The sequence below is a fragment of the Phymastichus coffea genome, unplaced genomic scaffold (assembly GCF_024137745.1).
Source record: "Phymastichus coffea isolate CEN01 unplaced genomic scaffold, Cenicafe_Pcof_1.1 PCOF00033, whole genome shotgun sequence".
Lineage (NCBI taxonomy): Eukaryota > Metazoa > Arthropoda > Insecta > Hymenoptera > Eulophidae > Phymastichus > Phymastichus coffea.
The window spans coordinates 3,055,660-3,184,028 of NW_026706844.1; the positions used below are offsets into that span (position 1 = coordinate 3,055,660).

Sequence of the window (128,369 nt, forward strand, 5' to 3'; positions counted from 1 at the left end):
AGAGAGAGCGTAGTACGCGACTGGCCTTGAGCGTAACAATCTGTTTACGAGAGGGCCAGCGACCTCCGCAACGAGCGCAACTCTTTGCCGGACTTTTTTCTGCCTCCCCGACTTTCTTCGCTCGTCTCTGCTTCCCAAATCTCTTCTCCCTCGTGGTCGTTGGGCAACGTCGCCCGATCGAGCCGCGACTCGTCGCGAGCGACGTGTTTATGATGCCGGCAGCGCGGCGGCTCGTGTCTCGCCTCGTTTATCGCGGCCGAGCGAGCCTTGCACATTTGATGCGCGCCCGCCGAAAGCCGACAGCTCGCTTCTTTCGTTGCAGCCTTGATAGCGCGCGATGCGCTCTCTCAGCCGCTGGCTCTTCGAGAGAGTCGTGGCGATGGCATGCGTAATGCACAAGCGCGACGCTCTTCGTTAAATAGCTGTCCAAATAGAAACGACCGAGCGAGCACAGCTACGGGCAATGGATGACGAATGCAAATGCCAAGCTGCCGCTTTTGTTTGCTTCGATATTTATTAAGACGCGAGGGCAATCGAGAAATCTCTCAAGAGAGTTATTGCCCAGGAAGAACTTAATCGTGGCCATTGGAGCGATGTGAAATATGCATCGTAAAAATGCGAATTTACGAGTGCCTACGTCGCGTGCACGGAGTACGTCCCCCGTGACGACGAGCTGCCGCCGTCTGCCAACAATGACTGGCAGGGACGACTAGCCCAACCCCATTGAGCGACTCGACGAGAGCAGTGCGCTCGGGGAGAGAGAGAGAGAGAGAGAGAGAGAGAGAGAGAGAGAGAATCAGAAGCCATCACGGCAACGCCACGGAAAATCGAACGGCAGCTTGCGGCCTCGGAAAACTACGATGGCAATAAAGCTCTCGATGGCACGCTGCACAGCTCCCTTTGTCGCTCGGCAAATTTATTAGCGGACCGCGCGCGCGCGCATAAATTTTTTTTGCTCGCAACGGGCACTTTTTGTTTCTGCTCGACGGCGCTGTCGCTACTTTACGAGGAGGAGGTAACGAGACGATAAATTGACAATTTATCGCACCCCCCGAGCCGCGCTCGGCTGTTTTGCCGACTGCGATTCCGTCCGAGCCGCGTCACAGCCACCTTTTCAACGACCACTCTCAACGTACTCGGCTTCCTTTGCCTTTCACTCGTCCGCAGGCTACCGAATGCCCCCGAGGCATCATTAAAACCTACTCATCTTCCCAAATATAATGACACGCTCCGATACGCTCTGTCTCCTCGGGTTTTCAGCTCTTTTTGCTCCATCAACATCGATCCCGACTTGTGTACATTTTCGAGGTTCGCGCGCGCATCCTCGCAATTTGCCCGCTTGGCCAATTTCCCACGCACGCCTTTCCTTCGAGCTGCGTTGCACGAGACCGTTGCGGGCCGTAAATTCCGCAAAACGTGGCGCCGCGGAAAAGGCGCTGGGGCGGCAACGACAAAGGATCGACCGTCGGCTGTGGCTTCCTACGGGCGATCTCGCGGAGTCACGATGGCGCGCGAAGCCCACTAACCGATCCTCCAAGGACACCGTAACAGGAAGACTCGACAGCGAGCGGCGGGTCAACGATCTCGGAGGCCTGGCTCGGGCGTTACGTATCCGTGCCAGGCTTCGCCGCGGCGCGCGTCGATCGTTTCTTCGTCCAATGCAAAACGGTTCGAGCGAGCGACGTCCAGCAGCGCCGAAAATTCCCCGGTCGATCCGAGAAGGCGAAAGAGCAACGGGGCGCTATAAAAGCGTATGGAGGCTGAAATCCGACCAAGGTCCGTTGCGTACGGCTTGGCCAGCCAACGAGCGCCGAGTAGCTCTCGCCCACCTCTCGTGCCTCTCTCCTTTCTCCGAGGCGTCGCATATTTAAAATGCAAATCTCAACGCCGATAAATCTCTGTTACACGGCCTGGAGTAGGCCTGCTACGCCGCGCTTTGCTGCTCTTATTCGTCCGCGCCGCGCACGTGCATTCCAGCTATGCAGTCGCTTCGCTCGCTCGTCGATTCGTCGATTTGTCGTCGTTACCGTCGTCGGCTCGATCGGCTTGGCCGCGGCGGTGTGCACAGCTTGCGCGCCTCGCGGAGGCGCCACGGAGCGCCTCGGAACAGTTGGCCGATAAATTAGCCGATCGCGAGTTTGGGGATGCGATTAGAGCCGGGCGCGAGCAAACAGCATCGGGCAGCCTGGGCTCGTAAATAACGTCAAATCCGGCAAACAGCGCGAAACGCGCGCGGCGCTCGGGGAAGCCACAATGCCAGACGGCGAGTGGCGAACCGAGCGCTGACCGCGCCGACCTCGGAGCAGCTGCGAACGCCTTCGCGCTAAATCGCCGCCAACCTAATCCGATCCACTTCCGTGCAGCTTGCGTCGCCGACGCGCCGACGCGCCGACGCGCCGACGAGCCCGAGCGCGCGTCCTTTCGGACGGGCACGCGCGACGACTGCGCGACTCCCTCGGAGAAAGCAACTGCGGCTTATTAATGATCTCGTCGATGGGGGGGAGGGGGGTCGATCCGCTGAATTATCGTCCCTCACTGGCCCCAAGCGATTCGTCGCGCTTTTCCTACTCTTCCGAAAGCAAAAAAGGAGAGAAAAAATTCTGAAAAACGAACTGTCAGCGGCGCACGTCTTGATCGACCGAACGTTCCCCCGTGTGTCGCGGCACTCGCGAGCCCATTTCGCGTCGTTCGGCCGATGCCAATTGCGCGGCGGCGGGACGGCGGCGGGACGGCGGCGGGACGGCGGCGGGACGGCGGCCCAGCAGCAGGTTCGCTCGGCTACCGTGCGCGCGTTCGCGCCGAGGCAGGGGGGCCCGCTCGATTTTAATCTCCGTCGGTCCTTGGGCTCGCCTTATTTTCTCTCCTTCTCCCCCGGCCGTGGCTCTCGCGCTACTTGTTTTGGCCGCGCGCTTTCTTCGGGGATCGAACGCCAGATACCTCGCTGCGCTTTCGCTTTGCCTCGCGAAAAGTGGGCTACTCGGACGCGGCGTCGGCTCTTTTCCATCCGACTCGTCGTTTCTCTCGGGCTTTATCGCCTCGCGCCTCGCGCTTAGCGGAGACAACGCGACTTAGTCAAATAACTCGGATGATATCGAACCTCCGGTTTTATCGGACTTGACCTTGCTTTCGGATTTGGCAGTGTGTACGTTCTCGCACAACCGCTTCTCTCCTCGAATCCGCGAAACCGCGAAACCGCGAAACCGCGAAACCGAACGGGGAACGCGAGGGTCGACGGTTCGGCAGGAGGCAGCTGGACTCCCGATGGCCGAGCGATAACGAGTGTAGCCTGGAAGTTTGACGGAGAGGCGAACAAGACGATGGCGGGGGGAGCATCGTATATCTGGCCGAGGGGGAGGGCAGCCAAGAGGCCGGGACCTCACACTCGCTACCTTCGGCAGGCGGTTATTGGGCACAAGGCGAGCTAGGCCCTTGTCTCTCTCTCTCTCTCTGCTCCTCATTTTTTCTGCTTAGCCGGTGGTGACGCGTTGCTCTTGTTGGGCCGAGCCTCGGCGCGCGAGCCTTGCTGCTCCTTTTGCTCGGGCCCGCGCGCCCTCCCCCCTCGCGTCCCCCCTCGCGTCCCCCCTCGCGTCCCCCCTCGCGTCCTCCTTCTCGCCTCCCGCCCGCCGCTGCAGCTTATCTGCCGCTCTCTCCGGCTCTGTCCGCGTCCCTTCTGCCCCTTCCTCGCTTTCTTCTCCGCTCGCTTTCTTCTCCGCTCGCTGCCTCTCGCCGTGAGTGATATCCTGCGCGCGCACGCGAGAGCTCCTCTTGCCTTCTCTCTCGCGGATAACGCAAGGACCACTGGCCCTCTGCCCGACCGAATCTCTTGTCCTTTCTTTCCTCTCCGCGCGATCCGGCGCGATACGGCGCGATCCGACGCGATCCGACGCGATCCGACGCGATCCGAGGCAGTCGGCGAGCGAACGACGCCGTCGTTTTTGCGACCCGGACCGCTTTTCGTCGTTAGCCGGGGCTTCGCGGGACGAGCCCGTCCGAGCGCGAACGGAAATCGTCGGCGGTGCACAAATAACAAAGTGCGCGGCGCAGGCCTTTCATCTCGGGCTGGGATGGCGCTCCGGTAATCATCAGCCGCGAGCGCGGAGGCATCCAGCCGCGATCGACGACGCTCGAGCCACGCGCAGCTGTTCGCCACGTTGCAAGATAAAGGCCGGGATGTATTCATTAAAGAGATAAGCGGCGTAATCGGTGAGCCTGCGCTGCGAGCAGCCGGATCGCGGATGCATAATAATGCGCGCGCGTAAATATTTATCGGCGACGTACGTGGGTGTTTGCGCGCAAGCTCCGCGAGGGCCGGGGGGCGAGATAAGCGGCTGGGAGCAGACAGAGGAAGCCTTGTGCGCCGGCGACCAAGGGGCGGCCAGGCATTTTTATCTCGCGCGCTCTCTCTCTCTCTCTCCGCGCGTGCTCGGCCGACGTTACGGAGCGCAGCCGACCGGCATTAGTGGCACAACGAGAGCGCGCTAATTGCGCCGCGTTCCCACCGGCGCACTTTGTCTCGGGCTCTCGACCAATTTGCGACCGGCGGCTTCTTCAAATCCACCTTCGTTTCGCCTTCCCTCCCCGCCCCCGCACCGCCGCAGTCGCCGCTTATCGAGCACCGAACGAGCTTCGATTTGCCTCGGCTCCACCCACGACAATCCGACGTCTCCTTCCAATTGAGCGAGGAAACAGCTCGTCTTCAAATATTCCACTGCCAAAACGCAAAGCAAGCTTATTTTCGTGAAAACACGTCGACGGTAGGCCGTGACTGGTTGACTTTCGTCAAGTTCGTTTGACTTGGTTCTATTTTGGCTCTATTATGCGGCCCTGCCCCCCTATTTGTTCGCTGCTGCACGAGAAAGCACGTATCCGTATTGGACCGAGGCTGCAGGATCACAGACGCCGTGAAAGGAAAGCCGATGGAAGCGGGGATAGCGGACTGGCTGGAAAAGTGGATTTCGTTGGGTCGGGTTGGGAGTTGCGGATGACGGGCCGCGTAAGCGCGGGAGCCCCGCCAATGCGCCTCCTCGAAGACGCCAGTGCCTCCTGGAAGACGAGCGGACAAAGATCTTTGTCGAGCCCGGCTGTTTTCCCTTGTTTCGCGCGCTCCTCGGCGCCCGGGAAATCGACACTGGCGGGCCTCGTTCATCGGCCTTTTCAGCTTCGGCGGATAGCTGCCACAATGGCGCTCCATCGCGCACTCGACAACGGCCGCCTGCTCCGCTCGCTCGCTCGCTCATTGTCCCCGCTCTCTTTCTCTACCCTCCTTCCGCATATATAAATGTCGAGCGGCCAGTCCACTTATGCATTATTCTCTATTAGCTGGCTTCATTAATAACAATTTTCCCGCCCGACACCGGCTGACGTTTACAAATTCATCAATATTTTCGAGCGACTCTCCGACCCTCTCTCCTGCCCAGCCGTGATTTTATTGGCGCGACCGTCATCCGAAAATCTTCGGAGCGTTTCAGGCGTTTCAGACGTTTCGAACGTTGAAGGCATCGTTAGCTCCGAGCGCTTCCGCTGCTTTTATCGGGAAAGCGGCGGCGCCTCTTATCTGCGCCCCGATGCCTCCGGAGAGAACTAGCTACTGTTTGACCTCGTCGGCCGCTCTCCGACACATTTTCATTGTTTGCAACTGCATCGACGTCTCAACGCTGGAGATACGGTGCCATGGCAGTCTTTTCATTCGAAAATATCGCCGGCCGACAGTCGGAATGTTTTCCGATTTTCCCAGGAAACAACTTGAAGATTATCAGTTCAATTGAGAGCGCTGCTGGTGAAGGTGGTGCCGGTGGCCAATGGAAATCCAAGAAAAAGAAGCGGCCGGCCCGTAAAACGTCAGTGATTTACGACAGCTCCCGCGAAGTGACGGGATGAGTATCGAAGTTACGGGATGAAACAGGTTTTCCACGCTCGCCTCGGGATTTGAAGTTGCGCGAAGGCGGTTTGGGAAACGCAACGGCTGCGGCGGAGCAGGCCGGGAAAAATATTCTCATGCGCGCCAACGGACGACGATGAGATGAGGCATCAACCCTCGGTCTGCTCGACGGGCATCCCATTAGAGCTGCATTCCACACTGAATGCGTCGGGGTCAGGGGGTGGGGGGGGGGGGGGGAAGCGCTGCACTTCGCCCAGATCTCGTCGCGTCATCCTTTGCGTGCTGCCTTTCGAAGAGTCGCGCACGGAACTTCATTGTCCGCCCGCACCTACCGGGCGCCGAAAGCCACGCTAGCACGCGCCGTTCCTTCGGCCGCTGATTTATTTGCGCGCCCGGATGTCGTCTGCTCCGGCAAATTTGATCTCCTCGCACTTCGTCCGTTCGCGTTCTGGCCTCTGCGCAAGACCGATCCAATGCACCTGCGCGTTCCTCCTTTTCGCGCGATTCTCGAGAGGACGCGTACTTTTTCCAGTGAACATGTCAAGGCTAAGGTGAGTGGGTAGAGGTCTGCTCTATTCAGAGGTAACAATAAGACTCGCGGCTTACTTTACTTGGTCCGCGTGTCGCAATACGCATACAATGAAGTTGCCTTTCGATGCCGACCAAATGGATTTGGTCGAAGCAATCGTTTGCCAACTTTCGTGCGCGAGATTTTCAGTTACTTTTTTAAGGACAAAAGCTTATTGTCGTCAAGGAGATAACAAAGAAATAAAGCGATCGCAGTGGACTCCATCCTCGAAGCTAGTTTTACTTACGTTATTTTTCCAGAGATTTCAAAGTGACGCGCTTGCTTGAGATATATCAACGGGTTTGGTCCAAGTGCACGTAGTCTTCGATTTTTCTTCCATTGCATAAAACATAAAACAACGGACATAACGACAAGCTCATCGGATTTACGCAAGAGAATTAGCCAGGTACTAGCGTGAATAGTAAAATTATCGTCCGCACCGAAGAGAACAAAGAGCCGAGAAGAGAGCGGGCTTGACGGCAGCGACGGCAGCGGCGGCAGCAGCAGTAGCAGCAGTAGCGGCAGTGGCAGTGGCAGCAGGCAAATTGGCGAAGCGAAAGTGTCATTTAAATGAACGTAGGTAAGCAAAGTGTGCCGGCAGCGGCGCGCGCCGTGACGCGGAACAAAGCGCAACCGAGATTTTATTTTCACAAGAAGCGAGCGCGCGAGTCGCCGGTCGGAAGGGGTTCGTTTAAAGGCCACGCCAGATGTAATCGAAGATGGTCGGCCCTTCGACAAGTCCGAGAAAGGATTTCAGTTGGTCAAGTCGAGAGGCATGTGGGCGGAAGGGACGGCGGTTACGAGCGGTCGACGACATCGCGACCATCGACGGCGATAACGAAGGGAGAAGACGACGCGGAAAACTACGCGCGACCGTTTTTTCGAGTCCAAGCGTGCCTTGGGTCTTCGATCGCCACGGGTGAGCTGCGCCCAGCTCTACGTTGTCCCTAAAATACGCTCCGCTTTGAAGTCACGCCAAGATTCTTTGTGTGCCTATTCCTCGCGAGGCCTGAAAATGCTTTTTTCTCGGCTGAATCAGTTTCTCGAGCTGCGCGCTGTCCTTATTACCAGCTATGAAGAGACGACCCTTGTGCCGCGATCTTACGTCGCATAGCTCCTTTTTCTTCAAACACAGTCGATTGTGAACAAGTGGAAATGACGTGCTTTGTCAGTCGATTTTTAATGGCTCTCTTTGTACACTGCATTTTATGACTTTTCCAGCAACTTCTGACCGGATGACAAATCTAAGTTTTCCAACGAACAGTCGACGATATGTATATAATAGAATTGGTTCGGACGTTCAACTCAACGCATAGACGAGCGGTTCGTCGACTTTTCAAGTGGTAGATCGCTGGGATCAATTTCGTTGTTTTCAAGTAGTTTTACTACAAACGAACCGATAGATCAGAGATTAAGCCAAGTTGAAAAACAAAGCACGACGAAGGCGAGTACCAGAAAAGCCGTAAACCGTCTGTCAAGGAGCGACGAAGGAAAGATAGAGCACAGAGGAGAAGCGTCAAAGGGAAGGAAAAAGTAAGCTCGGCTGAAGATAAGGCGTGAAGTCGAAGAAGCGAGCTCTTGAAAAGTATTTCAACTGAAGTAGGAGCGGGAAAAAGGGAAAAAGGTACGTGTGTCAGTTTCGGCTAGGCGCGGACCGCTGGGAGAGCAGGTCAGGTGGGGCATTGGTCCCGCAGGTGCAGGTATAAGCGGGCATCTTTGTTGTCTCGCTGTCTCGCTCGCACTCGAGATAAAAAAGGACGGGGGGTTAAGGGGGGGGGGGGGGGAGCAAGCATTCCGACGGCAGAGCCTGGACGCGTCAACGGAAAAGGTTGCGCAGGAGCTTCAAGCCAGATCGTACGCGCGAGGCGGACCTGCTTTACGAAGGGGGCATCGCAAACACGGGCTTTTCCAGGAATAAGCCAGCCGCGCGTGAAAGGCGACGAGTCGATGCGAGCAGAGACGGCACCGCGGACGCCGGATTTTCCACGCGCGCGTGTCCAAGCGAGGGGGCGCGAATTAATACCTCTGGGAACCTCGTGCGGCTACCCCGCCCGCGTCCTTTGTGCTCCAAGCCGCATGCTGCGGCAAGTCGATAAACTTCAGTGCGCCATGGGCCTGCCTTCAAATCAAACTTCGCCCCCGCTTTCTTCAGCGCTCATCCTAACTCTCGCTTCGTCTTGCTTCACGGCCAAGGTTTTCGACCCTTGTCTTCGACCTTGACTACCGCCTCGCCAACCTATCCAGCAAACGTCGACGCATCAACAGCAATTTTTACAAATAATGCGGCTCGCCACCGATTCAAACAAAACGTAGCACAGTCCTCGCGATGTTCTATACAGCGACGGCAGAATTTTCACCAACACTACATTACAATCAAGTGTGATAATTAATCCGAGTCAATTCCTTGTTTTCCATGCTGCTCAAGAAAGGTTTTTTCCCCTTGTACAATATACAAAAACATAACAATCAAAGTTTTGATCAAACGTTGGGAATCGCTTGATACAACAAAAAAATCGCTATGAAAAATCAAACAGGCCTTTATTTCATCCCCGTTTATAAAGGGAAGCAGTAGAAACGTTGTGAAGGGGAAATATACGCAACTGAAAATCCCTCGGCACAATGAATGGAAAACGCACGAAGAGAAAGAGAGGCGACTATAGCAACAGCACGTACAAAAAATCGATGCTCACTCGTAAACTGCGTTCTCATGCGCTCACCCCGTATTCAACTCGTAGAAGCGCACCGCTTAAATGTGAGATATTTTCTGTACAAAATATTACACGTTTTTCTGCGGTGTAACGGACAATTTTCTATTCAACTTCACAGCAATATAAGCTTTTTTTACTGTTGAATAATTGGCTATTACGTATTCATCCGAAAAAGTTTCTTTCTATTTCACTCGATAGAAACATCTAGCACTGTTGCAATAGAAGAAAATATGCCCCCAATAATAAAATCATTCATCAATCTACAACTAATCGTTTTACCATACTCTATTTTAATTATTTCGGAAAGTCAGTTTCTTCTTTCGATAAATTAAACCTAATTAATTTTATTAAATTCAAAACTCTTTATTGACTCAATTTCGCAACTGAACATTATTTCATATCGGATAAGAAAAATTATCTAAACATTAACGTGATTGCATTATTTGTTATATAACTTTATAAATTTTATAACTGCTATTTTATAATGCTAACCATTTCTTTAATTTTAAGGTTAACAGTTTGTACATACAAATAACGCAAATAAATAAATGTATTAATCTTTGCTTTACACAACGAAACTTTTTATAACTATAAATAAAGAATAAACTTGTTACTTTTCATCACTATTGTACTTATTTTATGATTATAAAAATTACATAGATATTACAACTGAAAAAATAATTTTTATGGATTGCAATTGTTTTGCAATAGTTTCAGCAACTTTCCAAAAGCAAATTGGCTTACAATAACTCAAAATAAAACTAAAATTAAGTAATACACATAGAAGTGCTTCTATCATAACATAATAAAATTTCTTTTATAACGTGACTATAATCTAACTTAACATCAGAAGCCTACGATTCATTATCCGGGGATGCTGGCGAACCGTAGTAGGACGGCTTTATCTCTTCTAAAACAAGAAAAATATAACCATATCATTGACAGAGTATGTTACAATATATATAATCTAATTATATGAAAAAATTAATCAACGATTAAGAGAGAATTGACATACAAATCAGTGCATAAACAATATAATCACTTTTTTAATTGTGTGAATAATAAACATTGCTAATTGTAAACCTTTGTTATGTACAAGTAGTTTTTGATTAACATTTACCCGAGATCATAGATCTATCAGATTCAGTTGGCGACGAAGGTGTATATTCGAGTGGAGGGCTCTCTATTCCATTGTCAGACGGTGGTGGAGTAATGATAGCACAGTGAGGGGCTGGGCTAGAAGGTGGACTCAAAGCCGGACTAGAGCTCGGACTGGATGGATGAGCTGGAAATTTTTTCTCGGTGTCGTACGATGGATTTGACGATTGTGAGTCTTGATATACGGGTGAATAAGTTGCCATTTCATCTTCCTCGCCCGGCTCATCGTACTCGCTACATCTTGCTGGTGTATTAGATACAGTGGGATCCCAAGCTCCACTAATACCAGGAGTTCGCGAACCGTCTTGCGACGGTGTCATTGAACCGTAATACCCTGGTGTTCGAGAACCAACTGAAAAAACAATTTGTTTCCATTGATTTTCAAAATACAAACAAATCTAGATTTTAACCGCAATATGGCAGGTCAACACTCACCATCGTACAGGGGCGTTTGAGAACCTTGCATGGGAGTTTGGGAACCATGTACAGGAGTTTGGGAGCCATGCATGGGTGTCTTAGATCCTTCTTTCGATCCATACATTGGTGTTCGGCCGCTTACGCTGTATGTTGGAGTATAAAGTGTCGAAACAGTAGATTCTGCATTTGCTTGTGGAACACTCAATATATGGGAGCGGTCGACCGAAATTGTTTGACAGGGGGAGTGAAGCTCGACTCTAACAGTACTTTCAGTGGCATCTTTTACAAAACCAATGCTTCCTTTATAAGGACCACCTGTGATCCTGATTGTTAATCCAATAAGTTTCTTGTCGCGAATTGGACCAAAAACGCCTCGGTTTTTGTGACTAGAACTCCTACGAATGCAAAAATACGTTGCTACAGGTTTGGATACATAAAAGATTTACTGCATTCTAGCGTAAATTGATGGGAACTTGTAATATTCTATTAACAATTTTTTCTAGTTTACCATATGAATAAACTATTAATATCAGTAAAAATTGCGATATAATTTTATGGTAAATCAACTGTGATAAATTGACAATATAAACATATAGTCTCATGTCAATTTAAATAATCACTGTGTGATTTCTTACACACACCGTATAATATTTTTATTCTATTCTATATAAATATATATATATATGTCCATAAACCAGAACGTCAGAATAAGCAGTAACGAATAAATGTTGGAGAATTTATCAAAATCTAAATAGAATATGATTTCTCCACAACGATAAACTAAATTTTTAGGAAAACTAGTTTCTTGTAAATTATAGTACATGGACAATATAAATCTTACTTGTCTGATCGAACAGGAGATGCATACACTGGGCTAACAACGTCCATCAAGGTGCCTAATTTTTCTCCACCTACTAATTGTAAATGTCTTGTTTTGCAAACAAAGATACCGCCCGTATCGATGTAAATTTTTGAATGTAAAAAGGCAAAATTTCTGTACAAATGCCGTATTTCTCCTTCTCTACCAGAATGTGGCCCATCAACCACTTTGACAATATCTCTTCTTTTAATCTGATTCTGATGCATATCCAGGGCAGTTGTATTTTTATTTTCACGATACTTAAGTAAACTTCCAGGCTTAGCATCGACTATTTTTCCATGCATGGAAAGAACTTGGAAATTTTCACGTTCAAGTCGAACGATAACGCCTACAATTTGCACTTCAAGTTGCACCATATCACCCCATTGAAATTTACCAAGGCTATCAACACCTGTGGCAACGTCTGGGCACAATTGTATATTACTAGCTAATACTTCTAGTTCGTGCATTGATAAATCCGAGAAAAGCACGACGCGTGTTTCTTCAATACGAACAATTAAACCTGTGTCTCCTTCGTATTTACCCTCAAGTACCTATTGTGTAGAAAAGAAACACATTATGTAATTGTTTCTTATTATTTCATGAATTTCGTAATTTTCATTATACTGTATTTATTTACCTTGACATGATCACCTATGGTGAAGTATTTTTTTAATTCATGAGGTAAAAATTCAATAGGATCAGTCAGATCCTTATGACTTGGCTGGACCATAATATTATTGCCATCAATAGATATTATTTTTCCTTGAAGGTGCATTAGTTCTCCTTCACGAACCTCTACTTTATCTCCAGGACTGAATTTATGAAAAACTGTAGAATCTTTAATACTGATGCCTTCGTTAACTGAAATATCGTTTAATTCGATATCTATGCTCTCTGGATTTTCTTCAAAGCTTTCAATCTCTGATAGTGTTGGTTTTACACCATCAGATATAATACCACTAATATTAAAGTTTTTGTACAAAAAGCTGAAAGAAAAAGTCATTTTTTAGTTTATTGTAGCAAAGACATTTTACAGGAACAAACCCTTTATGACTGTAGTGATTTCCTTCAAAAACCAAGTAATCTCCATTACTTGTTACTTCTCCTCCTATGGCACGAACAGCTTCTGCATCAAAATGTTTTGCTGGTGGTTTTGAATTCTTCTTTTTCCGCTTGGGAGCTTCATCATCTATTACTGGCTTTAATGCACCTCTTAGTCTTGCATAATCAATTCTTGGAAGCAATTTCAAATGTACTTTATTTTGGCCAACATCAACATAATCAACTTGTGCAATGTCATCCTTGTACATGCCTCGCTTGATTCTCACCCATTGACCTGACTTCAAATTTATTCGATTTCTTACTCTGAGAACATCAACCATTTCGCTAATAGGAACCATTTGCTGCCTCCAAATGCCTTGTTTCAGGCTATTGATATTTTCTATAGCAGCTTTTACATGCACCTGTTTATATGCTTCTATATAAACAAAACCTTTCACACCATTAGGAACAATGGCACATTTAATAACTAGTGGGTTATCTGTAGTTATAAAATATATGTAATTCCATTTTTGCTATATTATTGCATACAATAAATTATAAACATTGTACCAGTAAATTGATATGTAAGAAATTTTCGGATCAACAACAGGAGTGTGGCATTTTCCTCACCGATACGACATTTAACCAACCAAAGATTTGGATCCTTAACATCTGGCAATAAAGTTTTTTGTGTTATTTCATCACTCATCTCTTCTCCTCCTTCACCAAAATGATGGGATGCAGTTGCTGCATTCGCATATTTGTTACGGAGATAAGCTTCAATTTCCTCTTCCTTTTGTGAACTATAATAAATATTAGAAAATAAAGTATATATTATTAAACATTAATAGATTTGAAATTGAAGTTCCTATACTTACTTCCATATATCAGAAACTCTTCTGTGTCCTTCAATTTCCCTTGCAGTTGGACCAATTTCATCAATTTCATTTTCAACAATTCCAATTTCCTGAGCTCCCTCTTCCCAATCTTCATCTTCTTCAACATCTTCATCAACTTCAGCTTCTTGGATAATAAAGTCATTCACAAGCTTTTTAGGTTTCTTTTTTATTCTATATTGTTCTTCATCGTCTTCCTCATCAGAGTAATTTTCCTCTATAATCAAAGAATAACCATCAATACTCATTTTAAAAGCACTATGACGTTTAACTAGGAAACAAATTAAAATTGTTTAAAAGCAAACAAAAAGAAGCTAAAAATGCCTTCTAAACATTGAAAATTTATTGCGATAACTTATTATTTAATTGCTTATCACAATACATACAGGGTTTCTCGATCGACAGAAAAATTCGTGCAGCTATGTTAAAACGCCTGTCTATGCAAGTTATAACTGAACTATCCCAAATTATAACGTATTTTCGTTAAACAAAAATAACGCATACATACCAGATTCTTCGCTTATTGCTTTCTGTGAATCGACATCATCTTCAGATTTTTTGTCAGGTTCAGAATTTACATCATGATCTTCTTCGTTACTTTTTTCAGAGCTATCGAATATTATAGGAAAATATAATAACAACAGTATGAGATTAATTTTATCATATATATATATTACCCAGAGCTTGAAACACTTGATCGTGATCGATAAGACATTTTTTTCCTAAAGCACTGTCACACAAAGAAAAAGTTTATTTTCTGCAATCCGCTAAAGAGACTGGTGTATGGTGCCTCGTATCAAACGAATAGCTAGATCGTGGCACGCATATTTCGTAGAAGTCAAGCCCAGTAAACAAAGTCACTAAACACTAACAGGAATTAGCCGGCCGGTACGTCTACGGGTGGGGGTCAAATATTATTTTACACATGAACCTATTATAAAGGAGAATATCATGGGAGGGGAATTCTTTACTTCTGCCTGTCTGTCCGAATTGCCTAACATTTATTCTTATAATAACCCTTATCGTGATTTAAATCATTTTTTGCAACAATTCTAAATAGAGTTAAAATGACTATTATACATACTCTACTTCTTAATCGGTAGTATTTAACTTTCACGATTTCATCTAAGTTATTACTCGTCTATTCGTAGCCACGGTAGTAACCTGAAGCAAGTATGCCGAAGACCCATAAAGATTATTTGAGAAAATTTTTTTTTTGTTATTACGTGTTGTGACCATATTTTTTCCAACAGATTTCTTTTGTTTTCAAATTAAAGCGCTGTGAGTCAACTAAGAAAGATTTCTAAGTTATCTTACTTAAGCGATAATGACTGCGAAAGGAAAGGATAAGAAAATTATCCTTATACAATGTTTATATGAGATAAGATTAATAATTAATAGCTTAATAAATCAAGGACCAATTTCAGTTGTGATTTGAATTTACGATAGAAAAATAAAAACAAGGTATTAAATTTCGGTAATAGTTACAGAGGCTACCGGTGGTGGCGTTTTGAACAACATCTCTACTTTTCCCGCCATTTTCGCAGAATAGAGGCGCATACGCACACATTAGACGTACTTTTCTTTTCTCAGACTTTGATGGGATTATTTTTTACTGCTAACAGTGTACAATTACATTGGATTGTTACAATCAAGTGATTACCATTTGATCGAACAGACTTGACGCATTTGGATACCTTTATAACTGGTTCATGGATTTACAAAATGCAACAATCAAGTAAACGATCTAGGGTTGTCAAGGAGTCAATCATCCCATATATAACTGAATCAGTATGTAAGTAGTACTTTTATAATAATCTGAAGATTATAAAAACTACTGTACAAAATTGTTTACATTATAATAGCACAAATGCACTTTTAAACAGTGTCTATAATTTGTAGTTAAAATATCTGAAACACTAAGCAGTATCGGAGAAACTCATAAACTTTTATTAAAAGCCAATGAGATATTTGTAAAGTATTTAGTTGAAGAAGAAAAGAAAAAGAAATCTAAACTTATTATTCAGCCAGAGCAAAATCAAATTCAAGGAGAGCAGACAAATAATAGTAAGAATATATTTTAAAAACTGATCACAAGAATTACAAGTTGTTCTCTTGTACACAACTTTTGCTTCATTTTGTTTAATAGTAACAAACTAATATGCAAATAATATAAAACATTGTTTTTTCAGGCACAGTAGAAAAATAAGCAATATTAAAGATGAATCTAGATAATTCAGAAGTTGTATCTTTTATAAACAACTATTTTGCTTTAGCTGATGGGCTTGTTCCTGAATTTGAATATCTTTTAGCTGAAAATGTTGTATTAGACTGGTTTGGTAAAACAATTAAAGGTAAACACAATGTGACAGCTTTTATGAATATGCATAAAATTAACTCAAGACATGTGTTTAATGAAATTTATTCAAGTGATAATATTGGGTACAAGTAAGTAAATTAGATTGTTCAGAATTTTTTTAATAGTTTTACATACATTACATTTAAAATAAACTTTATCATTTGTAACATTGAATTTTTGTTTTTAGTGGAAAATCTAATTTTAGAAGAAGAAGAAGAGGCAAGTCTAAAAGTGCAAATAACTCTGTGCAAAATGGAAATATTTCCTGTGAAAACAACTTGATTTATCACAGTAGCCCTCTCAATGAAAGTGTTTCATCTAATGAACAATCATTTTCATGTACAAAAAGCTACTCTTCTACTGAAGAAGAACATGGCTTAACATTCGAGTTACATGATGATAGCCTTACTAATATTTTTAAGTTAGAAAATATACAGTCTACGGACACTGAAGAAATAGAACAACAAATTTGTCAAATTGGTCTAGAAGAAAAATCCAACAATCTTTCATCTATAACACTCTTCAAAGAGGCAAAGGAAGCTAAGAATATTAGTATTGTCGAGTCTTCAATGAAATTTGTAGAGGCAGATGGAGAAATATTATTTGCTAAAAAATCAAGACGACAGAGTTAGTAATAATTTAATATAAGTATATTGATTCAGGAATTATTTTTTTTAACTTAAATTTGACTATTTTTGAAGGTATTTGGAACGAATATAAATTACTTTCGTCAATTTCAACACAAACATGGAGGAAACCCTGCAAGCTGCAAATTGCTTATTCTTTACAGAAGGTTTGCCAGACACCTAAATTAACTTCTAATAATAATAACATTAAGTCTCATTGTAAACCAGTTCTAGTTAAAAATCAAACAGAGTTGATGAATTTTGAACAAATAATCGATCTTAGTAATCAGCTTGTGCCAAATGTTAATGATTATGCTGGTTATCTTAGAAATGTTAATATTGAAAGAGAACAAGATGTATTTTTTGATCAATTTAATGAATACTTGTTGAAAAATCAGAGGAGTAATTTGAATACTACACCTCAGTACATAAATAATCAATTAGCTTTGCAAAAAAACATATGTGATGATCAAAATAAATCTCAAAATAATTGTTTCTCTAATTATTCGATTCAAATTATTATTTATGAAGGTAGAAGTCATTGCAGAGCAAATTTATCTGAGAAATTTATATAATTAGTAAACTATATATTTATATATACATAGATGTATGTATGTACGTAGGATAAACGTGATTAATGTCGTTTATCAATGCTTTTAAATGCTATAAGTAAATATTATTACAAGATAATATGTAAAATTATAGTAAAATTTCGATGATTCAGAAAATTGAATAAAGTTACATATATTTATTTTCCTAATAACATCTGATTAAAAATATTTTTAGATGAATCTAACTAACATATGAGGTTGCTAAAAATTAACTTCGAAATTCTTCCATGCAAAGATTTCTGTTTTGAATTATATTTGAGTTATATTGGAATTACACAGTTTATTACAAAGAAAATTTGAGATATATATTTTTATATTTTACAATTTTATACAGTTACTACTTATTTAAGTTTTTGGTATCTGAATTGTAATAGTTTTGTAATTTGGAAATATTAATTCATATTACCGTTTTAATAAAAAAAATATTGATTTCGAATCTCAGATTCAACATTAATGTTAATATAATTAAAATATAAATACCTAGTACATAGTAAAGATTTGAAACATACAACGATTTTACTTTTAAAAACTTTTAAAGTAATTTTTAATATGCCATGTTTTTTACAAATCAGTTCATTACTTGCAGTAATCTTGTTGGAGGAAAATTATAACAAAAATACTGTTTTTTTAAATAAAAAATTCATTTCTGAGTAGTTCAAGGTAAATTGCAGTTTCTAAAGATCAAAAAGATGAACAATTATTCGTCTTTAAAAACATAGAAATGATATTTATCGCAAATATACGTATATAATAATAAAATTAATTAAAAATATTACTTAGCAAATAATTAGGAAATAGTGCTTTAAGTAAAATAAGTACTACTCTTGTAAGTTATTGCATATATACTATTTGAAATATTTGTTTAGGATTTGTCTAAATACACAAATTTTATACTGTTGAAAGGAAATCGCCGATAAAAATGATAAAATGACACTACATTATACAGTGTTATCTCTGCAAGGCCATTATTGGAAAAATAAGACATGAAGAAACTAAAAGCAATAAAAATTATTACTACAAACTTATTCGATAGTTTTATATCATTTATGTTATCCAACCAAAGTAATAAGTTATATAACAGTTGTATACGAATTCATCTGTAATGTTAGTTACTAGAAGACAAGTATCTTTATATATACACATCTAACTGTACAATACTTAAGTAAAAATATGAATTGAACTTGAGTCATATCACATCCAAAGAATCGGTAAATTAAAATGTATAAAATATAACTTGAAACGTAGAATAAAATGTAGTTCTCGAAAAGATTCGATCATTATAGACATCATTATAGATAATAAATAGCTTATAGTACACGTGAATAGAGGTGTAGGTAGTTGAAGAAGTGTTGATTGCCGCCAAAGTAGCCTTGGTATCATGAATTGATGCTGAAAAAACAGCAAATAACAATCGTAAAGCAATAGTTATTTTCTTAAAAACTTGGGCAGAACAGCCGAAGTGAAACGAAAGAAACATTATTTACAAGAAACATTATATACATCGCAAACCAGATGCTAACTACATACAACTAACAATGATAACTAACTAGATATGCATAAAACAGCGATAAAGATCTCGCGATGCATGTACTTGAATTTGCGATAATATTATGATAATAATGATAATAATAATAATAAGAATAATAATAACGATGATGTGCAAAGTGAAATCCTTTTATGAGGCTTGCAGGTACCTCGGCTGCATGTTTGCACATTAGCAGCTAATCGCACAAAATGATTACATAATACATTGTTGAAAGGTGTGATTCATTCAATACTATTTAGTTGATTAGTTGATTCACTTGCTAAAAATCAGTTCAAATTATGGAAAAAGACAGACAAACCGGTACTGAAAATTGATCACTGTTTGAAAAAAAAGTGAAAATAGAGACAGAAATAAAGAATATTGTCAGAGCTCATTTATATTCGGGATCTTCTTTATGCTTTCTCCTAGGATCGTTGGCGTCCAACGTAACAATAACGGGCGGCGATTCTTTAGGTTTTCCAAGTTGTCTGAAGTTGTAACTGGTTCTCCTCTCGTTGTTGAACCACTGTCTCGACAGTTGCAAACTTTTGCAGCTGAAATTCAATTTTTAATACTTCTTAGGAACTTTCATCTTTATTTCTTTGTTTACACGAAAAGCATTCGTACGAGCATACACCTTATACCTTCGTTAATTAATCATATCACGTTGAACAGCTTGATATAATTGTTGATATAATTGTTGATAAAATTTCAGCGTAGTCAACATAATACATGTCTTATAGCAAAGCCGACAATGAATTAGTGAGAACAGCTTGCAAGTGACATTTAATTTAAAATTTGTTACTTATGCCAAAGTTACTCAACAAGTACATTCAATATTTCTCTTGCAAGTTATTCAAAGTCGCCAGTTTCACGCTACTTAAACTCTATACCATTACACCATACAATATTACAATGTGTATTATAATAAGACTAGTAGAGTGATTGCATGTGAGTTTGGAAGAACTAAGCATAAATTGATGTTTTTTTGAGTAACTTTATTTTAAATATTTGTAGGTTAACCATTAACAATGAATTTACGAGCAATAAATAGGTAAAGCAAAGTCGAGCTTTATAATTGTATTCAACTTTACTTTTGTAATCCTCCACCAGAAAATAAATAAAGCTATTAAGATAATAATTATAGTGATGATAGGCGCGTTCGAAATACCAACACCTTACTCAAAGTATGACTTATGTAATTAGTTGTCAATGATGACTGACCATCTGCGAATGCAGAAAGTACTGGAAGTAGCGTTACAAAATCAGATCATTCTGTTTCGTCACAATGAGTCACTGACGTATCGAATTGAAGCTGAGTGCAAATAAGTATATAAAAATGATATCGATATTGCGGACAGAGTGCGATGTGCATTAGCAAAAACAACATTTCATACGCATAATTTTCATCCACACCTGCATGAGTTTGGATCGAAGTAAGCATTCGTGAAGCACTCTTCGACCTTGCGGCAATGGCAAGAGCAACTGTTCGGGTCCCAGTACTTTTTCTCGTTTTGCTGTTGACACTTGTATTCCTCGTCGGAATTCTTGCAACTGCATCTACATTCTTCTTTCAGGTAAAACTGCTTATCAGTGCAATCCTATTCAGAAGCAGGTTTTCTTTAGTTCGGCGAAATGTCTATGTCAAATACATTTTCAATTTACATATAAACAGAGATCCGCTAAGAAAAGAACGAACAAGTCGAAAACCGACCATTTCGCAGAAAATACAAGGCTCAACTTGATTCATCTGACAGAACTGTTGGCTCGTCGATCGAATTGCCAATTTTATATTGAAACAATGGTCTATAGCGATATCACGCTAAGTTCATACAATTTTCGTTACAAATAGTCGATCGATAAGAAACGCGCGAAGGCATTTGCGTCGAAAACAAATCTTCATTGAAATAGCAACTACGGTAAGCAACTTGTAATTGCGAAAATGTGACACCGTTTTGAAAGCGTTATTCAATGCTAATTGTAAGAAGAGTCTTTCTCGCCGACTTTGTGTGTCAGCCAGATTTATCATGCCTATCGGAATAATAAATTGCGTTTGGCAAAATATCAAGATACTACTGTCCCAGTCAAGTTTAGAGCGAGACTCTAAGTATCACAGTACTAATATCACAGTGACGGCAAATTTACAACAGTTTTTGGATTTATCGTTGAAGCATTTGCGTGATGGGTCTTGGTATCCGTGACTTTTCAATGATTTTTACAACGAAAATAAACGAGGAAACGTAAATTTGCCAATGACGAGCAAACGAGGAGCTGGTTTGACGAAAGAATGTAATGTTTAATCGTTATCATCAGGTATCCCGTACCTTCTCTTTCTTTGTACAATCGCATAGGCACGCCGTGTGTTCGTCGAGCGGGACAATTTTTTTGAAAACAATATTTTCTCCCGAGTACTTGTCCACCTTCGTGACGAGGATCTGGAAGAACGATCGATGGTTAGAAGGGAGCAGGCCGGCCACTCGAGCCGACGCCAGTGAGAATTCCACGGTTTACCTCGTAATTGCGCGTTTCCAGAGCCGTCACTTGGCAAGATAGAAGCTCGTGGTTGCAGCACCCTCCGCAGCGCTTCATGCGCACGCAGCTTGGAAAGTAGAACTCGGAAGGGTCGGCATTCTCGACGACCGGCACTACCTGCACCTCTGGCATACATATCGCCGGCTTGGCCTTGATCACTTTGGAGGAGCGCTCGTCCCCGGCGATCCGCTCGACTGAAAGGTGTGTGTGTGTGTGTGTGTGTCTGTGTGTTGCCCACGGTCACGCATTTTGCTCTCGACCGAAACGAAGATGCGCGTACTCACGTAAGACTGGAGAGTAGGACTGCGGAGTCGGGTAGACCTGGAAGAGCTCGTAAAAGTCTTGGTCGCTCTCTATCGAGTTGATCCGTTTTGCCAGATCTAGGGAGCTCTGGGGACCAAACGAAATAGAGCAACGTTATTTGTTATAGCGTACGTGGCGTAGGCTCGGACTGGGACTGTGCTCGCGCCAACGAATCTCGATTCTTATAGGGAAAAGAGGAAGAAGCTTTGGAACGACTCGGACTTTGCGCGTCAATGTCAATGTCTCGATGTCTGCTCGCAAAGACAATAGCAATTTGTGCAGCAGCCGTTCGTTGTTGCAACGCGCGCGAAAGCCTTGGTAGCTGCTCGCCAGGCCGCCGACAAAGACGTTCAACGTTGCGATTTCGCGCTGGTTTTCCATATCCGGCTTCGGTGGGCAACAGCGCGAGCCAAGCAAGCGCGACAGAGGCACCGAGGCTGTCGAAAAACAACGTTTACGTAATGCAATTGCCAGATCCGACGGGAACGCGGTTCCCCTTTCGGACGCCGTCGCTGATCAAGGATCAATTTAGCCGGATGCCGGGCGAATGAGTTGGAAAGTTTTTCGAGGAGAAGAGCGCGACGTTGATCGCCGCTGACATTCCTCGACAAAACGACGTCCGGTGAGTAGCACTTCCATACAGAGATTTACGCGTCGACCAAGGTCGTCGCAGCCAGCGAACGCATATCGCGTATGTAAGACAATCGTGTCGAGGATAATGCGGACAATGCGACTTACTTAGGCAGCATACTTTCCGCCGATCGAGACGAGAATAACAATTATCCACCGCGATTAATCTCGTCTTTTTCGAGCCACTCCAATAAGAAGCTTCTCTCCTGATCCGATTGCCATCAACTTCGCGGACAGCTTGCCGGTCGACGGCATTGGGCAAGCAGCTTCAATTTTTCTATCGGGAAAACACCTCGCGAAGCCGCTGACACTCGTCTCCGTCACGATCGTTTCGCAACAGCCGCTCGCAGCAGTGTTCTCGAGTCGATGCATCATTTGTTACGCGAGCGGCGTCATTTCCGCTTGACGTACAGCCAATCACGCGAAATTACGCCAAACGAATTACGTTTTCCTGTCGCCCTGCCGCATTCGCCACATCTCGAACCACACCAGCTCGAACCCACGTGAAACCATTCGTTGTTTCCCTTCCACGCCGTTTTCGACATTTCGAAATGCAGACGCAGCCACTCGAACAAAATAATCTCGCGCGCACTCGCCGCTTATCAAATTTTTATCACACTGAAACTTAGGTGAAACGAAGTTTGCAGCCTCGTGACTCACAAGTCAAATGAATAGATATCTACGATCAAGATTGTCAATCAATAGCTTCTTTTATATTATATCTTATCAATTATGAATCACAATTTGCTTAACATTCTCGAGGAGCCCCACGTACTCTAAATTCCAAACGATTCATCATCTATATATATATATATATATATATATATCGCAATTGGAAATAACAGGTCATCGACTGATATTTAGATGTTTATCCAGAAATTTACCACTTGAAGGATACACTTGTTTGTTATCAGGTCAAAGATTTATGCAATGTGAAATCTAACTTTTGCTCGGAAAATTCATTTTATGAAACTTTCACGTTTCTGTTAATCCCAAGCCTTGAAGCAAAATCTTGAAGGCCGGTCAACGTATTAAAAGTCGAGTCAAGTTTTGAAACCAGCATGTCTCACTCGCCAACTCTTCAATGCTTCCGAACATTACAAAAGTAAAATACATTTAAATAAATTTATTCCGTTTTAGATATCAGGCCATTTCTCTCCAGTAATTTTAATTTTAAATAATCTGCAAACAGTTCACTATTTTGATGAGCAAACATTCAAACGGGACAAGGGTTTGTAAGAAGTTGATTGCTTATCTATGAAAAATAACCATGTGCAAATAAAACCTGCGTAAATGAGAAATATTCTTGGAAATATTGGGTTTTGCCAGCAGAATTAATGGGAGAGATAGTTTAAGTTGTTTCGAGTGAAAAAACAAAGAGTAACTCGACGCTACGTTATTATTAGTGTCAAGCGAATGGACATAAGTGTCCTTAAAGAGCAAGAGACACATTGGACGGCGGTTTAATTATTAGATTCACTAAGCGATAGAATTCCAATAAAGTTTACTGCCTGAGAGTAGCCTGGCTAATAAAAATATATATCGTATTTTTTGTTTTATACTTCGATCATCATGACAAATACCTCAGTGCTACGAACATAATGCTATTGTTAATTTTTCAACGTGTCACATTTGCAATGTCATATTTTTAATGAAATAAAATACTGAACGAGGTCAACGAAATAGTTAGCCAAAAGAATGTCATATAGGTAAACACGCATCAAAGTTTTTATCACTTCAGATTGCTTCAAATGATAAATTGCACAATTATTCATGCTTCCAATTATATGATTTCCAATTCAGGACATTAGACGACTATACAACGGTCGTACCGCTTCGCTCGCTAGATCTGCGCATGATCCAATAAAAACTCTTGTATATAAATTTGCATATAGGTATAGTGATGACGGATAACCGCAATAAAAAATACCTAGCCAAAATATCGAGGTAATCGCCCTCTTTCCCATTTCTGTCCTACTTCTGCTTGAATGCAAATTACACTGTTTTTCTCGGGAACTCCAAGATAATAAACTAGGCTAATAATATTTGCGCAGGTTATAACTACATTGTTAAAGTTACATTGAGCAAAATTATGGACGACGATTTTTCGATACATTCATTCGGTAGTCTGAAAAGATAAGAAATTTCTTTTTGAAAACAACTATATCTTCAGTGTACATCGATGCAAAATCAAATCGAATCAATTTCAAAAACAAAAATGAAATACTTTGAAGCCACCATGCTTTTCACTCTATCAAGCAGGTAATTGATGTGATTTCTTTACAGAAATAGGAATTCGATTTTGAATGTTACTTAGAAGATAAAATAGTTTGTGTTGATCAGTGGCTGTGACGGATCGTAATGGTCGTCAGATTTCAAATATATATACACCGAATTCCAAATCGTTTTTCGTAGATAGATAAGTCGTTGAAATAGGTAGCTTGTTAACTTATAGTTAAAAAATAGTCGGAATAAGTTGGTTGAATATGCGCCTAGAGTTTGGTAAGCCATACAATAAACGAGCTAGTTTAAAAGTGAAAATCAACTATTATCAGTTTTCAAAGTGAAATCAAGCTATTATCAACACTAACTAACATCGCTCGACGTATTTTCCGAGTATGCAATTAAACATAAGAACTTTGTGATTTTATTTACAATAATTTACTAACGAAAAATGATGACTAAAAGTAGTGGCATTTCCAACAAACGTATGACTCATCAGCGAAGCCTGAGTGTTTTTGGATGAAATAAAAGACAACTAATTGAAAACGCTGAAAGTATTCGATAAGTCGAAGCGTGAAACGACGAGCAGAGTTCGAGGAAAAGCCGCAGGGAAACGATAATGGCGACGATATCGGTGCGTGCGCGCGCGTGCGAGAGAAACGTGTATGCTGTTCTTGATGTTTCTTTAAACGTGAAATAAACGAACGACGAGTCTGTCGAAACGACAACCTGTCAGCGGTAGATTTCCAATTAGCCGCTAATACAACTACCACAGCTTTACCATTGATTACGCCCTAAAAAGGCAGTATCGGCGTACGCGCGCGCGCGCGCCTGCATTCCTGTACGTAGCCCGATAAGCTTCATTTGCGCGTGTTTTTCGTTTCGTTTCGCGAAAAATCCGGGCGTCCGCGCGTCACTTTCGTCGCCACAACGCTTGTGCGCGAGATAATCAAAGGAGACACATGCGCTGCAATGACTATGTGAATTCCTATGGAATACGTGCGTTGCGTAAGGTGAGCTGGGCAGCGCAACGCATAAATATTAATGGTACGGCTCGAGAAAGGCAGGCGTTCCATAATCATCTGCGCTGCTGTATGCAGCGGCAGGTTTTTATCGCGAAATCGTATCGAGTAGGCGGCGACTACTCGTCGCCAGATAAGAAAAGAACGGAGCGCGAAGGCAGTGATTTGCAGCTGGAAGCTGTGACGCCGACGCGAGTGCGTGCACGTACCAGAAGCCGCTGGTCCGGGCTCGGCAGCCGACGCGGCTGATCGGGGAAGAAGATGCGATCGGAAGTGGCGTGGACGGACAAGTTGGCAGGTCTGTCGTAGGCGTGCAGCGAGGCGGCGAAGGCAAGCACGAGCAGCAGCAGCAGCAACATGGCGCGCCGCTGCAGCGGCAGCTCGCGGGCGCGGCTCGGCCACTGCACTGGGAAAGCAAGCCGCGATCCGGCGCGCTCGGGCGGCTTGCGAAATCGGCGCGCGCTCGGCAGGTCCGTGCGAGTCCGCGGCGGGACCGATACCACACTGCCGGCGCAGGAGCGAGCGGCTGCCGCGGTAGCGCGAAAGCGCGCGCCGAGCCGCCGCGGCCTTCGCGCGCTCGCTCGCTCGCTCGTTCACTGCCCGCCCGCGCACACCTGTGCGCGCGGCCACGCGTAGCTGATAAGCGAGCCCGCCTGCATCCGCCGAGACGACTGTTTTCTTCTCGATTCGCACCCTGTTCCTGCAGTATTTCTGGAAACTGATATTTGTCTACCGAGTCCTGGACTCACCTGAAGTTGGCATTCCTTTTTGACAAGTTGCGTCCATTCGTCCTCGTGCTCGATATTTTCGCATGGATCGCTATGAACTTTGCAAGTGCGTGTGGTTCTCCTGTCATCAAAACTAGATCACTTATGTCATATGCTCTTTTTTCAAATTTACCTGTGTGATTTTCAACGATTGTACACTCCCAACCAGTGCGGCAAAGTAGATACTTCTCTCGCATGAGCTTTTACACGAGCAAAAAGCTCAAAAAACACGAGAGGAGAATCTACATACTTCCAAGCGTCACACATTAACTAATACACTATTTCCGAAAATGTCTATATCAAATTTTATGAACAAGTATAATTTTTCAACGGCTCTACTTTTTATTTACTGATATTGTTTTTAAAACTCGACATTGCTTGTTTTACAAGATTTTCCATTACAAATGATTTATATCAAATTCAATGAAAATATTCAATCACAATTATGGAAATAGAATTAAGCTGAAATGGATGTTTCAAAATTACACACAAATCAGCAACCTAATGTCGAAATGCTTACTTTGTATAATAAAGATACAATATTTAGATAAACCTTACAACTGATTTGTTAAATTAACTACCTGTCAAATAATTCGTTTTAATTAATATCAAATGATTTTTTTAATAATTTTCCATTTACTTTATTTGTCGTATACGTGATCATTGTCAACAACACGGTATTTCATCGTGAGTAATTTTATTACACGATTTTTATTGTCTCCGCGTGACCTTCTTTTATTTGTATTATGTTAATGATGTTATGTTATTTTTGTAATGAGTAATTGAAAGTAAACGTCGTTGCAATAACAATTCAAATAGTTGATCACTTCTGATCTATCGTTGATTGATCTGCCCCGTGGGCTGTTCAAATATTATACCAATTACTTTCTCTGGATGTTTTAAGAATATACTTGCAAAAATTATAAAGCAAATGTTTGTATATAAGCAAGAAATTAAATATGTACGTCGTATTTTATATCGCCAACAATGTAGCAGACACTCGAAATGTTAGCCTTCACATTTTTTGGATCTCTGCATAAACATAAATCTGCTATTGGATTGTCTCTTTAAGAATAACTTCGACTGTTAAAAATGATGAAAATCGACTTTTTGACAGTTTAAAACTAAAAAAAATGCTAATAGTGGACTTGTTTCAAGGAAAAATCCGTATCCTATTCAATTGTAGGTCATTAACAATTTTTACCTGTGAAATAAAATTTCTGTTTAAAAAATCCACTGCACCGTTCTTTTTTTTCACTTTGGAATATTTATCATGACATTATATCAAAGAGATGTAATTTTTTTATGACAATTTGTGACTTTGTCCTTCAATTATCGAATCAAATGTCTAACTACCCAATCACATCCATCCGACGCGTGTAAAAGCAATCTTTCCATCGTCGACCATTACGGTACTTTTTCAACACTCCGCAAAGTGCACCTTTCCCGTATGCTCGGCAGAAAACGTGTGTCAAGATGTGTTATGCACATGTTCGAGAAAGTTTCTCGTCTCGCTTCGCTCGAGCGTAAACGCCATGCGAGATAAGAATCTACTTCCCCGTACTTGTCTCGTGCTACTACGACAATGGATAGTTCGATAGTTGCAATATCTAAAACTTTCCTCTAAAGACAGTGTCCAATTTATTTGTAAAAATGCTGGAATTATGATTTCAGAACCTTCATGGAAAGATCGGTACTTTGAAATGGCTTGCAGACAATTGTACACGGTTTTGTTATACACACAAATTTTTGCGCACAGTAACATAAGCGTAAGAATTGATTCACGCCATATTACGATACGTAATAGTTTATGTGTATAATAAGACTGTACAAAATTGTCCACGTGCCTTTGAAATTATCTGTTTCTTATGTAAGATCACGCATTGGACTGTTATAATAATTCAACGGTGTTTTTTGAAAAATTGTATTAGTCACCAGAAAATGTTTTTCAGATATCACTGAATCTGCAGTATCCACATTTTTATTCATATCATTTGAGAATTTGACACAACTTTAATCAAAGTAGTAAGAATTGCTATGGCCTGTCAAGTAGAAGCCAATACAAAGTGAAAAGCTACTTAATCAATTACCAACTTTATTTCATATGTTTATATCTAATCGAAAGACATACGAACTAAAAATTAGATTTCCTTATTTTATTATTGTGAAAATTGAATTTCGACAAATATTTCAAAAATCGGTCGTTTTCTTAAACACCATAGAATTATTAGAAACGAATAAAACTACTAAGTTATTGTTTATGCGTCTAACTTTAATATTTTTCGTAACTACTTGATGCTAAGTTGAAACTGAATTTATACCTTAATAATGATAATATTGTTATTTTACTTTAAAAAAGTAACTTTTACGTGTTCAACGATAATTTATTCTTTGCTGACAAATATAGCGTGCTAAATTTTTAAGCATTACACATTAGTTTAGACTATCTTAAAATAAATAATTACATTCATGATTTCAAATAAATTTTTATCAAGGCAAATACATAAAATATCATACACTTTTTAAATACAAATACACTACTATGGCTTCGCCTAATAATTAGTAACAAAAACAACAAAAATATTCAATCCACTGTAAAGAACATAAATGGCACGTTTATCTTTGGTTAAGGACTAAGTAAGTTACCGCTAGATGTATATTGTAACGGAAATTCCAATGATATTTTTTATAATTAATCATTTTAAAAATGGAATTATTATCTAATAAATTTATTTATCACATCAGATTTGAAGCTTTTTTTTTCAATCACTAATCAGTCAAAAGACTTATTTTCGTCTAATATTAAGAAATTTAACTTCATTTTTACTTTAATTATTATCGAGAATTTACTTAACTTAATATTGTGCATTTGATATGTTGTAACTATTTTCAAGGATATTAATGAAATATTTCAAATATCCTTTAAAGCTACCTGAATTTAAAAGTAATTTGTATAAAATGCCACTAGAAAAAAGGTAAAATTTAAAGCTTAGTATGTCTGAATACTACAACGCTTATATTGAAAGCTAATCATTTTCAGTCTCCTCGGTATAGATGTAGTCTTTGAGTACGTCCCGTTGTCGAAGTGTATCCTCGCTTGCTTGCTCCCAATTTGCTTTCATTTCAGGTTGAGGATACTTTTTTAAAAATTCAGCAGATTGTTTTGACCATTCCTCAAGAAAAGCATCGTCTTCTGTTTCACAAATATTGTTAAGAATACAACAAGCCGCAATCAGTTGAGGTGCTACTTTATAGCTAAGATCCATCATACGACTCAAGATTAAAAATCGCGATCGCAATCTTGTTATCACAGTTTCAACATAATTTCTTATTTCATCTAAACGTTTATTAAACAAAGCTTCTTTGGGAGATGATATTATAGTATAGTTATTTAATAACCAAGAATATAAAGGTCCCTCTGTAGGACCAATAATTTTATAAGACACGTTAATGCCATCAATATATTTTTCTTCCTGGAAGAAAATAAATACTGTTGAAATATTTTATATTGAAACAATGGACAGCTTTGTACTTATAATTTAACTTACTGTCGGCATCACTTTTTGTGAATATTTGTATAAATTTGATTCAGCTAAAATTAAACGAAGCTCGGCAGCTCCGGCATGGCGAACGCTCACATCTCTGAAACTGAAAGGCAGTGTTTGTTAACGTATTTGCAAAATTTAATAAAATAACATTTTAAATAATGCATTAATTATTGAACTGTAAGATCGAATGACGCGTTATCTCTCTATGTTGTAATATAAAAAAGAGAAACTGATATTGTACTTGAATTTCAACAATAAATTACGTACCTAGGCCGGGATAGTATTGACGAGTCTATAGCACGTGAGAAGTTACAACCGAGGCGAAACTAAGGTTGTCAAACGCGTGCTATGGGCTTGCCAATTTCCCGGCCGCGGTGCGTATACTATTTTTTTGCCCAGCGAGGCTGAAATTAGCATGCTACCGATTGAGCTACGGTCGGGAAATGCTGTCTTCAGGCTATTGGGCAGAAAAGGTAATTTATGTAGATATTTTACATAAACTCACCGAAAATTGGAATCTACCACAACTTGCATGACAAAAGATGGGTACAATTTAGAGTTTAAAAATTGATAATTTAAATTGATTGGTGAAGATATAGGAACATGTACTATCGCCATTGCTCCAATAATTTGAGGAATTTTATACACCTGTTCAAAATCACTGGCGATAATTTGAGCTTCTGCATCTTTTGGCATATTTATGATTTTGTGCAGGAGATATCTGTTTACTGCAACAATGCATTTATATACAATTTTATGTATTGTTGTTTTATGAATTTTGAATTTCTTAGAAATTGTAGTATAATCGGATGATGTTGTAAGCTTGAACAAAAAAATAGCTACTTGTTTTTCAACAGTGATACCTGAAATCAATATGTATATAGTTAATGAAAATTGTATTAATTAAAGCAGTATATGTTGTTAATTATATGACAAAGTACCTTTGCGTAACTGTATCAAAGAATCTTGCTCTGGTAAAGCACCAAATTTTGGTGATATATGAGGTTTCAAGGTTTTTACAAGAAACATATATGTTCTTCGAGAACACTTAAATAATTGTAAACATTTTTCAGTTGAGTAATCTTCGTTTACAAACTCAAACCACCAATTAGAATCATTGTCAGATGCTACATTAGACTGTTTGCTAAGGGTTTTGTCGGATGACATCTTAATGAATAATCTTGACTAAAATATCTAAATAATTGTAACGGATCTAATATATTTACACAATTTCCATATCTATATGAGTATCTCTGTTATTGACTAGTTTCTTTCACAAAATATGAAAACATATTGGCAATTCAATAAGTATATTCAATGATATGCTAATTGGGCAATAAATAAAAAGATAACATGTTGTGTCCATGTAATATATAATCTATTCTTGAAAATGATTATTTTACAGTACAGCTGAAAATCATCAACCTTTATATACTATGATTTATTGCATCAACTTCAGTGTAAAAATTAAAAAATCTCATATTTTTAAGTAACAAGATGTTATATTAATACTCACATTGTATAAGTTAGCCATTTAAAAAAAGAGGAAGTATATATGTTCAGTCATCTATAAATTAAAAGTTACAGTTGTGTTGATTTTTATAAATCTATTTATCTCGTGTAAACAATGAAAATACCTCAGTCTATTGTTGCCACTTGCACGGTTGTGGTGGTGGTACTCCTCCACTGGCAGTGGAGAGCGAATATATATATAGACTATAGGCGTATGAGTGCGTATAGATAAAATTGCAGTGGACAAGACCAGTCGATAAAAGTGAACTGCACAGGCACAAATACATAGTCATATATTCATATGTACACTGATTTGTATTGTACCGTTGCGATTGTTCGTAATTATTTTAAAACTTTACTAAATTCCACTGATAAGAAAATCAAATAAAAATAAGAGCATGCATTTATTGATTATAAATTTGAATCTGAAATTCTTTTATTTTGGCAATTTTATCGTACTGTACCTTACAAGTTACAGTTAAAAAAAAATGTTTCTTCAAAAGTATATCTTGCAAATTGATTTTGAATTCTTCGCTAAATAAAATAATGAAACATCTCCAGTAAAGTTAAAATAATATTGTTCAAATCGAGACAAGTTTAGTGTTCAACTTATTTTTTTCTTATGCATAAAATTGGAAAAATGATGAAATTAAGTCTGAATTCTCTATAAAAAATCGCTCTATGTAGATTGTATAAACAAAATTTTGGCCCTCAACATCTAGACAATCCTGAAAGGTGAATAATAAATTGTTTAAGAAAAAAAGTAATATTTATTATTAGCATTTGAATATTTGTTAGACGCATCTTTTAATACATACTATATCACTATGTATACAATAACAACCATAAATTAAAAGTAACAATTTACAATAAAATGTACAAATTCCCAAAATAATTTATACAACTTTCAACTATACATGCCACCTCCTGTGACTATTTATGCCTTACATTTGCAATTCGTCTCTAGCACACATACCAATTTAATTTTACATTTACATATATATTGCACCAAATATCGTTGTTACTTTTTGAACTCTTTTATAAATATATTAATTTACACTTTTGATAGGAATAGACGAGCAACAAAAAAATTTTTTTTACATTTCTTTTTACAGACACTTTCCAATAAGCAAAGGCAATTGACAGAGACGATCGCTCTTAAGACTCAATCTTCAAGAAACATTTCGTGAAGATTCGTCAAGTTAAACACATTTTCAAGACATTCTGTAGAACCTGAATTGAAAAATGTATAATTACTGTACGGTAACCATTGTCAATAATTAACTTTGGTACACAACAGCAATTGACGTGATTACAATATATTGCAATTTCAATTCAATGATTTTACATTTTTTGAGATCAAACATATAACGCATTGTTATAGTCAGCAATTTTTACCAGTATTGGAAATAATATTGAAAATGATAAACTACATTTTTCAAAATAAACCACATAAACAAGCATATAAACCAGTTATCATACTACTTTTTTAAATTGTGCTATTTCATTATATTGACTACAATGATTTCAACTGGTATGTTTCTAGTTTCTGTAACAAACTTTTTTCGCGTTGCACACGCATACAAAAATAAAAATATTCAAGTGCTTTTGTGTTATTCGATCGTGAGATTTAGTAAATCACTATTTTTTTATAAACAATTTTATTAATAAGATTCAGTCGAAAATCAAGTTCTAACAACTTCAAATTTGTTCATCCAAATTTTTTTCATTTTTTTTTTTCAGATTTCATTTTTTATTTACTTTTGAAGAAACTAAGTTTTGATGATACAAATCCTTTTTCGGATGGATTTGTATGTAGACGTAATGACTTTCTTATTTTTTTACTTCAGTCCGTAGTATGCACATCAGTCGCATAAAAAAATAACGCATATGACAATTTCGATCTCGACTTGGCTGTAATTAATATTGAAATTCAAAGATGTCTATATCAACGGTTGTCTTATTAGAATTACAAAACTCGTACGAGAAAGAATCCCGATCTACTTTACCGATACTGTCATTGCATAGTATTTCCGTGCCACTTAATTTCACCAGAGAATTAATACGACCATTTTTGAACATTCTAATAAGTATTTATAACTTCCAAGGATAATAAACAATATTTACTCTGAACAATCAAAGTTATGCATTACGGCATTCTAAATTTTTAAATAATTACAATTTGAACAATTATAAAGACATGAAGCACGCTTGAATCATTTCTAAATTTGCCAGGTTAATGAATAATCGAAGAGATTGACAAGAATAGCGCAACAAATGTAGTTACAATCAAGTGAACGCAATATTAACATTTTAATCTGTAAGACTTGAAACAAAATTTTCCTGAATTCCATACATCTAATATGTATGAAATCAACGTAATAATTATTTAATTTTGAAAATATCACCTTTCAATGCGCAAAACGACACAATCTCCTCGACAACAGTATCTACATATGAATTTACAAGATTCTTTTAAATGTTTATACAAATTCCAAGTGAAATATACATTAATATATAAAATATCATACAAATGTTATTAGCCATGTCGGAGTTGGACATAATTTTCGAATGTCATGGATTTAACAAAGAGCACGTATAAATATATATTAACATGTATATTTTACAATGAAAGATACACTTTTTGTCATGTGGTGCCAATAAGGCTTACTCAATGAACTGTATCACACTGTACAGTTGTTCAACAAAGCTCGCAGACGATTTCGACACATTTGCTTACAAAATGGAAAATTAACGATCATTAATTTACTATACAATTGCTTAAATAAATAGAAGCCTATTACACCTATATACAATTTGCTTGTTGTACCATTTGATTTTAGCTGGCAATAACAATATTTACGGGCCATTCACACGTTTGTCAAAGCAGCTCTCGGGTCATATCGTTTGATTATCAACAATAGAAAAATGAGATTTTGATTGTTGTACCCGCAGCTATGTTTATAGATAAATAAGGCAAGCATTCAGATTATAATTGTAAACTCGTTGACGAACATTACAGCCGAATGCTATGGTTTCTCAATAGATCTACAGGCGGGGCGCGCGCGCCACTCGTGAAATTTGCGATGAAAGTCTGCATGAACGCGCGACCGCTTGCTCACGTTGGTCGAAAGTAGCACAGAGACTCGTCGTAGCAGGAAATTTGATCGAACGTAGATCGCAGAGGGGGGTCGAGCGTCAGAGGAGTTGGACGCGATGAAAAAATGTGTGCTTTGGCTGCCGGTTTTCCAGTTTTCTTACAAAACGTCGAAATTTGTAAAGAGATTGGCACAATAGAGGGAATAAAGGCGGCAACGGAGCGAACGCCGAGTGCGAGAGGAGCGCGACGGGACTCTGGTCCGTGGAAGAGGAGGACGCGGAACGGAGCGACGGAAGAAAGGCCGTCGCGGGCTGTCGAGGGCGGCACCCGGACCGCGAGCGCCTGGACGAGTCGACAGCCGAGCCGGAGCAATCCCGCGCGGCTCAGCCCTTGGAGTGGACGTTGGTCTTCTGGGCCTTCTTCTTGCGCGCCGCCAGCATGTCGTAGAACGGATTGTGAGAGATGCTCTGCCTGCGAGAAAAAGAGGGATGAGCGCGCTTGCTGGGACGTCTGCCCGAGACGGGCGGCAGGGCCGTCGGCACTTACCGCACGCACTTGATCCACTCGTCCTTCTCCTCGTTGGTCGCCGCGGACATCCGGTAGACCGTGTGTTTGCCTGTGAACAGGGGGCGGAAGCATTAGCGACCATCGGGCCGAGGCGGGGCGACGAACCGCGGCCTACCTTCGACCACTTTGCCCTCGCTATCGGTCTTGCAGGCCTTGATGAACTCGGTGCCAGCGGCGTACAGCTCGAAGCAGTGCGGCTTGTTTCTGTCCTGGACCTCCCTCACCTGAATGTTCTCCAGCGGGATGATGCCACGGGGCTCCTTGTCCGTCGTGTACTCGAAGTAGTAGAGGCAGTTGTCGTTGAGGATGAACCAGCGTCGCTTCCAGCTCTTGTAGCGTCCACCTAGAATCGGCAGCGACCGAGCGGCCAAATGAGATCGAGGTGGCCAGCGCGCTAACAAGCCAGTCAGCGCCTCGCTAGTCGAGTCGCGGCTACTACGTCTCTACACACTTATCGTCAATTTACCTGCTGTCTCCGTCAGATCAGCAGTTGGTACGAAGCGGCATAGAATAAGAATAGAAACATGGTTTTAGAACTGATTGCCAGTAGCAGTGGCAGGCGCTCCGGTCTCGCGCGAGCACGGGCGTGAGAAGCTCGGCAGGACAGAGGCAGAGAGGCGGAGACTACTTTTGGACTGGCGCGCGCGCGCTTTTATTCGGACGGGTGCCGCCGCCGCCGCCGAGCAAATAATTAACTCGTCGCGACCTCGATCCGCTCTAGCGTCCGCGAACATTGCCGGACTATTTATTCCGACTTGCGCGCGGCTACTTGCACCGGCGTTTCCTTGGCAGTCGCGCGTCGTGGTGGCTCGGTCGAGGAGCTGCGGATCAAACGAGCCACGCGCGTCGCTCTGAAACCGGATCGCGCAACGAATCGAGGGCGGCGGACGGCGGGCGACGGGCGGCGGGCGGCGGAGTCGGAGGGAAGAATCGCGAGAAAAAGCGAAGGCCAAGGAGGTCGCGGAGCGGGTTACCTTGCTTCCAGAGCCAGCCCTCCTTGTCAGGATTGAAGAAAGTGTGCATGAGGTCGTTGCCGTCGTCCTCGGGAATCTTGAAGGGCTCCGTCTTGATGCTCTCGTAGAGACTCTGCAAGGGCAAGAAGGGTCAGCAGAGGGGGGGGGGGCGGCTGCGAGCGGCAGTCGGGCGCGAATACTGACCACGAGCAGCTCCCGGGGCAGGTCGCCGCCGTTGTTGATGCCGCGGTTCATGTTGATGAACTGCTCGACGCTGGGCTTGTCTTTGACGCTGGGATTGTGCAGGCTGGTGTTGAGCATGATGATGGCGAAGCTGAGCACGTAGCAGGTGTCGGTGTTGGTGAAGATGTTGGTGTTGAGCTGGCAGTAGCGCTGGGCGAAGCACTCCATCATGCGGTCGATCTTCTGCGCCTCGCCGGGCAGCCGGAACGACCAGAGGAACTGGCGCAGCGCCTGCACGAGGATCAGGTCGGTGAAGTCGTGCAGCTCGACGAAGGCGCGCAGCACGCGCTCGTTGAAGTCGTTGCGCTCGCCCAGGTAGTCGCCGATGGCCGTCTTGTTGAGGCCCTCGCCCTTGTACAGGAACTGGGCGACGTCCTCGGCGCTGGCCGCCAGCAGGCCGTGCTCGATCAGGTACTCGATGCCCTTCTTCGGGTCCATGTTGAACTTCTTGCGGCCGATCGACGTCTGCTTGGCCCTGTTGGAGCCCTTGCACTCGGCCTCCGAGCCGGCCTGGCCGCCCGGCTGCTGCTGCTGCTGCTGCTGCGGCCCGCCCTGCTGCTGGCCGCTCTCCATCGCCTCCATCTCCGCCACCACCTCGCCCAGCTCATCCTTCAGTTGCTGCAAAAGCACGCACAGCAGCGCTGTCTCAGAGACTCGTCGTCGGGTAGCCGCTGCCCACGAGCGGGGCCCGCTCTCCGCCCCCCTCGTCGCGCGCGGCGGCCCGTCGGCTCTCGGCCGGCGACTCGCGTCAACTTCGACAGCGCCGCGGCTCGGGCAGGCGTTCCGCGTTGTCCTCGAGGCGGGCACGTCGACGCGCACCTCATTGATTCATCGACGCGCCAATTGCGACTGCGCCGAACGGATCTTTCGCTTCCCTCCTCGTCGGTTTGCCAAGACGCCCGAAGAACAAAGAAGCGGCGGGCTGCGAGCTTCCGGGGCTTTTATCAGCGAGCGGCAGCGCTGGAGGTCGCAGACAGTCCCGAGAGAGTGCGGCGCAGCGAGCGATATACCAAGGGAGGGAGAGAGAGAGACTAATCAGCCGCGAGCCGAAGCTTTCGGATAATTATTCCGGCGAGCGTCGACGAGAGCAGCTACCACCAGTTTTTGCTCCTGCTTTTGTTCGTCTCCTTATTTCGCCTCGTGGCACAGCTTTGTTTGCGCGCCGCTCTTTCCCTAATTGCTTTCGAATTCATTTGGTGCTTGTCTCGCGCTTCTTTCTCGCTGCTGCTGCTGCTGCTGCTGCTGCCTTGCAGGCGATATGGTAATCGTGCTCGACCGAAATAGCCAGTCAATTGGGATTCATCGAGCGTGTTCGGGCGACGGACGAATACGGGAAGGAACGGGGCGCCGCGGGTTGGCGAATTTGGCGCTACGACAGCCGCGAGTCGATCACTGCCAATTACGCCAGTTACGCGCTCCGGAAACGCTCTGCCTCTTTCTTGTCCGTTAGCCGGCGGCCGCTTCTTCTGCTTCTTTGGCTCCTTACGCTGCTCTCGTCAAACTGGCAGTGCCAGTCGCGTACTCGCTCGACGAGGAACGCTCGGGCGCAGACTCGTCGACCGGCTGAAGCCGAGCGATCCTCGCGACGGCGGCGGCGGACAGTGCAGCCTGACAAAGGCGCATCTCCATCGGAATTTCCGCGCAAAACAGCTCGGACTCGTGAGAATGGACGGCAAAGCGGACGAGAGAGGCGACGCGCAAGGCGAGTGCAGCTGTGCGCTCCATTTCACGGCAGCGCCGGCGAGCCAAGAATAAAGGGGGAAAAAAGCTTGCGCTTCGCTCCACGGACGGCGAGAAAGAGCGAGAGAGCGAGAGTGCATGGACTCAATTTGCTCGCGGCGACGGCGGCTCCGTTTCCTCGATCGAGCGACACACAGCGGCAGCGACGCGACGACCCGCCGCTGCAGATTATACCCGCGCCTAATGGGATCAAAGTTATAACGAGCGAGCAGATACGGCCAAGTGCGTTCTTCGTGCTCGCGAACGCGCAGGCCGTTCCGTTGCGCCAGGAGCAGTGCGCGCAAAAGCACAGCGGAGGCATAGGCGTGCCAATCGCGCGACGCGCGAGAGCGAACCGAAATAGCCGAAACGGGCGCTACTCCACGCGTTCGTCCGCGCCGCTGGTCGACCGTCGGCCAGCCGATCGATCGCCGACGCCATTCGAAAGTGCGGCTTCGTCTTGCGCCACTGGAAGGGCGGTCGCTCCAAGCTCCGGAGCAAGCTCTGCGCTCGCTCGCGTCCAACGCCGGCAGTCGCCGGAAAGCGGACACCGCGGAACTGCACGCCGGGCCGAAATATTCGCGGAGCGCGTACGCCGGGCGAGAGGGGCAACTCGATTGCGCGCCAGACGCGATGACGCGGCCAAACTGGAAATTCGACCTCCGAAGGCCGCGCGGTCTCGCTCTTCTCCCCCCTCTCTTCGATCTTCGCGAAAGCTCGCCGGCCGCGGGAACGAGCGTCTTTGCCGATCGCGCGCGGAAAATTTTCCTCGATCGCCTCGTTGCCCGGGGAACATCGGACGCTTCCCAGGAAACGCTTTGCCGGCGTTCCGACGAAACCCCATCGTCGTTCGCGAGCGCGACAGTCGAAGGTGATCCGCGGCAAGCAACGCGGCGACAGCGCGCTCTCGACGAAAGCGAAAGCCCAGGCGCGGAGCTCCTTCGCTCCGCGCTCGCCGCGTTATCCCGGACAAGATTCGCCGATTGCCCGATACGCCGCGGCGAAACGCTCCGCGCGGTATCGCTTGGCAAATATTATTACGAACGTCGGAGTGTTACGACACGCGCGCCACGATCGTACGATGCATCGCGGCGCGCTCGACGAGATTGCCTTAATTGACGATCGTCGCTGTATTTTGAAACTTTGGCGCCGATCGTATCAACGTCTTTTCGTCGTTTTTCGCGACTTATCGCCAACTTTGCCAATCGTCGCTCGCGACTCATCGGCAAAATACTCGCATTAGGTATTTGCGCGAAATGTCGTTCGAGCGGTGACCGAGGAAAAACAGCTGTAGCGCAATTTTCTCGGAAAAAATTCATGAAAAGCACAAAGAGACGGATCGCGGCGGCTCGCGTACTTTTCCTTTTTGAAACGCTGACGCGTGCGCCGACGAGATTACTATTGCGCGCATAATTGACTACCGATCAGACGTGAATCACAGCGTAGCCACTAAAAAAGTGGCGGCAACGACAGTCGACTGTACGTGCACGAGCGCGTCGAAAATCCAGTGGTCGCTCCAACGAGGCTACCCGCGAGAGGGGCTGCGGAATACGCGCGAGGCATCGGACGTCGCTCACCCCCCTCATTGGACTAGCTGTCGCGTGCGGCTGAGTGCGTAACTCGCAGCGATAGGGAGGCCAGCCAGCCACGCAGTCACCGAAACGAACTACCTATCCATCTAAATATAAAGACGAAGCCGACCCATCCCATTCGGCGGTTACTCCACTCCATCGTTTTCGCTGCGCGCGTGCATCGTAAATATTTAGTGCGTCAATACCGAATCGAAGGCTTATTTATGAGTGGCGAGGAGAGAAAACGAGCAGCCGACGTCGGAGCAGGAGGAGCGTAGCGTCGCGCGCATCCACCTTTGCCAGAGCGGCACTCGAGCGACAATCACCAGCGTCTCTTACCTGGAACAAAAAGAGAACGGATTCGTCAGCGGGGAAGCGAGACGAGCAGCGCTGCGCCAACCGTCGCGACACCGACGAAGGAAGAGGCCGGCAGCCTTGCTCGCGTCAGCTTGGGCAGCTTCGACGAAGGCCAGCTGGCCGAAAGCCGCGCGAATTAAAAAAAGCCGGTCGTCGCGCGCGCGGCCTTCGGCCGCCGATCGCGCCGCGGACGCGCTCGCCGTTCGCACGGCGGCGCACGAGAGCAGAGTGTCGACTAGTCGCGAGCGGCGCACGCGACGAGCGCCTTTGCGACACCGCGCGCCGAGAATAGCCGATGCGCGGCCACTTTCGCCTCGATCGTTATGGGCCACGCGATTAGTTGCCGCGTTCGTCGGCGCGTCGTTGCGGCCCGCCCGAGTCGCGCGGCAGCCCTCGGAGCGCGAGGGCGAGGCGGTCGGCGAGGCGGTCGACGACCCGACCGGCCGCCGAGCCACGGACGGAGCTCGACTGCGCTTGGCCGGCGGCGCGCGCGAATTCGAAGCGCGCACGGACGCCAGTGACAACGTTGCCGGCGACCCCGCGCGATCGCGAGAAGGGCGCGTCCCCGCGGAGCCCGAGCGCCTACCGCGCTTACGTAAGCGGGCCGCCGCGCGGGTCGACGGCCCGAGCAGCGGTAGATCGAGGAAGCAGTCGAGCGGCTGACTTTCGGAGGAGGAGGGAGCGGAGGGACCGGCCGCCAGTCCCAGCGCCCGTCGACGAGCCGTGGCGGGAGCGCGAGTACTTGCCGTTCGGCCGAGGGCGCCGAGGCTGCTGAGGTCCCAGGCGCTCTTGGCCTGCTTGGGCGCCTGGAGGGGCCGCCTGCCGGGCCGCCTGCCGGGCCGGCGCAGGCTGGAGAACCAGCTGGCGGCCACCGACACGGCCGAGTCGCGGCGCTGCGCCGGCGGCGGCGGCTGCGCGGACGCCTCGTCGAGCGCGTCGACCGACCTGCCCGCGAAGATCATCGCGCGCAGATCGTCGTCCGCCTGGTCCTCCTGCTCGTCATCCGGCCGGGCCCCGCCGGCGCCGCCCGCTCGCGCGCACCTCAGACAGCCGGCGCAGCCGCTGCCGACGCCGCACCACAGTCCGCCGCTCGACGTCTTGGCCGCCGAGCTCCGCACGCCACTCGACGCCCAGCTGGCTGGCTGGCTCTGCCACTCGCGCACCTCCGCGAGCCAGCGCCTTCGGCTGCCGGCATGCGACTGGCCCTCTCTCGCGCTCGGCCGCGCGGCTGCGCGGCTGCCCGGGCAACGGCGGCGCTGCCTGCGCGCGCACTCGCGCCTTCGAAGTTGGCGCCCACCCAGCGTCGATCGACGCTCCCGCGACTGCCTCGTCTGGCCGCTCGCCCGTGCACTTGCCAATTAGACGCGATCCGCCGAGCGAGCTCGTCCGTTCGGTCGGCGAAAGGCGGCGGCACGAGGTCCGAACGGCAAGTACTGGCGACAGTTGGCCCAACGAAAACTCTGCTCTCCAGCCGCTCCGACGTCTCGCTGGATGGTAGCAGCAGTGGAAGCACCGTTCGGCCGCTGCGCTTGGCATCGGCCAAGAACGAGTTTCGTGCGAGTCGGACGCATACCTCCGGTCTATCTGGTCAAGCTCGCTTTCAACGACCGGCCAGTAGCCGTGATAGGATCATGTAGGCCGCGCGTGTAAGATGAAGCCCTGACCTCGGCTCCGTTGAATATGCATTTGACATGCTTCTCAGAGTCAAGAGCTCGCTCTATATTCCGATAGCCTCTTCACTTGTACGCAGCAGCCTTTTGGTCTTTCCGTCTTTCGGGCCTTTCAGCCTTTTGGCCTTTTATCCTCTCGGCCTTTCAGCCTTTCGTCGGCCCTGTGCGCTCTCCTTTCTTCCTGGCTTCCTTGGCGATCGCGGCTTCGACCGCGGGCCACCGGTCTTCGTCTCGTTTCGCAAGCGAGAGCACAATGACAATCGACACCAAAGCGACCAGGACCACGTGCAGCTACGCGTGCGCTTGCACAGCCTCGCGCCTCTCCAGCTTCCGCTTGCGCGCTTTATTACGTGACTGTCATCGGGCCGTTTGCCGGCTCTTATCGATACATTCGTAGACGCACGCTCCCTGACCTGATTATCATGCGTCAATGCGACACTCGATTTCCCATTAAACGTATCAAACGGAAAGCTGCCTTCGCGTGAATTACTAGACGGACGTGTCCGCGCCTCGCTGCGTTGACTGCTGGCTGTAATTATAGCGCCGGGTCAAGTACTTTTGCTTATTTTCCTCTTGTACTTGGTGCCACGAGCTTTCAGCGAGAGAGAGAGAGAGAGAGAGAGAGCTTGCATTTTGAAAAAAAACACACTAAAGTGTACTCGACGCCACTCGAATTAGGCTCGTTCCAGCAAAAATATTGAACAAGGCGCGACATTCGCCAACTAAATTACAACCGATCGGACTAATCGCATAATCGCACCGACGGTATGTCGTGCAGTTCTTAATACTGCATGTTCCTGATTCTTTCGTTATCTATCTCTACGCGGTCTATTTCGCAAGGCGAGATGCTCCGTCATCCTTCGCAATTGCTTTTAATTGACGAATATTTTCCACGGATTGTCGCGATTCTTTGGAATCCTAAAGAAAACGATAAACGATGCTGCTATTCTGATTTTGAATTTGCGCTTCGTCAGAGTGTGTCGCTGATCTTGAGGGAAATTCGTGTTACGAAAAGTCTGCAGATTCACTTGTGTTTGTTGACTACCTTTGTCGTTTGCCATGAAGTTTGAATAGAGAACGAGAATCCAACCGAGAAAGCGGCGACAGGCTAAATTATCTTTGGCTGAGCCATACATCATGGAACGTAAAATCGGAGGCTTGCATCGTTAAAATTTTAGCGAGTGCGCTTTCGAAGATGGGGAGGAAAAGGTGCGGATTAAAAAACACTTTGGTCCGATGTGTAATCTTGGCAAAAACGAAGGAGGCATACCGCGGTACAGGTGTGGCGCTTCGAAAGCGGCTGCGCTCGTATTTACAGACAAGTGTCGATGAGAGTCGAAGGCGATCGAGGCAGACTTTTCGGCTGTATTAATTTGTTGGAAGAATGGAACAGCCGGTAAGCGAGGAAGAGACCGAAGACGGGACGCAAGAGTTGTCCTCGAAGCTGCCTCGTGCGCGGAGAGAGCGTCGATCGGCCCGGCCGAGCTGATAACACGTACCTGCGGATAAATTTGCTCGACGTCGTAGGACCTGCCGAAGAAGAAGAAGCACGGCAACAGCGCCGACAGCGTGGCTCTGCAGCCATCGTAGACGCGCGACAGCAGCTCGAGCAGGTGAAAGACGAGCGCGCAGAGGAACATGTGGCCGACTCGCGAATCGAAGGCGTTGCGCCCCGATCGGTCCAACCGATAAAGCACTTGCGCAACGAGGACGAGCCAGCTCGGCAGAGCGACACTCGGCTGCGCTCCTCGCGACTCCGTCAACAAACGCGACTGGCTCGCCGAATATTTGTACACAGATAAGCCGGGACCATTCGGCAGGCGCGACCGCGTATCTGGCCAGCCCGTTGCGGCAAGCGACGCTCTATTCGGCAAACTAATAACGCCAATCGCCGGTCGTTCGACGACCGATGCCGGAAAGGAGTTGGCTCGCCGGACAAATGGGAGCGCGAAGGGAGCGCGAAGGGAGCGCCGAGCGCTTATTTTTAGCGGGTCGCTGCGGCGGCGGCGGCGGCGGCGGCGGCAGAGCACGAATACGAAAGAGAATAGCTCGGCAAAGTAAGCGCGCGCGGCCGGATGTCACCGGCTGACTAATCCGGTATCAGCTCGCCGAGGAAGTTGGCTTATCGCATTCCTCGCGTCTGCGCTCCCATGGGGCTGCGAGAGCTCGCTTTCTCCTTGCGCTTGCGTTCGGCGCAACTGCAGTCACGACTGTCCGATGTCCTACGCACCTACGACAATTTCGCATTGTTCCCGCAAGCTGTTTCGAAAAGATTGATCGGCCGATAACTCCTGCCGTCTGCCCCTCGGCAAGCGCTCTCTATAAATCGGTCTTTTGTTTGATCGAACAATTCGACCGGGCGCTTGCGTACGGATGATTCATTTGTACTTGGCGGTAGTTGACGTGCGTCACGCCGCCTCAAAGATAAGACTCCAGGAAAAGCATCCCGCTACGTTTGATTTACAAATATTCCACTGTTGATAGCTTCTCATCGTTATTCATCGCTGTCACGTCACAATATTACGCGTTATTTTCATTTCGTTTTCGGCCCTACGCACATTCAGCTCGTACCCACAGTTCCTACGTTCACGCCTCATTGTCAAGTTCAGAGAACCATCGATATGCTCTCGTGCCGTTCAACCGTATTTTCCCGTAAAGATTTACCAAAAATATTTCTCTCCAAAGGACAACTCGTTTGCCTTTCTTTTTCTCATTATCTTTCCCGACAAAAGCCAACTTATTCGTGATATCAAATATTACTGCCGATTTTCGTAGATGATTAAACCTTGGAAAAGTGTATCAGTGTGGTTGGCCTACATTTAATACAGATTGATTGATTGATTTAATCAGTTGCCTCAAAATTAAACCGACTGATACCTCGATAGACAAATTAATCTATACGAAAGTTTTGCTTTAAATAAACAAATAAGGCAATGAAAGATATCAATCGACAGCTCATTTCGATAAAATATTGTACAGTGTTTTCAGCTTCTTCAATAATTGCGTAAAATAGAATAATTTTTTTATAATACATTTAATTACAACAACGAACGTTCACCGAAGTATCATATTTACATCGTGAATAATAGGATCATAAAAAACTGTAATGTTGATAGAACTTGTATTACATTTTTTATCGCATTTTTCAAACTTTTGAATGATAAATTTTCAACTCAGAACTTCGACCGATAAGAACTTAAAACTTCACTGATAACATTTTTAAATCATGAGTATATAATTGCATATTTGTTTACCAACCATGGGAATATTTAATGCATATTGAATTATCGAATTTTTTATTTTCCCAATAAAAGTTTTCATCTACATTCGTGCGTAAAAATCAATGCGAAAAAAAGATGAAAAAGAAGAACGCGTGAAGCGCCCTAGATATCGCTAGTCCCCTTATCCCCTCTTTCCCCTTATAAAAAAGAGAACCAAGCTATAACCAAGATAAAATCAATTTATTCTGATTTCGATTGTTCTAAAAAAAAAAAAAAAACGCGAAAATTCAAATTGTTTGGACTTAGATTTTTATTTTAACATTATAATAAAATGAATAATAATTTAATTCACTTCCAGTTTAGTTTTTTTATAATATATGACGAGTCATTTATATACGGTAGATTGACTTTTATATTTTATTTAAAATAAAACAAAATATAGTTCGAATATGGCTCTACGTATCTAAAAAAATATTTTTAGTTTTTAAAACATAGAAAGTGCATTCCAAATGCATGCTAAGAATAATTCCTATAACATCTGCTAGCATTTTATTATATAGCAATCAGCTATTTTATTATACAAAAAATATACCCAATGTGTATAAAATATTACAGAGATAATTTGATAGACAATTTCAATAATACGGTACAAAATTGTCACTATAAGAAATAAAACTACAAGTGTTACAATATGTTAGAAGTGTAGATCCAAACATGGACTCATGGACCTATTGTTATATAACCTATTGTTATATACATATAAATGTAGAACGTATCAAAATTAATGATGATGATCTAGTTAACGTTTAACATGATTGACCTATACTTAGTATAAAATGGCTATAAGACCTAAAAGAATTCAGTTCTAAATTGCTATATCGTCGATTATTTCAGCAATGAAATGTAAATTCTTATGTTTATGTTGAAAAGAACAGGATTCGATGCGTGCAAAGATCATGAAAAAGAAATAAAAGCAGGTACATATACAGGATTACATAATTATTTGAAAAATTTTGCTAACGATGTTGATCGTTTAGTATGAAGAACCATAATTTTACCATCAACTTTCTTGGGCTCTCCTCGTCATATGCAAGAAATTTATCAAGCTGCAATGGCTTTAGTAAGTAAAACGAGTAAACTAGATATTTTTTTAATGACCACAACCCTAGATAGACCAACAGGCATGAGATAGGCCAGATATTGTGGCTCGGTTATTTAAATTTTTTTTAAACTGCTCACTTGACATTGTACCACAAAAAAATTTTTTTAGGGAATTGGTATCTTTTATTTATGTTGTCGAACTTCAAAGGAGGGTCTACCGCATATGCTTCCTTATATAATTTTAAAATATCCTTGCAAAATAACTACACCGGACATTATCAATAAATTCCTATCGCTTGAACTTCCTGACAAAGACCTTGATCCAGTTTCATTTTGGATTGTTGTGAAAAATCTGACTCATGGAACTTTCAAGTATTCAAAATAAAATCTAAAAGAATTTAAAAATGACACAACTATGAACGAAAACGGATATTCTCATTATGAACGGAGAGATAATGATATTACTCATAATGGCCATAGTATTGGTGATCGGTGTATTGTACCATATTGCCGTGAATTATTAGGAATGTTTGACTGTCGCATAACTGTGGAAATTGTTTCCAGTGTTAGAGCTTTCAAATGGTTATATTAGTTATTCATGTGCCTTGAGCGAGCTAAACACTAGTACAGCACGAGTAAAATGTTTGTTTCGCAGGATAGTATAGGACTGAGGAAGCGAGAGCTTCGTTCAATAAATATACTTAATTTACTTAATTATGATAAATAAACTACGACACGAAAGGGCGTAGCGCGACTGAATCGGTAGAAATTCGCAACAGCGGTGGCATTACCGATCGGCGTTGTACTATCCACTTCACCGACATACGGCCCCACATGTTTAGCCAAATTACGACCATACTAACTCGAACATGGCTACCTGGAGTGAAAACCACTCATTTACTCATTGAGTGCTCTCTGCGCGTATAAACTCGAATACGCCCGCTATAATAACTATAGTTATAAGAAACGTGATACCGTTACTATTGGAATTGAAAATGTATGAAGAAATGTTATCAATCATGATGAAGTACAAAAACCCGATATGTTGGACCAATTCAAGTATGTTATCGAACATTGAGGAAAAAATTATAAGATAAAAGTCAAACTATAGAACGATTACCAGTCCATTTACCAAATCGACAATCTATTATAATTAATAATGCAAACTACGTAGGAAATCTTAACGAAGCAAGTAATAAATCACTTAATTATTTCAAGTTGAATTAAAAATGTAAATGCACGTGAATACTGTGACATTCCATCCTTTCTACTTATAAAAACGAAAAAATGTGCCGCAGTAAACAAGTGGGTATTAACACGTAAAAAACATTTCAACTTCTTTGAACGAATGTTTTCTGTCAATCTTACACAAGTAGAGTTATTCCACTTACGATTTCTGCTTTTGCATGTAAAATGAGCTACAAGCTTTGATTCATTGAAAACAGTTAATGGCATGCTACGACCGTCGTCTACAGCAGGAAGACGACAAAGAGTGGGCTAAAGAGCTACAAAAACCAACAATATGAATGATGCCACGTTTCACTTCACATTTTAATACACTGCCAACCTATACATTCTAAAGAATTATAAGATACATTCAAAGATGCTTTTTCTGTAGATTATTCACGGACGAACCCTATTTATAAGTCATTTTATTAATAATATAAATAAATCACTCAGTAATTACTCATTTACTAGCTAAATCTAACAATGATCAATTGTTGCGGATAAGTTTTGGAGAAATAGGTGAAAAAAGACATTGTTGATGTATTGGATTTAGAAACCGTTATTAATATCACGTGAATAATTATACGTATATATATTGACGGTCCAGGAAGATTTGGGAGAACTTTTATTTATAAAACTATTTATAATTTATTGCGTTTAAAAGATATATAGAAGTATCTTTGATGGCTTTCACTGGAATTGCGACAATATTACTTCTATAAGGAAAAACAGCTTATTAAACATTTGATCTTCCCGTTTCTATGTATAGTGATCCATCCTCGAATATTACAGCGCAATCTAAAGAAGGACTTTTATTAAAAGAAGTAAAAGTTTATAATAATTTGGCACGAAGCGCCCATGGCTCCGCAATATACATTAGAAATAATAAACAGAATGCTTACGCAAATATTACGAACAACAAATAACCTTTCAGTGGTAAAATTACGGTTTTAGATGATATTTTAGATAACTTATTCCGACCAGAATTAACGGAATACAAACTGAAACTTCGAACCTTTCTATGAAGTACAGTTAGTTATGAAAATATTTTATCATATATACAAACTTACGATAAATATGAAAGTCCGATCTTTCAATTTCCGGATTTCCGGATCTGAAAGTCCGAAATTCTTATTATTAATTGGAGATGAGATTTTAAATGATTAAAAAGATAATTCAACGTTAGTCGAATATTGTATTCTTCGTATAAGTGATAACATCAATCAGAATGCATTTGGTAAATTAATCTTAGAAAAGAAATTTCACGTAATGAGTATATATACTAATTTATCTGCATAGATCGCTGATGTTCATGATTTAAATAAATAAATTAATAATTAGATATAAATACAGAACATTTATACTGCATTTGACAGTACGGATCATTGTGATATAATGCTGATTTTGATGAAGTAATTTTACTTGAATATTTGAATTCTTTCAATCCTTCCAGTTTACCTCCATATGAATTACAATTAAAAATAATGTTTATCGCCCATATATGTATTCATGAAGGTTTATGTAATAGTACGCACATGCGAGCATTAGATTGTTCTAGTCATTTATCGAAATGCCAAGTTTTAACGGAAGATAAAGAGAATAACATTGTTTCTTTTTTAATCGCATTTCATTATTTTGTACAAATGAGTATTCATTTACTGTCAAAAGACGTTAATTTCCAGTGAAATTAGCATTTGCGATTGCTATAAAAACCCAAGGTCAAACGTTTGACAACATTGCTGTTGAACTCTGCAGAGGTGTTTTTAATCATGGTCAATTAAATGTAGCAATGTCTGGAGTACGATCGTGGGACTCCCTCAAAATTTAGCTTGTTTATAGTTAAAAATCATGTTTACAAAGAGTGGCACTTATAGAAAATTTCAATTTTATTGATATTACAAATATAAAAACGTATTTTTTTAATTAAAAGTTGTAAACAAAATTATTAACACGTTCATTTTAGAAAAATAAATGTTAAATTATATTAGATAATAAAGAATAATGTAATAAAGGTGCCTAGTTTCATAAAAATCTTTAAAAGTTTATAGCACAAGCAATTTATTTGAACGAGAAAACATCTACGAACTTTATTAATTAAATTTAATTAATGGTTGAAAAAAATTCTAAAATCTTTAAATATTTAGAACTTGGCTATGCAATGTGTTTTCAAATAAAGTTGTGAAAAAATGTACGACATACATTTTGAAAGCATTGTTCGTGGAATAGCATCACTCTTAACAGTATTAGTATGATTTTATTGCAACTAGTTTCCGTTCGCCAACTCTTTAAAACCACGTTAATGCATTTTCTACCTTCTCCAAATAATGCTTTGATACTTGATATAATTGTTCAAGTGAACTTTCCTTATTTTAGAATAATAATCAATCTTTAGTCGATTAGTTGTAGTCAGTGAATGTTATTGATTTAAAACTGCAACGCATCAACTATGTCCATTTACATAGTCGAGTAAGTAGCACACCTGGATTCTCCTTTTCACAGCTGTTATTTGTCAAGGTGATGAGGAATTTGGTGGTTTTGCTAGATAATGAAGGACCCGTTCGCTTGTTGGACAACGAGTTTATCGATAGTTCCAGCGACAGATATGAAGCGGGCACGAAGTCGCGCGGTTTCTGGCGTGTAATTGGTCATAAAACGTGCGCTCGGATGTGACCAGGCGGTTTTATAATGTTTGGCCGCGAAGGTCGGCAAGGTAGGGCTCGAAGAGAGCGCACGAGCGCACGAGCGCGCTGGTTCCGACTGGGAAATTGGCAGGAAGCAGAGAGCAGAGCTTGCCGATCGAGCAGCGAGCCGACGAGCGGTGACAAGGAGGCGCGAGGCCGGAGCCCGGAGCAGGATGCGCCGGTGCGCCACCCGAAACCCTCGCGACCAATGTCGCGCTCCCGCTTCATAATGCACACGGCGCCGCGCAGTTATGCGACGCCTCCAAAAATAGTCCCGCGGGAGGCTCGCGCAGCAGCCACGCCTGCCGACTGTTCGCGGGTCCGCACCTGCACGCCGACCGGTCGGCGGGACGTCGTCCAGCGCTCCCCCAGTCAGCGTCAAGTCAGCGAGAACCCTCGGGCAAGTAGGTCGCGAGTGTCCGGCGAGCGGCCGCCTTGGCAGCGAAGGGGCGCTGGCTGCTGCCCGGAAGTTGCTGGCTACAGTCGCGGCAGCGACCGAGGGCCCGGCGAAGCGGAGGTGGCTGGGGCCACCTGCCCGGGCGCGACGGGCAAGTCTAACTTTTCGCGCTTGGCAAGCAAGCGAGCGTTCGTTCGTTCGTTCGCTCGCGACGCGCCGGCTCGAGGCGGCTTCGGCCGAGTCGAGGGGGGAGGAGCTCGCAACGCGGGCGCGCGTCAAAATACGTGGACCCACGACGAACACACGGAGGACGCTCCTCCCTCTCGTGCGCGCACACCAGACTCGACTTTGGACTTTTCCACGATGAATTGAGTTTGGAGAAAGTAGGTGGACGCGGCGCAACCTAACTCATCTCGTTAAGCTTACATCTGGCGATCGATCCGCTCGGGCGGGCCAACGGCACTTCGGGCACTTGACGCGGCGTTGATCGCCCGGCCGGGATGTCGACTCGATCGAGGCGAGCTGCTCTTCGCGCAACGAGCTTCGGTAATTCCGAACTGAGCTGGCTCTTTTCGTTTCTGCTTTACCTGTATTTCCAGCAGTAGCTCGGACTTCTTCCTGCGAATGTCAATGAGCAGCTTCTGCTGCTCGGGACTCAGCTCTGCAACAGTGAAAAACAGACGGCAATTAAAGTTGTGCCGGCGCGTGGTCGATCGCGTCGCTCGCAACATCCATTGCGGCTCGGTTTTGGAGGGGAGATCGGGTCAATTGGCGTGTACTGGCAGGGCGGCACTGGTGCGCAGCTGCTGCCTACAGCAGCGCGACAATCGGATCGAGCGGAGCCTGCGAAGCGCCGTTACGCCGACGAAGTACGGCCGAAGGGGAAAGCGAGGCGTGTGATTTGAATATAAGCGCAGCTGACACGGCGTCGCACGGCCAATCGATAGATACGTACTCTTGCTCTTGATCGCCGACACCCAATCGACGCGCCATCCGATTGGCGTAACGGAAGCAAAACGGTCTCCGTGGCGCAATTGGCCGACCGGCGGGCGACTCGTCGGCGGTTCCCCTTGCTTCGAGCCGAAAGACTGGTGGCCGGAGGCTCGGCGGCCGAACGGAAGGGAAAGAGGAGCAGTACGCCCGAACCGCGGCGCAGCTAGCAGTCGATACGGGACCGACCAGCCGATCTCTCGTTCGTTCGTCCGCATTCACAAGGTTATTTTACTTTCAAAAAGCGTTCGCAGCCCATCAAAATTCAGCTCTTCGCGACGCGCCCATTCGAAATGTCCGTCGCAAGCGCATTCGCCAAGCGCATTTGCATTTCGAAGCGGACGCCGGTGGCCTACGCGAATAGCGAAATGCATCGACTATTAGGGGCAGTAAGTAATTGCTGCTGGCGCGGTCGACCGAGGAGCCGAAGTGCCGATCGTTTGGGCAAGGGAATGGGCGCCAAATCGGATGTCGAGCTGATTCCGCTTGCGCATCGCTTCGAGCCAGCCACCTTGTCGGCTCTGAGTAATCGCCAACGATTGACTTTCCGCCGGGAAGGTGCCGCGCGTGCAATTGCTCATTGTCCGATGAGGCTGATCGTCGAGATGACTCATGGCGAGTGCGCTGAATTCGCCGGATAACAAGCGAGACGTGGCTGTGACGCAACGTACGTCGAGCGATACGCATCTCGGTTGATAAGAACCGAGTGGGGGCGATCGTTCATCGGTCTCCTTCGACGAGCGAGCGGCTTTCACGGGCGGCGCGTCCTGCAGCGTCTTCTCGTCGTTCGCGCGCCTATCGACGAAAACTACCGTACGCAGCTGAGAGCGCCTCGCCGGCTCGTCATCGATTCGCTTCGGCGCCAATAACAGCCGTCGTCACCTGTCCTCCTCGCCCTCGCCTTTCGCCCCCGCGCTTCCGATGGAAAAACTTTCTTCGTCGCTCCGCTCCGAACCGAACACTACGCATTCCAAATGGCAACACGCGTACCTGGCCAATCCCTTACTGGACATTCATCTCGCGAGAATTCCAAAAATGCACTCTCCTGCTCAGCTGCTTGCTCGCGCGCGATTGAAACTCATCGGAAACAATGGTCGCGCGCCACGCTCGATGCATTGGCAATAACGTTGTTGCCCTCGAGGGACACGCGCACGCAGCACCTATCCGGGCAACATTCAAAAGGTCCGAGAGCGAGAGGCTGCAACGGGTTTTGTTTACGAGATGGATAGGTAGCAGGCAGGCCAAGAACGGGCGATAACGCGCATGCGCCTGTGTGCCCTTCGCTCGCGCTCACGCTCTCTCCCTCTGAATCGCTCTCTCTCTCTCTCTCTCTCTACGAACTCGTTGCTGCACTGCTTAGCTGACTATGAGGCTGCTTCATAATTACATAGACGAGCTGTTATGTCGTCGACACTTACCTGTACCGGGGAATTGGTCGACCTGGTGAGTGGAGGAGGTGACAGCGGCGGTGCCCCCGAGGCCGCCGTCCAACTCCTGCCACATGCTCTTTACCTGCGTCGATTGTCAATCTGCAGTCGAATAAATAAGCACTGAACACACGGGCACTGCACGAACCGAGGCACGGGCACACAAACAGGAGGGAAAGGCACTAAGAGTTGTCGTAACGGACTGTACACATCTCGCTGAGAACGAGGCCTGCAGCAGTTGCCGCTGCAGTCCTCGCGGATAACGTCGTGCACCGCCTTTAGCACGGCAGCTCCTCGCGCGCACAGGCTGCTACTGCTGCAGTCCTGTAGTCGGCACTCTGCCAAATCTCAAGTCAAACAACCACCGAATCGTAACCAACGCTGCTGCAAGCCGTGATTAGTGACTATGTATGTAAATCGGCAGGCAGCGCCGCTCCGCCAAACACACGCGCACCGCACGCCGCCACTGCCAGCCAGTCTTCTTCCTTGACACTCGCCAGTAGATCAAGTAGACACACTCTACACTCGTGATTTTTCTGAACTACTCCGAACTCCGACTGCTCGTTCAATTTTGCACTGCTCCCATACGTTACTGCTTGCTACGTAGGTGTTCCTTCTCGCCGACAGGGAGCAGCAGCCTGCTGTCGATTTACAATCCATAATCTGATTTTTTTAAATCTTTGCAATGCGATTAAAAGTTTACATTTTTTTAAATATTAGATATCCCCTCGAAAGTGTAGTTTGTAAAGCCAATTTACAAATGAGCTTTAATGTCATATAACGTACATTTATGTTTCTAATTAGGTGATACATTTATTTGTTGACGATATATATACTATATTACAGTAATTTATGTCAATTGCAATAACTCATGCCTTTATTTTTAATAAGTAATCAATAAAATTTTTTCTTTTTATCATAAGAATTTGCGCAGTTGGTCAAAACTTAGTTCTCTTAACCGCCACAGATATTGCTGCAATCTTATTCTGAACTATACATATACACAGAGCGAATGATTTCGTTATTCGTTACCACAACAAACCACTGGCATCATTTTTATGATTTTTATTTTTATCGACAAATATATGTACATTTTTATATTGAAAATACCTAGCTTTAAGTGTCTGCTATTAATGTATGTATGTATATATACTGTTTTAACAGTTACTTAAAATCAACCGTTTTCAATCTGAAATACATAAGGATCTGATATCTAGACTGCTACGAACTCTTGTGGCGCGAGATAGAACAAAGTAAGCACGCACTTCAACATAGATAACATAGGGTAAAGTAATGTTTTTATTTGATATATAAATAATAATTAAAAAGATTGGTAAACATGAATATATACCAACTTTGATACGGAATGGTATGTCTTAAATATGTATATTTTTTCCATTTGTTTTTCAGATTTTTCGCTTATTTTTAACAAATCGTCTATGGTTTGCTTTGCTTATTATTAGCACATTACATAAAAACAGCACTTTACCTGTGTTGAAGTGCCTGTTTGTTAATTTCAATTTCGTACAACAAAAGCAATCAGCTAGCAATCATCGGACCGATGTCGGTAAAAGCGATGTACCGACATTCCGGTACGGTCGCAGACCGTAATAGTTTAGTTAGAGTGCGCACTGATGAGTGAGACTTGAGTATTTTTTTAGTGTTCGCAGTTTTATCGTTTAAACAAAAATTGATCTTTCGAGCAAATCAAGCACTGAGAGATTTGAAATGGTTCGTTTTGATGAGATTTCATTTAAGATGGTAATGCCTCTTATTTTACAATTACTACCTTGAATAAAATCACAGATAGAAAAATAATTCAATGGGGAAAAGTTTTATGAGGCAACCCAACCGAAAATAAACCATTCGAACGACACTGCACGTAATCATGTAAAACAAATACATGTTTAGTCATTATGACGCTTGTTAATCATTCGGAGTGGCAAAACTAGTTTTTAATCGTTTAAACTGATTTGGCTAATATGTTTTCTATTAAGAGAATAAGGCCTTTTGCAATGTTTTTTTAATGTAAGTCTGAAAAAGTTACACATTTTTAAAATCGAAAATTTAACGTATAAAAGCATTCGTACAAATGGTCATTTTACCAACTGTTTTATTGATTGAATATTAGTCAACCGAATAACCTAATTTATTGTGCTGCATTAACGTTTTTGTATTTATTGAATAAAAACTACGTATGATTTTCATTAATCAAGTATATTATTTCTTACATTCCAATGTACAAGTACCTTCCATACCAATGTACTTGAAAATAAAATAAGTCTATGTTCTAAAAGTTATTACCTTGGAGAGTTGGGGCACTGTTTCCCCATATAACGAATGCTAAATTGTTAGCTATCCGCCAAGCAAGACTTTATATTTTTAAATATATCGGATGAGAAGCTCTTAAGGAATAAATAGGACATATGATGAAGAAAAGTTGAATGATTTAATAATTAGTAACGCCCAAGCATCGGAACAATCGCCAATTGGTCTTTAAAAATTCGTTACCTTTGAAATGAGCACTTTAGCAAAAAATGATGAGAGACATTTTCTTTTTAAAACAGGACACTTGAGGACCCAAGAGTCATCAGTGTCTGAACTAATTGTTAGGAAGAAGATTATGATTTGTAGGTAGCCCGTTCTCCCTTAATTTGCCATGAAATTCAGCTGCAGTTCAGAAAACGACAGAAGCTTCGTGCTTATCTCACCTAGCATTATGACCGGAAAAAATCCCGTTATTCATATGCAGAACTAAAGTAATTCTCATCAGGAGACGAAAACGAATATTTGCGGCACTTTTGTCCTTATATAAGTTATCTGCTTCGTCGATTTAGATTAGTATTTGACCATTTTTCGACTAGATAACTAAACGGAGAGAATCATACCCATAATCGATCAATTCACTTACTTACGTTTCGATAGGTTTGCGATTGTAACATGTTAATGTTACCTTATTGTTACGTTACGTTATTACTTTCTATAATAAAAATTAGTATTGAGCGTAAGTTGAATCGCACCTATCAGTCACATAATTACGATATCGATAATAGCCATAAAATATTATAGCTAATTATTCATTAGAGTTTTCCTGTCTAAAATTCTCCTCCAATCTCCACCAAGGCTCATATAATGCACGACTTGTGCAGTTTACGTCTTTAGATATATTTGCTCATTTTCATTAATGAATATAATGAAATATATTGTAAATGATGCCGCTTTCACTATACAAACGGATTCATAACAAGTTCAATACTTTGTCGGGATTTCATAATCGCTATCGTGCTTAGCACGCCATATCTAATTATGACACCTTTATTCGAGTCTTTAATTTATTCTAAAAATGTGTCAGGGCAATATCTTCGTCATTATATAACAAAGAAATCACGAAAGAGACTATTAATACCAGTGCAATAAATGCTTTGTAGTAAAGTCATGCCAATTCAATTTTCGTACTGAGTATAATATATCAACATAATAGCATCTTAATGCATAATATATTATGCAACGCAACATATATAAATGACACATTTTTCATCATTTTATTATTATTTCCAGCTGTTCTGAATTCTACTCAGTAGTCGGCAACTCCAAACTGTTGTCTAAATTATAAATATTGCGAAAAAAACCAATAGATACTTTGGCCTTTATATGTTCATGGTGTAGGTATAAGTCGATTTTTATCGAAAAATTTTAAGTGCAGCTATCGATTGGTCAAGTTTTGCTCAAAAATATCTAAAATAAATACGAGACTGGGTCGTTTAAATACTGCGTCATAAGTTTCCTTGCTCTTTATTTCGTAAAGCCATCAAAGATTCGAACAAAAGCTGGTAGAAGCTAGTTTGGATAACTTCATGTGACAAACAACGTTTATTATTAACTTCTCTTGGTAGCGCATTTGGTTCCTGACAGTGATAATGTGCCGCGTAGCGTAATTAAAAAAATGTCTGCTATCGGTGCACTCTGAACTTGTGAAGATTAAATTCGGCCGGCCACACAGTAGATCCGAGCAAGAAGAAAAGAAAAACTCATAAGATGAGTTTTGGCTCTCGAGTACGCTGCTAATTTCGATCCTTTTTAACGAGATTTTGCTGTAACTTGAATAATTATCATTTAGCGCTACTTCAAATGTAATTCTAGTTCACAATCAACTGATCATTTGCTTAAAGGTGTATTATATGCGTTATTTGTTATTATCGAGCTGTTGAATAGCACAGTGGTAGTCTTCGACTTTGCACACTGTCTCGGCATTATCTCCGAACCTCGTAGACCTGTATTTATTTATTTTTACTCAACGTAAATGCAATAAACACATAAAAAACAAGCTCAGAGATATCGTAAGGTGTTTCCTATCGGTTTTTGGTGTAAGAAATGGAGAAGAACGAAGTACAACTGACGATCGTGAAAGGCGTTAAGCGCGAATGACGAAAGCTTGCATGGGCTAGCTCCCGACGCGCAAACGCCTTTGGGCCCGACTGGTTCGCGAATCGCATGCTTTTCATTATTCACAGCTGTGGAAAAGTGTACTCTACTCGGTAGTAAACCAATGGCATTGCTCTGCATAGTGCGGTGGAAGCGATTAGACGGACAGGATATGCGTAATTTGGACCGATGAGTGGCTGATTGGACGAATATGGCAGAAGAAAGGCAGTAATAACGCGAATGAACTGAAACGATGAGAGAGCAAAGTAGTAAAGAGAGCGAGATAAAGATGACGTGGTCTAGCGAGAATGCAATGTCGGACGGCGAAGGGAAACGGGTGCGCTAGATAATCGGGATTTGCCGGTGCAGTCGTCGAAGCATAGACGAGCGTGCCAGTAATACTCGCGAGTCTAACGTGATCTATCGGGCGAAGTACGGCTGGGATGCGCGACGCAGGCGCATTGAGAGCGCCGAGTCAATTTACGAGTATACCGAACGCATGCGCCCATCGGCCGAGCGTCGAGCGCGGGGGCGACTAGAAGCGCACCCCACTGTCGTCGTCGTGCACTATCGATCGCCGCCGCCGCCGCCGCCGCCGCCGCCGCATGGCTCCCGCTTCGACACCCTCCGTGGCCAGTTGCGCGGCGAGCGGCGAGCGGCGAGCGACGGCCTGCTTCTGCGCGCGACACCGAGGACGGCGGAGCTGGCGCTCGGCGAGGGGACGACGGTGCCGAGGCCCGAGGCATGTAGGCGCGCGGAGCATGAGTCCCGCGGCGGAGGGCGGTCCGGGCGGGCGCGCGCGGACCACGGCGGCGCCGGGCCGGCGCGCTCGCGACTGCTAGCGCCGGCATGAAGACGAAGAAGCGCCTCGCGCTCCTCGCGGTCTGCCTGCTCGTCGTGGCCCTGCTGCTGCTGCTGCTCGGCAACGAGCAGCTCGCCCGCACCGCGCACCTCGCCCTCCTCGGCCGATCGGCCGACATGGACGTGTCCTGCTACGAGAGGCCTGCCGGCGAGCACTCCTTTCCCAGATTCGACCCTGCCGAAGGTAATTGCGCGAGCTTGCCGCCTCGCTTGTGTAACCGCCTCTGCAACGTAAACACGTCGTAGAGAGCGTTTAAAGGTTCGTTCTCTCTTCGGCGAGGTCGTCCGCGCGCACGCCAAACTGACGCATACAGCCTTCGCGTCGCGCTCTCACGACACAATACGATTATCGACACGCTCGTTACGTTCGCGCTCGTTGCATCGCGCGTTCGCGCGTCGTCGAACGACCGTCTCCGGCCAGCTCGACCACTGGCCGCTCGTCGCGACGATTGATTTTCAAGCGATCAGCTGTGCACCACCTTGCACGCGCGATCGGCTTGATCTCTCGTCAAATTGGAGCACGATCATCTTTCGAGACTGAGTCCTCGCTCGCAACAGTTCTGTGATCGACCAACTGACATACGTATCCCTGTTCGTTGCCGCTCGAGGCTTACCGTTCTTGTAACAAACGAATATACGACGAATACATCGCCATCGTTCGAGCTAGAAGCTGGAAAACGGCGAGCTCGTGCGCTTACTAACGCGTCCGGATTTTCGACTTAACGTCGGCGATCTACCAACAGAATAATAATGAAAAATAATTTATTTTTAACTAAATTTCTATCGTTCTACTTGCTATATCAATGTTGCAACATTTTTATGTCAATTTCACTAGATACAAATACATTATATTTTCAACAGTGTGGTGCAAATATATGCATGTAACTTAATTTAATGTGAAATAATTTATAATAGTCGTGGTTCGCAGCTGATTTTATGTTGTTTTTACAGCATCTTAATAAATCCTTCACCTTATAGTGTTCGCAAGACCTTGCACTGCATCATATGCTTCGCAAAGATTGTACTTTGCTACATTCGCTCGTTCCTTTTCTTTTCTGGTTGCTAATGTTGTATAATCTTCGGAAGACGTTTTAAAATGATCCAGTTGAATTTTCAAGATCCTTGTAATTTTTCATTTCCATGTACCAACTACACGACTTGTTCTTTTCCCATTCCTAATTGTAATTTTATTTCAGTTCTGATTTCCAAGCTAGAGCTTCAAAGTTATAAATGACGTCGTACGTTACGTTGATTACTTCACATTTGAGGTCATTGAATTTGGCTGCACGTCAGTCACTAACTATGTATACCTTGCATCCTGCAGCGCACCTCTCTATCCGAGCATGAACAAAATCACCCTTATTCTACGCGTGTCCTACTTCCAGAAATCTGTGTTTTGTCTCTATTTTCTACTTAACAGAAGCGTTCAACGTAAGTTTTTCTTCCTATTTTGCCCACTGTAATTGTCCGAGTCGTGCAATAGCAAAGTAACTATATATCGTCAGAAGTCACTTTTTCGCAATAACGCGAAAGACAACTTGAGACTTGGAGACTTTTTTCGTGTTATCATCGAAAACCGTGAAATTCTAAGCTGAAAGTTTTTTTATAGAACAGGACGTTTGCTTCAGTCTTTGCCATAGTTAATACCTTTTGGAAATTAAGATTATCAAGCTTGACGAACTTTCGAAGCTTTGTAAACTTGACAAAATTTCAACGGAATTTTCCTCGGAACTTGCAAAATACCTGATATCCGAAAATATATCTGAGCATGAAGCACTTGATGGATAAACCGCTTCTTCAATCGTATAGATGATAATATATTATTTGAGTTATGTAATTCATCGACATTCATCGACAGCAGTTTGTTCAGGCCCTTTGGAATCAATCTTTATATTAGAAATTAACTCATTTTCATCATCAGTTTCCACAATGAAATTCTGAAAAATATAGATTTATTCAAACGAGGATTCAGTCTATTCTTGAACTGATGCTATTTTATTGCTCATCGCGTATGGATAAAGACCAGAAATTAGCAAAGGATGAAGTTAACGACAAAGCCGAAGGAAATAAGCTGTGGACAGGAATGCTGAAAAATCTGTAGAACACTAGAAAGAAGCACTGAATTTACGTTTATCTCAGTAGAATATAGTGCTCAAAATGATATTTATTTATAGTCTATCCTGATTTTCAGATCTGGCGATAGCCTGTAGAAAATACTAAAATAAAAGCAATTGATGTGATAGATCTATTTTGGTTCGCATATCTGAATGATCGGATCGTACTACGTCACTCAAAAGATGCCTCGGAGTTGTTTGTTGAATTGAAGCAGATTACAAAATTATAGTACACGATGATTCTCTTTTTTCAAGAAATATTCCATTCATAAATGACTATATAATTAATTGTGTACGAAGAGGATCAATCAGAACATCAAAACAGATTATTAACGCACCTTATCGGAGCTTTCAACATGAATATAGCAGCGTGCTAGAAATTGAGATGAAATGCTCGAATGCTAACATTGCGAAAAGAACGAAAAAGTAGATACAAAAAGTATTTTCGTAAGTTAAATGTAGAACAAACGATAAGATTGTAAAATGCAAAAAAGGAAAAAACAAAGTTGCATTAGTCCTAGGAAATTCGATGCTGCAAGTAGAATAATGCGAGTTCGGTCAGGCATCGATTTAAAAAAAAATTATGCTCGTATAAGACAAATCGAAAATCCGGAGGCGTTAAAAAGCGCCACGAACTTGCCCTTCTCGAGCTTGCAGCTTGAACTGTGACGATTGGCCGATTTGTTTGTTATAACTGCTCGTTATAAACTATCAGCGGTGTTGCGGATGTAATGAAGCTTATTCGCACTAACCGTCGAGGTGGCTCTTTCTTCAATTGACTCCTTAGTATCAACGGTAGAATTTTTTCTTGTTCCGACTGTCCAGACTCCGAGATCGCGTTTTTCGCTTTTTTCCTACAGGTTCGGTTTTGCCGTTCAACTGCGGTCGTTTTAAGCTTGGCCTTTGCGTTCCCGTGTATCCAATCCATTGACGTTTATGAAAATAGCCGTCGCCAAGTGACGCATACGCAGACATGTTTTCACGAGTCCTATAGAAAGACGTAGCCTCGAAAGACATCTGCGATGATGCATCGACTGCATCACCGCAGAAGCACGCTGCATAGGTTGGCGCGAGGCAGAGTGCAGTACAGGAGGCGGTCGTTTTGTTCGGCAGAGCGAGTGCGGCTGGCCGGCGGACGCAACATCTTCTTCCACGAGACCTCGTGCTTCGCGGGCGAGGGCGACGACGGGGCCGGGGCCGGGGCCGAGGCCGAGGCCGAGGCCGAGCTGAACTGCCGGCAGGCGTGCGCGGTGGAGTCGGCGGCGCGCCTGAACCCGGGCATGTCGGTGAACCTGCTGTTCCTGTCGGCCGCGGGCCCGAGCAACCGCACGGCCGGGCTGGTCGACCAGCTGCTGCGCTACGGGAACGTGCGCGTGATGCGGCTGCTGGTGGCCGAGTATCTGCGCGACACGCCGCTCGAGCGCTGGTTCGCCGAGGGCCGCGTGCTGCGGACCAGCTACTGGCCCAGGAGCCACATGTCCGACGTGCTGCGCTACCTCACCCTCTGGAAGTTCGGCGGCATCTACCTGGACCTCGACGTCGTCGTCACCAGGTGAGTGCGGCCTACCCGCCGGCTCGTCGTTGGTCGGACGATCGGCTCTGACTCTCCACTGCTTCTCGCTGGCGCAGGTCCTTGGAGGACTTGAGTAACTTTGCCGGCGCGGAAGACTGGATGGACGTGGCCGCGGGCGTGATCGGACTCGCTGCCAATGGCCTCGGGCGCAGAGTCGCCGACGCCTGTCTGCGCGACTTGATGAGGAATTTCCGCGGCAACCTCTGGGGAAACAATGGACCCGGCGTCATCACTCGGACGCTGCAAAAGTTCTGCGCCGTCGAGCACGTAAGATCTTTTTTTCTCTCTCTTGTTCTCCTTCTTAATCATTTCGTTCCGCTTGTAGCAACCTACTTTTCCAGCCTTGTCTATACCCCGCGAGCTTGTCTTATTGATCATCGCTTGTCAGCTTTTTTATTTATACCGGCTGCCAGAAACGAGGTTGCTTTTTCTCTTTCTCGATTCGGAACAGTTCGATCCGTTAATCCGTTTGTTACAAGATAGTCCCCGCTTAATAACCATAGATTAAGCTCATGCTCATCGGTCACATTACATTTCTTAACAACTTTCAATGACAGAAGCGTTGTAAGCTCGTTGCCAATTAAACTGGCTCGCATCATGAAAATATGAGCGCAATGCATTGGGCAAAAATAGAAACGGTTTGTTTTCAGTCTCAGAGCTCCCGACGTTTAATAAGTAAAAATCACATATGTTTAAAGAATTTTTCTACGATAAAACTTAATGACACGATTAAATATAATAATTTTGAAATATACATTTTTCTATACAGTGTAGACCGTCTGTTTGAATATTGTTTTCATTTGGTGCTATCTTATTTTGAAAGTTATCTAAGAAAAAAAGATTGGCCTGAAAACCAGCAAATCAACAAATAAGCCGTCGAAGTAACAAATTATTGTTGAATTTTTATATTCTCAATTATCTCGAGATAAAAAATCGACATTCGAACAATATAAACCTGCCGTCACATGTAGAATAAGCACATTAGAAGTCCAAATATTTGAGTAGCTTTCAATTTTCGTCAGATATCGAAAATCATACAGATTTGAGAAAAACGAGCATCTAAGCCAGCGCTGATTCAAGCAGCTCGCTGTTATTTTTTCATATCTATTATAAAATCGTTAAAGTTTAGATATTCTTCTGTCGTACCTGTGATATAGAAACGAAGCTCTAAAGATTTTCTATGAAAAGGCCGACATATCGGAACTGCGAATTAACTCTAAAACTATCATATCTTGGTTATTTTGTAATCATCTGGAAAGAAAACATTATTATATTTATAATGTTATATAGGGACTGAATGAAAGTTAGGAAAATAAAAAAAATTATTACAAAACTATTATTTTCTACGTTTTGAACTCGATTTTCTTTTCACAATGATTAATTTTGTTTATTTTTTTTTTTTATAGTTATTTAATTGTTGGGTAAATGTTAAGATATATGTTATTGATAATTTTAATCCTGATACATGTCGCACGCGATCGTCACGCGCAATCAGTATTGCAATAAATATCTGACATTGTTTACTCTTTCAAGTTATTATTTATCGGTGTGTCACATTTTGTGCCACTGATGGGCCTAGATAGTACTGGTTTGTTAACGGTAATTGATAGTTGTAACGTTCTGGTTGAGATCAGGTGAGCAGAAATGAATTTAGTTGGAGGCTGATCGTTAAAACAATAACAACTTGTTTATTGAAGTCGAATAAACGCTTGGTATTCGAAGAGCCGTTGCTTGCTCGAGGACCCAAGCCGGACTGCCCTTTCGCTTTTCTACGAGTCGAAGCTACCTCGCGTACGGGATCTGCGAGCCGTGTCACGACGCGTGAAGTGGCGAAGAAACACAGGCCTCGGCTTCTTCCTCGACTCGGCACTTCTCATAAGCGTCCCTATTCTTGCCACACAAACCCTCCGGATATATGGTTTCGCTCAACAATCGTTCAAGCAGCAATCTTTTTTTCCTTTTCGTCTCCCAAAAACGTCACACACGTGCGTCCCAGACCCCAGCTACGCGAATTCCATCAAACGTGCATGCACATGTGCGAAACTATACCGTAATGGATGAAACTGCATGCAATAATTGTCAACGTATGTTTGGAGTGAGCTATATGTGAGTCAGCTTGAGCATTTAGAAAATTTTGAATTAATAAACACTGACTCAGACGTACTCTTAATGGAATAAAATCACCTAGCAATCATACTCTTTTGAATGAAATAGGCCTAAAGATATAAATTTGCATATACTTGTCAATTAAAGTAATTTTCATAAAATAAAAGTTTACTGAAACCGAAATATTTCTATCTATAAAGGCAAAAGACATGACGACGGAGCGTTGCAGCGGTTTCCAAGTTTTTCCGCCATCTGCCTTCTACCCAATTTTCTACAAAGAGTGGAGGCGATACTTTACGATGATCGACTCGAATGAGACAATGCAAATGATTGAAGAAGCTCGAGCTATCCATGTGTGGAACAAGCTGAGCGCCTCCGAGGTGGTACGGGTCGGCAGCGAAGTGCCGTATGCGCTGCTCGCTCAGAAGCACTGTCCTCGGATTTATAATAGCTGCGGTCCTTACTTTTAAACTTTAGCACTCGGCTATTTTGAAGCAGTAGCACGTGCGCTACGTCACGTTCGCTCAACGAATTCCTTTATTTATGTAGTCAGACATTGACCGATTTCACCTAACAAATCTACACATCTGTCCATATTTTTTACAAAATAATAAAAATGTTAAGAAAGTTATTCTATTGATGTCATATTACGCCTTTTCTTTCAGCAACACCAACATATTCTTGTTTTTTTTCAACTCCGAGTGAGCTTCGTTTACCCGTTTTTTTAACATTTTATTATTTTCCGCTGTAGTTTTTTTATCATTATATAATGCTTGAATCTTGATTTTTAAAATAGATTTAAACCGTCTGGGTCTCCGTTACCCCCCCCCCCCCCCGTTACTCCTACATAGTATACAAATCTATATCTGTAAATAGAACCTATCTGTCTATACACGGATAGGTATACGTTTGTATACTATGTACAGTGGTGCTCAAAATTATAAGGCACCCCTGATTTCGCTTTATTTCATTTAGGATTTTTAAGCTTTACAGAGCCTTGGAGGTTTGAATTTTCTAATAGTCATTCACAATATTTTTTTTAATCAAAATTGGCGTCAATCAAATGTAGGTTTGATTCACTACAAAATTTTCATGCACATTTGAATTTAAAAAGTAATATTTTTTGAAACGATGAAATACGAGTATCGTCGATTTCGTTGCATTTAAAACACTACAAATGTTGTATCAGTATATGACGGCATGATTCTTTTTTCCTCATATTTCTTCAACTTTCAGCTTCAACTGATGAAAATTTCAAATGGCTATGTATACAATTGTTTAAACCGCATAAAAAAAACGTCTAATTTTGATATTTGAAAATCGCTAATTTTATTGCATTTAAGGCCAATTTTTGTCAAATACCCCAGTCATTTTTAAATTTACTGCACACAAATTACAGGAAAATACATTTTCTATTCGTTTTAAACCAATTGATTTTGAAACAAAAATATTATAGATATTCCAAAATTTTCTTTACGATTTACAGAGCTTAGTAGAGGTTTGGAAAACGCCACACGAGACTTCAAATTCTTTTCAAGCAAACGCCTGTTGACTGTTTGTCTGGATATTTTAACCTTTAATTCTACATCTAATTGATTTTTAACACTATTTGCTGTTATAGAACGATTTTGTTTGGCTTTTTGAATGATAATTCTATTAATTCGAGAACTTGTTGCGCGCAGTCTTCCTGTATTTTTCTTATTTCTCACCGTCTTACTTTTGTGGTAAGCAGTAATAGTATTTTGTACATAACATCTACTTACGTTCAATAATTTAGATATTTTAGTCTGGTTTTTATTTGCTTTCAACAAACCAATAATTTGCCATTTTTTTGTTTCGGGCACTGCTTTCCTCCCCATAATTATTTTTTGAATAAAACCTATAAATTCATTAATTGCGTTGACAAAAAAAAACAATAGACGAACATAGAATAAAATATGTCACACTTACCTAAATTTTTTATCGAACGAAACAAACAAGCTATGTAACAATATCAGATATATTGTTACAACAATGACCTCACTTTTACCGAAAGATGAAGCACGACGTGATCTACAAGGATCTGAAGGTAGCATTCTATGACGTTGCCTCTTTATAATACCCAAAGATTGCAAAAATCTTATAAAAATGTAAAGAAAATTTTAGAATATTTATAATATTTTTGTTTCAAAACCAATTGGTTTAAAACGAATAGAAAATGTATTTTCCTGCAACTTGTGTGCAGTAAATTTAAAAATGACTGGGGTATTTGACAAAAATTGGCCTTAAATGCAATAAAATTAGCGATTTTCAAATATCAAAATTAAACGTTATTTTTATGTGGTTTGACAAATTTTATACATAGCCATTTGAAATTTTCATCAGTTGAAGCTGAAAGTTGAAGAAATATGAGGAAAAAAGAATCATGCCGTCATATACTGATACAACATTTGTAGTGTTTTAAATGCAACGAAATCGACGATACTCGTATTTCATCGTTTCAAAAAATATTACTTTTTAAATTCAAATGTGCATGAAAATTTTGTAGTGGATCAAACTTACATAGGATTGACGTTTTTTTGTTTAGAAAAACACCAATTTTTATTAAAAAAAATATTGGGAATGACTACTAGAAAATTCAAACCTCCAAGGCTCTGTAAAGCTTAAAAATCCTAAATAAAATAAATTAAAATCAGGGGTGCCTTATAATTTTTATTAGAAACGATGGAGTAACGTCGACTTATATTTTTCTCTATAAATGTAAATTTATAAGTGCGCGTCGTGAAAAAAATATGTTTTATACTTCTATTTATTAAAATAATTTTAGGCTATAAAATCACAAGGGCTTATATTGAAAGAACAATCGGTGGGCGGAGAGTTTTCAAGAAAAACAAATCGTTTTAATGTAAAGGAAATTTTTAAGAACGATGCCGCATAAATTCACATTTTAATATAAATATATACGTTGACATTTTTTTCACTTAAATTATCATGGTTTTTCAGTTTTACTTGATTTTCATTAAATCTCTTTTCTATTATACACAGAACGCACATTTAATTCATAATAATGTACCATACATATTTCATTTAGTTTCGTAGAAATAAAAATTATTAATATTATAATATTCTGATATTCTCACAACAATAAACACAATTATGATTTATAGATGAAGCAGGAAGAGGAGTTTATTAACGTAACTCAAACACTTTCACAACGTGTTATCAATATCAAATTATCAATACGACTAACTAGAAAAAAATCAAATCCTTGTAAAATGAAGTTATTAATAAACTGCCTAGCAATACAGTTGCTCTTTTTCAGAAGAGATCGAGTAGTATATTATAATAGAACTTCTACTATCATTTAAAAATTATTAATTTGACAGTAACTTAATGTTAATTATAACCAGAATCTGTAATAATACAGATTTTCATGTAGATTTGAAAATCTATCCATCGAAATTCTCACATATATTTCAATACGATTCCCGTCGCGAAACTACATGTTCTTTAATTTTTTTTTTTTTTTATTTAACGTCGCTCTATTTATGCTCCATCAGTGCTAATCAGCGACGGAGGCTTGCAATGTGTTTGAGAACAATGCACACGAAACTTTTTTCAGTGGTGCTTGTATCAACATGCTCTTTAATTAATTTTTAGCCAAAAAGGTTCGGTTTAATTCGTCTGATTCGCACACCGAAATGAAATCCTCTATTCATTTTTCTTCATAAAGATAATAGCACTCATAAATATATGTTTTAAATTAAATAATTTTTATTGATCTATGATGATTGTTATATTCAATCCATTCAATGGCTAGTACTTGAACTACACTAGCTACTACACGTACTTGTACTACATTAAGTTTGCATTTTTACATCAATACTTATTGTTGTGTGTAAGGAATATTAAATCGTAAGAATATGTCATGTTACTTAAAAATCTTACTTTAATTAGTAGATTAAATATTATTATTTAATAATACTAAAGAGTAACATAATGAACTAAATTTGAAGGTTTACTTCATGCATCCAAAATAGTACATTAATAATCAACCTTTTGAATGTATAAACATATACTAACATATTATGATAATAATGATTTTCTTTAAAAAATTGTTTAATCGTATTCAATTATTTACAAACTACAAAAATATTTTTGATAATATAAAATAGAAAACTAAATACATATCTTCTTCGAGTCTTACATGAATTTCAACTAAATATCCCTATTTTCGCCGATTACGTAAACTTCTTGGTTGAACAGGTGAAGGCTGTACGAAAAAATATATAATTTCAAAAAGTTCGTCATCATTATCAAAAAAAATAATTGTTATTACAAGCAACGTTACCTCACTGGGTTCTAAATCAATGTACTCTTCATCATGTTCAATATGTAATTTCCTTCTCGATTTCTTTGTAGACTTTGAGGGACCTTTAGTAGCACTTTGTGCTGACTTATGACTCCTATTGGTAAATAAGTATTAGTAACAATAGAAAATAATATTTTAGAGTATGATAGTCATAAAACATTTTACTTTGATTCAGAAGCAGTATCTGATAACTCCATCACATTGTCCTTAGTAGGTGTGAGAAACTCTTTTTTCAGTTTTAAGTTTTCTTTGTGTTGATCTTCGTCTGAAGTGTTTTCAATAACATCTGAATCTGCAGCTTTAGACTAAAATAATCATACTACGTATAAAGCGTGAACTCATGAATAAAAGGTTTTAGATATTTCTCTTTAGTTTTACCTTTTTCGCTTCCCTCACATTTGTTCGCAACTTTTTATTTTTCAGTGGTGTCGGAAATATAGTATTTTCTTTACTTTCTTGGAATAATTTGTGTAATTTCGCAATCTAAACGACAGAGTAAAATAAAATTATCAACAAGTACAATTTAATATTGATCATTATTGCATCATCGTACAAAATCCCATACCTCTTTTTTTTGGTTTTCCATATCCTCACATTGTACTTTGAGTAAATCTTCATATCTTGAAACTGTTTCATCTCTATTTCTGGTAAATACTATTAATTCATGTTCAGCTTCATCCAAACTTCTCTTTAAATCTTTAATACTTTGCTTCAATTTTTCATTTTCAGTTTCTTTTTCGAGATATTTCTTTTCAAGTGTACCAACTTTAACTTCAAGAATATGAATTACATTCCTGTAATCCTTTTCCATTTTTCTACTTTTTTCATCTGATTTAGTTAATTGTTCTTTCAACATGGTACATTCTTTCAGAACAGTTTTAGTTTCGGATTCCAAAGTTCTTATTTGTTCTTCTTTTTTTTCACATGACTGAATTAAATTTTTCACTTCTGAAAAATACAAATTAATTAACACAATCTGTTTCAATAAATTTTTCAATGCCATTAGCATCATTTACCTTTCTGGAAACTAGATATTTCTCCTTCTCTGTCTTGTTCTCGAACATGTGCTTCTGTAATTTGATCCATTAAGTTTTTAGCTCTATTTTCTTGAGCTTCCACCAAAATCTTCAGATCTCTAACTTCTTCGTTAGATTTTTTTAACGTATTTTCCAGTTCTATATAATCGTACAAGATACGTTTATTTAAAATATCATGTATCACAATGCAATACAGTATTAATTCTACGTTTGTATACCTGCTTGCAAAACAGCAATCTTATTAGTTTTCTCTTGATCTTGAATAATTAGTTGCTCGACTTGTACTTGTAAATTTTGTATTGTCTCGTCAAATTGTTTTTCATCATTTATTTTTATTTCTAGACTTAACTTCATTTCTTCACAATGTTTTTGTAACTCATTAAATTCTTCCATGTTAGGCGTCTAAAATAAATAGTGAAAAAAATTTTGTAATATTTGGTTAGTATCGTATTCTACAGTAATTTGAAAGCATTTACCTCCATTTTAACAGCGTTACTAATTTCATTCTGCTCCAGAAGTATCGATGTCTGTAATCCTTTTTCATCAGTTTCAATAGAGGGATTTACAATTTCTAAGGTTTGACAACTAATATCAACAATATCTTGAGATGCCTGACAACTGATATTTGCAGTTTCTGTAACTTTGACATATAAGGGTTCAAAAATTTCAGTTTGAGCTTTTTTTTCTTGAGCCTCCATTTCATTGACTTTTTCATCTGCCAAACCTTCAATGGATAATACATTAACCTTTTTTGTTACTTTATCTAACTCATTTTTCGTTAAATCAAAGTTATTTTTTAGTGATTCAATTTCATCCACTTTTCCATTTAATTGTTCTTTGAGCTGTGTATTTTCATTTTCAGAAAATTCGAGTCTGAGCTTCAGTTCTTCAAGAAGTGCCTTTACATTGGTCAATTCTTGATCAGTCGATTCATTTTCAGGAGCCTTCAAAAATCATAACATAAGTATTTTATCACAAGTTTTTAAATTCAAAATGATACTGCTAATTACCTTTACTACCTCATCAGATTTCAAAGTGTTTTTAGTAGATAATTTATCTGTGAGTACTTTTATCTTCTCTTCAGCTTCTATCCATTTCTTTGTTTGTTGTTCTAACTCCTCTTCTAAATTTTCAATCAGTTTACTTTGTTCAGAGGAATACGCATTAGCTTGATTTAATTGTTCTTCTAAATCACTTATATGCTCAGTATGCTCCACAAGAGCTTCATCTCGAGCTTTCAATTGATTTTCCATTTTCTGAGCTTGATTAGTAATGAAAATGTATTCTTCTTTGGCTTCATTCAAAAATACTTTCATTGTCTGAAAAAAAAATTCTTTGTAATTCATTTAATATTAAAAAACTTAATAAAAATATTGCTTACTTTTATTCTATCATCCTTCTTTTTGATAATATCATTTAACTCATTCATATAATTAGCAGATACATCTCCACCAGAATTAATTGTATTTTGCGCCGTCAATAACATATCATTGGTGCGTTTTGCTTCATCCTTGACCACATTTAATTCGAAAGAAAGCTTCGTTTTTTCAGTTTCAATTTCTTCTTTACTGTGTTTCAAATCACGAACAGATTTTTTCAAAGTTTCAATTTTAGCCACCAGTCGAGTATTTTCCATTTCTAAATCTTCAATTATTTTCCTATCATCATCACTTTCATTCTCATTGTCATCTGACTGTCGAGATCTTTTTCGAGCACTAAGACAATTAAGCTTTTCTTTGTAGAATAATTCAATTTGTTCGACTGCTAATTCTCGTAAATCTTCTTGCTGTTCTTCCATATCTATCATTCTATTTCTAAAAAACATAAAAAATTTGAATAAAATAAAAATACTGTCATTTTCAAACATTGAATAATTTTTATAAAAATAAAACTCACTTCCATTCAGCTTCAAGCTTTTTCATCATTTCCGAATACATATCCGACATTTCTTGACGGGTTTGCATGTCTCTCGTAAAAGCAGCAGTTTTTAACTCTTTTATTTCTCTTTTCAACAATTCATTTTCTGTTAACAATTCTTCATAACATTCTTGATCATTCTCATCTATGTCAGACTCTTGGGTTTGATCATCAGCTAGTTTAAAGATAAAAATCTTTGTAAATTCAATTGTAAGTTTTAAATAAGAGGTGGACATGAATAGACACACGGAAATTCGATCATTAATGTAATGTTTCTTACAATATGAAACGTCAAATGAGCGTTCAAAGTTTTACGAATAAAATATTTTTATTTTTTTATTTCCAAATTAGTATACATTGAAATGTTTACTTTACCCCCCTTCATATAATACATCCTTTAAATATATCTATACATCTGCCTTTACGAAAAAAATATAAAAATGCTTAAAAAATATGTAATAATTATAGGGAATCGTAATTTTGAGCATTTGAAAGTATCATTGTACTTTTGAAGCAATTATTAACTTTTGAAATTAATATAACAAACGTAACTTGTACACTAATCTTAAAGAACAATGTTAGAAAATTAATGAAAATATTATATTAATCATTAAATCTTCAAAGGATTTACTTTAATCCTTATTTGGATTCAATCATTGAACAATAGATATCTCACATAATGTAAACAAATATAAGTTAATCATGAAATCAAAGTTAATCATTTGTTAAATAAAATATAACTTACATGTATCAGTTTGATCGTCTAGTTCTGTATTTTCCCAATCCATTTCAGTTTTGATACTCTGTGTGACTAAACGTGAAAATCTTGAGTGGGAATGTTTTCGTTTAATTACTTCTTGATTTCTTTCTATCACAATTTTCTTAGCTATTGCTGAGAAATTAAGTACGTTTTGCGTTTCGACATACAAGTTGGGTACAGGATTTACATTTACAATCAATGAAATTTGTTCTTTTCCCGATAATGCTCGTTGAAACAGTCGTGTTAGTTTCGATTCTCTAAATGGCCCTATAGAATCATTCTTCTGTTTAATTGAAGCTTGAGATTCATAGATTTGTTTCAAACATCTTCCTAATACAAGTAAACTTGTATTGATATTTTGAGCTTCTTTTAAGCGCTCGCCGACATTCAATGTCTTTTTTAGGCGTTCAGATCCAGCCAAATCACAAAACGCAAATCTATAATCAGTAAAAATTTTTAGTTCAACATTATAAATTAAGATTATTAGCTTTTACATAGAAAACTAAGTATTACTTACGTGCTAACATCGACAGAAAGGGGGTCGTTTTCATTTGTATATTTTAACAATTTTATGGTGAATATACAGTGAGATCTAGAACTTCTTGAATTAAGTGCGGTAGCAGCTACTTTCAAGTTGTATTGTCCTGCCATCAGAAGTTGATAAGCCTCAGCACCAGAACTGACACAAATTCTTTTCAAACCTTTAATAAAAGCTCGACCTTTATTATCTGTTACTAACTTTAGTGCTGGTCTTTTTTTCTGGCAGTCATTCCAAAGTAGGTCATAAATGGTCTCATTATATATTTCTGCAAATGATATCCATACTGAATATTGGGCATCCTGCCTGTGATTGGGTCTCATTGGTAATTCTTCATGTAACAGATGCTGCATTTGTTTGTAAGTTCTTTCATGAGAATTTTTATCTACTGAATTAAAGGCTAATAATTTGATTTTTTCATTGGACTCTTGAAGGCGTTCATTGTTATTCAAGTAAACTACATCACAATGGTTAATTGGCTTAAAGCATGGCAAAGTCCTTGGACTGAGGTGGCCAAAAACAAATTCTATACCACGAGGAATGATGCCTGGAGATTCAGCTGTTCCTTGTAATGTATACGTCTTTCCTGAGTTAGTTGTACCTAAAAATACAATTATTTATAAAATAACTTAGAAAATATTATCTAGTTAAAAATTATACTTATACCAACCATAGCTCATTACAACTGAGTTTTTTCCAGCCAAAAAGTCAAGCAATTGAGGTTTTACAGCTTCATCAAAGAGTTTAAGTTGTGAAGTTTCCGGACCAAATGTCTGTGTGAACATGAATTTTCTACACACCACATCACTTGTCTTTATTTTTTTCAAACAACTAGTGTTATTGTCAAGTGATGGCATTTTAGTTAACAATGTAGTTGAATTGACAATTGAATATGCATCTGTCTGTTCTGCAGTGAGCTTCATTTTGCGTGGAAAAGGTTTCATTCGCAAAAACACTTTAATTGTTTGAATTAGAGAATCATTGCACGTTGAATCTTTGTCTCTACTTTCAATTGATTCATTATCTTCTTTTTCCTCCTGTAGCAGTAACATTAAATTCTTTTTTGATTCTTGGGATGGAAAAGGCCGTTGTCCGTAGGCTAAGATACTAGGATCTCTTCCATACAGGTAAGACATATCTCCCCTGAGGGACTCATTCTCCGATGACAAAGTCCCATTCATCTAAAATTTTATCAAGATTCAAATGTGCTTTATTTTTCTACGAATTGTAATTACAATTTTCATATTTCGTTAAATTCATTTTATTTTATTTAGTATTTAAAAATGCTGTCAGATGCTGCAGCTTACAAAATCTTCTTAATAATTTACAGGGGGATGCAAGAGGGAAAATCACATCTGCTGAAGTGTCTCTTAAACAAGTCACAACTTGTTCCTCGATCGCATTTCATTAAAATCGACGCGAATCCGTTTTTTTAAAAATATCGTGATTTTTAAAACCATACACATTTGAAGTAAGAACGTTTTTATTGAAATCATTTGCAAATAAAATAAAGACGCATTTGTATACAGTCAGTTCTTTGTCAACAAATGTAATTAACGTCGTTATAAATATAACAAATAATTTAAAGAAATAAAAAACTATTAACGCAACGATAAAGTACAGTTTATAGAAAAAATTTAGATTCTTAGGAAACATCTCTAAATTGCATTGTGCAGACTTGAAAAGAAACTACTCATGCCAGGTTACTTTTTGAATCGTCAATATTAATGTAAGTTTTGATGATGAATAAAATGTATATACCTTGCGGTTATTACTGTAAAATCTGTACGATGTATCACTCATAAAGTTTATAGCAACGAATAAACATTAACTCATATCATAAAAATCTTGTTTACAGTTAGTTGAAAAACTTACGGCTTAATTTAATTCGTCACACAATACGTCTGCTGAAGTACAAACGGTTTTTCAGATTTAAATTCCAACGACGCCGTGAACTGTATGTATAAAAGAGAAGATAAATCGCTCGAAGTACTGCATAGTGGCGCCTCTCTTGTTAAAGTTTGCAGAGTACTTCTTTATCTAATGAAATAATCACTATCGGTAACTTCAATAATCACGAATTACGAGCAGGAAAAAATTGACAGGAATTAAAATATTTAGCAGATTATTGCTATAATTTTTGTCTATACGATCTATTACGAATTAAGTTAAAAAATTTTTTAATTTAACACAGCATAAAATTCATGTATTTACAAATAAATATTTATCTAACTAAGCATTACAATGCAATTGCTGGTATATAATATTTTATGTGCAAATATTCTTCTAAATTAATACTTATAACTATCACTCTCTCACTCAAAATACTGCATCTCATAATTGTTGGATGAATGGTATCCCATCCTAGCAATGCATGAAATTTTTTAATATCAATACTGGCTGAAATGGTCTCGGTTTCAGCACTACAATCGTGAACAGCTAAATTTGAAAAATTCACAGATATTGTGGCTGCATCTGCATCAGCTGTAAACATAAGTGTACCATTTGTATCGGCTGAAAAGACTAGAGTAGGGCTGAGATTTTTTATTCGTTCCATCACTCCTCGCAGGTGCTTGAATTCAGGCATATCTAAAGAGATCTAGAGAAAAAGTAGAATAAATATATATCAGAATACAGCAATCAATAAGATTGGAAAAGTTACAAGTCTTACATCAAACCGTTCTATTTGTGGTTCGTTATATTCTTTCCATTTTTTTTGTGGAACCATGACTACTGGCAAGTCATGGACGCACAATCTTGTGTCACTACTGATAGAAGAAAGTTCTATATCAAATGTGAGACAGGGTTGATGTTTATTAGTTAATTTGATCTTGACGGTTTTAGCTGTTGTTTTGAATGTAACAACAGTTTTCACAAGTATGGCTGTACTAATTTCCATATAAATTTCATTGAACTCTTCTGACTTTCCTGACACCAGATAGTCTACAAAAAAATGTTCTTTGTCTAATTTTGCCCACACCATAGGTGTACTGTCATCAGCAAGATTAAAATTAAATGAGTTTGAAGTCAGTCGTATGACACACATCTTTGCCATTCTTGCTATAACTGTAACGACATCTGAAAAAAAACAATTTATTAATATTCCGAGCATTTGTTAAATAGAAATAATTGTAAGCTTACTTGAAAAGTCTCGTAAAGCGCCAGTGTCAGTCATTTTACACTTAAACTTCATTGTGAAGTCTTTTTTGAGAGGTTAACACTGTAATTATAGAGTAGAACGAGTCTCTATTGTTGACATGCGTTGGTTCGATTAAAATAGGGAATACGATAAAGACGAATCGTGGTGAAAATGCTGATTTGCTAACAGATATATCAAAATATGCTGGAAGGCAATTGGAGTGGAGCGTAATAAAATTGTTTTATTCGCAGTTGCATCGGTTCGATCGGTTGCATGTTTTTGGCGCCAATGGTCGATTGAAAACCGCGTCCGCTGTTGGCTACACGCGTGTGTATATTATACTTTGAATTTGATTGGCCGTATTCCTTGGCGCCGAAGTTGAAGCACGAAAAGAATAATAAAAATAAAACGATAATAATGTAGTTTGGTTGGTGAACGAAAAGCTTATAACGACGAATATTCTTCCGACGGGCTCGCAGTGTTCGCAATCTCAGGCACAGCAAAAGGAAAAAATAAATAAGCTCGGATAGGGCTGATGGAATAGCCATGCAGATTTCCCGGTGAATATCGTAGATACCTTGTGCAGAGAACGGCGATCGGAACGAAGCACAGCAAAATACAGATGTAGCTGTGTACGGCGAGTACTTAGTGGCCTGTAGGCATGTTCGAGTTTGTTTATGCGAAAGGGAGAGCCTGCAGAGAGGCGCGCGAGGCGAGGCAGAGGCAGACAAAGGAAGAGGGCGAGAAAGCGATTGCTGCGAGATCGATGGCTAATCGAGGCTGTCGTATTTACGTTTCAGTTGGACAGCGATCGGCGCTCGACGCGGGCGAACACCTACTATGCTAGGTGAGGCGACGACGCTGTCCAGCGTGAATCGGCCGTGCAATAACGACTCGCAGGCAGCAAGCGACGACCAGGCGGAGCCGGCGAGATTGCAGTACTGTGCATACCGGCGAGATAGTGCAGTGTCCACCGCGTTCGTCGGGGTCTACTGTGCCAGCTGCACCGGCGAGCCTTGCGACGGCCTTGCGAGGAGGTTTTGTCGTCTGCGCAATTTTCTGTGCAACGCGCCACCAGCGCCGCCAGATCCGCTGCCGCCGGAGCAGCCGGAGCAGCCGGAGCAGCCGGAGCAGCAGCCGCAGGAGCCGCAGCAGCAGCAGCAGCAGCAGCAGCAGCAGCAGCAGAAGCAGTTCCGCAGACGGTCCACTCGGCGCACTGCACGACCGTGAGTACGCAAGCAGCTTTCCTCCTTCGAGGCGCGCTCGTTAGACCCGTGCGAGGAGGCGAGCGGCAGGGGCTGCTCGTTGCGCATGGTAACGCGGCCTTTTCCAAGGGGCGCCGGCTGTCGCGAACCTCCCTCTCGGCCCTCGGCCACATTATGCAGGCAAGACAGGTGGCGAGACACGTGGCGCGCGTCCCTCCGGCTGCGGGCCTCGCGTCCTCGAGCCTTCTCCGACTGGACGCAGCGGTACGGCCACCGCGGCATGTCAATAGAGCCGCGATGTATACGCGCATGGGCGAGCGCGGGCGCGGTCACGCGAGCAAAACAAACGTCGGCGATATCTGGAAAATCGAGTGTAAGGTGAACGACCCGAGTGTGCAGGGCGCGCGAGATGCGAGATCGATCGTCACAACACAGCGACGCGGAGCCCGGGACAAAACAAAGCGAGCCGCGGCTGGCGCGTTCGCGAAAGCTGCGTCCCCGCAGGTCGGCGGCGGCGAGCTTCCGAGAGCGAGGCGCCGCACGGCTGCGCAACTGCGCGTCTCGATTTCGTTCCCCGTAATCTCGAGTCCGTTTTTCTCTCTCCAGATAAGTTGCTCGCGCGTTCGCGTTTCGTCGGTCTTTCGACAACTCGTTGAGGCAAATACGAAAGAGGCGGGCGAGAGCGGACGAGAGCGAGCGAGAGCGAGCGAGGCCACGGTGGCTCTCGGATGAATCAGCGCGAGCATCCATTCATTGATTCAAGGCAAAACGCTCGAGTAAACAAGCCGCCGGCTCGCTGCCGAAGCCGGTACGTCGCTCCATTTTTTCTCTCGCCCGGCACATCAGTGCCCGCGCGTGCAGCTGGCCTGCCGGACTTCGCAGCCAGAGCATCGGCTCGGATCGGCTCGCGCGGTATTTTCGGTCCCGTCGCATACGCCAGCACGTGCGTCCGAGAATGTGGGACCGAAGGAAGGAAGGACGCGAGAGAGCGCGCGCAAGCGATCTCGCTCGGTCTGCTGTTGCTATGCGGACCCCCGGACTTACGTCACTGCCCCCCCCCCTCCCCCGCCCTCTTCCCCACTCTCTTTTTCTCCCAAAGGGGCAATTTAATTTTGATAAGTCCGAGCGGCGTTAGACGACCAGATCGTCGAACAGCGTGTACTTCAGCTGCGCCAGATACAACGCACCACGCCACTTCAGCTCTACAAAAGATACCCGCCGATTACGCCTACTCGCACGATCACAGCAGCTTCGCTCTACGCCAACGCTGCAATTTTCGCCCTCGACTTCAAGCCCCTATTTTCTTTCTGGCGAACTCGTCAATGGAATAAAATCGCAGTGTCTCGCGCTGTCACTCGCCAAGTCCGTTCGGGTCTACGACACTGGTGCCTAACTTGCCAATGTATCGTAATAGAATGGTTGTCTCTCTGCTGCGCTTAATTGAAGTTCGTAACTCATGTAAGAGGCAAAGTAGCGATAAAAGACCAAGAAAAAAAATTGGGAATTCGAAGTGAAGCTTGTTCTATTTTTCGGGCGGTCGTTTGATAGTTCCCCAAAGATATAAAAAGGCGTACTTCGCTTGAACCGACGTGACGACGTAACTTCATGGAGCGCGCCCACGTTTGAAGTCATATGCGAGCCACTAAATAGAAAAACGTGTGAATGATACTCGTTGTGCGGCGAGGCACAGCTGCGGGTAGCGAGCTCTTGATTCGATGGCGTGATCGTAGTTTTATTTGACTTCAATTACGATCGTCGCCTCTGAAGAGTCCGGGCTGCGCTCGTAAGCTCCACCCACCGTAATAATACTGCGTTCGTATAGCGATCGGTGGATCAAGCGACTCGATGCGACAAGGAGAAAACGGCGAAAAGCGCCACTGGCAGTGAACCGATGGCAAATCGGCCACAAGGCAAAGTCCTCGCGCGCGCGCTCGGACGGCGTAACAAGCTCATTTTTTGCTCTCATGTAGCCACGCATTTTTGGGCTTCCGAGAAGCCAAGCCCGATCGCTGTGCGCTCCTCGGGTGCCTTTTCCCTTTTTCCTTCTTCCACGTGTTCTCTCTCTCTCTCTCTCTCTCTCTCTCGCTCTCTTGGCTCACTCTTCCGTGCATACCTGCGCGGTCTCGGCTCTTCTCCATTTTCCCTCCTACTCTCCACGCTGCACTTCTTTCGGGAGACGACCAAGATTTTACTTTGTTCAGACTGGAGCTTTGAAGTCTCACGGACGGGATACGGACCTGTTTGTCCCTCCTTTTTTCAACTTCGTTCTACTGCCTCGGTTTGAAGATCGGAAAATCTCGGGGCAAGCTTCATGTTTTCTCTTCAGACAGTAGCGTGCCTGCTCTGAAGTTCGGTAATCTGTCCACCCCCCCCCCCCCCCTCTTGCATAGCTACATACCGTTCTGAGATAACGTTTCTTTCGAATCTCCGCTCTTACAATAGCTTCCTCGCACGATCGATTTCGCTGCAGCAGTTGATTCGGCTGCTGTTGAAGTTGCGAGTCAGTGTACTGCGATACTTGAAACGCAGAGCAGAGAGAAAGCGAAGGGAGGGGCAGCACGAGCTTGTAAGACGGATAACGTGGTCGGGGAGCAGTTGCGGGCGCAATGCGGCGATGCGACAGCGAAAGGCGGGAACGTCTACGAGGGCGCGTATAAAGAAACGATCGCAAATGAGTGCGGAAGCGTTGGGGGGGAGGGGGGGGGGACAAGTCGGAGGGAATCGAGAGCGAGGCGCTGGCAAGGTGATGCGCGACATATTGGTCGAGTGCGTGTACACACGTGTGCGCACACAGGGGGGGGAGACCGGAGCGCTGCTCGTCTCTGCGGTCGACGTGCGACCCTCTGCGATCTGTGGCGCGCGCATGCGGGGACGGCCAAGGGATGGATGGATGGGTGCGCATTCGGGTGGCCAGGGCTGCTTTGTCGAGTGGACCGTCCGCTGTCCAACTGCAGCATCGCAGCATCGGCCGGTCGCCCTATTGATATCGATCCCGGCTCTCCTTGCCTTCTCGCTCTCTAATGAAAACTAGCAGCTGCCCACTCGATCTGGCGAGAGCGCCCTCTGATTAGACCTATCGCTGCCGACTGCGTGCAGCTATGCTGTCTGCGGCTCTCGCGACGGGGGCAGCATCATTGGTGCACAGTGCGTGCTTCTTATATCCGAGTCGCGCGGCACCGACTGTAGGACGCGGCGAAGAAGCGAGAAGGTCGCGATAATCGCGAGCGAGTCGAGGGCTGGGGCCTGGAATGTGTAAGGTGACTGCAGCCCCCCCCCCCCCCCTTTGGAGCTCCGCGCAACGCTCCTCTCTCTCGCAGCATCATCCTTCCATTTCGGCTCGCTGTATTTTGCGACTCTCGCGTTATTGCACGCCCTCCGAAAACCTGCCCCCCCCCCCCTCACTCGAGCAGTTTGACTGTACCCGCGTACCTCTGGTAGGTATCATGTTCTTTTCTGGTCCGTGCACTCGGCGTCGCGCGCGCGGTGTAACGACTTTTTTCAAACTTTCAAACCGATCGGCTTTGAGGGAGCGCTACGCTCCGAAACTCGTTATTGGCAGCGATCCTTTGACGCGATTAAAGCTGCCAGGGCAAGCTCGTCGGACTCGCGATCGGAAAGAGCCGAACGGATCCGAAAGGAACGGCAGCTGAATTATTGGCTTGTCGGCGGCTAGCGCGCTCGAGGCCTGCTCGGCACTGCTATATTTACAAACAAGCCATACGACATCGAGCGAGAGAGAGAGAGAGAGAGAGAGAGAGAGAGAGAGAGAGAGAGAGAAAGAGAGGACGGACCGTTGCCGAAATTACACTTCTCGCCGGCCCCCACGACACCGCTTGCCCGGCTCTCGACCTGCTTCTCTGCTTTCCGGCTGCACTTACGCAAGCGGACTACATTTTTATCGCTCTATGCATTCGCCGTCGACGCCACTGTTGCTACTCTCCGTTAGCCAAGAGGCAACGTGTCTTTCCGTCCGCAGTTCGAAGATAAGCCGCCTGGCGTCTTTTTCGTAACTTCACTCTCGTTTTGCTGACGCGTCGATAAAGAATTATCTAGCGCTGCTGTTCCGCTGCTGGGTTATTGTCTGGGATGCAGTCCATCAACCGTGCTGACTGTTTAAATGTTCGAGCGCAGCTCGGACGTTGCCGCCGAGTCCACGCGGACGCTCTCGTCGCACGTCTTACGAAAGGCTTCTCGCTCGAGAAATCCGAGCATTAATATTGATGAGACGTGGGAATGTCGTACGTCTCGCACGCGAGATATAATACGGCGATGATCTCGCGCGTGGAAATTTATTCTCGGCGGTCAGCATGTGTTGACACGTTGTAAAAATAGTTGTTGAAATTGACGATCATCAAACGGGTGGCCGCCTCTCTTCCGCAAACGATTACGACCGCAGGCACTGCGCCGCGGCGCTGGATCAGCAGCGAGCCAGAAGCATCTCGCGAGAGCGCGGCATCGGAGATAAGGCGCAAGCAGCGTCGTCAGCGCGAGCGAGCCACAAGTTCCAGCGATTCCGAGTAGGAATGAGCTCGCGTGTCTTGCGGCTCGGTGTGCCGTGCGAATATACAGCCAACCGGTTCCCAAGAAGCCCGAACAATGCCACGCAGCATCCCTCCTCCCGCTGCCGCCGCCACTCGCACGCGCATTCCTTCTCTCGCAACTGTTTCAGCCTCGATTCGCAGTATCACTGCGGGCGAACTCGCGAACGCTCATTTTCACGGCCTCGACAGCCGAGTGCAGCAGTTGCCCTCGCTCGCGCGAAACCACTGCCGTCCCAGCCCAGTCAGCCCTCGTTCTTTTCTCTCGCGGACAAGTGCCTTCTCGAAAGTGTCGTCGCTGGCTTTGCGCCGTTCTGCGTCCGTGCTCGGTAACGGGCGTTCGCGTGTATTCTCCTTCGCAGCTGCTGCCCCCTTTCTCGTCGCTCGGCCGTGCAGCGTGCACTTTCGCGGCCGGAAATTGCGGCTTCTGTTCGCGCGTGCAAGGGCGTGCACGCAAATTGCCGTCGGCGCCACGAGCATCTCCGACTCCCGGCAGCTCCTACTAAGCATCTGCCGCCTGCGCGCGCAGCTTCGCCGAGAGCTTGCGCGGCGCGAAAAGCTGCAGGCGGCGAGTCGAATCGGTTGGCGCGCCGGGGCTGAATCATCGCGAACGCGTCATCGATCACGGCTGCCGGGGGTAACGGGTGCGCGAGGGTGCGCGAGGGTGCGCGAGGGTGCGCGAGGGTTCGCGAGGGTGCGCTCGCCTGCTATCGCGGTCTCTTTGTCCGCGGGCGCGCGTGGGGCGAACACGTCGAAGGGGGCACATCCAGCCTTGGCTCCGGTTTGCCAGTCTGGTCGGAGAGGCGAAGCTCGCTTCGGCCGGGCAAGTGCAGCTCGCCGCTCCCAGTCGCATCTGACGCCGCGAGCGCGCAACGGCATATGTACTCCATTATGGATTGGCCGGGCTTCCGCGCGCCTGCTCGCACCCGCTCTCGTCCGCCCCTTGTTCGCGTTCCCACGCGTGTGCTCGAGCCTCGCTTTACGATCGGAGCGTGCACCTCCGTCGCCGCGAACCTAATGAGTTGGACAATCGCTGGACCGCGCTGTTTGCGCGAATTCGTCCCAAGACTGGCCGTGTTTGAACACAAGCGGTAACGAGTGGACGCGAATTCTGCGTGAAAAAGTGCAAAAAGGCCAGTCATCGAGGGCTTTAAAAAGTGCCCGCACGATTCCGAGAAGCCATCGGACGTCGATGAGCTAGCGCGATTTTCGTCAAGGATGCGCGCAGCGTGCCGCGACTAGTCTTCTCTCGTCTTCTCTCCATTATTTCGGGCGTCTTCGGCTCTTTCCGCCCAAGAGGTGCACGCTGCCCAAAGGCGCTCTCTCGTCTTCGCTTTCTTCCGGCTCGACGGCACCTCTACACTGCAAGGGGGGCTACTTATTTCGCTTGGCCAAAGAAAACTTTGCCTCTGCGCGACGCTCACGCTTCGGTATTTTTTCAAGCTGCTCGATGTTTTCCAGGCTTTTCTTCTCCTTTCAGGCTCGCTCGGTCCCTACATCCAGGACGTCACGCGAAATTCCTCGTCAGTTTTCTTTGAGTCGCCGTCGTTTCGGCAAATGATCCAAAAGTCTGCTTTTCCGAGGCGCACTGGCTTCTTCCTCTTTTTTTTATAGTCCCCTCTTTTCTGAAAATGAACTCCCTTGCGATATTTTCATAAACAAACTTCTTTCCAATATTACACGTTTTTCGCTTACCTATCGGTACTGTGCTAGCAGTCCGTTGAGCGTACGCTCAACGAGAAAAATTTATTTTCAATCATTTGTTTATACAATTGCGGTTTAAGCAAAACGGACGAATAATTCGGCGTGCCTACCTCGAAATTTCAATTTAGCGACTCTGTAAACACGAGGAAAGCCCGTAAAGTTACGAGCTCTTTAAAAAAATACTCAATTGTCATGAGCACTCCGAGTAGTTACGATATACTACTGTTGGCTTTGGCATCTCTCGCATCGGTCGAGGCAGTCCTCTTGACCGCGAGCCTCTCTCAGTTCCACGCAGAGAGGAAATAATTAATTGGCGACATGTGTGTGTCGTTTCAATAACTCTTGAGCGTGCTACTCGAGCGAATGCGCCCACTGGCTGATTTACTTCTCGCCAAAGTATATATAACGCACAAAAGTGCATTTTCAAATATATTTTTACGATCGCTATTATTATTAAATGAATTAATATAAGACATGTGCATTTAAAAGGCCTTGCAAAAGCTGCCATTCGAGTAGCGTATATAATGACAACACACGCGCGCGCGCGAGCCAAAGCGAGAGAGCAACGCGGAGGGGCTTGGTTCCAAACGTAGAAGAAAAATAATACGAGCCGTGGGGCTGGAAGCGAATAGAAAGCAGAAAGCACGAATAAAAAAGCGAAAATGCGAAAGAGGGAGAGAGAATGAGAGAGAGAGAGAGAGAGAGAGAGAGAGAGAGAGAGAGAGAGAGAGAGAGAGAGAGAGAGAGAGAGAGCAAAGCAAACGAGAAAAAAGAAAGAGAAACAGATCCTAAGTGGGAGGGCAAAAGTTCCCTGCAGGCACACTCTCGCTCTTTCTCCTGCGACTGCACTTGAGACGTTCCGTCCTTCCTCTCTTGTGATGCTTTTATTTCCTCGCTAAGGCTTAGTCAAATATTTCGCCTCTTCTCGCAACTCCCGCACGCAACTTTGCCGCAAGTCGAATAATAATTTGCAAATTGCCTTGTCTATCTAAAGTAAGCGAGGCAGAGGTCGTCAGAGAGGAAATGCAAAAGCGCGCGCGAGAGGGAGAAAAAGAGCAAGAGCGAGAGTGAGAACGTTGCAACCCCCTCCCCGACGCAGGCAGTCAGTGTGTAGTACACACGAGCATGCAGGGTGGATACATGTGTGTGTACGTGTCGTGGGATCCGGTAGATCGGTCGGCCGACCGGCGACTGTCGAGCCTAGGGGGGGAGCGTGCTTCTCTCCGTCTTTCTCGCTCTCCCGCCCTTGGTACCACGGCGTCGACTGCGGCGGCGGCTCGGCATACCCCTGAACCTTTCGGCGGAGTAGCTCTGCTTTCGCGCCTCGCGCACCAGTCCACTAGCGATCCTCGAAGTGAGCGGGGCGCGCGCCCGCCACACTCACACGTGCAACCGAACTTTCCCTTCTCTTTTTCCTAATTCGTGCACGCTCGACTCTCGTTCACATAATCGCGCTGCCCATATAATCACGTCCACTGCTTCGCCCGCGCAACCTATCATACAGTACGTACATAGTGCATCTTCGTAGAAGTACAACAGTGCCGTAGCAAGGATTCCAGGAATAACAATTGCAACGTCGCCAGGATACCTAGGCTTTCATACACAGTGTGCGCGAAGACAACAGTGCGAAAGAAGACTGGCGCATGCGCGGCAAAGGTCGCGGCGCCGCTCGCGCTCTTTCTCTCCTCGCAGTCTCCGCGAGCCCAGAGAATCAATAGCAGCGGCAGCAGTATTGCCGGCGCTGCATCGGGGCCGCGAGAAGATGGCAGCCGCTTCGTCGTGCCGAGACTAACCCCGAAGATTCGGATACCGCGAGCTAGCCCGTGAGGGTTCGCCGCCGACATGGATATCGTGTAGTCGCGAAATCCCTTTCACCCCCGTACGCGCCATTGCGACACGAGCAGAGTTTCGCCGAGCAGCAGCATCAGCAGCAGCAGCAGCAGCAGCAGCAGTCGATCAGCCGGCCAGGATAATGGAGTCGATGGCAAACCAGCTGCTCGTCTCTGGCAAGAGCCTTGACCTTACCGGATACCACTCCACCTTCTACTCGCCACCACCGACCGAAGCGTAAGTTTGCTTTGATTGCCTATTTATCGCGTGGTCTGTCGATTCGCGAGCAGCGACGCGTTCTTGTTTCGTTTTGATCGGGCGTGGGGAGTCGGAGGAAGCGACCGAGTTGTACTGGACGGTTGACTATTTTTAAAGAGCCGCCGTCGTCGCGCTTGTTTGTTTTGCTAGCGGCGCGCGGGCAGCTATGCGTTTCCAATAAAAGTGAAACTGCTGCTTACCCGTTACGTAGATGCGATCACGTGCCGTTGGGCCGGCGATGCACGGCAGTCTCTCGCTTTGCGGTCCGCGTGCGATCGTCGATTGCCATTGTTCTGCGCGCACGTGTTCCTTGCCGCTGACTGGAAGCAAGGAAGCAGCAAGGCCGCTGGAAAGGTTGCGCACATGGGTTTGGACGTTGCACCGTGGCACCGTTGCACGGGCACGCTTCGTTGGGCACTGCAAGCGGCAAAGTTGTTTACGTATAGGAAGCCCAGCGAGGAGCTACGAGTTGCGCCGATCCAGCCACTCGTGTTGATTGGAAGCGTGCTCGCGCGTGTAGGTGTACGCCGTTGTGTAACTGCGGGCTCAAGCGTGACAGTTGCACAATCGCGCCGCGAGTGAGCCCCAATTTGCATGAGATTGCGATCGTCTACGGGACATTAAAAATAGTACATCTCGGAATTGCCTTTGGCTATTTTTCGCCGCGTGCCTATTTACCGTTGGCTTTACAAATTGAAATGTATTTTTAGCGTACGGACAATAGCGTCCAATCGGTCGCCGAATCGCGCTTCATTAGATTCGGATGTAGCGAGAGGGAGATACGCAATGCGGAAGGTAAGAGCGAGCGAGAGAGCAACGGAAGTGAGACTCGATATCAATATCAAAGGATATACGCTCTTATCTGGATTCTCTTTGGCTCTGCGGCATTTTCTGTCTGCAAACTCGTGCGCGCCGATCTCGTGCCGCGCTGCCTGTTGCTAAGCGCGCGCTTTTTGTCGTTGTTACTCTTACTCCGTTCCTCCCATGTAAGCCGAGATGTGGGTCAACTGGCCGGCGCCCGAGAGCCTCCGCTCTCTCTCTCCTCTCTCTCTCTCTCTCTCTCTCTCTCTCTCGCTCGCTCGTTCGCTCGCTCGCTCCCTCCCTCTCTTCCTCGATGCACAAGTTGACTGTGATCAGTGGATTTTCGGTGCTCTCTCTCTCTCTGTCTCTCTCGCTCTCTCTCTCTCTCTCGACCGATGGTCATTTGGTCGCGGATGTGGCGATATAGCTCGAGCGCGCGCAACAATGCTGCTGGCACGCCAGGCCAGCGGTGCTCAACGTCGCAATCTCCGAGAACGCGACGCCGTTGGACGTCTCTCTCCGCGCGAGAGCTTTGCGGATTTGCCGTGGGCCCGGCCTCTCGAGCGACCGCAGCGCAATCTCCGTTCCGCGCGCGCTGGAATTTACGCCTCTTGCGGGGGCACAATGGCCTGTCGGCACACCGCGGGGCTCACGCTTTTCCGCGTGGCTTGGCGGCGCCTCGCGCGCTTCCCCGTTTCCTCTCGAAAATCTCGGCGCGCTTTGTGGGCCCCGAGGCGGCTCGGCTCGCACGACTTTTTGGCGCGACCCGCGCACTTTTGTCGGCGAATTACGATGAGGCTCGCGGTCGGCGCGGAGCACCAGCGCGTGGCAACCGTCCTCGAGGCCGAATCGCGAGACGCGAGCGGCGCGCCGCTTCGTGTCGGCGAGAGCGGCCGTAAACGAGTCCGTAATTAGGGGCCGCCGAGCGCGGGCCACGACATATCGATGATTCGGAGGACGAGCGGATCTGCGGCCAGTCGTGCTGCTGTTTGCATAAGGGGTCTGCGTTTCGCGCACTCCCCCGCGACGAGCCATCGGCAAGGGCGCTGGGACGATCGATATTCGTCTCTCTGGCGAGGTGAACTTCGTCAAGGAGAAAAGTCAAAGAGAAGAAGGAGCACGCAGGACGCACAATGGTGTCGCATCGGCTCGAACGCCGAAGGCCGACAAATCGGCGGCGCGTCGGGACTCGTTCGCAGTTGCCGAAAAAAAGTATAAGCAGGGAGCTGCTCGAGCTGATAGCGCAGCTGCTAGAAAGAGAGAGAGGGAGAGAGAGAGAGAGCGCGCGCGACAATGGGGGTTCCGTGGGGAAAGATATAGCCGAATCGTAAATTGGGCACAGACTGGCGTCCGTAGGAAACAAGGGTTGCCGAGATCGCAGTCCACGCCGCTCTCTGCTCGTTCCTCTCCTTCGCTCGGTCGCCGTGTGGCTGCCTCGTGCCCTCCGCTCGTTTTGCCAGCGCGTACATGCCCAATAATCGCGAGGGCCACGGCCACGGCCGTGGGGTTGCCGACCCGCGACGAGGACATCTGCCTCCTCGTTCAGCCGGCAGAAGTGCTCGGCGAGCTATTGTCCGGCGAGTTCGGCGGGCCACCGGCCGAAGGAAGGTCTCGCGGCGCGCATAAATCAGCGACGCGCTCGCGGACGCGCGCCGCACGGCCAATGGGAAAATCGGGCGCTCGGGCCGCTCGGAAAACTGGCGTCGCGAAACGAAGAAAAAAGAGAAAAGGGAACAAGTCGAAAGAGCGCGATTCCCACGAAGAGAGAGAGAGAGAGAGACAGTGCACTTGTCATGGGAACGTGGCCCTGTAGGGTCGCGCCACCACTCGCCTTTTGCGCGGCAAAACTGGAATGCCGGGGATGAACAGGAGGGGCTCCGCGCTCGCTCGCCGCCCTTTATCCCATACGCGCAACACCGTGGGTACTCGGTCGCGCTGCCTGCCACCTCTTTGCGCGCCTCCGTGCGCTGCTGCCCACTGGCAACAGCTCCGCTACGCGGCGCAACTTCGGCCAATGCTAACGCTCTCGTTGGTCGCAGAACCTGCGACGAACGTTTAAAGCTCGCGAACTGCCTGCCATTGCGTCGTCGGGCGTCACTTGTAATGCAATTACACCGGCGTTCTAGTGGTCAAGTACAATCGAGGTGCGCTCATAGACGCGGAGAGAAGGCGAGCAAACAAAGGAGGAGTATAATGCGAGAGAGCGGAAAAAAAAAGGAGAGAGAAAGGAGAGAGTGCGTATAGGTATGCGAAGCTTGGGAGCTTTAAGTTGGGGGAAGCGGCGGCGGCGGCGGCGACGGCAAGCTGAGAGGGGCGGCGATACGTCGAGGCAGGTGGTGACCAGATGTCTCTGCTTTTTCCACCCTGCCGCTGCCTCATTTTCTCTCTCTCTCTCTCTCTCTCTCTCTCTCTCTCTCTCTAATAGTAGTCGAGGAGAGCTTTTTGCCGGCAGCGAGGCGCTGCTCTCTCCCCGTCTCTATCTTGATGTGTCGCCAACGGGCAAGCAGCGCGCGATCGAGCTCTCGAGCCGATGCGCGCGGCCGCAGCGTCAGTGGCACTTGGCGCGCACGTGCGCGTCCATTGTAAAACGCGCGGCTGTCGCGATCGACTTGGCGACTCGGGACGTGGTCGCCACGGGCGCGCGTCGACAGAGAGTACAGATTTGCCGAGCAGAAAGGAGAGGAGGATTAGCGCACGGGCTGCGGGCATGAGAAGAGAGAGCCGCGCGCATTATTAGGATTTGGCTGGGCGACGTAGCGAGGAGCGGGAAAAAAATTGATTTGCGCGCAGCCCCCTCCGTGTCGCTGGCCGACAATAGCTCGCTGCTGCTGCTGCTGCTGCTGCTGCTGCTGCTGCTGCTGCTGCTGCTGCTGCTGCCGCCGCGCCGAGTAAAGGGTGGGCCTGCCCTTCGGCCAACTTATACCTACCTGCACGAGAAAGCCGAGAACATCCTGAGCGTATTGTGTTTCCCGCTCGGGAGGCTCTTCGCTACGCGCTGTCGGCTATCCGAGCGTCGCAACGGGGAGAGAGAGAGAGAGAGAGAGAGCGAGAGCGGAGCACCTGTTTCACAAGGCGTAAAACAAAGTCATTACACACTCGTCCGACGCCATTGGCATTCCCAAGCGGGCTGCCCGTTGCGCGGGCCGGTCAAGCCTAGCGCAACGAAAAATTAACATTCAGCGCACACCTCGAGGAATGCCGAGTCCAGCGCAATTATCGCGCACCAACGCTTCCGGCTCGGTCCGCGCATTGGCATCGGCACCTGCCCCGGCCGGGCTGCCCCTTCGCGCTCCCTCAGCGCCGTGTCGCCCGCTTTATTGTTTCCACACGCGAGATCGCCAGCGCCGATAGCGGGCTGCCTGCCCCCACCGCCTCGTCTCAACGGTCGATCGTTCTGCTCCTGGCGGTTCGGGCGCGACGGGCGCGACGGGCGCGACCACCGGAAGAAACAACGCGAGCGCGAGGATCTGCAGTCCCGAGAGATTTCAACGAGCCGCTTGTAGGCTGCTGCGACCACCTCGAGCGAGGAAAGCCCAGGCTTCTATTTTTAGAAGCGACGGAAAGAATGCCGTGCTCCTGCGGTAATGACTCGGAAGCTTATACCAAGGCCAATGCTGGCATCAGCTGCGCCAGTATCGGAAGACGTAAACTTCAAAACAACTATTTGAATAGGATTTCCCATGGACGCGTTCAGTGCCGTTCAAAGGCATAAAATTAGAATTAGGTATACGTAATAACCCACATGCGTCTTCGCTCAGGCGTGCGCGCACGTGAAAAAAAAAAAAAAAAAAAAGAAAAAGAAGAAAAAAACAAGAAATGGAAAAGGAAAAAAAACGTACGTCGATCGGAGCGAAAGCACGTGAAACGTGACTGCTTGTGGGAATACGGTTTTGGCATCGGTGCCCCTATAAATCGAACCGAACGAAAAAAAGAAGCACGAAATCGGCCGGAATCCGTTAGGCGAGGACTGCGGATGCGCAGTAGGTCGTTGACTGAATGTCCACACACGGGTGCGATCGCGCGCGCAGGTCGCCGTGACCCGCGGCGGACTCGCGCTGTCAAATATTGGCATTGGCGTGCCGAAAGGTCACGCGCGAGAAGGGAATCTTGCCGAGCCGAACGGAAGCGAGAGGAAGTGGCGGGAAAGCGGCGGCGGCGGCGGCGGCTGCGCGGCCGTTTAAAGGGCAGAGCAAGAAGAAGAAGAAGAAGAAGAAGAAGGAGAAGAAGCAAGATGCCGAAGATGGGCACGCGCCGCGCAGCCATTCCTAGATGCGCACAGCTGCGCTCGCGGCGCGCTGGAGCAGAGTTGTTACGAGTTATTACGAGACACCTACGACGGGACACGCGCGTAAAGAGGGGCAGCTCGTGTGCGCGTCCAATGTAATAACACGGCGCACTCTCGCGTCGGCTTTATTGCCGAGGAGCCGGCGAGGAGGCACAGCTGTCCCGGAGCGGCACCTGCCGCCCCTCTTCGCACATCTGGTTTTCCGGTTTTCCCTGCCGCCGGGGCTTTCCACTTCCGTTCCGCCGCCAACTGCGCGCCGCCGAGCGCCCGGGTCGCCTTCCTCCGCCTTCTGCCGCCTTGGCGCGTCCTTGGCCGCTCGTCGTTCGCTTGCCGTCCGCGTCGTCGCGTCTGCAATTTACATGGGCAATTTACATGGGCGATTTACATGGGTAGGACGGACGGCCAGTCGGCTTTGACGGCCGATTCGCGGGAACGCGTTTCGCCCGCGCGTGACGAGAATCACGAGAATCACGAGAATCACGAGAACGTCGGACCGTTTCCGTCGACACCGATCTGTTCGGGGCTCTGCGATGCTCGCGCCGCCTACGCGCCGTCCAGGCGTTGTCTCGGCTCGGTGGACGTCGAGGACGAGTAGGTTGCGACGAGGGCTCGCGCGCGCGAGAATCTCTAACGGTCGCTGCGAATCCTGTCGGCACGCGGCTGGCAAACAACGGGCGCCGCGCCGCGCCGCGCCGAGCCGAGCCGAGCCGAGCCGAGCCGAGCCGAGCCGAGAGAGTGAGTTTGACGAGAAGCGCAGGTCTCCGATGCTAATGCTACGCAGTTTTCGCTGGATTTGTTGGCCGTTCGTTGGTAATGCGCGCGCAACGAGCGGCGCGGGTCGACGCGTTATCCACCTTTCGTCGAGTGGCGTCCAACCTGTTGCGCGCCTCTCGCGCTCGCAGCTTCGTCGCCGATTGCCGCGGATCACGCCGACGAGAGCGAACGCGTCGAGACGCGATCGAGCGCTCGGAAACGGCGCGGCACGGCCATCTGCATCCATCGCCTGCTCGACTATTATACGTCGCGCTCCCCCCGCAGACCGCGCGTCACGTCCGACCCTCGCGGCGCGCAGCAGCGCTGCGTGCTCCCGGCTCTAATTGCCTGCGCGCTGCGTTCTCTCCTGGCCCCCACTGTTGACGTTGGCTTGTTTCAGGAGGCAGCGCGCAGCCGCTCGATCGATCGCTCCTCGCCTCTTCCAGAGCGACGATCCTCTCTGCTCTGCTCGCTTCACGCCCAGCGCTTATCTCGAGGAATGCGCTCGCGACGCACTCTCGACGATCGCCTGCTTCTCTTCTCACACTCGGCGGATTTCTGCTCGCGCGCGCGCGTCTCCTGCCTTATCCGAATGTTTTGTCTCGGCTGTACTTTGTGCATCGAGTGTATATAGCCGAGACAGCGAGAGCCGGTCTTTCTCTCTGCCTCTCTGACCTATTGTGTCGCAACTCTTTGGCCGGGCGCGCACTTGCACTTGAGTACGCTCGCGCAGCCGAGGGAGAGAGAGAGAGAGAGAGAGAGAGAGAGAGAGAGAGAGAGAGAGAGAGAGAGAGAGAGAGCGCGCGACTTTTCGAGCGACTCCGAAGGGACGCAGCGCCGATCGACAATGCCTCGGCAGGACTGTAATGGGAGCCGGCAGCGTGGCTACGCGCGGATACCGGAATGTCGAGTTTACTCGAGTCGTCGTCTTGAAATCGGTGCCGCTCAGCTCCGATACGCGCGATCAGCGGCAGCGCGAACGCACAGCGTCGAAGCACGCGTAGCTGATTTGCATGTATTTGCATGGTCGAGAGCTGCTCGCTGCGCCTCCTTTAAATCGGCGCGCCGATACGACTCTCATAGGACAAACCGAAAGCCGTCGAGGGCCGACCGTGGCCGCGCTGGCTCTGCAGAAGCTGCCGATGCACAACGGCGTGCGCAATTGCGCGCGCGTATGGGGCAAGAGAGAGAGAGAGAGAGAGAGAGAGCGGGAGCAGCTGCACACCGACGCGACGCTGGCGCTGGCACGCACGCAGGGGAATTTCAAGCCGAGAGCGAGTCATGCTTTTGGGGGCGGCTCGCCGAACAATGTCCAACAGCAGCGCCGGTGGCATATGCACGCTCCCAGATGGCGAACGCCCTTATCATTTGAGCCCTCTGCCGCCTGCTCGACTCCCACTACGCGCGGCTCGGCGACTCGGGCGCCCTTTGTGCTCGCTCGCTTGTCTTTTTTTTCGTTTTTAACGCGGCCCGCGGCCGATCGGCATAGTCGAGTCTTTGTGCCGGCCGGGCGCCGCATCTGCCTGGCGTCGCTGTTTGCGCGCTGGCCGCCGCCAGATAACGCCCTGCCCAGCGACCGAGCGACGATTTAAAGGGCAGGAAGCTATCGCGCTCGGCTGCGCTCGCGGAGAGTCAACGGTTTTCTCTCCCTTATCGCGCAGCGCCGCGCGTCTTGCTTCGCGGCGCAGGAGAGACCGAGCCTCTCGGCGAAGGCCAAAGCGGGAGCCGGCGGAAATTCATTAGAGCCCCCAGAAGCGACGGAGGGCGGCTGCGCGGTTGCGTCGGTTGTGGTTTCTGGCAGGAGCGAGCGAAGCTCGCCTCGGCCGGCCTCCTTCGAATCGGCAGGAAGGGGATAATGCCCGCCGATTTTTCATTTTTCGGGCCTCCCCCCGTCCGGCCGCCGGCGCCCGCTCGGATTCACGCTCCGGCGGGCTCGCGTCCAACTGCTGCTCGGCGCTGAATGACGCGGCGCTCATTTGATTGCAGATCGAGGTCGGGCTACGACTCGAGCAGCGGGGACGACAGCGAGGTCGAGTACAGCTCGTCCGGGCTCTGCAATCAAGCGGCCTCGTCCTCGCAGTCGACCAACCCCAGCAGCGGCGCTGCCAACAACTCAGGCCAAGGGAAACATATCAATAAAGGTCGATGGACCAAGGAAGAGGTGAGTAATGGATCGCCGAGCGGATCGAGTGCAGGTAAGCGGCCGGGAGAGCGAGAGAGAACGAGGGCGCGAATAACGTGGGTCGAGGAAGGAAGGAAGGGTGGAAGGAAGGGAGGAAGGAAGGATGTGCGCCAACGAGTGGCTTGCAGGTAGGCGAAAGGCTAGCTGTACGGTTTCCCATGGGAAATGCGCGCCAAGGACGATCACACACGTGTCTCTCTCGCTCCCTCGGACTCTGCTCTCCATTGGCGCGGCGACCTTTGCCTCCGGCGCGCCCATAAGTGCCACGAAGCGCCCTGAAAATTGGCCTTTGTGCGTCTGGAATCGCGCATCGCGCACTTGCTGGCACCTCCCGGTCATCCCTCGGCAGCGTCTGTTCTTCCCTTCCCTTGCACGCGACCAGTCCAGCCCGGAAGTGGTCGCCCTCTGGGAACTGCCCGATGGACTGCCCGGGCGCCCGTCGCAGTCCACCGAGGCACGCGACCAGTCGCCGGGCTTGGATACGCGTGTTTGACCAGTTGTTCGCTGACGAGGCGTTCTTCGGGAATGTTAACAGGACGCTCTGCTGAAGCAGCTGGTGAGCAGCGCGGAGACGTCGGGGAACGGTCTGCGATGGGACGGCATCGCGTCCCACTTCCGCGACCGCAGCGACGTCCAGTGTCAACAGAGATGGGCTAAGGTCGTCAACCCCGAGCTCGTCAAGGGCCCATGGACCAAAGAGGTAACGCTCGTTTGCTCTCTGCTTCGGCACGGTAGCCCGACTATCTGCGATCCAAAGTCCACGTTGCTTGGAGATTCGCCGAGCGTTCGCGCGCAAATGTCAAGCGGGTAAATAAAGCTGCTGGCCGTAAACAAAGCAGCGACGGATCGAGGCGACAGCGCGCGAGCGTCGGGAAATCGATCCGCGGCGAACGAAGCGGCGAGTTGAACAACCTCTCTGCCCCAAGATCGTCGGGGGCTCGGGGCTGCTGCGTCTACGCCCGAGCCGGTACGGTCGCTTTCCCGCGCCGGCTTCCCGAGACTGCTGCGCGAAGGGCCAGCCACGCGCTAGACCAGAGCGCGTCGAGAGCGCTTTTCCCGCCAAAATTCCTTCGCGTCGCATCTGGCCCATGCGCACAACCGTCGGCCGGCCGCCAGTCTTACGTCCAACTCGCCGTTCTTCGATGCACGCGGTGCACGTCGCGCACGATGGTTCTCGCATTTGTTTGCCATTGAATAATTCACTGCAGCCCCGCAGCTCGTGCTGAGTAGCAGCAGCAGCAGCAGCAGCGCGTTTCTTTGTTACTTTCAAAAGAAAACGAGAAGGCAAAAGCGACGTGAGCGATACTGCGCTTGAATCTTAATGGGCGCGACAAGCCGAGGACGTTCCATGGGTTTTATAATGTATTCTTAGCAGGCGAGATTCGTCGATTGGCCACGTCATAAAATTAATTATCAGCGAGCAGAGTAAGAGCTGATTTAGCGTAAAGATTCACGCCACGTGCTGGCCTTTACAATGAGGCGTTTATTACATGGTCTCACTGATTGACCGCCAATTTCCATGATTACGCAACGCCAAATATCATGGCCTCGGAGCCTTCGAGATGTAGGCATCGAGGTCCGAACATTTCACAAGAGAAGCATAAAAGATCGGAAGACGTTGGTAAAGTCGGAGGTCTCGGCAGTCGGTCGGTCGGTCGGCCACTTCCCAGAAAGGTTTACCAACTGTAGCCCGTACTTCTTGGTTTTCGCGAGCTATTGAGACTCGTTTTACATCAACTTTCTCCACGAAAGGCGTTGAAATATGCGGGCTCGCGTGCTCACCGCAGGTATACGGCCCGCCGATAGCCTCTTCTCTTTTGAGAGAAGCCTTGATACTTTTTTTCCTGCTTTGACGCCGTGACCAGTAATTGGCGCTCGCCGATCATCGACCAAAAGAAAGATGAACCAAGAATGCGCGCTCGTTTGCAGGAGGACGAAAAGGTGGTGGAGCTGGTGCAGCGGTACGGCCCGAAGAAGTGGACGCTCATAGCGCGACACCTCAAGGGCAGGATAGGCAAGCAATGCCGGGAGCGCTGGCACAATCACCTCAACCCCGGCATCAAGAAGACTGCCTGGACGGAGGCCGAGGACCAGATCATCGTGGAGGCACACCGACGGGTCGGTAACCAATGGGCCAAGATCGCCAAGCTTTTGCCCGGCAGGACGGACAACGCCATCAAGAACCACTGGAACAGCACCATGAGGCGCAAGTACGAGGCCGAGGAGGGCAGGACGACCAGCACAAGAGGTACCCTCTTTCTCATTCCTTCGGCCGGTCGCCTACGAATGTGATAGTCTTACTCGATCAGTGTTCCTCGTCGCAGGTCGAGGCAGGAGAAAAGCAGTGGAGACCAGTTCGTCGAAGGCTAGCGAACGCAAGCAGCAACGCAACCAGCACCAGCAGATCACCTCGACGACGTCGCTCAACAGCCAAGACAGTCCTGCTGTTTCGGCCTTAACCTTCGCCAGCGATCTCGATCAACTCGACTGGGCGCGTGCGTGGGAACAGCAGCAGCAACAGCAGCACTGTGCCGAACAGCAGCAGCAGCAACAACAACAACAACAACAACAACAACAACAACAGCATCGCAATCTACACGTGGAAGAGCGACAAGTCGTCAGTGATCCACTCGATTCGCCCCCAAGACGAAACCGCGTCGAGTCCGTCTCGCCGTTCTCCAAGTACGTACTTGTTTGTCACTGGCTTGTCACGCCAACTAAGAGTATTCGCTTTAAACATCCACGCTTTTCTTTAAGCAGGTTCTTTGGTTTGGAAATGAGCGAACCGCATGGTTCAAGGTCGTCCGAAGTACAACTACTACCCATGCCCGACCTCGAAGAGGAATCGGACTTGCATGAAAGAGAAAAAACTAGTCCCCCGCCGATCCTACGCAGGCGGCGAAACCTGCAGCTGGAGCAACAGCAGCAACAGCAGCAGCAACAACAACAGCAGCAGCAGCAGCAGCAGCACCATCACCACCACCACCATCACCATCACCATCAAAGAACCGACACTCCCGACAGTGGCAATCAATCAGACTATCTACTACACTCGTATCAACAGTCCTCATCCTCGCAGATCGGCACCGCGCCTTCTACTCCCATCAAACAGCTACCCTTCAGCCCATCCCAATTCCTCAACAGTCTTAGCTCCGATTCTGCTTGGCCTAGGGCGAGCACGCCTAGAGGGAGTCCTGGCCCGCTCACGACGCCGCAACCGTCTACATTACGTCGGGGTATGATTTTTACCATCATAATCATCTTTGGAAATTCACCGGAGCTTCAGGCTTGAGAACTATTGATCCAAGTAGATATCGACTTTGCAGAAGGTACGACGCCGAGAACGCCCACTCCTTTCAAGAATGCGCTGGCTGAATTGGAGCGACGGAGTGGCGCAACCACACAATTGCCGGCAACTCCTAGTCGATTGGATGCCCTCACAGAAATCATCAAGCAGGAGACCGATCGTGAGAGCCTTGCCGGTACAAGTAGTGGCAGCATGCTTGGCGACTCGGGCTACGGCACCGGCAGACGTCGTGGCAAAGAGAACAGTGCACCCGGCGGCAAGAGAGCGCGAAAAGCTTTGTGTCAAGCCTGGTCTGGGACTTCTCACGACACCGGCTCTGAAATGAGCTTCGCCGTTGAAACGCCGGTGAGTCTACGCCTAACTCGGTATCAGCTCTGTTCGGAACTGTTTTTTCGATGAAGCTACTTCACTTATCCGAGCTTCTTTTATGTTTCAGAGCAAAAGTCTGGATACCTCAGTATTGTTTTCGCCAGCCTCCATGGCCTTAGACGACAGTTTTTTGGCAAATGGGCCAAGCCCCGTTAAGGTAGAAACGCGTGTTCAAAGTCAATGTGATTCTCAGAATCAACAACCACATCAACCAGCCCTATCCTGGTACTATTCCCGCACCAACCGCCTTTAGACACGCTAGCCGGCCTTACTCTTTTTTTCCTCTTACGCTATCTTTACCATCGTCTCTTTCCATCTGCTGTCTCTAATTTTCTCTTTTTTCTTTCTAGTTCTATTGCTCTACTAATACGTTTTTAATACGTTTTTATCGATGTTTTTCTCTTGTGATTCGTGCATATTTTTTTCGTTTTTTATTGATGTTGTCTATATTCGTATTGACGTTCGCCCAGTGATGCCTAGCTCGGGCTTCCATGCCTTACTTAATTATGCTGTAAAAATAATTATAACCTTGTACGTACTCCTAAAACAATAAGCTATCCTGTCCTGCAGAAATCTAACATTCCAATTAACACACCTCAAAGAACAATGGTTACCGTGTAATGAAAGATACGATAACATAGTCTCATTAGGTGTAGTGACGATTTGAAAGGTTTCATTTGCACTTATAGTTTTTGCTATTTCTTATTTAAGAACAAAAGATGAAAATAAATGATGTTTAATGCATTGAATATTGCTGTCTGTATTTAGTAACTATATATTAGTTGAAAAGAAAGATGAGTTTTGGTAATCATTTAGAGGACTATGACGCTTAATTAGTAGCCGGGTCCAAGACGCCGTCTTATAAGTACTTAATTTATTCTTAAATATAAGTTGTAATTTTGTGTTACAGTTTATTGGCTTTAATTTCGCTTTTTATGTTCTCAAAAGTTGTAAAAAAATCTTGTAGTTCAAGCTTCTTTTATCGTAAATGGACTAGGAGCTTTGGACTAACCGGTTTTGTTGTTATTTTGTTTATTTATGAATCATGTGTATTGTTTTAGAGAAAAACTATTTTAATATCGTGAAAAGCTTTGCTAAGTAATGGTTCTTTTGTAAAGTAAAAAAAAAGGAAAAAAGAAAAAAGAAATAAACGAGTAAAAGTAAAGCAAAAAGGAATTTCTATCTAAAAAGTACTCGGAGAGCCTAAGTACGCGAAATAGATTGCATTTGCAAAGTTATTATTTTCCATGGCTAAGTTATTGTATAGTATATATTATTTGATTTTATTTGATATTATCCATTTAATATTTGGATTCGTATTTTGTATAAGTTGACAGAAGGCATGAAGTGCACTAATTCCATAAATTGCGATTCTGTCCCTAGTGAACAAGAGGCCTGGCCTAGCGTACCAAAGTACCTATATCCCGTGAAATCCTCTCTCGAATCCCTGTAAATGTTCAGATCCTTCTAAGACTCGTCCCTCGCCAAAAGTTGTAACCTTTGTTAAGCGCAAGCAGCAACGAGCGAAAAGAAAAATCCAAAGATTCGTCGATCGAGCGACGGCTCGGTTGAGGCGCGCGTATAATATACGTACCAAATATATACGGAGACCTAGTCACTATCCGGTTTCTCACGAGATCCCAAGTGTTCGAGAGTCGAGTTTATGCGAATGGGAGAAAGAGAAGGAGAAAAAACAGATTAATCGCGCGCGCATCGTCGCGTCTTTTCTATCGCCCACACCCCTCCTCCCGTAACCGTACTACCTATATTTATTGATGTTCGCGTAGTGTGTCGCCTAATTAATCGGTCAATGAATTGACGGAACGAAAGGAGACAAGACGAAACGTGACGAGCCGATATAGGATAACACGTGGAGATCGCTCTCCCCTTTCCGGGCTGTTTTCCACTGATATTTCTACTATAACTGCCGGCTGTAGCTAGTGTGTCTATTCCTTTCCAGACTCCCCACGACTTTGCGCCCGTACAGCGGAAGCCCAACGCCAAGAGAGCTATATCATTTGATACGTTCGACAGCCCAAACGACTACAGTCTGGCGCCGTCCAAACGTACAAAGGTGAGTGTTCAGCCTAACATCTTGCGCACTTGATTGACATCTTGCTCTCTTGCTCATCCGCTCGGCAGCGCTTGCTCACGCACTCTTACGATTCCTCACATCTCTTTATCGTTAATGTCCTGGTATGTTTGTGTATCAAATCATTGGTGATGCGACGCGCGATAGGTGTTTTTCACGTTTCACGTTTTCCATACAGCAAACATTTATTAGGCAGCGTTCGTCTTTATTCTACATCATTCGCTCACTTTTCAGACTAAGTTGGAAATGCAGTGGACGGCGGTGGCTTGTGGTCGAACTCGAGACCAAGTTGAAATGACGCAAGCGGCTCGGCAGTTTCTCACGATCAATGGATTCACGCCGCTTCGACCGCGCTCCCTCAACTTCTGACCCGACTCCTTAGTCAAAGTCGAACAGCAGTGAGACATCGTCCAAGAGGCGACGACCCGACTGATATTTATGGACTAATTGAGCACGAGTTTATTCTTGTGATTGTCAGTGCAAAAGAATTTTCGTTTTTGTTTTTTTTTTATTTTGAAAGATATTTTTACACGCGCGAAACACGAGAAAGCCCAATAAAATATTAGCGAAAAGTGGCTCCGCTATGCGTTTATTTCAGTAATACAATGGTCGATGAATCTCATCAATCATTAGTTTTTAGAGTTGCGTCGCGTAACTTGCGCCTGCGATACTGTGCTCTCTCAGTTTTATATCAATTTTCTTCTGTAAAGTTTCACCGACTCATGCTTGTCTTATTCCCGTTTGCCCGCTGCGGACAATTTTCTTTTTTAAAGTGTCTATCGTAGGGAAAAAAACTTTATATTATACATGTATGATGCACTACTTGTGTCGGTTTTCTAATTTTCGTCTAGCGAAGAAAATGAGTAAATGAAAAAAAATTATAGCCGGTTTATTTGATAGAATATTATATTATAATATAATATGAAACATTATTGCGGCCGTTATGTACAAAGAGCCTTTGTATGGATAATTTAATTTACAACCAAACAATAAAGTAGCGTTGATCACGCAAAACGTACATTTTGAATTTGTTCAATTTTGGTGTATATTAATAATGTATAAATGTTTAACCGTCAAAAGTCAATACAAATGGAAAGAAAAGAAAACAATATTTTTACTAAACTATATGTGGAATGTGCCTGAACAAAAATTCACGCATAAAAAAAACACTCTTCAAATACATGTACATACATTGCTCATTATTCAATACAATTTTTTAACGTTTTCATGATTCAATATTATAGAATTCGTACACCGCAAGTATTATGCCTATTGTCAATAATATCATGAGTATAAGACTTCCTAATCTCACTAGCAAGTTATATCATCTCAAAAACAGTTTATGTGCTTAAATACTAAAATCAAGCTCATTGATACTATTTTATTTATATATGTATATATATATTAATCATTACAGAAAAACTTTGTTATCAGTACGTTTCATGATGTTGACTTGTCCTTTGGTTTGATAAATATTGGATGCTTTGTACTTAAATGCATTGTTTTAAAAAGCAACCATCGAACCAATTTGAGTTTTCTACATAGAGTACTTGTAAAAATGATTCATTAAAAACTATAAAGACAACAATAAAATGCCATTTGTCGTATCTTACAAATATCAATTGAAAATAAAAAGTACGATCAATTCATTCATTTTGATTTAAAAAGCATTTTTCTAATCGATGTATACATTAGGAATTCATCAATAGAAATAAAATCTTTTATAACTTTTTTTAAAGTTACTATTTATGGAAATAACTGGGAACTTATAGTTTATTAAAAATTCTTAATAAATTTATATCAATGATAATATTGTTTTTTTCGACACGCTGTACGAAAAGTACGACTTTGCCGCACGTTCGGCGAAAAGCGTGCGATCAATTTCGCGCTTTTCACACGTTGTTTGAAAAATACTATACTTAACATGTTCAGGAAAGAGATTCTCGTCTTGCGTTTACACGCGAGTGAAGTGAGGAATCTATTTTTCCGTACTAATCAGGTAATTTACTAAAATTCAACTTATGCTTCTATTATGCAATATACTTTATCCTAACTATTGCGTTATTATATAATATTTATACTAATTAAATATTGTTATATACGTCATAAAAAATATACTCGGCTAGTATGAAATGCATTAGTCACTAAACAGCTGATTAGATTTGTTTTATTTTTGTCAAAGTTATAAGAGATTATTATACTTCAATTATTAATCACATTATCATATCAGGTTCAAAAGCAGAAAGCTACATTTTATTTAAAATTTTTTTTTTCGCAGCTTGATTATATAATGGTAATGTGAATTACTGCAAACATCTATAAATAGAAAACTACTAAATCTTTTTCATTTTCGAAATCCGCAAAAAACAAAAAAAAATCAGTATAAACTTTATCAAATCTGCCCAACCAAATGTTCAATTCCAAAAATTGAATAATATCTAATTATAGATGAATAACATAAATATGGACTTAACAATAGTTTTGCAAGAAAAGTATTGTAAATTTTATTTGTAAAATTTAGATATTTCGTAAACAATATTAATTCAATAGTTTAAGGTAAACAAAGCATATAGATGATTTTTATTTAAGTGACATTCATAAATATCATTTTTCTTTCTACTAGGACTATTAATTAAAATAATAAAACGCTTTCTAAGAATATTTTAGGTTCTTGGAAAATTGTACTAATTTATTAATTTGATCTAGTTTGAAACTAGGGATAGCGATTGCGTGTCACAACTGTATAGGGTATGCTTACGTCATATATCTTTGAAAAAATAAAACAAAATTTAAAAAAAATCGGTCAGAGCGGAAATGGCACAAATCATTAGTGCATTACTAAAGTATCTTAGTAGAGATTTCGAATTGTCAAGATGATTTTTTCGTGACTATAAGAAACGAATTCAAGTCGAAACAGTGCCAATTACTATTATTGATGCATCTTTATGATTATATTGCGATGAGAAACATGATCCTATACGAAGTTGATAAATGAGACAAACAAAAATTTGTAGAAACGAAATCCATAGTGAATGAATTTTAGGTGAACACATATTGGTATCTACGCACATTTTAAAATAACGCAATACCCTACTGCAATGTCGAGTTGATATACCAATTTATTTGTGCAGAAAGAAACGCCTGAGAATAATGCATAAGGAATGAACCGTTACAGTTGACCAACGCCTTCCAACTTTTTGCTACTGCGACTGGGATCCTTGAGACTCCTCTCCATTGCCTGATCGACTACCACCAGGTGCCACGTCCAGAGACTCTGGATCTGCAAATAAAAAGACTTTCAATGGAAATACGCGGTTCACTGTTTAAGACATTGTTTACCATATTTTTTAAAGGTATTTTTATACAAGACGTATGTCATCTGCGTTTCATTTAAGGGCTCTCCATATGTATCTATAAATATGGAATAATGGATAATTTTTGGTAGGTTTGACCTTGAATATTGTCATGCCATGATAGCGATATGTCGCATTAATCTATTAATTTGTATTGTTTTTGTTATGATCATTATTCAAAATCAAACCTTGGAAAAACGATTATCTATATACCTATAGATATGTATGGAAGGGTCTTCAATGTCGTAATTTTTAAAAGCGGCGATTATTTTGAAACGTAAGATGGGCACGTACGTCGAAAAATCAACTTCAATTTAGTATATTTCTTATTGAATTAAGAAAACTGTAAAATAATACAGTTTAATTAATGTTTTTTTATTGTCAACGAAAAATAGAAATTTTTTAAATCTATAATATCTCTTAATAACCTTGACTGAACAAAATTATGTGTGATTTTCAGGTTTTACTTGTTTATTAATTTTTCTATACTACATATATCTGATGATCCGAATTTATCGAAGTAATCTTCAAATTATTCTGGTGCAAATTCAATTTTCAAAATTAAATACAGAGCATGCCTTGGTCTATATCACGCTGCTAATTTCTTCTAAGCTTTAAATAAATAACAGTGTAATGCTTTTCAGCTACAGGCACTTCCAATTACTTAATTTTCGTTACCTAGGCAAGGTGATCCCTTGATCCGACAAGTATTGTAGCTACCGCATCTTGTGCATTTCAGTCCGACAACGTGGAATTTCACGGTTGTTTCCTAAAATATCATGCAAGGCTTAATTAATAATTTTATATTACATGAAATAGTTATATTTTTTTAATATAGTAATGTTTTTTCACAATCTACAGAAATATACCCGAGACCTTAATATAATTTGCTTTACAGTATTAAGAGTTTTACTCAACGATCGCAATCCAACATCACGAAGTAAAAGAATAATAAGAACAGAACATAATATCTTCTTTACGAAAGATTAATTCCAAATAATAAGTAATGTAACTCATTCAATATTATCAAGAACAGCTGATATGTTCAACAATGACGGAAATTCACCTCGTGACAATCTTTGCATAATATTTCAGCCTTATAGTCTTTATATTCAGGCGGCATAGGTGTCAAAGAAACCTCACTGTCTAAGAAACTCCAGAGATCAGTCATATCAAGTAGAGATACTTGACAAGTCGGGCACGCATAGTGGCCAGAATGTAGTAAGTCCTCAAAACAGGTGCGATGTAGAAGATGTCCACAGTCGGGAATGTGACAGGGAATGCGGCTGGTATGAATATCTTCCAAACACACGGGACAATTGGCATGTGAAACATTTTCTACACACTGAAACATGTAATGTATCTAGTATTTATCTAGTTTGTAAAAAAACTTTTAATTTGACTTTTAATTTTAATTTGAAAATTATCTTTCTTTAGCGAATTTTATGTTTACTTTAATAAATAATAAAATTCCATAGATAATAAGTTAACATTACAAGTAATCTTTTTCAATGGCAGCTGTCATGAGCTTTAAAATATGTAAGAACTACAGAAACATAACAAAACTAAAAAAAAGATAGTATAAAAAGAACAAGTGAGATTAAAAGCATCAAAAATTTTAGTTTAAATATATACAAATAAAAATACCTTGTGACCCTTTTGTAATTGGATAGGCAAACACATATTACATTTTGCGCAATGGAAAAAGTTGTCTCTGCCTCCAAGCCTACAAATTCCACATCCATCGCAGTGATATTGGTTCTTGTCTTCATCATCAAAAAGATTACATTCAAGGCAAGTATATTTGCCAAAGCGTACATGGCATTTTTGGCAGGTTGCCTGTACAGGTTGACGAGTCTCACATATAACGCAAATCAACTCTGTAACTTCTTTTCTCTTAACTGTATGAGCTTCTTGCTCATCATGACAAAAACGACATGTATAAACTTTGTTACAGCAAGGGGTCTGAAATTAGAAAAAAAGACTCAATAGTATTTTTTTTTAATTATATAGTACAAAATACTTTTATATTAAATGTTGATTTGAAAGCAGTAAAAAATAATGTATAGAACTGAAGCAAATTAAAAATATACTAAATGGCAATTTTTTTTGTTAAAATTTAATTTTTAGCTCTGAGAATCTTTGTAAGAATAGAATGAAAGAATAATCAAAATAGCTTATATATTAATCATTCATTTTTATACCTTTCTTCTTAACAATACAATAATAATAATTGTAAAAATAATACAGTTCAACATATACATATGGTTTTATATTCTTTTATGTCAATAATAATGGCTGAAAACATTAGTTTTTAAAAAATCATGTTTGACCCATCGTCATTGAGAACAAATTTTTAAAGTGGAAAGGTAGCAAAAAAATGTTCTCTATTAAATTTATTCCAGTCATGACATTAATAATAGATAAAAAGAATGATATAGATAATTTGTTCTTCATTGAAATTGAAGAATCTTATTTGAAATCTATTTTTAATATGCAAAGTATATGCAATAAATTTGTTCATTAATTTAAAAAATAGTAATATTCTGTTCAAATATTAATAAATAATCAAACAGTAAAAACTGCACAAGTAAAGATTGGATGTCATTCTTTAACAGTTTCATTAGTAAACTATTGTAGTAAACTGTTGCATAATAATAAAATAACATTAGATGAACACTTTTATTATAAGAAATTAAAGTTAAAAGAGAAATAAAAATTATGAGTTTTTTTCAAATAACAATTGTTTGAAATGTTTGCTTGGTTTTATAGGATTACTAAACGACAGGCATTTGTGCCAATTAATTGATATGCTACACTATGCATAGGAGACAAACAGAGATAGTAGGTTATAGAAGTAATATTTTCTTTGAAGCGTACCAGAATATAATAATAGGTAAGATTGTACTTAAGACTGAAAATTCATGAAATATTTTGTTATGAATACAATTGTTTGATTTTTGAATCGATGGGAAATAACAATTTAGAGGTCAATGAAAGTATGTTGACAATTCATATTACCACAAATTTCGATTTTCTCTTGTAGTGTTCGCAACCGTACTTGTCCTCAACGACCTCGCTCGACTTGTCCGCTTGTTCACCGCTAGCACCGCTGCTCCCGCTGAAGTCCCCCAAGTCCTCGTCTTTTTCCATGTTAATTATACGACCGAATAACCTACAATACGCTTAGAACTTCGAAAAATAACGTCAATAATGTAGCCTGTTAGAGCGTCCTTGAATTATCGATTATTTCAACGTCGAGAGTATGTAGTTTCTTGATTGCAATTTTTATCCCGGTTGTCTCCTCGTAGCAATGGAATTATCCTACAGGCTTGATATATTACAAAAGCGGAGAGTCGTAGACAAATACGAAGTCGAAACGGATCCAAGTAGTTGGCTAGGCGCGTACACTTGTGTGCACGTTCGTTTGTCCGTTGGCAGTGACGAGGCAGAGTCTACGATATGTTAGTCGAGGGCAAGTCAAGTCAATTTCTTCCAGAGGTTTTTTAGCGACTCAGCTGCAGTTTGTACGTTCATCAGTCATCACATAGACACTACGCTTTATCATGGTTGTACATATTTATCGTTCCTCGCACTTCTTGCGATGGTGCTTAGCACTTACTCCTTCTTACCAGCAACTCCAAATGTTCACTAATGCTCAATCTTTTATCAGCGAGCCTTCTCCAGACTAATTTTTACGGGCGATTAATTATTTGTTTCCGCGAAGAATTGATTCGATTACTTTCAGCAGCAGAGTAATCAACTCGCATACGTAGACATACTATACTAATCACTGACGCAGTTGGCACTCTTTGCAGTTGGCACTCTTGGCATTATCGAGATCGCTCTATAGCTTATATATGTACGTACGTATGCACATGTGTACTTATACAAATGCACAGTCGTTTGTAGGTAAATATACATAAATTTGTATACGTGCATTCATATTTAGTATAAAAAAGTAAAATTTACGTACGAGTAGGCTACTGCTAATGCTTAGAACCTATAGAAACTGTTTCGAAATTAATTTCATAAATATAAGCAATTGAAAATTGTCACTTGACATTTTTATATTATGACTACGAAGCAGCAATTTTTTTAATATTTTGTAATTTGTAATAGATCAACTTACCAAGTTCGAAGTTGCTGTTTCATAGTCGTAATAAAAATTTCAAATAAAAATTTTTAATTACTTATAGCTACAAAATTTAGTTCGAAAGATCCTTTAGGTTCTAGGTATATTAGCGCTAGGCAATTCTCGCAAATACATTTTACTTTTCTTGAAACGGATGTGACTGTGTGAATTTGTGGATGTATACATGTGGGGAAGAATTTCAGAAACTGTACTCTAGGTTCATGAAAATTCATAGATACGAGTATTTGTATTCACTTATTTTTATTTATATATCATATCGTAGTCATCCCTTGATACTTGTCTATGATATAGTTGATATCAATATTTTTATGAAGTATATTTCACATGAAGGATATTTCATAACAGCTAGGTCAATGCTCAACAGAATCTAGCGAAGAAGATGATGTAAACACAAAATATTTATACTGTATACCTTTTAATTAGTTTTAGTTTAGTTTTAGTTTCAATTTTTTATTATTCTTCAGACTAGTGTACAGAAAATTATTTTCTCTGCTGGATTAAAAATAAATAAATAGATACGTTTGTGTGTGTATAACTATATGTATAATCATTGTATTGGACTCTGGAATCAATAAATAAATGACTAAATAAATAAATATCGTGTATGTATTAAATTTATAATAACGAGATTAGACTTAATTTATAACAAAGATATTTTATTATGTTCTAGTACAAGCTGTCAGTTTTAACAATAAACTAAAAAATAAAAGAAATAAAAAATATCAGAAATCTAAATTTGGGTTATATAACAAATGAGAACTTAAATAATTTTTTTGATTTCCTAATCTTTGTTGAACGTTGAGGTAGTTGAGTTTGATTATTTTGAACTTGAGTATCACTGGTAGAAGGTTAAGATAAAGAGATAATAAAAACATCTGGCGAATTGGATTGAATGTGAACTGGAATACATAAATTTTCTAATCCGCTTAAATTCGATAATTGATCCTCAAACGAATGTAAAAATTTAGTCATAAAAGCTGAACGTTGTACGATATTGGTGTCTGTTGGAGACGATGGAGGCGAAGACAGCTGTTTAATATGTTGTTGAAATCTTAGGCTAGCTAGTTCGTCATTAAAGTGAATGAAGAACTATTCCAGATTATGAATATTGTTCAGTTTGTTCAGTTTTCTTCTCTTATGAAGTGCTTGTAGTTTGGAATGAAATTATTTGGTCTACATGACGCTTGAAAACTTTGCACAAATAATCAATTTTGTAATGTAAACCACCTAAACGAGCAATAATTATATCTGGAATTCATTTTTCCATTCGACGAGGACTGCCGGAGAGAAAAATTGTAATGGTGAAAATACATGAAAAGTTTGCTTGAAATTATTTTGTTGCTTTTCAAATATTTTTGTTTGCGTTGAGTTTGGTCGAACTACATCGATACGTGTTCGTAATTTACGATCGAGCAATAACTGAACTGGCGTTTGTTCTGCTACAGCATGTGGAGCTTGATAAAGATAAAAAGGAGCTATTAATCTTGACACTACTTACGGTCAGAAATTTAAAAAATTCTGTTTTACATTATCTTGACTACTGAGGGAGGAATTCGCATGCCGGAACTTGATTCTTCAATCCGAATTTACAAAGAGCAACTACTGGACTAGTCGTAAGTAGGGAAAAGCCTCACTCCAGCGGTCTAAATAATAAAAGCGATTGAGAAAACCTTTACTTATACTGCTGCTTGGTCACCCAAGATGAACGTGTTTTGTTTAAACGCACGCGGCATCGCGGTCTGGCCAAATTTGCTGCCTCGAGACGTCGACCCATCTTCCCTCTCTTATATTAGTGATAAAGGAATTGGCGGAGTTTTCACGGGACGTGTGGCGGTTTCCCGATTCCAATTTGCGATTGAACGCGCTTTTTCTCAAGGTTCGCCATCGCGAGCAAACTCTTCAGAGACAAATTGTTTGTCGCTATCTAAGACTACAGTCATAGGAACACCGTAAGAAGCGAATAAATCGTCAGCAATAGTTACGATTGTTGAGCTAGTCGTTAAATTAGTGATTTTAACTTCCATTGACTTGCTAAATAAGCACAATGACAAAAAATAACGTCGAACCAGCGCACTTGAATCAGCTAAATTTATATGAATTCGTTCCCTTGGTCTCTTTGAATACCGATGCCAATGAATCTTTGGAGGAGCGTGACCGTTCTAACACAATCAGGACAGATTTAGTTCTATTTTTGATTTCAGCATCAATAGCGGACTAATAAACAGAGATCTCGTAATTCCTTTCATTTTTGTAATACCTAGCTGAGTCGCGTGTAATCGTTAAGTACGGATTGTTGCAGTGAGTAGAATGATGCCAGGACGCTCGAAAATTAGGCAACCCTGAAGCCTCGCATCTGTATTGTATAATCTTGGCAAGGTTATGATTTTTCCGTGCTTCTCTACCAATTATCGTTGCTTTTATAGAGGATTCGTAAGTCAATTTTATTCGTTCCAATTTCTGTGATTTTCGTGACAAAACCGATCGTAGTTAGTCAAGAAGTTCATGTACAATAATCAGCACTTCTGTTAACTTTCATAGTTTTCAATTATAAATTAAAATTGAAACATGTCAAATAATTGGCTTAGTTAGCCATTCGACTAATACATAAAACTGGCAAGGACTTCAGAATACAAAATTTGTGTAAATAGCTTGTAGTCAGTGACGAGTGTAAATATTTTCTAGCATAAAGATAATAAAAGAATTTGTGAACTGTCCAAACAATGGCTAAGCTTTCTTTGACTACTCGAGTGTATCACTGTTCGGTCGTCGACATTCTGTTCTGACGCTTTTTTAAAAAATCAAAATGATGGCGAGAGCAAAACTTTAAAGGAATAGTCGCATTAATAAAAAAATTGATTGTCATGTTTGCATTACCACTGGTTAATATCAATAATACAATTGTGCACAACAAGGGTAATTTTCACTCGGCTAGGAGGATGTTTGTGGGTGTGCTTATACGATACCATAATGCAGTTTTTATAGCTGCATACTGTATTTTCTCAAGTTCTTGTTTAGCTGCAGCATCCGTAGGAAAGTATATAAAGCGACCGTAGTCAAGTATATAGAGTGCACAAAACTCTTGTATAAAACTAGGAGCGTTTCGGGGTTGGTTCCCTACCAGGTACCTCGTAGGAATTTCACGATGTTTTTGGTTTTTAAACAATTCTTTTTAATGAAACTTACATGTTTTTCGACTATATCAAAAAAATTGCAATAGATGTATTCTTATAGTTTCATGTCTTAGAATTGACCAAAGAATATATCTGATTTTTTTCTAGAAGTTACGATCGACTTTTTTGATTTTGCAAATTGTCAATTATTGGTAAATTATTGGTAAAAATTTTTTGAAACGTTTCGAAAAAAATTTATATGTACTGCTTGGTCTATTTTGAACATTTTTTGTACTTAGAAATTTTTTCGGAAACCACGCAGCAAAAATCCGTTGTTTTCAATATTTGGTTCTGTACTTTCAGAGCTAAGATTGCACTCTATTGTTTAGTCTTTGCTTGGCTTAACTGAGACTAATTTTCTTCGATGTTTTTGCAGTAGTGAGCTAGATGTCCTTATTCATTACAGGTATAAAAGTGAGCTTTTCAGTAGAAAAGTAGATCTAAGAATTTTTGTCATCATACGTTATCTATAACGATTTCGGCAGCTTCTTTACGTCCTCTGGTTGTATGTATATTTGTCTGCGAAAGCTAAAAATGTGTGTGTAACCTGGCTGAATTATGCCAGCTCTGATACTTGTGAATAAACGTATGAGGTATTATCGAGCATACGTTAGATACAATGATACGCTTTGTTTTCGTGATCAATGGTCTTACTTCGAGGCAGTGAGCGCATACAGTAAGTTCGATATTGCTTTCACACAATTTCTTGGCGATTTCCTTAGTAATTAAGTAAATGCAGATACGCAGATGTTTAAGGGAACAGTGAGTTTTCCAAATGCGACGGTATAATCTTCGATCGTGAGGTATAGATTCAATAATTATATAGATCTGCAAAATAAGGGGTTGTGATTGTTGTTTACCAACTGAGAGTCATTTCCGAAGTAACTTTTTGCATAAAATTCGAATCTCAAGTCAGATTTTCTTCACCATGTTAGAATTTTTTAAATATCCTAATTTAAAGGGGCAATGAAAGGCGGTTTTTTCGTATATTTCAGGTCCCGTAACAACGCGAAATAGTACATTACGTAACGCGTGCGGGAAGTAGATGATCCCCGCACGGGCGAAGTTTGTCGTTGCATCATCTTGCTGAAACCATTGTGTTTGTGGCGGTCGAGCCCCGGTTGGTGCCGCCACCTGCGAGCCTAAATTAGCAGCGCGAGAGGCGCCTCCGGTTAGGAGGATTTAGCCGGATTAGGAAGCAAGGCTTAGGGGGATGATAGCAAAGTAATCCGGTTAATCTGGTCATCCCTAAGTGGCTCAGGCGGATCAAACCCCGGCCTGGCGGCCTATATAAGGTCGCCCATCGCAACGCACAACATCAGGATCAGTCTAACTGCTGCCCGTCGTCGACACGATCGCCTTCGTCATCGCCTACAGCCGCTGCCAAACATACGACAGGACACACCATCGCCGCCGAAGAACACCACCGTCCGCTTAGCCAAGCGTCAGCCACTCTTCCCAAGCAGGCTTGCCCTGCTTATGACGCTTACGGCCCCCGACGCGGACGAGCTGCCGTATTTCGCTGTACAACGTAGTTTCAAGGAAAAATAAAGATTTCTCAGTGCCTAAGAAAATTCGAGTTCAGCGTGATCTCCCGGGTGATCCCTACCACTTCCTCCATCCGTCACGAGTGTGGCTCCACTCGCCAACAACAGCCAAAAATTGATGGTTTTGTCCCATGTCCAATGCACTGTGTTAATCTGGGTGTAGGCAAACAATTTTGAAACTATTGGTTTACTTCATCTAATAAACCTTACTCAGTTCCTAAAAGAAAATTGAATACCATTAATCAATATTTAAAAAACTTCAAAGTGCCGACGCAGTTGGTACGATTGTCACGTTCTTTAGATGATCGAGCATATTGGGAAGCGGCAGAGTGGTCTAATTGGATCCTTTTTTACAGTATTCCGATATTGAAATTAATATCACAAGAAATTTCAAATTTTGAAGAGTATATATGAATCATTGGGCCTTATTAATAGAAGCATATTATACATTATTGCAAAATGAAATAACTGTAAGAGAATTACGAAGAGCAGATTGTCTTTTAAAAAAATTTGTATTCCAAACTAAACTTCTTTATTCAGATGATGCGATGACATATAATGTACATCAATTATTACACTTAACACAGAGTGTTGCTGATTGGGGTCCATTGTACGTGCATAGTGGCTATGTCTTTGAATCAGGCAATGGTAGAATTAAACAAGCTATTTACGCTGCTAAAGGTGTCTTAAGTCCAGTATGTCGTCAACTGAGTTTTGAAGTGAATATCAGGATATTACAAAAACATATAGAAATAAGAAAAGATTCACCGTCTTTAGAATATGTTAAATATTTAGATAATGGATTTGTTGTAAAGACTATTAAATTTACATACAGATATTTTAGAAGAATAGTTGTCGATGAAAATCTTTTTGAACAGTTTCAACTTCCATTAGGAAAAATAAGGGATTATGCAAAACTAATTAAAGATGGGTGTTTATTTGAGTCATCTGAAAAATTATTATATAGATCAGACAATTCATATGTATGTAGTTTTAAAAAATGATGATTATGTACAGGTTCAGCAATTTCTTGTAAATATTGAAGATGTAAAGGAGTATACCACGTATAAAAAGATCAATGTAAATAATGATAATTTAAAAAAGTTATTGAAGTAAGACAGAATGTTGATATAACAGAAACTACAAATGTTTATAAATTATATGTCTATTTAAATATTGATGGCGATGACTATGTTTCCTCTGTACCTAATATGTATTGGAAATAACATACATTTATATTATATTGTGTAGTAAGACAATTGTTAAGAACACAAGGAATGTTATTTAATTGTATCCTTTTTATTTTCCGAATATATTATATCTATCCACATTTCTCATTTAATATTTATTATTATTATGCATTGATTATTTTGTAAGAGCTAATGTAAATATTAATTAAGAAGTTTCTGTATTATTTTTCACTATATTTTTATACAAAATAATAAATATCATATAAATAATTTTATTCAGCAGTTACGAATTGTATCTATTTTTAAATGGTGGCATTTAAGTACATACTGGAATAATCAGATTAATCTTATTCCATTGAATTTTGATTATTATGTAAGTGATATTTTACATATTTAGCCATAAGTATCCTTACAATGAATAAAAATGTAATGATAAAAAAGTTACACTAGAATTCAACAATGCAACAAGTACTTTTACGTAATATATAATTATTCATTTTATACTTTTCTTGTGCTCTGAAATAAATATATATTTTTCTATCCCGTGACTTTTATCTTATGAACTTTAAAAAAAATTGATTAGAAATCGTAAAACTTCGAAGTAGGGAAGATTCTTAGAAGTAACGGAAATTCATCCAGAAATCAGTAATTAAATTTAAAAAAATATTTTTGAATTACAAGTAAAAGCAACATACAAACATACAACAAAATAGCAACATTTAAATAACTTGACTTAGAAATCCACCTGCATTAAATAAATCTACCTAGAAATTCACATGGAGTCCATGTGGAAACCATATGATCCAGCTGGAAATCTTGCATTATGAAATATCCACTGAAATTCACCTTGATTTTTTAAAATTCCACTTGAAAGTCCATCTAGAAATCCATATGGGATCCACGTGGAATCAATATGATTCAGTTGGATATCCATCCTGGATTATAAAAAAATTTATTGGAAATCCACCTAAAAACCACCTGAAAATTCACCTAGATTAAAATAAATCCACCTAGAGATCCACCTAACAATCCACCTGGATTTAATATAAATCCACCTGGAAATCCACCTAGAATTTCACCTGGATTAAAATAAATCCATCTAGAAATTCATCTAGAAATTCATCTAGAAATTCACCTGAATTTAATAAAAATCCACCTGGAATTCCACCTAGAAATCCATATGGAATCCATGTGGAATTCATATGATCCAGCTGGAAATTTATCCTGGATTTCCAGCTGAATTTTTTCAATAGGGCGCGCGCGCGCGCGTGTGTGTGTTGATTTGTATAGACAATTTATCCGCATCAGGTAAAATAGAAATCTGTCGGTACGAAATTTTTTTTATAAAATATATATAAAAGCTGCGTTATTATATCAACGATATAAACAGGACATGCTCCGAATCTTTATTTATATAATAGCAGAATTAATTTTTTCGTTCATCCATAGATCTACGTATTAATTCCATGTTTTTTCATTTATTAATATTTTAAATAAATTATTAAATTCGTTAATTATTTGTAAATACAAAATGTATATCGTACCTATAAAATTATAAGCAGTTATTTCATCATAAAACTTTGGGTGATTAGTGTATTGAAATGTATCATGAAAATAATATTTAATTAAAATAATAGTGAATAATAATATGTATGAACAATTTTCTGAATAGAGATAAATAATTCATTTATGATCTCGATATCTTCGTATCTTGAATGAATCGTTAGCACGCGAAATTATCTATGGAAATTGCATCCTTTCGTATGGCCCAAGCACGAATTCGCGCGCCATAACTTTTACCTGACTAAAGCCTGATCAAGAAAATCTATCAGGCCTGAATAAGCCGCTACGGTTGGCTTAGTACTTAGTAGAGTTTCCAACTGGGTTGGTGATGTCGTTGTTAAAGGTTAGTGGTTTATAAATTACTTTATTTATATTTTAAAATAACACTATTCTGAATTTTCTTTGGTGGTGAGACGATAATTATACAAGTTTTAATTTTTTAAGAGTAAACGTCTACCTTTCGTTAGTGTTGTTGAGATCCTATTTGTGAATATTTTGAGTACTTTTGATTTGTTTCTTTTATAATACATTTTTGTATAAATACATCAGTACTCTTTTCTAAGAAAAACTCAATAGAATGCAAGTTTTATTTCATACCCTACGTTCGCGGCAAAGATAGTTTGGTTTAAATAGAAATAAAATAAAATTTCATAACTATTTTAAAAGTAATATTTATTTTATGCAATTCGGTTTTAGTTATCTTATCTCTCAATTGCACAATGAAGCGTAATTAAAAAATAAAATTATAGATTAAGTACAGAAATCAATCCATAATTTTTACTTATAGAAAATTATAACTTATTTTTTATTGCATCAATATTTTTAGAGTCACTTTACATTTGAAGCATCATGGCCAAATATGCGTCCAATTATCTTAAAGCTCTTGAAGCAGGAGCCTGTAACACAAACAGATTGGCAAGACCTATTTTATTCTGTCCATCTGGTGTGCCTCGACGAAAAAGGTCCACCCAAATTAAGAGAAGCTTTAAAAGAAGATATTATGTTTTATATCAAACAAGCTCAAAAGGTTTGGCATACACTATATATGATTTTGTAGTTATTAATATTTTTTTTAACTTTATTAATACTTCAGAAAATTTATAGAATGTAGTCAGCTACTATAATCAATGGTACATATTTTTGTAGAGAGTTATGGCACATCAAGAAGAACAGGCTCTGCTCAAAGCATATATAGCAGAATGGAGAAAGTTTTTCACTCAATGTAATTATTTACCCACACCATTTAGACAGCTAGAAGCATCGTTACGAGGCAAGGCAAGTAGTAGTCTACAAAAGAAAAATCAACCTGATGAAAGTATTGTTAGGAAGGTTTGTTTTTTATTCTTTTAAACACTTAAAATTTTTATTTATTTTCATAATCAATTACATTTTATTTTTAGTTAATGTTGGATAGCTGGAATCAAAGTATATTCAATGATATTAAACAGAGGCTGCAAGAATCAGCTATGAGACTAGTTCGTACGGAAAGAAATGGAGAAGTTTTTGATTCACAACTTGTAATTGGAGTTAGGGAATCGTATGGTAAGAAACTTTCTTGTTCTCTCAATAACTTTAGTTTACATGGAAAAATAATCACAAACTTTATCTTTTGTAGTAAATTTGTGCTTGAATCCATCAGACAGGCTAGAAATCTACAAAGAAAATTTTGAAGCAGCTTACATTGAAGAAACCGAAGCCTTTTATTGGGTGAAAGCTCCTGAGCAGTTATCAAATCATGGTGTAGAACATTACATGAAATATGCGGAACAAAAGTTGAAGGAAGAGGAGCTGCGTGCCCAAAAGTACCTTGAACCAAATAGTGCTAGTGTGCAATTGTTGATGGAGCGGTGCGTTAAAGTGTTAGTCGCACACTTCAAGTCTGCCATTCTTGCAGAGTGTCCTAGAATGATTCAGCAGCATCAAACAGAGAGTAAGTTCCAAAAACAATCAATATTCATTGTAGATTCAACCTATTTTTATACATTAGAAATTTTTCGCAGAACTGAGATTAATGCTGAAACTAATGGATCGAGTACCAGATGGAGTAACGCCAATGCTCCAAGACCTGGAGAATCACATAGGAACAGCAGGTCTCGATGACATGATGGCGGCGGTAGACATAATTACACAAGACTCGGAAAAGTACGTGGAGCGGTTGCTTGACCTGTTCCGTCGATTTTCCACTCTTGTCAAAGAAGCTTTTGACGATGATCCCCGTTTCCTTACGGCTCGCGACAAAGCTTACAAACTCGTCGTTAATGACTCATCGGTGTTCAAACTGGAGTTACCAATTAGGCAAGGTACTGGTGTTGCCTCGATCACTCCACCTGCCGCGGTGCCAGCACCTACTGTCATACCAAACTTCAATACGAACAAACCAGCCAATGTGATGAACGGCCAGCCGGAGTCTAAGTGTCCGGAACTTCTGGCGAATTACTGTGATATGCTACTGAGAAAGACGCCGCTAAGCAAAAAACTTACGTCCGATGAAATCGAGAGCAAGTTGAGAGATGTCGTAAGTAGCTGGTACTTTTCCTACTCTTTATCTCTCTACATCAATCTCAAATTTTAATTTACAATTTCTGTTACAGCTGTTGGTATTAAAGTACGTTCAAAATAAAGATGTGTTTATGCGGTACCATAAGGCGCATTTGACTCGAAGATTGATACTCGACACGTCCGCGGATTCCGAAAAGGAAGAGAATATGGTCGAATGGTTGAGAGAAGTAGGAATGCCAGCGGATTATGTTAATAAATTGGCGCGGATGTTTCAGGATGTTAAAGTCTCGCAGGATTTAAATCAACAATTCAAAGAGCAGTGTCGAGCGACAATTGCAGATAGCATAAATATTAAAGTAAATTTCTTGACAAAAATATGATTTTTTCTGCTGGTAAATGTACATTGCTTATGGTGTATTGTTTATTTAGATACTAAATGCTGGAGCTTGGGCAAGAGGTAGCGAGCGCGTGACTGTTAGTTTGCCGCTTCAGCTAGAAGATTATATACCTGAGGTTGAAGAATTCTATAAGAAAAAGCACAGTGGAAGAAAGCTTCAGTGGTATCACCATATGTCCAATGGAACGGTACAGCTTTGTTCGTACCTTGGTTTGCATATTTATTATTTTACTAAATTAATTAATTATTTTGCAGATTACATTTTGCAATCAAGTAGGTAAATTCGATGTTGATGTGACGACTTTTCAAATGGCTGTACTGTTTGCTTGGAATCAACGTCCATTTGAGAAAATTTCATACGAAAATCTTCGATTAGCCACGGAATTACCAGACCCTGAATTGAGACGGACGCTTTGGTCGCTATGTGCTTTTCCAAAAATAAAACGCCAGTTGATATTTGCTGACCCACCTGCTCACAGCCCAAAAGATTTTTCACAATCAACGAAATTTTGGGTTAATCAGGAGTTTGCACTTATGTAAGTAGCAATATGGAAAGTGTAGTTAAAGTTGTATCATACTTTGTAATGAAATTTATTTGAATACAGAAAAAATGGAAAATTGCAAAAGAGAGGAAAAATCAATCTGGTTGGACGTTTGCAGTTATCGACTGAACGTAGTAAAGAAGAAGACAATCAGTCAATTGTTCAACTTAGGATACTACGCGTACAAGTAAGTCTGAAATGGAGCCCATGCAAGTTTTTTAATTATTTTCAATATATTCTGCATCATTGATATCCGCTTTTTATATTGTAGGAAGCGATCATTAAAATTCTAAAAATGCGAAAGAAGATTCCAAATAGTCAGCTACAGACAGAACTAGTTGATATACTAAAGAATATGTTTTTACCTAGTAAAAAAATGATCAAAGAGCAGATAGAATGGCTCATCGAACATAAGTACATTCGGCGGCACGATAATGACATCAATACTTTTGTTTATATGGCATAACGATAATTATGCATAACATAACGATTAATTCGTTTTTTGTCTAATATATTATATTTTTATAATAACTTGAGCTACGATTCAAAGACTCGAGTTAGAAAAATGTGGCATATTTATAAAGTTATATACAGAATGAAGAGTAATTTTGCAATTGGAGATAATATTTGAAATGATACGATTGACATCGAGGATTATTATTCATTTTTGGGTCTGGGTACAAGTCACTTTAAAATTGAAGAATCATCTCCAGATGGATTGTACATGCATTTGTAAGGTAGTAGTTATAGTATTTACTAATTTTAAGAAAAATAAAATGAGCAATTTTCTAAGACTCATATTTTCTTTATGCTATTTGCTATTGATTTGAAACTGACCACCGTTGAAAATATTTATTTTTTGATTTACATGCGATGTCCTAGGAAGTTTTGAGGTAAATTATTGACTGTTTTCTTATATCTTTTCCATATTTTTAAATTTAGTATGAAAATATTGGTACTGTTCACTAGATACCTGTTCACTAGGTGTATATTTTTAACTTGATTTTAATGATTTTTGTGTACATTATTATAACAAAAACTAACTTTGATGAATCATAAATTCTGTAATATAAGTTTTGACATTAAACGCTCACTTTCTTAAATGTTTTTTTATATTTTTGGTCTGTTTATTTTCTTTCTTTACAATTAAACTTTTAAAATAATGCGATGTGCACCGAAAGCTATACTCATTCGATATACATTTTGATGACGACATTGAATTTTGCAACACGTAATGTTATATCTTGCACGTCCTAATGCTTTGAAAGTCAGAATGATTTTCTTTCATCGTCTTCTTGCCCGCTATAATTTGCTATATATTAAAATATATCAATGAGATTTTCAGCGGATTTCAAAAATGAATGAGATACTGCAGTACGATCTGAATTGTGTGTGTGTGTAATCAAACCTGGCTTGAGTAACGCTGGAAAATGTTACTGCACGTTAAGAATGACTTTTTTTGCGCATAGAGATCATCATTAATGAATAGCGTTCAATAAATGTTGCATTAGCCTTCAAGATCACGATGAGATATCAACTTAAATACCATAACCATTACGCGTATATACTCTATGATGCTCTTAAAATCTATGGAATTCCCATTTACATGAATCGATTTTTGACCTCTGTTTTCTCGATGACCTTAGGAAAAAAATTTGTTTTGAAGGTCACATTCTTATCGCTCGTTTCCAAGCGCTATAAGATGACCGCCCTTGTTTACAAAAAATCATCATCCTCAAAATCGAAGAAAATAATTTTTTTTCAAAAACTTACAGCTTTGACCTCCAAATTCAAAAGCAAATTTTAATTTTTCGAAAAATTGGATAATTTTCGAGTAACCAGCATTACTCGAGCTTGAAAATGGCGCTTGGCTCCTTTGCCTATCTTTATTTCAGCCTGAGATATTTGATTTTGTCATTCCTTAAGTCGATATGCAACATTAGTGGGGTGCCCGACGAGAAGGGTGCTCGCCTGTTAACTACGTTGGTCCTGCACAACGCAACAGCGAATGCCGAAATAATGCAGAGCGGCACAGGTTGCAAAAAGCAACACCCTTTTTGAGACAGCGGAAAAAGTAAATATGTCTATATTAATTATCTTTCCAGACTTTTCTATAATAATTGTTGTTCTACGTATTTCAGTTGCGATAACAATATCCAGTGGACAGGACCGAGCAGACAACGCGGTCAGCGGCACCTGCGTTGCAAGGTGCTCAATGATCTGCACTCCTACGACGCGTACCGCAGGCTGCTGTCGAGGGTGCGCCTTCAGTGACTCAACCACGGCTGCCAGAAATGAAACACGACAGTCGTAGTCTACTGCGCCCGCGAATATGAGTGCCGATTCGATTTCGATCGATAATATTTAGAGGCATGTACTGGACGGATACCGACGCTATCACCGCTAGCCCTGGAGTATATGGACTTGGTGTTGAATGAAAAGGTGGATGACGACGACGCTGCCGCGGTCATCCTTAATACGCTCAATCGGCATCCCCGTTCCTTACACAACAATCGATTCTTTGCAGGACCATAAAAATTTTAAATACGAACGAATTGTTTGGTTGACAAAAAATGCGCAAGCATATTTTTGTAGCCCGCAGTGAGCTTGATAAAAAACTGAAATCAAGTGTCGCGGCAGTGGCACGCAGGCAATCAAGTTTCTACGCGTGATATAATGATGTATTATATAATAAAATATTAAAAGACCAGCTTACCATCTTTCATTAAAGAAAAGAACGCTTTATTTTGATTGATACATTTTTGAGAAAGTTATTTGAAAAACAAGATTTTTTTTTTTTTTTTTTTTTCTTTATATCTTGGATTACCTCATTTGTTTTTTGCTTTGGGTAGGATGGTGAGTGGCTTCCTAGTTATGACTGCAGGGGCTGAAGCAGCGGTTACAGGAGCCCGAGGAGCAGAGAGAGTTGCCCTAGGAAGTCCTGATTGTGGGAGGAGTGTGACTAGTACTCCTCTAAATGGGGGTGGTGCTTGCCTTGGTAACTTCTGCAAGCCTCGTCAGTTCATCTATTGCGCTCAGAGTAATGGATTTCAATGCCTGAGTGGAGTCTATAAGTGCTCCTCTGTGTGAGGCAGCCAGCCGATTAATATCCCTCCTCATCACCTCAGTAAAGTTCTTGATTCCTTCTTCAAAAGAGGAGAGCCTGCTACACAGCACTGAGATATGAAGAGTGAGGTTCTCCAACACAGATGCTGTATTTGCCTCCGAGTAGGGAAACTCGTAGGGCAATGACAAGCTCTTGATACATTCAGAAGGAGCACTTAATTCCTGCCTTAATCTTGCCACAGATAAGTTGTTAGAGGCTGACATATAGTCTCTCATTGCCTCAGCATTAGTCCTATCTTTAGGATAAAACTGAAGGAAATGACAGGCAGTCAGCCCTGGAGGGGGTGCCACTAAACCTGCCCAGTTGTCTGTGTACCACACTTCTAATTTAAGAGAGAAGTCATAGGGGGCAGTATCCACCTCTTGCTGGAGGTATTTCATCATATCTTCCGTTACTGTATAACCCCTTGCAGGTTGAGGTGACACAGTAGGCAGCACACCAAGAGAGTCATCAATGAACAGAGTCCTGAGAAATTAGAGTACTCAACCCTTGTGCTTCTATATCTCTAAATGCTTCACCGATCGGATCTGGAAGAGTATTGCCATGTCTCTCCCCCTTCTTGGGATGTTCCTTCCCGGAAGCTGATGTATCTTGAGGGGCAGGATTGGCCCCCTGTGATTTTGTCCTGGCTGTGGAACGAGTTAACTTCCTAGTTGGGGTTGGTTCTGCCATTGTTGGTCGTCTTTTTGGTCCCTTGGCACTTTTTGATTTGGATGGACCACTATCTGGAGAATAAGCAATAGATGGTGCTTCACTATCCTTGGTTTTCCTCTTTTGACCAGCAGAGGAAGGCCTATTTGAGGCAAGCGGGGCAAAATTTTGCAAATCTGTCAAGACTTTCTGGAAGTCCCCTGCTGTATCTTTGGATTGACCAGTGTTGGATGATGTCAATAGTGCATTTGCACTATCTCAACTGTGCATTTTTCTCAAGATGACCCTTGATCTCAAGGGTTCTAGCTCACAAAGTAATGTAACCAGCGAAACCTAGCGAAAATCCAATTCAATCCAAGATATCCTACTTAAGAATGGCACAACAGGTACAGATCCCTGAGAAAGATCAAGCAGTTGTTACAGATGTTATTGATAATTTGACGATTAAAGACTACACGCTTGCTATCGGTAAAATCGTTAAACCAATCAACGTATTATTCGTCTCAAGAATTTCCAACGGCAGAATTTGTATATATCTAAGCAACTCACGGACATTAATATGGAAGTAAACATTGGTGAACATATACTTAAAATGAGACCATTAGTATCTAAAGCTAAGAGAATCATAATATCGAATGTATGCCCGGTCATCCCTCACCTTGTCATCGAGAACAAAATGAAAGCACTCGATATTACACCGGCATCTCAAATCACATGCATCAAAGCCAGTATAAATGACCCAGAGTACGCCCATGTACTGAGCTTCCGACGTTAAGTATATATACTTCCAGAGGATATAGGAAAAATTCCAGAGAGTATGAAAATTGATTTTGAGGATACCACTTACTGGATGTACTTTTCGAGCAACAAGGCTGCGTGTTTTCTATGTTCTGTTCTGTTCTGTTAGTATTCGTTGGCTCTGGTGTCGACTCACACTCTCACAGTATAGCGAGCTGTGTCCCATACGAACAGTCAACTGACTTCCCAGCAAACAAAGAGACGACTTCAGGTAATCTGTAAGTTATCTATAGAAAGACAATAGTTGACTTGAAAGTTGACTGAAAATGACACTATAAGTGGATGTAGAAAACAGCCCGACACAAATAACAATTTATAAACAAAAAAATGATCACATCTCACGTACGTCTAATTGTACTTCTCGAAAAAATAATTATTTGTTACTGTACCATTATATTTCTCATAAAAAATAAAAAATATCGTTATCGATAATTCACCTCCTATTTATTCACATAAAGACATAATTAAGCAAAAATAAATTCACAGAAAAATTGTACCTTCTGTAGTCTAAATTGTACCATCAGTACAATTCTATAAATTTGTTTCTAAAAGAAATAATAGGACAATTACAAATTACCACTAATTGTTACAACTTACAAGGATGTCATCCGAAAATGCACTTTGCGCAGGCGTAGAGCTTTAGAATTGTCCTATTATTTCTTTTAGAAACAAATTTATAGAATTGTACTGATGGTACAATTTAGACTACAGAGGGTACAATTTTTCTGTGAATTTATTTTTGCTTAATTATGTCTTTATGTGAATAAATAGGAGGTGAATTATCGATAACGATATTTTTTATTTTTTATGAGAAATATAATGGTACAGTAACAAATAATTATTTTTTCGAGAAGTACAATTAGACGTACGTGAGATGTGATCATTTTTTTAATAAAATGATATTTGTGTCGGGCTGTTTTCGCATCGGTACTATAAGAAGTCTTTAAGACGACGAATGTCCACCGGCAAGTCGTCTTTAACTTGCCGCGTAATATGTCTTAATGCTGTCTTCAAAAGATGACATGAAGTCGACAACAAGATTACATTTTTATTTGTTTTTAATGCAGGGTATATAGGTTTAGTTATAATTGAAAAAAAGCTATAAAATAAATTTAATAATCTTTATTATAATAAATTTGTATCTTATACAAACAGAATATACAAACGATCTAATAGCATTTTCTTCTACATATTTTTTTGATTACAAATATTATCGAACCGAGTTTTCCTATCTCAAATCAAACAATTATTTTCCAGGCCATATAATTAAATTATATAACAAATCAAACACATCATATAACTTATTACAGTTTCATGTTATAACCCAAATAAACTAATTACTGTATAAAGAACACGTTCAACAATTAATGCTTCTATCTTACTTATATACATTATAAAATTATTGTATATAATAAACTAGTTTCTATACGTTTCAGTTTACAATATTGTTTGACCAGTAACTCATATCACATTTACATAACCTTCTAAATACTAGCGAACAAATTACATTAATAAAATTATTTAATAAAATGCGCTTGTAATGTAAATTGTGCATGAATATTTTATATTGATAAAAATTAAAAACTTCAAATCAACAATTAAATATATAAATTATACTTAAATTTATACTTTAAGAGCTGAATAAATTACTAATTCTAGAAATATCAAGGAATTTGCAAACAAAATGTAATTAAAGCTTGAACTCGAACAAGATGATCTACATGAATTTCTGCTTATTCACGACGACGTGCCTGCTGCCTCTGCTGCTGTCTTTCTAATTGCCTTCGGGCGCTGGAGATTCTATCCGACGCTCTTCTTACCCAAGTTCCCATGCATTGTTAAATCTGAGCTTTATCTTTACAGACACTGTGCTCTTGCAAATACTCTGGAAAAACGAATTATTTTTTACACAAATAAGTAACTATTTCAATTGTGAAGACAGACTCTATTCTAATATTTACCAGTAATAACTTTAAAGATATGAAAATCATAAATAGTACATTCTTTTCGAGAAGTTTCCTTTAACTGGCACCATGCCACATTATTAGCTAATTCATCTGACATAATTAGAAACATAATTTGACTTATAGTAGTTGGTAGCTGGGTAGTAATTAAGGACGAAAATTTGGTTTCCTAGAAATTGCAAATAGTATGTTAATATAATAATATTTAATAAGGATACATATTATACGAGAATTTACACTTACAAATTGTGATTGTATTTTCTTTGTATGTAGATTCTCGCTGAAGATACGCAAATTTTTAACACTTGCAAGAGGAAATTTAGGCAGTAAGTTATTTTCAACAAATTTTTTATTCTCGGATTGCACCAAAATTCGATTTACTTTGTCCATAAGCAAATCTAACTTAGCAGCACATTGAGCTGAAAATGTCAAAAATATAGTTATCTGAGAAATAAATATTAAAATTATAAATAAGAATTTTCCTTACTACAGCAATTTTCAGAATGAGAGATATCATCCAGCTCTTGATCCTCATTGAAAACTTGCTGCTGTTGTTGCAATAACAATTGTTGTTGTTGCTCATGCTGTCGTTCTTGATCTTGCTGCTGCTGTTGGTCGTCTTCCTTTTTTCCTTCTTCTTTATTAAATAAATATTCATCATCTTCAAGAAACGAATATGGACTTTTATTGGCTTCATCGGTGTGATCGTCACCCATTTTATTACTTGTCAAGTTTTCCTTTGAGAAATCTTGAAAACTAAGAGAACTTAGGCTATACCTTCTTGCTGTATAAAAAGATCAAATTAATTTAATATGACTACATATTTTTGATTATATGTTAAACTTTTCTTATAAAGTATTAGGTTGTATTAGTCACCATTTCATTATTCATTGAATCATTCTCAGTTGATCTATGGCTTGTTGAAGACTCCATATTGGGCATCAACATTTCCAATGACTGAGTATCAATAATACTTCCACCTACAGCTTTTAAAAACAAATCATAGTATTAGTATCGAATAAGTTATAAAATCAATACATTATCATACATTGTACGTAACCCACTATGAGAAACAGATATCAGTTTTATGTACCATTATTTAGTGGTTGTACTCCAATATTACGGCATTCACCAGCATTATTTAAAAACATGTTTCCAAACTGAAAGACACCACTTGGACGTAGTAACTGGGATTCTTGAGACAATTGAAATTTTTTAAGATCACCTGAAATACATTCAATATAAGTATGATGTCATTACAATTTTTTAAATATTCAAATACAAAAAACCTGAAGTCAACGGTTTAGCTATCTTAAAATTTGTTTGGCCTATTCGATTCAAAAGATCTGTATTGATCAACGATTTGGGACCTTTAGGAGCTGTATTTTCACTGTTTATTTCTGGCTTCACTGATAAATTACTTATTATTTTAGGAGCTGATTTATTAGATTGCTGTAAGACTTTTATTTTGTCCTGACTGTAAGGTTTGAGCTGATGTTTTCTAGCTTTCATGACTGAAATGACAATTCAATAAAAAATAATATAAGTATAAATGAAAATCTTTTTGTACTGTCTTATAATATATGTGCAGATGTTTGTAGATGGAATTATAGGTTATATTTACCTGATTTCTTTGAGTCGCTGAGAGGTTTCTCTGACAGTCTTGATATCACAGATTCTGGCATATTTAAAAGAAAACCTGCATCACTTAAAGACATACTTGATATGATGGATGAATCTCAAAAGTATCTGCAAAAGAATGTCATATAAAAGTTGTTTGCTTAAATTTATTAATTATATGTAATTGTTGATGATCTCAGACTTAGTAAAATAGAAAATAATATGAATATAGCAGATACAGTTTACGTTAAAGTTTTCAAACTATAAGTATATTTTTGAAATTTTGTACTAATAGTTGAGTTAAGTATATGTAAAATTGGATAAATATAAAAGTGATTTTGAAAAAACATGCGGAATGCCTTTTTTTTTAATCTTTTCAACGGGATGTTCTTCAAGAGTGACACCCGGTCGTGAAATCCCGCATGGAATCCCGTACTGGATCTCATATGGGATCCCATCAGGGATCTTACATGGGATCCCATATAAGATCCCATGCGGGGATTTGATAGGATTTCCCAGGTGGAATCCCATATGGGATTCCAAAAAACTGTTTGCTAATGCAATCCCACACGGGATCCCACATGGGATTCTAAAAATATAAGTTTACTAATGGAATCCGACACAGGATCCCACATAGGATTCCAAAAAAACTACTTAACGCCGAGAAATCCCACACGAAATCCTATATAGGATTATCGAAAAATATGCCTATAGAAATATATACATGATATATTTCTTGGAATTTTAATATAAAACGCGATACTTATTTCAGAATACAATCCTGACAGTTTTAATGCTTGTTTGCTGAAACATTTCTAATGAGAGCGATAATATATTAAAAATGATTTTAACTATTTTCAAAAGCAAATATAGTATTTTTATTTTGAAAAAATTTACACATTATTATTACAATGTGTGCTTTTCAATTTTTTAATATATACATGTTATCACCATAATCACAGCAATTTTAGTAGGTATGTATGTACATATAACATAAATTATAAAAGATTTACAAGTTTTTCTTAACGTAAAGTTGCTATTTTGTTCATTATTTACAAAAAAGAATTCTAAGATTTAAAAATTTAACATATTTGGTACAGGGCTGATGTATTGTCCCTTTTTAGTTTCTACAAAAACGCATATTTTTTTAATCTTTTCTGTTTTTGTTGCTTTAACTTCTGTCGAAATTAATTCTATTTTATGTACAAAAGGGCATATAGTGAGAGGAATTACTTGTATCGTTTTATACAAAGTTATTTCTTTCTTTGAAGTTGGATCAACCAAAAACGAGACAATCTCAATAAACGTATTATTCTCTAACTGTGCATAATGGTTTGCTGAACGTTCGTTTTGAATTTCGTTTGAAGTAAACAAACAGTTGCTTTTAACTATTCGGGAATATTTCAAAGCACTATCGGAATTCAATTCCAATTGAATACAAATATTATCTGGAACATTGTTGCCTTCGCCTAAATATGTTATAATAGATATTTTGAAACCATTTAGTAATGAAGTGTTGTTTACATCGTCACAAAAATTTTTTACGATTTCGGAGCAGTCTTTATATATGTGGTTATATAAAATACGTGTGTATCGACGAAGGTTTATGTATCGGACAATTTGTTGATTAACACCGTTTGCTGAATGAATCGCTTGAAGAAGATCACGATTGGCTGCTTCGAAAGCGTACGCTGAGTGCGCCCACAAAGGACCCCAATCGACTGCACTAGTTACAAGGTGAAAAAGTTGGTGGAGATTAAATGTCATAGCTTTTAATAGAAACCATTTTTGAGTTAGTAAACAGAATTTCAAAACTAAGCTGAATGCTTTTCTAATGTCAGTAATCATGATATCGTCTTGATTTAGAATATGATTGACTTCAACAAGCATACCCCAGTATTCTAATTTTTCTTCACTCAAAACTAATGTAAATACTGGAATGCTAAAGTGTAACACAAAGTTATCCCACTCGCGTATCTTAAAATGATCTCTATCATCAAGTGACCTTGCCAATCTACCTAATTTTGCAGGAACTTTAATTTTTTCAATCACTAAATTTATTTGGCACAATTGCTTGTCGGTCAACGTGCTTATCAGTAGGTTCGTGATTTGTTCAGCTACTCCACCACAGCAGTGCATTGGATCAGGTACAAATCCGTCAACAATATCGAAGTTTATTAAATTCAACAACTTAGATCCATATAAAACTCCGTGTTCATTTTCTTCATCTTCGTTTACCATAGCCTCCAAATGTCGAATCATATCTTCTTTAGTTCTTTTTTCTGGAGCAGGTATAATCACAGGGTATCTCATACTGCCAGAGTCATGTACACCTGGATGCAGACACCAATTACATCCACAATGACCATTAAATTGTTTAAGCCCTTGCATTGGTGCTCGAGCCACTGCGTCTACACAAGAACATATACAATATAATTTAAAAATATGTTTATGGCCTTTTATCATACATTCGATTCCGTCAATTGAATATTTATTGATAGCAGCAACAAATGGATCTAAATAACTCGTCATTTCAGGCTTTTCCTTGCCAAAGTACATCCCGCAAACAATCAAGTTATTTAATCTTGATTGTGGAGGGATTTCATTTATTTTTAAGTAAATGGGCCAAATAGATTTTTGAGAGCTTTCAAATTTATTTGCCCCATCCGTGTTGAAAACTGCGGTTAAGTAGTTATACTTTTCGGATGCAGGCAATCTTTGAACAAAGTTTCTGTAACATTTTCCATCATATATGTCTTTTATATGACCTCTTTCATGGACTCTTTCACGTACGACGTAATTGTAATAATCTATATGATGGTTCAATAAATCTTCGATAGCATCGGATGGATTTATAGTTACGAAAAAGCTGTCGCATGAAGGTGTCGATAAATCTATCTTTTCTCCGCAACTTTCGCACGGGACAGACAATTCTAAGTCTGTCAATTTGCCGATATATATTTTACAGTTCGGGCACATGGCGTGAAATTCAGCGTTATTCTGAGGATTAAATAATTTGTCTAGCATATATTTAGTTTCAAACATGATTGGATGCTTAAATATGTTATTAACTAATCGTAATATACTTGTCAGTTCTAAAACAGATGTCTTATTATGTACTGCATGATTAAGGACCATCAATAGTATTTCACCAACTGATGTATCCGTAGGTACTACAACTCTTTCTATAAGTTTTTCATTGCTCAGTAGATTACCGAAATTTTTCGGATAAATAAGGCT

General features: G+C 42.3%; 11 protein-coding genes across 27 annotated transcripts; 4 read left to right on the forward strand and 7 right to left on the reverse strand.

Annotated features, from left to right (window-relative positions):
• Positions 1–9,723: 9,723 nt before the first annotated feature.
• On the reverse strand, positions 9,724–14,365 carry LOC131663301 (transcription elongation factor SPT5-like). Its single transcript, XM_058933638.1, has 10 exons — positions 14,206–14,365; positions 14,037–14,137; positions 13,511–13,745; positions 13,203–13,435; positions 12,636–13,131; positions 12,229–12,577; positions 11,571–12,142; positions 10,748–11,124; positions 10,275–10,664; positions 9,724–10,064 (listed from the first exon to the last, which is right to left on the reverse strand). The coding sequence occupies exons 1-10, from the start codon at positions 14,241–14,243 to the stop codon at positions 10,009–10,011; spliced, it is 2,847 nt and encodes a 948-aa protein (XP_058789621.1). The 5' UTR covers positions 14,244–14,365; the 3' UTR covers positions 9,724–10,008.
• Positions 14,366–15,087: 722 nt separating this feature from the next.
• On the forward strand, positions 15,088–17,236 carry LOC131663302 (uncharacterized). Of its 2 annotated transcripts, none has more exons than XM_058933640.1 (5): positions 15,088–15,323; positions 15,415–15,595; positions 15,721–15,976; positions 16,075–16,514; positions 16,589–17,236. In XM_058933640.1, the coding sequence occupies exons 3-5, from the start codon at positions 15,750–15,752 to the stop codon at positions 17,086–17,088; spliced, it is 1,167 nt and encodes a 388-aa protein (XP_058789623.1). In that variant the 5' UTR covers positions 15,088–15,323; positions 15,415–15,595; positions 15,721–15,749; the 3' UTR covers positions 17,089–17,236. The 2 variants fall into 2 exon arrangements, with proteins under 2 accessions (XP_058789623.1, XP_058789622.1); XM_058933639.1 differs by having other exon boundaries at positions 15,431–15,595.
• A 711-nt stretch (positions 17,237–17,947) lies between these two features.
• LOC131663303 (balbiani ring protein 3) lies at positions 17,948–26,641 on the reverse strand. Its single transcript, XM_058933641.1, has 6 exons — positions 25,569–26,641; positions 21,466–21,571; positions 21,161–21,375; positions 20,974–21,084; positions 20,066–20,250; positions 17,948–19,203 (listed from the first exon to the last, which is right to left on the reverse strand). The coding sequence occupies exons 1-6, from the start codon at positions 25,716–25,718 to the stop codon at positions 19,041–19,043; spliced, it is 930 nt and encodes a 309-aa protein (XP_058789624.1). The 5' UTR covers positions 25,719–26,641; the 3' UTR covers positions 17,948–19,040.
• Positions 26,642–28,647: 2,006 nt separating this feature from the next.
• Positions 28,648–31,356, reverse strand: LOC131663325 (putative nuclease HARBI1). Of its 2 annotated transcripts, none has more exons than XM_058933681.1 (6): positions 31,312–31,356; positions 31,191–31,241; positions 30,616–31,084; positions 30,180–30,537; positions 29,675–29,774; positions 28,648–29,599 (listed from the first exon to the last, which is right to left on the reverse strand). In XM_058933681.1, exons 3-6 carry the CDS (start codon positions 30,839–30,841, stop codon positions 29,153–29,155), a joined length of 1,131 nt encoding a protein of 376 aa, XP_058789664.1. In that variant the 5' UTR covers positions 30,842–31,084; positions 31,191–31,241; positions 31,312–31,356; the 3' UTR covers positions 28,648–29,152. The 2 variants fall into 2 exon arrangements, with proteins under 2 accessions (XP_058789664.1, XP_058789665.1); XM_058933682.1 differs by having other exon boundaries at positions 30,616–31,099; positions 31,312–31,344.
• Positions 31,357–34,438: 3,082 nt separating this feature from the next.
• LOC131663308 (cytohesin-1) lies at positions 34,439–52,957 on the reverse strand. 4 transcript variants are annotated; one of them, XM_058933649.1, is made up of 7 exons: positions 52,402–52,957; positions 50,581–50,654; positions 36,011–36,667; positions 35,828–35,939; positions 34,969–35,196; positions 34,833–34,902; positions 34,439–34,757 (listed from the first exon to the last, which is right to left on the reverse strand). In XM_058933649.1, exons 1-7 carry the CDS (start codon positions 52,484–52,486, stop codon positions 34,670–34,672), a joined length of 1,314 nt encoding a protein of 437 aa, XP_058789632.1. In that variant the 5' UTR covers positions 52,487–52,957; the 3' UTR covers positions 34,439–34,669. The 4 variants fall into 4 exon arrangements, with proteins under 4 accessions (XP_058789632.1, XP_058789631.1, XP_058789633.1 ...); XM_058933648.1 differs by lacking the exons at positions 50,581–50,654; positions 52,402–52,957 and adding exons at positions 35,320–35,322; positions 40,443–40,906; XM_058933650.1 differs by lacking the exons at positions 50,581–50,654; positions 52,402–52,957 and adding an exon at positions 42,866–43,214.
• A 4,450-nt stretch (positions 52,958–57,407) lies between these two features.
• LOC131663307 (lactosylceramide 4-alpha-galactosyltransferase-like) lies at positions 57,408–64,143 on the forward strand. The gene is made up of 4 exons (XM_058933646.1): positions 57,408–57,877; positions 60,921–61,359; positions 61,437–61,647; positions 63,687–64,143. Exons 1-4 carry the CDS (start codon positions 57,682–57,684, stop codon positions 63,954–63,956), a joined length of 1,116 nt encoding a protein of 371 aa, XP_058789629.1. The 5' UTR covers positions 57,408–57,681; the 3' UTR covers positions 63,957–64,143.
• Positions 64,144–66,171: 2,028 nt separating this feature from the next.
• LOC131663362 (kinesin-like protein KIF20A) lies at positions 66,172–73,999 on the reverse strand. 3 transcript variants are annotated; one of them, XM_058933726.1, is made up of 15 exons: positions 73,851–73,999; positions 72,760–73,270; positions 72,069–72,690; positions 71,537–71,988; positions 70,771–70,966; positions 70,256–70,688; positions 69,894–70,193; positions 69,371–69,818; positions 69,093–69,260; positions 68,854–69,012; positions 68,403–68,785; positions 68,216–68,320; positions 68,003–68,142; positions 67,817–67,931; positions 66,172–67,738 (listed from the first exon to the last, which is right to left on the reverse strand). In XM_058933726.1, the coding sequence occupies exons 1-15, from the start codon at positions 73,890–73,892 to the stop codon at positions 67,694–67,696; spliced, it is 4,119 nt and encodes a 1,372-aa protein (XP_058789709.1). In that variant the 5' UTR covers positions 73,893–73,999; the 3' UTR covers positions 66,172–67,693. The 3 variants fall into 3 exon arrangements, with proteins under 3 accessions (XP_058789709.1, XP_058789707.1, XP_058789708.1); XM_058933724.1 differs by having other exon boundaries at positions 69,093–69,276; positions 69,351–69,818; positions 69,885–70,193; positions 73,851–73,998; XM_058933725.1 differs by having other exon boundaries at positions 69,093–69,276; positions 69,351–69,818; positions 69,885–70,193; positions 73,965–73,982.
• Positions 74,000–74,187: 188 nt separating this feature from the next.
• On the reverse strand, positions 74,188–84,982 carry LOC131663366 (checkpoint protein HUS1-like). Of its 3 annotated transcripts, none has more exons than XM_058933737.1 (4): positions 84,964–84,982; positions 75,231–75,309; positions 74,761–75,167; positions 74,188–74,688 (listed from the first exon to the last, which is right to left on the reverse strand). In XM_058933737.1, exons 2-4 carry the CDS (start codon positions 75,280–75,282, stop codon positions 74,329–74,331), a joined length of 819 nt encoding a protein of 272 aa, XP_058789720.1. In that variant the 5' UTR covers positions 75,283–75,309; positions 84,964–84,982; the 3' UTR covers positions 74,188–74,328. The 3 variants fall into 3 exon arrangements, with proteins under 3 accessions (XP_058789720.1, XP_058789721.1, XP_058789719.1); XM_058933738.1 differs by lacking the exon at positions 84,964–84,982 and adding an exon at positions 75,806–75,938; XM_058933736.1 differs by lacking the exon at positions 84,964–84,982 and adding an exon at positions 75,806–75,855 and having other exon boundaries at positions 75,231–75,593.
• Positions 75,891–100,930, forward strand: LOC131663364 (transcriptional activator Myb-like). 5 transcript variants are annotated; one of them, XM_058933730.1, is made up of 11 exons: positions 76,321–76,454; positions 84,204–84,742; positions 92,589–92,763; positions 93,320–93,484; positions 94,714–95,032; positions 95,109–95,466; positions 95,542–96,020; positions 96,111–96,436; positions 96,528–96,617; positions 98,421–98,534; positions 98,787–100,905. In XM_058933730.1, the coding sequence occupies exons 2-11, from the start codon at positions 84,648–84,650 to the stop codon at positions 98,919–98,921; spliced, it is 2,256 nt and encodes a 751-aa protein (XP_058789713.1). In that variant the 5' UTR covers positions 76,321–76,454; positions 84,204–84,647; the 3' UTR covers positions 98,922–100,905. The 5 variants fall into 5 exon arrangements, with proteins under 5 accessions (XP_058789710.1, XP_058789711.1, XP_058789713.1 ...); XM_058933731.1 differs by having other exon boundaries at positions 76,347–76,454; positions 84,259–84,742; XM_058933727.1 differs by lacking the exon at positions 84,204–84,742 and having other exon boundaries at positions 75,891–76,454; positions 98,787–100,930.
• A 185-nt stretch (positions 100,931–101,115) lies between these two features.
• On the reverse strand, positions 101,116–105,936 carry LOC131663365 (RING finger and CHY zinc finger domain-containing protein 1). Of its 4 annotated transcripts, none has more exons than XM_058933733.1 (6): positions 104,927–105,936; positions 103,553–103,870; positions 102,972–103,250; positions 102,584–102,674; positions 101,892–101,963; positions 101,116–101,832 (listed from the first exon to the last, which is right to left on the reverse strand). In XM_058933733.1, the coding sequence occupies exons 1-6, from the start codon at positions 105,056–105,058 to the stop codon at positions 101,753–101,755; spliced, it is 972 nt and encodes a 323-aa protein (XP_058789716.1). In that variant the 5' UTR covers positions 105,059–105,936; the 3' UTR covers positions 101,116–101,752. The 4 variants fall into 4 exon arrangements, 3 of the variants coding, with proteins under 3 accessions (XP_058789716.1, XP_058789717.1, XP_058789718.1); XR_009301843.1 differs by lacking the exons at positions 101,116–101,832; positions 101,892–101,963 and adding exons at positions 102,097–102,248; positions 102,334–102,517 and having other exon boundaries at positions 104,927–105,930; XM_058933734.1 differs by lacking the exon at positions 101,892–101,963 and having other exon boundaries at positions 101,130–101,832; positions 104,927–105,926.
• A 7,870-nt stretch (positions 105,937–113,806) lies between these two features.
• On the forward strand, positions 113,807–118,055 carry LOC131663309 (cullin-5). Its single transcript, XM_058933652.1, has 11 exons — positions 113,807–113,874; positions 114,358–114,558; positions 114,678–114,860; positions 114,932–115,073; positions 115,147–115,461; positions 115,532–116,046; positions 116,123–116,386; positions 116,460–116,615; positions 116,683–116,963; positions 117,033–117,156; positions 117,241–118,055. The coding sequence occupies exons 1-11, from the start codon at positions 113,860–113,862 to the stop codon at positions 117,433–117,435; spliced, it is 2,391 nt and encodes a 796-aa protein (XP_058789635.1). The 5' UTR covers positions 113,807–113,859; the 3' UTR covers positions 117,436–118,055.
• The last annotated feature ends 10,314 nt before the right edge of the window (positions 118,056–128,369 follow it).

Bases quoted from the DNA above. Each gene is read 5' to 3' on its own strand.
- LOC131663301 (XM_058933638.1), bottom strand. From the start codon at position 14,243: ATGTCTTATCGATCACGATCAAGTGTTTCAAGCTCTGG. The intron at 13,746-14,036 runs GTATGTATGCGT...CTTTGATTATAG, and splicing joins AGCAATAAGCGAAGAATCTG to AGGAAAATTACTCTGATGAG. The intron at 13,436-13,510 runs GTAAGTATAGGA...TATTTATTATAG, and splicing joins AGAGTTTCTGATATATGGAA to TTCACAAAAGGAAGAGGAAA.
- LOC131663302 (XM_058933640.1), top strand. From the start codon at position 15,750: ATGAATCTAGATAATTCAGAAGTTGTATCTTTTATAAACAACTATTTT. The intron at 15,977-16,074 runs GTAAGTAAATTA...TTTTGTTTTTAG, and splicing joins AGTGATAATATTGGGTACAA to TGGAAAATCTAATTTTAGAA. The intron at 16,515-16,588 runs GTTAGTAATAAT...CTATTTTTGAAG, and splicing joins TAAAAAATCAAGACGACAGA to GTATTTGGAACGAATATAAA.
- LOC131663303 (XM_058933641.1), bottom strand. From the start codon at position 25,718: ATGTTGCTGCTGCTGCTGCTCGTGCTTGCCTTCGCCGCCTCGCTGCAC. The intron at 21,376-21,465 runs GTGAGTACGCGC...CACACCTTTCAG, and splicing joins GTCCTACTCTCCAGTCTTAC to TCGAGCGGATCGCCGGGGAC. The intron at 19,204-20,065 runs GTGTGGATGAAA...ATTGAATTTCAG, and splicing joins TTCGATCCAAACTCATGCAG to CTGCAAAAGTTTGCAACTGT.
- LOC131663325 (XM_058933681.1), bottom strand. From the start codon at position 30,841: ATGTCATCCGACAAAACCCTTAGCAAACAGTCTAATGTAGCATCTGAC. The intron at 29,775-30,179 runs GTGAGTTTATGT...ACTGCCTTTCAG, and splicing joins GTGGTAGATTCCAATTTTCG to TTTCAGAGATGTGAGCGTTC. The intron at 29,600-29,674 runs GTAAGTTAAATT...ATTTTCTTCCAG, and splicing joins CACAAAAAGTGATGCCGACA to GAAGAAAAATATATTGATGG.
- LOC131663308 (XM_058933648.1), bottom strand. From the start codon at position 40,658: ATGATCTTCGCGGGCAGGTCGGTCGACGCGCTCGACGAGGCGTCCGCG. The intron at 36,668-40,442 runs GCAAGTACTCGC...GTGCTTTTGCAG, and splicing joins TCGGCGCCCTCGGCCGAACG to CAACTGAAGGATGAGCTGGG. The intron at 34,903-34,968 runs GTAGGCCGCGGT...CCCTGTTCACAG, and splicing joins CGAGGGCAAAGTGGTCGAAG to GCAAACACACGGTCTACCGG.
- LOC131663307 (XM_058933646.1), top strand. From the start codon at position 57,682: ATGAAGACGAAGAAGCGCCTCGCGCTCCTCGCGGTCTGCCTGCTCGTC. The intron at 61,360-61,436 runs GTGAGTGCGGCC...TCGCTGGCGCAG, and splicing joins CTCGACGTCGTCGTCACCAG to GTCCTTGGAGGACTTGAGTA. The intron at 61,648-63,686 runs GTAAGATCTTTT...CTATCTATAAAG, and splicing joins AGTTCTGCGCCGTCGAGCAC to GCAAAAGACATGACGACGGA.
- LOC131663362 (XM_058933724.1), bottom strand. From the start codon at position 73,892: ATGAGTGATACATCGTACAGATTTTACAGTAATAACCGCAAG. The intron at 73,271-73,850 runs GTATATACATTT...ATAAAATTTTAG, and splicing joins TTTACAGTAATAACCGCAAG to ATGAATGGGACTTTGTCATC. The intron at 68,786-68,853 runs GTAAATGATGCT...TGTATTTTTCAG, and splicing joins AATATCTAGTTTCCAGAAAG to AAGTGAAAAATTTAATTCAG.
- LOC131663366 (XM_058933737.1), bottom strand. From the start codon at position 75,282: ATGAAGTTTAAGTGTAAAATGACTGACACTGGCGCTTTACGAGACTTT. The intron at 75,168-75,230 runs GTAAGCTTACAA...GTTTTTTTTCAG, and splicing joins CGCTTTACGAGACTTTTCAA to ATGTCGTTACAGTTATAGCA. The intron at 74,689-74,760 runs GTAAGACTTGTA...CTTTTTCTCTAG, and splicing joins CACAAATAGAACGGTTTGAT to ATCTCTTTAGATATGCCTGA.
- LOC131663364 (XM_058933727.1), top strand. From the start codon at position 76,069: ATGCTAGGTGAGGCGACGACGCTGTCCAGCGTGAATCGGCCGTGCAAT. The intron at 95,033-95,108 runs GTACCCTCTTTC...TCCTCGTCGCAG, and splicing joins CAGGACGACCAGCACAAGAG to GTCGAGGCAGGAGAAAAGCA. The intron at 96,618-98,420 runs GTAGAAACGCGT...ATTCCTTTCCAG, and splicing joins ATGGGCCAAGCCCCGTTAAG to ACTCCCCACGACTTTGCGCC.
- LOC131663365 (XM_058933733.1), bottom strand. From the start codon at position 105,058: ATGGAAAAAGACGAGGACTTGGGGGACTTCAGCGGGAGCAGCGGTGCT. The intron at 103,871-104,926 runs GTAATATGAATT...TTCTAATTTCAG, and splicing joins AGAGAAAATCGAAATTTGTG to ACCCCTTGCTGTAACAAAGT. The intron at 102,675-102,971 runs GTGAATTTCCGT...ATGATATTTTAG, and splicing joins TATGCAAAGATTGTCACGAG to GAAACAACCGTGAAATTCCA.
- LOC131663309 (XM_058933652.1), top strand. The intron at 114,559-114,677 runs GTTTGGCATACA...ATATTTTTGTAG, and splicing joins ATATCAAACAAGCTCAAAAG to AGAGTTATGGCACATCAAGA. The intron at 115,462-115,531 runs GTAAGTTCCAAA...AATTTTTCGCAG, and splicing joins TCAGCAGCATCAAACAGAGA to AACTGAGATTAATGCTGAAA.